General features: G+C 36.0%; 6 protein-coding genes across 13 annotated transcripts; 1 reads left to right on the forward strand and 5 right to left on the reverse strand.

The window, feature by feature from the left end:
* Positions 1-45,523: 45,523 nt before the first annotated feature.
* On the reverse strand, positions 45,524-49,218 carry LOC107871497 (palmitoyl-protein thioesterase 1-like). Its single transcript, XM_047393888.1, has 12 exons — positions 48,243-49,218; positions 48,062-48,146; positions 47,571-47,622; positions 47,455-47,475; positions 47,307-47,360; positions 47,047-47,097; positions 46,863-46,922; positions 46,739-46,783; positions 46,463-46,501; positions 46,217-46,339; positions 46,035-46,127; positions 45,524-45,832 (listed from the first exon to the last, which is right to left on the reverse strand). Exons 1-12 carry the CDS (start codon positions 48,337-48,339, stop codon positions 45,575-45,577), a joined length of 978 nt encoding a protein of 325 aa, XP_047249844.1. The 5' UTR covers positions 48,340-49,218; the 3' UTR covers positions 45,524-45,574.
* A 148-nt stretch (positions 49,219-49,366) lies between these two features.
* On the reverse strand, positions 49,367-59,547 carry LOC107868152 (palmitoyl-protein thioesterase 1). The gene is made up of 12 exons (XM_016714757.2): positions 59,169-59,547; positions 58,987-59,071; positions 57,525-57,576; positions 57,410-57,430; positions 57,268-57,321; positions 55,392-55,442; positions 54,032-54,094; positions 53,663-53,728; positions 53,542-53,580; positions 52,384-52,506; positions 52,190-52,282; positions 49,367-49,858 (listed from the first exon to the last, which is right to left on the reverse strand). The coding sequence occupies exons 1-12, from the start codon at positions 59,272-59,274 to the stop codon at positions 49,535-49,537; spliced, it is 1,077 nt and encodes a 358-aa protein (XP_016570243.2). The 5' UTR covers positions 59,275-59,547; the 3' UTR covers positions 49,367-49,534.
* Positions 59,548-64,824: 5,277 nt separating this feature from the next.
* Positions 64,825-72,521, forward strand: LOC107868159 (mediator of RNA polymerase II transcription subunit 32). 4 transcript variants are annotated; one of them, XM_016714768.2, is made up of 3 exons: positions 64,825-65,615; positions 67,420-67,903; positions 72,093-72,521. In XM_016714768.2, the coding sequence occupies exon 2, from the start codon at positions 67,466-67,468 to the stop codon at positions 67,901-67,903; it is 438 nt and encodes a 145-aa protein (XP_016570254.1). In that variant the 5' UTR covers positions 64,825-65,615; positions 67,420-67,465; the 3' UTR covers positions 72,093-72,521. The 4 variants fall into 4 exon arrangements, with proteins under 4 accessions (XP_016570254.1, XP_016570256.1, XP_047249851.1 ...); XM_016714770.2 differs by having other exon boundaries at positions 65,234-65,435; XM_047393895.1 differs by lacking the exon at positions 72,093-72,521 and adding an exon at positions 70,668-71,032 and having other exon boundaries at positions 65,274-65,435.
* A 663-nt stretch (positions 72,522-73,184) lies between these two features.
* On the reverse strand, positions 73,185-80,695 carry LOC107868144. Its single transcript, XM_016714746.2, has 6 exons — positions 80,566-80,695; positions 78,399-78,670; positions 77,660-78,311; positions 77,368-77,567; positions 76,067-76,311; positions 73,185-75,314 (listed from the first exon to the last, which is right to left on the reverse strand). The coding sequence occupies exons 2-6, from the start codon at positions 78,668-78,670 to the stop codon at positions 74,275-74,277; spliced, it is 2,409 nt and encodes an 802-aa protein (XP_016570232.1). The 5' UTR covers positions 80,566-80,695; the 3' UTR covers positions 73,185-74,274.
* A 4,304-nt stretch (positions 80,696-84,999) lies between these two features.
* Positions 85,000-88,048, reverse strand: LOC107853103 (putative RING-H2 finger protein ATL21A). 2 transcript variants are annotated; one of them, XM_016698125.2, is made up of 2 exons: positions 87,191-88,048; positions 85,000-85,398 (listed from the first exon to the last, which is right to left on the reverse strand). In XM_016698125.2, the coding sequence occupies exons 1-2, from the start codon at positions 87,831-87,833 to the stop codon at positions 85,349-85,351; spliced, it is 693 nt and encodes a 230-aa protein (XP_016553611.1). In that variant the 5' UTR covers positions 87,834-88,048; the 3' UTR covers positions 85,000-85,348. The 2 variants fall into 2 exon arrangements, with proteins under 2 accessions (XP_016553611.1, XP_016553603.1); XM_016698117.2 differs by having other exon boundaries at positions 85,000-85,381; positions 87,191-88,015.
* Positions 88,049-90,852: 2,804 nt separating this feature from the next.
* LOC107868124 (deSI-like protein At4g17486) lies at positions 90,853-100,560 on the reverse strand. Of its 4 annotated transcripts, none has more exons than XM_016714727.2 (5): positions 100,256-100,560; positions 98,771-99,027; positions 94,192-94,479; positions 93,896-93,976; positions 90,853-91,288 (listed from the first exon to the last, which is right to left on the reverse strand). In XM_016714727.2, the coding sequence occupies exons 2-5, from the start codon at positions 98,919-98,921 to the stop codon at positions 91,146-91,148; spliced, it is 663 nt and encodes a 220-aa protein (XP_016570213.1). In that variant the 5' UTR covers positions 98,922-99,027; positions 100,256-100,560; the 3' UTR covers positions 90,853-91,145. The 4 variants fall into 4 exon arrangements, with proteins under 4 accessions (XP_016570213.1, XP_016570208.1, XP_047249864.1 ...); XM_016714722.2 differs by having other exon boundaries at positions 98,771-99,032; positions 100,256-100,524; XM_047393908.1 differs by having other exon boundaries at positions 90,853-91,285; positions 100,256-100,477.
* Positions 100,561-142,905: the final 42,345 nt, after the last annotated feature.

Here is a 142,905-nt window from a genome sequence, read left to right on the forward strand (position 1 = left end):
CATCATCATTCTTAATATATGTACCGATTTATTTTAGATTGTCCATTCGTGGCTTGTTCCGACCAACCGAGAGTTGAAGATGCCATTTTTTCTTACTTACGGTATGTGCAAACTTTATCGGACCCTAATGTTGTTGATGGAATAAAAATAGAATTGTTTGGAGCAACAGTCATCACAAGAAAAATAATTTTGGAGGGTGGGGCTAATAATACTCCTCTTACAGTTTTTGAAACAACAAGTCATTATGATTATGATTATGATCATAATGGTTGTACAGATTTTTCTCTAGATTTTATCGCATCTAGCGAAGGTTCTTCATGCAAATGTTAAGACTGCAAGGCAAAACATGATGGAGTGATTAATGCTATTAATGCACTAATTGCTTCTGTAAAGGAAATGACATCTAAGACGGGTGTCATTCCATCAAAGAGGATTTCATATCCAGACACTCCACTAGAGATCAAGGCAGCTAAGAGGAGAAGGAAAGACACTTCCAAGGTATCATCAATCATAAAAAAAAAAGTAAGATTGAAACATCTCTGTTTTTGTCTTGCACCGATGTTCAGTGTGTAAGGACCACAGGAGAGCAGCATGAGCTGAAGAAGGTGAATGTATATCATTTGTTTCAAAAAACAAACAAGCACATATCTATTTCAACAGATGATACATTTGCTAAAAATTATCAAACAGATATATACATCTTTTGCAACTGTTATCTAACCTATTGCATTAGACAGTGTGCCACCTGGCACTTTAGCGCGTCGCAGAGCCATCCAAAATGGCAATTGTCAAATTTCAGTGAGCCTCCGTAATTTCCACCGCGTCACAGTATTTTTCCAGTTCGCAACCAAGGTGGCAACGCGATTTCCATCGCGTTGCGCCATCATGCAGTTTCCCAATTTTCTAATTTCTAGTGACCTAGTGCGATTATGGCGCGTCGCGCCAGCATGTAAAATCGGAATTTTTTTCAGTTTAATTCCAAAGGATTTTTGGTATTTTTCCACTCTTCTTCAGCCCCTATATATACCCGATAAAAGGCTCTCAGCCTCATTTCCCATCTTCAACATCAAAACTAGGGTTTTATAAAATCAAAACCCTTATTTTTTCTTCAAGCAAAATCAATAGAGATCAAGAGAAATCAAGAGGAATCAGGAATCTCTCCAAGAACTTTCAAGAAAAGAGTTTCCCCAAGGTATGTAGATGTTGATTCTTGGGTCCCTTTCATCCAAGAAGCTCAAGTACCCTTTTCTAAATCTCAAAGATTTTATGTTTATGAGTTGTTCATGATTCATGTGAAATGAAATTGATGTTCCAGCTATTATTAAGTTGTGATTCATGTTTGCTTACAAGGTTTTCAAGCTTTGACCCTAGTGTATGGAATTCATGTGATGTTCATGATAAGTCCGCTTCAAGTTGCTTGTTAGATGATGTGTTCATGCCAATTAAGTGTGGAAATGGTTGAATAAGCAAAGCATGGTCCCCATATATTTGATAAAATTCTTATGTGAACAATTAGGGCCATTATAGCATGTTGATTAGAAAATCCCAAATTGTGAGCAAGTCCATGCATGCCTAGTGTTTGATGAAATGCCTTAGTGAATGAATTATGATATCATAACGTGAAATCCCTAATTAGGTGTAAACCTATGCATGCCTAGTATTTGTTGAAAATCCTTAGTGAACAAGTTGAGACACGATAGTATGAAATTCTCCAATTACAAGCTCTTTGATACACGCGAAGCCTTTAATACATGCCAAGTGCTTGACGAGTAAATTGTGACATGATAGTATAAAGTTTCCCCAATCATGTGCTATCCAATACATGCCAAGATTAATATACGTGCGAAGTACTTGATGCAAGACCTTGTTGAATGGAGTATGATCTAGTAACATGTTTCCCCTACGCTATTATATGTCTATGATTCCTAAATGCTTGAAGTGACCCCTTAGTGATTGTGATGATGAATAGATGTTTATGATTCCTAAATGCTTGGGGTGATACCTTAGTGATTGTGGTGGTGAATAGATGCTTACGATTCCTAAATGCTTGAAGTGATGCGTTAGTAATTGCGATGGTGAATACATGTTATGATTTCTAAATGCTTGAAGAGATGTTTAAGTGATTGGGATGATGAATGAATGACTGTGGTTAAGACTAGTCAAGAATGGTTATGTTTTACTTTTATGTTATAGAGTCCTGGGGTTATTTATACCCGATAATTTAGCTGTTGTCTAGAGCCCGTGTCAGTTTTCATGATAATCCCAGTCGAGCCATGATTCTCAGAACTCAGTGAGTTATAGAACTCTGTATCCTCAGACATATACAGAACTTAAGAAATCTCAGTAATCTTTAAAATCTCAGGATCGCTAGTAATCTAGCCTCAGTGTTGTACTTAGCTCAGATCTTGTAGTATCCAAGTGTTCAGTTCTAGGCTCGGTAGTGATCGAGTAATCTATTCAGACTTTGTATCATCAGTCAAATACCGTGATTTAGTAGTATTTTTTCAGATACGAAACCAAGTGAATTCAGCTTAACTCAGTCAGATCATTTGAGAAATATGATCAGTATCAAATTTAGTTCAATTTGTGTCCAATTGAGAATTCAGTTCAGAGTCTTTCAGTTGGGATTAGGAGCTAGCACCGAGAGAGGGAAGGAATGGCTGCTCCTCATCAGAGAGAGGTTGAGTCGTTAGGAGCAATCCTTGAACTCCAGAACTGCATAGCCAACGCAGGATGCAGGAGTCCCCGTCAGTAGAGGTCATCACCGTTAGATAGGTTTGACTGTTATATTGCCTTAGGCTGACTTCCTGCGAGAGTCATCCATTAGAGAGGCTTGACCAGAGAGGTCTTTACCCGTGGCACGGTATTGACACCCTTCCAGCTAGGGTTATAGGTTGGGCCCCACCTATGGAGGGTTGGGGCATGTTGGTTAAGTAACTACTTCCCACAGTTACAGTTTCAGTATCAATCTTCAGAAATAAGGACTGTGAGGTACAGTCATCTATCTCAGTGAGAAACTCAAATAGTTCCATTGATTCATGACCATCCGTCAGATAGGCTTGGTCTCATTTATAGTTATTTATTATCAGATCTAGAGATCTCCCGTCAGATAGGCTTGATCTCAGTCTCAGATTCTATTGAGTATTCTTGTTATCATATCTAGAGAACTCCCGTTAGATAGGCTTGATCTTAGTCTCAAATTCTGTTGAGTATTTTTGTTATCATATCTAGAGACTATCCGTCAGATAGGCTTGATCTCAGTCTCAGATTCTATTGAGTATTCTTGTTGTCATATTTGGACATGATTATTTTCTTATCATTGATAATAGATTTTGGAGTCATCCATTAGAGAGAGGTTGATCTCTAATTCTGCCAGTCGAAAGCAGTGAGCTCAAAATTCAGTCATTTATGTAAGTATATTCAGTTAATCTGTTATCAGTATCAGATGATTCAGTGATTCAGTATCTCAGCGTTAGTAGTGAGTTCAGATGATAGTAAAGTGGTATTTGAGTTTCAGTATCTAGGGTTGTGATGATTGTGATATGGTTTGTGTATTCTTGTATGTGTCTCGTTCGATACTCTTATGATTATTTAGTTATGTAACTGTTCATGCATGAGCCCTTTCATTTAGCCTTACCTCATCTGCATACTCGGTATATTCTCGTACTTACGTATTTGTGCTATGGTATTTTATTTGACACCATAGGTCCAGAGGCACGTGATCCAGAGTTCCCTCAGCAGTTCAGTCCTAGTCAGCAGCAGTAGATGTAGAAGTGAGTCCTCTTCATTCAAGGATGATCCTTGTATTATTATTGCATCAGACTTTGTTTATTTTCAGTTGACGGAGTTAGTTGGGGACATATCCCATCAACTCCACAGTTCAGACAGTTAGAAGCCTTTCGGATGGATGTATTAGTATTCAGTTTTTAGTTTTGAGTATTTATAGATGTGTTGAACCCTATGGCTTGTTTCTGCCTGTTTTTCCAAATTTATTTTCAGATATTATGCAGTGTTTATGGTACAGATATTAAGAAAGGGTTAGTTTGTGGTCCTTCGGGGTCATGAGCACCGTGTAACGACTAGGGGTAGTCTCGGGTCGTTACAGGTCATCTATTCAAAATTATCGTACTTCTCTGATTTACCTGTTCGAATTTTTCCCAATAGATAATCCATCTGATGCAACATAAGACTCATCTGTTGCAACAGATGGAAAATCTGTTGTATATCTCTACTTTGCATTGACAATTTTGGCTTTCCAGGTAGATGTCACAGCTATTGCCAAAGAGCATAATATGACAGTTGATAATCCATCAACTGTTTCCAAAGATGAAGAAAAAATGGGGTCTGTCAGTTTGAGAGAACGGAAGAATTACCCGTTTGAAGGGTTCAACATCTCGGGCGAGGCTAAAAAAAACTAACACAGTTGATCAACGACTATTCAGAATGGATTGCAGATGGGCTGTTAAAGCATCATGCCGATAGGTACATAAATCAATTTTATAGATATTGATTTATTCAATTCTTGTTGTAAGAACCTGACATTAACACATATAAATCATCACGTAGAAAATAAAATGACGAGCGCTACAAAGTGAACGAATCTAGTCTTGGTTTTGATATGTTCGACTTTGTTGTTGCACATATCGAAACGAAGAATTGGTTCTATTTGATGTCACAGCCCCAAACTTGCTGGAATGATGAGGTTTAAATGCCATACATATTACTATTAATTAATACTTTATTTAATTGCATCTGCGTATTGATTTTTTTGTCACGTAATCTAAAATGTTTGATAATATTTGCAGCACATCGATGTCATTTTTTACTACCTCCGAAAGAAGGTCAAGTTGCAAACACAAGAACTATACAGATACACAACAGGCAATTGTTTGTACAAAGTTTACATCAATAATGCCTACGATAGGTATTGTCAACAGCAGCCAGAAGTTTCCCAAAATGAGGAATGCTTAATCAACATTATCAAAAGTTTTAGCATTTCGGTTGGCTTACCTTAGCATGACGAAGTGTACATCCCAATCAATTGTGGTAATGAAATCCATTAGGTGTCGGCTGTCGTCATTCTAAAAGAGAGGCGCATCCGAGTTTATGACTCTATGTCGCAAAGGAGACGTTTCAGGCCGTCATCTGAGATACAAAAGTTGGCCAAAATATTGCCTACTTACCTTGATATAAGTGGTTTTTTGGACCAAAGGATTTGTACTGATTGGTCGATGATTGAAGCATACCGGGATACAATGGCTAATCCATTTGATGTACAATATGTTGATGGAATTGCTCAACAAACCATTGGTAGCCTGTAAGTTTAAGTGTCATGATTTAGTTTCATTTCACAAATTTCACAAAGCTTGTATGAACTGCAAGATATGGATTATCTATTTTTTTATAACGCAGGGATTGCGGTCCTTTTGTTGCCGCCTATGCTGAGTATTTGAGCGATGGATTACAAGTATCAAATGATGGACTTGATGCCGGATTACTCCGCAAAAGATATGTTGCTCTTTTATGGAAATACGTAGAAGCAAAAGCTCAGAAGCCGTACGCAACCGACGTTAAAGATCCACGATGACCAAAGCCGAATTCCGTAGCACCGGATGAAGAACAACTTGTCCATATTGATTAGATCTTTATAGCTTGAGTCCGTCAATGTAATAACCTATCATCATTGATTTAAGTTGTTGATTTATTTGTAGAGTAGATCATTTGTACCCATAATGATTTTTTTTACATTTCATTTATTTGTTGAGTTATTCATGTAATTTTCGAAGGCTTCGATTTGTTTCATTCTGTCTATGAATAGAATTAATCTTTAGTTTTGAACATGTTAATTGAAATAGAGTACTAGATTCAAATATTACAACAGATAATACATCTGCTGCAACAGACGACATATCTTATCAGACATATGTTGCGACATAAGATGCAACACGTAGGCCATCTGCTGAAAATTATATAACAGGTGTTCCTACCTTTTTTATTTTCTCCAATATATTATCGATTAGTTGCAACAGATAGATTATATGTTGCAACAGATCGTATATCTGTTGCGACAGACAGACTGGGAACATCTGCATAACGCAACAGATGACCAACCTATTCCAACAGATAATCAATCTATGATAATAGGTACTATATCTATTACGATATATATATATATAAAATCTGTTGCATTATAAAAAATCAACTTGGCCAGACATAAAAATTATTGCCACTACATGTAAAGTGAATTGGCTTGAAATAAAAATTTGTTCTCGTGTTCGTCTCTGTCTTTGTACATGTTCTTTTTTATACACGAGCTCCAATCATTTAGTTTGTATCCTATATGCCCAGACCCATTGTATCTTTCCCACAACGGTGTCGCACACACCGATCATTTGTATGCTGGTCAGCAAATGCTCGATGTATGCAAGTGAGTACGGCCCCATGTGGCACCGGTTGTATTTCTTGGTAGCTGGATGTTCTTATTTTGACCTTCAAAATTCCATGATTCCTTCACCAAGACTTCAGCCGACAAATGATCCATCAGCTTACTCTGCATCAACAACTTGGGCAACAACTTCAAGAGTGGCTGCATGTGGGTTAAAAACGTCTTCTCACTGAAGACAGATAAGTTGCAGTCATAAATCTTAATCTTTCCCTCGTATAGTAGTATCTCAATAGTAAGAAAATGTGTGACATCCACGTTCATAACTGCAAGGATTCTCTTTGCCTTGGTCCAACTCTTGCCGTGTGGATATGGCCTCTTCCCTCTAATATATTTAATCGTTTCTTCATCCCATTGGAACATAGAAACTAACTGATCAAATCCCGGGCCACCGGAATCAACTATCTTACAGAGTTTAGCGTACCTATCCTTGAAATTATTGTAGAAGTTGAGGTCTATTATCCTATCGGCAGCATCATAAACATCCGGGTACGCTAATTGCCTGCTCCTCATGAAGCAGAGAATTTTATCAACATATTGTGGTATAAGAAGACAATTTTTAAATAGGTTAGTAATTGTAAAGATTAAAAATACAGTGGAAAGAATTTGATGCAGAGCGTTCTCTGAATTAGTTCACAGATTACCCAGCTAACGCAACTTATGCAACAGATGTGTATTATGTTGCAACAGAATACCAAGTGTTTGCAACAAATTACACATCTGCTGCATAGATTCTACTTCATGGAGTAGATTGGAAGGCTAGGTTAGCAAAAGTAAACTTACCTTGTCCTCGTACCACATGCACATATTTGTCATATTCAAGAAGTCTTTGGTGGAAAATGAATGTATGGTGTATTCTTTGTGGACCTTCATCTTGATGAATTCGTCCAGTTCCTTCTTCTTCTCCTTACCAAGCGCTGAGAATATGTCCACCTTCTTCGGCGGCCCCTGAACTTCAACAACGATTGGAGTGGTATGAGTTGCAATTTTTGCTGATTTCAGGTTATCAAGTTTAGTGTCTATCCAGATGGAAGTAGAAATTAGCACCGTGAGAACCCAAGGATGATAACCCACGTGTTATATGAGGGTGTGATTCTTAGAAGCAATCCTTGCATTCCAAAACTGCGTAACCAGCGTAGGTTGAGACATCATAGCCTGTTATATGAGGGAAGATAAGGTGGCTTAACCTGTTATATAAGGGTTCCCACTGTTCTCACTAGAGTTACCTGTTATATGAGGGTTACTCACAGATTATCCTTACCAGTGGCGCGGCTGATAACGCTCAAATTACATTCTTGAATGGGTGAAAGCGATCGTTGTCAATATAAAACCCAACTAGGCTGGGGTCGAATCCCACAGAGAATAGGGTGTGAATGTCAATTTGTTTACAAAATACTTTGCTTGTAGTTTATCATTTCCGAAAGTTGGGGTTTTAAAGTTCATAATGTATCAATCTTCATTTTCTGAATTTTTAGAGTTGTTATCGATATAAATGGGAAACCAGTGTTATGATCACCAAAGGTTTTGGGTATTGACAAATACCAGGTAACGCTAGAGATCCTCGGAATGAGTAGAACAACAGAATATCCCTGACTATGATACTCTCTGATTTATCTCTCGACCTCACCAGACAATTTATTATCTAATTCTCTCAAACTTAGATAATTTATCTATATCCAATCGGATGTTATCTCAGGTAGATTAATCCAGTTACAACATTAATCATTAAACAGAAGGTTGGTAGCTTTCGAGTCCCTATTGATTATTTTCGTCCTCTAGATCCGTTAGAAGCAAATAAAACCTAAGGCATAATCTAATGTTTGTAACCACTAGATTTCAGTTAAAACCATAGAATTTCAAGATGTTCTACTACTCTTTGAATCCGTTAAACACCTAGCATCATATCAAACCCTAATCCTTAGATCCCATAACCCCGACTAATGAAATTAGCCGCTCATGATTTGACGAAGGAAATCACAAGTTGAGTTCATGATGATAATGATAAACTTATGTATAGATGAAAAACAACAAATAATTTCTTCAATTAAATCCCGAGTTAGAAACCCAAGAATAGTTGATAAGAAAGAAACTAAAAATTATTGGCAAAAGAGAACAATGTATGTGTTTCTCCCTCCGAAATTCTTGTTCTGAATAATGAAAACTTCCTCCCTTAAAAACCCTAAAAACTGCTATTTATACTAAAGCCTAATTAAGGAAATAAAATAACAAAATCACAGCTTGTCTTGGATTTAGGTGACGCCATATTAGTGTTGGTCGTTAGGCTTCTGACGGCGTCTCAGATATGTCGTCAGAAGTTATGCCATCTTGACCTGGTTTGCCTCACTCTGACGATGTCCTATGACGGCTTACCACACTTGTGACGGTATGTAGCAAATGTCGTCAGACCTTCAACTTATTTTACCATGTTCTGCCTCACTCTGATGGCATATTCTGACGGCTTACCACACTTGTGACGACATATTGAGAATGTTGTCACTCTCATCCAGCAACTCTTCTCCATTGTTCTTCCTGATGCCTTTTTCTGGTAGCTTACCACATCTCTGACGGCTTGCAAGAAATGCCGTCAAACTCATATTAGCTCACTCATACCAGATTTTACTTATTTTGTTCATCTTTTTTATGTTTTCCTCCCATCCTTGCTACAACTGAAATATCACAAGAAAACGATCAAAAACAACCAAAAATTGCTTAAGACTTCACAATTATTTAGAGTTAAAAGCCTCAAATGTGTTAGCATCTGCTCACACATCAACACCCTCAACTTAAAACAATTGCTTGTCCTCAAGCAACTACATAACACCATACTACAATGCTTAACCAAGAGACATATAAGATACTTATCACAGTTGATTATCAAGTTTAGCTCAAAACTCATGCCACTCTCCACGTTCAATCCAATTGTGCATAGCCATGAAGATTAACAATGTGACCCTAAGGAATCAATATATGACATCAGTTCAGCAACAACAACCATGCATGTACCAATATTACACTATCCAAATAAGTTAACTGCTAGCAATGTAACCGATGTGCCCTTACAACAAAGAAGTCCCTCGTCACTCATATATGAACTCAAGCATGTCAATGCGGGGACGGACAAGAGACACTCACTCTCAGAAAGAAATTCCAATCAATTCATGTCAAATACCATATGCTTGCCCTTATTTTCATTACCAAGGTGTCCAGACAGGTAAGTTAGGATCACTATAGGTCTTTTCTTCGGCTTGTAATGTAGGCTAAGGTCTGGTATGATATTCAATGGCATTTGGAGTGACTAAGCCTCCTTGGCACTACCTTAACTTTTAAGGTTCACTTATTAACCTTTTTCTTCTTTTTCTCCTTTTCTTGATCACACATTATTCAGGATGGATGTGGCTTTTCTTTTTCATTCTTTTTCTTTTCTTATTCTTCTTCCACACCACCCAACTTTTTATTCTTTATCACTTATTTTTTTCCTTTTATTCTACCTTTCTTCATACTCAGTTTACATCACGCACCCCTATGATAGCTACCCTCAACTTAGGTTGTTTACCTAGGTGCACAGTGTCCAAGGAGGACTAGGGCAAAAATAGGTTCATTATGATCTAAACGAGAAGGCGACAGGTGTCATGGAAAGAAATGGTTAATTCAGGCTCAAAATAGGGATCAAGAGATATCATGCATACAGGAAAGGTCATTTAGGCAAAAAAAAAAGTTACTTAAAAATCAAAACGGCCTATGATCCTTTCCTAACCCCTATCTTTCAACCAAGGTAAGACTAACCAGGCAAGTTCTAGACTCAACACACACAGAAAATTGAGTAAGACCTCACACACACATGGCACAGTGGTACATCACAAGCTACTACCCATTCAGTTCATGCAATTGTTAGCAGTGATTATCATGTCCCTAGTACTAAGGCCATAAAAAGATTCACAGTAGCCACATATAAATGCATATCACATAGTTATAAAACAGACCAACAGAGAGGTGTTTATCAGTCTCAAAAATCAACAAAAATATGTCAACTTCTCTAGATACTTATTTTTCTCCAGTTAACCACAACACATCACAAAACAAACACAGTACGCCTAAACATGCCGGCTCTACTAGGAACAAGACTCTGGGAAAAAGAGGCACGGCAAAAAAAACCCCAGGAGGACATCAACACCCACAAGTAGCCCCACCCTCAACATAATATCATGCATTATTCCCAACACGTCAAATCAAAACAAGAGAGTTAGAAACATACCTGTGGCACCATGGGTGCGAAGATCTGATGTCAATCACATAATACGAATACAAATAACAAATTACCTTGGGTTGCCTCCCAAGAAGCGCCTAATTTAGTGTCGCGGCACGACCCAACTCAGTTTTTTCCTCCATCTTGAGGATATGAACTTCACCCCCAACTTAGAGTCCATCTTTTTGCCTCGTTCATAGGGAGGTGGTTCAAAGATTAAGAAGCTGATTAATGAATGATGCATGGTAAACAACTCAACCTTAAAGTGAGGTATGTTTTTATGTTATTTATCAAGTGTAAAATAAAGAATATAGGATTCTTGTTCCTCATCTTCATAGTCTTCCACTAGTTTAGATGATTTCACAGACAAGATATCATCTAAACATAATGTGGAAAAATGCTTCGAGTGTGGCCCAACAAATCCTACTTCAAAATTTACACTATCCTCTACACACTCACTTTTATTCATCTTCTCAATATTTTTACTTTGAATTGGGTTAGAGTCTTCATAAGAGATTGACTTGGCTTCTTCTTTTGCCTCTAACACCATTCCCTTAATCTTGGCATCATCCCTCATGGTTGGCTTGGTTGGTTGGGAAATCTCCAAGGGTTGATCAACATTAAGTTCATCATCAGTATAGGAATCTTGCTCTTCATCGTCACACTCTTCCATTATTTTAAATGATTCCACAGACAAGATATCATCTAAACATAATGTAGAAAAGTGTTTTGGATGGTTGACCTAGATATCCATCTCTTCTATCCTCTCTCTTCCTTCATTAAATTCCCTAATGTCTTGACGTATGTCACATATGGTATTATTCATTGTGTCTATACGATTCAACCTTAGTTGAAGTATAGCTTCAATGTCACTCTTTCCAATGCTTCGTTCTTCCTTTTCTTGACCATAAAACCTGGCATATTCATAAGAAGAACTAGAACCTGGGTTAGCGCAATAAGGGGAAGGGGCATTTGGGCAATCACTCCAATGTCCATCTTGACCACCACATAAAGAACAATTATACTCCCAGTAGGATGGAGATGGTGCACACATCTCTCTCCGGGGAGCATATCTACAATCTTGCAAAAAGTAGGGCCCATCACAATATGGACATGGATCATCCAGATAAGATTTCCAACCATTAAACTTACATTCATTCCATGATGCCACAGTAAGAAATAAACAATAATAAAGAAAATCTACCTAACACAAGAACAAAGGCAACAAATATTTACAAGTTTGAATTCAAGCAAGTAAGCTAAAATTTCAAACTAACTCAATACGCCAAATTGTTCCCCGGCAACGGTGCAATTTTCGATAATGCTCAACTTACACCTCAAATTAGTGTAAGACGGTCTTCGTCAATATATTTACCCAACTTTGGAGTCGGGGTCGAATCCACAAGGAACAATGTGAGTAACGATTATGCTAATTTGAAGCTATAGCTACAAGTTCAATTCAAATAAATGGTACGAAAATATAAAATTAAGATGGGGGTTTTGAAAGTATCAAGTAATGTTGTCACTTCAATATTAATGTTTGTAATCAATATAAATGGGAATCCAGAGCTATGTTCACCAAGGATTTTGGGAATTGACAGATACTAGGTAATGCTAGAGATTCTCGGAATGATTAGAACAGTAGAATATCCCTGACGATTATACTATCTGACTTATCTCTCTACCTCACGAGATAATTTATTATCTAATTCTCTCAAACTTAGATAACTTATCTATTTCCAATAAGATGTTATCTCAGGTAGATTAATCCAGTTACGACATTAATCATTAACAGAAGGTTGGTAGCTTCCGAATCCCAGTTGATAATTCACGTCCTCTAGTCTATTTCTCCGTTACAAGCAAATAAAACCTAAGGCATAACCTAATGTTTGCAACCACTAGATTTCAATTAAAACCACAGAATTTCAAGATGTTTTACTACTCCTTGAATCTGTTAAACACCTAGCATCATATCAAACCCTAATCCTTAGATCCCATAACTCTAGATAATGGAATTAGCCGCTCATGATTTGATGAAAGAAATCACAATTTTAATTCATGATGATAAGGATAGCTTACGATTAAATGGAAAATAATAAGTAGTTTCTTCGATTGAATCACAAGGTAGAAACCCAAAAATAATTGATAAAAACAAGAAGAATGATTGATGTAAGAGAGCAATGTTACATGCCTCTCTTCCCTAGGTTTATTGTCTGATAGATGAATTATTAATTAAAAACCCTAAAAGATGTTATTTATACGAAAGCCTAATTAAGGAAATTAAATAACAAAATCATAGCTGGGCTCGGATTTAGGTGACGGCATATTGGTGTTGATCATCAGGTTTCTGACAGCGTCTTAGATATGTCATCAGAAGTTGTGCCTTCTTAATATGTTCTGCCACACTCTGACGATGTCCTCCGACGGCTTACCAAAGGAGTGACAGCGTGTAGCAAATGTCGTCAGACCTTCAGCTTATTTCACCATGTTCTGTCCCACTTAACGACATCTTCTGATGGCTTACCACACTTGTGATGACATATTGAGAATGTGGTCACCTTCATCCAGCAACTCTTCTTCACTGTTCTTCCTGACGCCTTTTTCTGGTAGCTTACCACATTTCTGATGGCTTGCAAGAAACGCCGTCAGACACATATTAGCTCACTTGTACCAGATTTTACTTATTTTGTTTATCTTTTCTATGTTTTCCTCCCATCCTTTCCACAACTATAATATCACAAGAAAATGATCAAAAACAACCAAAAGTTGCTTAAGACTTCTCAATTAGTTAGAGTTAAAAGCCTCAAATATGTTAGCATCTTCTCACACATCAACACCCTCAACTTAAAACAATTGCTCATCCTCAAGCAACTATATAAAACCATACTACGATGCTACCAAAAGACACATAAGATACCTATCACAATTGATTATCAAGTTTAGCTCAAAACTCATGTCACTCTCCACGTTCAATCCAATTGTGCATATCCATGAATACTAACAATGTGACCCAAAGGAATCAAGATATGGCATCAGTTCAGCAACAACAACCATGTATGTACCAATATTACACTATCCAAATAAGTTAACTGCTAGCAATGCAACCGATGTGCCCCAAAAAAAAAGTCCCTCCTCACTCATATATGAACTCAAGCATGTCAATGTGGGGATGGTCAAGAGACACTCACTCTCTAAGAGAAATTACAATCAATGCATGTCAAATACAATTCGCTTGCCCTTATTTTCATTACCAAGGTGTCCAGACAAGTAAGTTAGGATCACTATAGGCCTTTTCTTTGGCTTGTAATGTAGGTTAAGGGCTGGTATGATATTCAATGGCATTTAGAGTGACTAAGCCTCCTTGGCACTACCTTAACTTTTGGGGTTCACTTATTAACCTTTTTCTTCTTTTTCTCCTTTTCTTGATCGCACATTATTCAAGATGGATGTGGCTTTTCTTTTTCATTCTTTTTATTTTCCTATTCTTCTTCCACACCACCCAACTTTTTATTCTTTTTCACTTATTCTTTTCCTTTTATTCTACCTTTCTTCATGCTCAGTTTATATCACGCACCCCTATGATAGCCACCCTCAACTTAGATTGTTTACTTAAGTCAAGGTGCACAGTGTCCAAGGAGGACCAGGGCCAAAATAGGTTCATTATGATCTAAACAGGAAGGTGGTAGGTGTCATAGAAAGAAATGGTCAATTCAGGCTCAAAATAGGGATCAAGAGATATCATGCATACAGGAAAGGTCATTTAGGAAAAAAAAAGTGACTTAAAAATCAAAACGGCCTATGATCCTTTCCTAACCCCTACCTTTCAACCAAGGTAAGACTAACCGGGCAAGTTCTAGATTTAACACACACAGGAAATTAAGTAAGACCTCACACACACATGGCACAATGGTACATCACAAGCTACTACCCATTTGGTTCATGCAATTATTAGCAGTGATTATCATGTCCCTAGTACTAATGCCATACAAAGATTCATAGTAGCCACATATAAATGCATATCACATAGTTATAAAATAGACTAATGGAGAGGTGTTTATCAGTCCTAAAAGTCAACAAAAATATTTCAACTGCTCTAGATGCTTATTTTTCTCCAGTTAACCACAACACATCACAAAACAAACACAATACGCCTAAACATGCTGGCTCTACTAGGAAGAAGACTCCGGGGAAAAGAGGCACGGCAACAAAAACCCCAGGAGGACATCACACCCACAAGTATCCCCACCCTCAACTTAATATCATGCAGTGTTTCCAACACGTCAAATAACAAAAAGAGTTAGAAACATACCTGTGGCACCATGGATGCGAAGATCTGATGTCAATCACATAATACGAATACAAACAACAAATTACCTTGGGTTACCTCCCAAGAAGCGCCTAATTTAGTGTCGTGGCACGACCCAACTCAGTTTTTTCCTCCATCTTGAGGATATGAACTTCACCCCTAACTTAGATTTCATCTTCTTGCCTCGTTCATAGGGAAGTGGTACAAAGATTAAGAAGTTGAGTAATGTTACGTGCATCTTTTCCCTACGTTAATTATTTGATAGAGGAATTATTAATTAAAAACCCTAAAAGATGCTATTTATACTAAAGCCTAATTAAGGAAATAAAATAACAAAATCACAGATGGGCTCGAATTTAGGTGAAGGCATATTGGTGTTGATCGTCAGGCTTCTGACGGCGTCTTAGATATGTCGTCAGAAGTCGTGCCTTCTTAACCTGTTCGGCCACACTCTGACGATGTCCTCCAACATCTTACCAGAGGAGTGATGGCATGTAGCAAATGTCGTCAGACCTTCAGCTTATTTCACCATGTTCTGTCCCACTTGACGGCATCTTCTGACGGCTTACCACACTTGTGACGACATATTAAGAATGTCGTCACCTTCATCCAGCAACTCTTCTTCACTGTTCTTCCTGACACCTTTTTTGGTAGCTTACCACATCTCTGACGGCTTGCAAGAAATGCCGTCAGACTCATATCAGCTCACTTGTACCAGATTTTACTTATTTTGTTCATCTTTTCTATGTTTTCCTCCCATCCTTGCTACAACTACAATATCACAAGAAAACGATAAAAAAACAACCAAAAGTTGCTTAAGACATCACAATTATTTAGAGTTAAAAGCCTCAAATATGTTAGCATCTGCTCACACATCAGATAACGCACAACTTACACCTCAAATAAGTGTAAGGTGGTAGTCGTCAATATATTTACCCAACTTTGGAGTCAGGGTCGAATCCACAGGGAACAATGTGAGTGGCAATTAAACTAGTTCAAAACTATAGCTACAAGATAAATTCAAATAAATAATAAGAAAAGGACAAAATAGGGGTTTTTATCAATCAAACAAATTTTAACGTTTCAACTTATTTTAGAACTCAAAACTTAGATTTCAATATTTCGAATCAATGATATAGAGAAACTAGGGTTGTGATCACTATGTCAATTAATCTCCATTGAATAATAACTGTTCATGATTCTCGTGATAGGTGGGAACAACAGATTATCCCTGCCGATGATACTATCTGACTTATCTCTCGACCTCACTAGATAATTTATTATCTAATTCTCTCAAACTTAGATATATTATCTATATCTAAACGGATGTTATCTCAAGTAGATTAATCCAGTTACGACATCAATCATTAAACAGAAGGTTGGTAGCTTCCGAGTCACTGTTGGTAATTCACGACCTCTAGTCTATTTCTCTGTTAGAAGCAAATAAAACCTAAGGCATAACCTGATGTTTGCAACCAATAGATTCAATTTAAAGACATTCCCACAATCACTCAAATCCTAATCCAACTATTAAATCAATGAAATAATAATCATAGATCTCACAACCCTAGTTGTGGATTTTAGTTGCTCATAAGATAGAAAGAGATAACAAAGATTAAATTCATAACTTAAAGTTAGTGAACATCCAAAAGATGAAATTCAAAGTTGTTTCTCCTTCAAGTAAAATAAAAATTTCCCATAACTAAATCAAAGGAGGGAAAATTGAATTCTAAGTTAAGAGAGTCAAAAACAAGTGAACTCCCCTTTACTAAGTTACAAGATGTCAAAAACTGCTTCCCAAGTTGTGAATGAAACCCTAAAAGATGCTATTTATACTAAACCCTAATTAAGGTAATAAAATAACAAAATCACAGCTGGGCTCGGATTTAGGTGACACCATATTGGTGTTGGTCTTCAGGCTTCTGACGGCATCTCAGATATGTCGTCAGAAGTCATGCCATCTTGACCTGTTCTGCCTCACTCTGATGATGTCCTATGATGGCTTACCACACTTGTGACGGCGTGTAGTAAATGTCGTCAGACCTTCAGCTTATTTCACCATGTTCTGCCTCAGTCTGACGGCATATTCTGACGGCTTACCACACTTGTGATGACATATTGAGAAAGTTGTCACTCTCATCCAGCAACTCTTCTCCACTGTTCTTTCTGACGCCTTTTTCTGGTAGCTTACCACATCTCTGATGGCTTGCAAAAAATGCCGTCAAACTCATATCAGCTCACTTGTACCAGATTTTACTTATGTTGTTCATCTTTCCTATGTTTTCCTCCCATCATTGCTACAACTACAATATCACAAGAAAACGATCAAAAACAACTAAAAGTCTCTTAAGACTTCACAATTATTTAGAGTTAAAAGCCTCAAATGTGTTAGCATCTTCTCACACATCAGTGCATTAACACCCTTCCAATTTGGGTTACAGATTGGACCCCAACTCAGCCATAATGGCATATTAGGGACATGTCGGTTAGATGACTACTTTCCACAGTTTTAGTTACAGATTCAGGACTATCAGATACAGTCATTCAGTCTCAGTAATAGCATTTAGATTGTTCTACAGAATTTAGGACTGTCAGATACAGTCAACTCAGAACAATACGGAACTTAGCTAGTTCCAAATACTGCTTTAGGGCTATTCATCGGCATCGCAACTCAAAACTTGTCAATACTAATGGTTTTGACCTAATCATGCTGGAATTTAGATATTATTTCACGCTTCATTGGTGAAGAGGAGTTATCACTTTTCTCAGCTTAATTTTACCCTAACTGAGATTATTCTGGAAGTTCCTCCGAATATATCTATACTCTAGTCTTTTTTGTTTGGTGATCAGAAGTTGATCCACTTTCTCCACTTTCAGTTTCTTTTCTCTTGGGAGACATCTTTTAACTACAAAAAATAGAAAAATAAAAAATACATTGCATTTGATGTCTGCCTAATTTTTTTTAAAAAGCTGAGAGAAATTTCAATAAATTATTCTACGCCACATAACCAAAAAAAATACTCCAACGGACAACCCATCAGTTAGAACAGATGGGGAACCCGAATCTGTTTCAAGACCTATTTAATATCTCCCAACAGATATTCCACCTGTTGCAACAGATGGACAAATTTCAATAAATTATTTTACGCCACATCACAAAAAAATACTCCAACGTATAACCCATCAGTTGGAATAGATGGGGAATCTTTTGAAGACCTGTTTAATATCTCCCAACAGATCTTCCACTCATTGCAACAGATAGACCACCAGCACCACAACCAATGCCACCAAGACCACCACCAATGCCACCATGACCACCGACACCACCACCAAAAAACACAAATACCAACACCACCAACAACAGCCACCAACAACACCATATATACCATCCAACAATACCACGATAGTCAACATAACCTGAGAGAAAAACTAGAGTTTTCTCGGGTGCTTCCCGCTTTTTTAGTATTAAAACTCAAAATTGTTAACTCATTTTTGAAGATAATACAACTAAAAGTCTTCTTTTTCATCATTAACTAAAAATTCCTATTTTGTACAATAAAGAACAAATGTAGAACTCTTTTCGAACTCTGTTACCTATGAAGAGAGAGAAAATGATGGATACAAGTGGGAATGAAGTCAAAAAAAAAAACAACTATATGTAGTCGTAAATGGGAAGAAAATTGACCTATTTTGAAGGGTTGAGCAATATATTGGTCCGAATTGATCTTAATTAATTTTAAAATTTTTAAAAGATATAGTTTTTAAAACATTGAGTTGATGAGAACTCATTTCACCTCACAGAATGATAGATCGATGTCTCGGGTTGGGATGAACGCAATACCAACGTCATGCAATTACAAAGACTCGATTGGATTTGCAGTTGACCATACGATCTCATTCATTCATCCCTATTTCCACCTAAATCAACTTAGGTACTATCATTATCCTAACATTGAGTTAATGACAACTCATTTCAAATCAGAGTGATCGATCGACAACTTGGGTCGGGATGAACGCAATACCAACGCCATAAAATTGCAAAGACTCAATTGGATTTATAGTTGACCCTGTGAGCTTATTCATTCATCCCTAGTTTCACCTAAATCAACTTAGGTACTATCACTATCCTAAAATTGAGTTGATGAGAACTCATTTCAACTCAGAGTGATCGATCGGCAACTCGGGTCGGGATGAAAGTAATACCAATGCCATGCAATTCCAAAGACTCGATTGGATTTGTAGTTGACCTTGCGAGCTCATTCATTCATTCCTAGTTCCATCTAAATCAATTGCAAAGAAATTTGTTTCAACAAACGATTGAGCTATTGAAAAGTTTCAAACAGATATTCATATTTCTTGCAACAGATGACATATCTGATTTAATTATCATATAGACATTTGCATCTATTGTGACAGATGACTGAGCTATTGGAAATTTTTAAACAGATATTTATATCTGTTATAACAGATAACATATCTGATTTAATTAATTATAAAATGGAAATTTTTATCTGTTGTCACAGATGACTGAGCTGTTGGGATTTTTAAATAGATATTGATATCTATTATAACAGATCACTGAGCTGTTTGGATTTCTAAATAGATATTTATATATATTGCAATAGATAACATATCTGTTTGAAAATCTTTTTTTCTCTTTTAATTTTAAATCAAGCTTCTAGTCTGAGTAGATAATATCAAGTAGTAGTACTTACAATTAAAGGCGGTAAAAAATATTTTTTGGATATCTCAAAAGTGAGTTTATTGCCCCTCAAATTATTAATGAATATTAATTAATGAATATTGAAAACCCCCACGTCTACGTACACAATATATCTAAAGAAATTATTTCATCTCTTCCTTCAACTGCAATTTATTTTATTCAACTCTCATCTTTTTTTTTCTCTCCTCTTTAGGGTCATAGCCTTTTTTTCTCTCTTTTTTATTCTCTTCCAATAAAGATCCTTTCGGATCTAAACCGATCCATATCTTTTCTCGACTGAAATTGCTTTTTAGATCCCATTTTTGATATTAAGGTATGGTTCATTATTGCTCTTTCATTCTCGTCTTCTTCTTTGCAAGTTATTTACATCTATTTTTTATTTAATAACTATTTACCCATATCATATTTATTAAAAAAAATTGAAGAAACTTTTAAGTGTTGAATAAACAAATCGAGAATTTTAATACAATATGCGAAAACAGACATCTGTTGGGAGAAGTTTAAAAGCCTTGTTGGCAGTATCATTTTTTTGTATATATTTTATTTATTTCTTTATTAGTGATGTAGTTATTGATGTTGTTGGTGGGGTTGGCGTTCTTGGAACTTGTGATGTGGTGTTGTTGATCGTTTTGGAACAAAGGATGTTGCTTTTTTATTGTTGATGATGTTGTTGGAACAAATGTTGTTGTTTCTTTGTTGTTGATCTTCATGCTGTTGTTGATGTTGAAACATATGGAGAAATTTTTGGAATAAATCAAACCACCATAAAGGCTGGTTTGATGTGTTCCATCAGACTCCACATCTGTTGCAACAGAATCCACATCTGTTGCAATAGACTCCACATCTAATGCAACAGATAGATAATGTTCTTTTTGTGACATTAATTTTTTTCCTCTTCTTTGTAGATATAAGGAAATAACAGTTGATCAACTTTTACCGGACCATCACAAGAGGCTACAGTAAAGATGGGTTCAGAGGAATAAGCTGCTTGCAGATGGAACCACTTCATATGTGGGAGGTATGTATTACTGATAATGTTATCATGGAAACATACATAGAGTGCACTGATTTTGTGAATGTTGTTTTTACTGATTAGTCATAGATCGTTCAAACAAGATGTCTGTAATTTTACAGTTAAGTTTGGTAGGTCTGAACTGATAAGGCTGAGGGACCATGAATATGGTTCTAATACCCTGTTACGATTTAATATCGGTTGATTCTCATGTTTATTCGTCAAGCATTGTGAAGGGATCTAGTTTTGGTGTCATTGTAAAGAGATTCAATAGCAATTGGACTAACTTTTAGGGTGCATTGGACCTTTAGAGGGACTTTGAAGCTTAGTAGTGCATCTAACAAGAACAGAAAAATAATATAGTTATTGCCCTAGCCCAAATTTATATGGTTGGGTTTCTCGCTCGGGGTGATGATTATACGCCAGAAGGTGCGGTATGAGAATGCCTTTGAGGGAAAATGGGTGGTTGATGAAAGACCATATCAAATGAGAGCTAATTGAAGAAGAGACATAGGTTAGAAAGTAACTTCTAGTGAATCTAGACGATGGAATTATCTTAACAGATCTGAAAGTGTATCCGGTAATGCAATTTCGTCTGTTGTCTATCTGAAAGAAAAATAATATAGATGGACACTTTACTAAGGAGCTGCGTGGTCAGAATTATCTCCTAGATAGAAAATAGGTGAAGACCAATAAAGCAACCTATGGGCATCGAGGGTTGAAATGATGTACAGCAAGTCTAGAAAAATTACGCCGAAAACAACTACAGTTAAAATAAGGGATCTAACCAAAGGCGACAATTTCAAAATTTTAAATTTTATCCCATGCCTTCTTGTTTGTGTTTTCGATTAGGTCCACTGTCGTTGACCTGATCGAAACCACAAACGAGATTGAAAGGCAAATGAGTATCATTTCTTCCTTAGAAATATGGTTATAATTGATTGTTTTTTCTTGCCTTAGCATGCTTTCAACATTCTTTGGAGAAGATCAGATTCTTGGTGTAGTATGTGAATCCCGATAATTTTCAAGCTTGCCTCCAGCTTGCTGATTCTGTATTCAAGTTGGTCATTGTCGTCTTCGAAATTGGTCAAGAGTTTCTCATCTCTTGTGAGCTCGATCAGGGACACCACCTTCAAAGTTGTGGAATTCTAGAAGCCCTTCAAAATACTTTCTTCAGAAGCCCTAAAGGATACATGGAGGGTCACTGTGTCTGTTTTATGTCAAAATATGTTGATGCACGTTAAAGATATGGTCCCAATAGTTGAACAGCACACTTTTATCGAGCGTTGCTCAATGTATCTTGCTCAACCAATTTGATAAATTAGTAAGCATGAAGTTACATAGCGTGTGATCTAAACCGGCTCTATCAAGCCTATCAAATGTTACGTAACTCCAAGCTCATTACCCTATCAAAAAAATATATTCGAGTTAGTGCACAAATAGAACGAGCTCAATCTCTGAGCCTTTCTGCTAATCGCTCTTCTCCAATATAGATGACAAGATATTTGCTATGTAAAAATCTACACCGTCGCCAGACGTGCTTGCCAGGGAGCAATTTTTCTGAAGATATCTGTTGATGTCTTCTGAAGAATTGCTCCCAAGCAAGCATGTCTAGCAACGGTGTAGACTTTTGCATAGCAGATATCTTGTCATCTATATTGGAGAAGAGTGATCACCAGAAAGGCTGACAAATTGAGCTTGTTTGATCTGTGCACTAACTCAGACACATTTTTATAGGGTAATAATCTCAGACTTACGCAACGTTTGATAGTCTTGGTAGAGCCGGTTTAGATCACACGCTACGTAACTTCATGCTTACTAATTTATCAAATTGGTTGAGCAAGATGCATGGAGCAACGCTCGATAAAAGTGTCTTGTTCAACTATTGGGACCACATCTTCATTGTACATTAACACATTTTGACCTAAAACAAACACAACAACCCTCCATTTAGAATGCCACAACTTTGAAGGTAGTGTTCCTGATCGAGCACACAAGAGATGAGGAACTCCTTACCAACTTTGAAGACAGCAACAACCAGCTTAAACACACAATCAGCAAGCTGGAGTCAAGCTTAAAAATTATCGAGATTCATATACTACAGCAAGCATCTGATCTTCTCCAAGGAATGTTGAAAACATGCTAAGGCAAGAAAAGACAATCAATTAATCCATATTGCTAAGGAAGTAATGATACTCTATTTGCCTTTCAATCTCGTTTGCAGTTCTGATCAGGTCAACGGCAGTGGACCTGATCAAAAACACAAACAAGAAGGCATGGGATAAAATTTAAAATTCAGAAATTGCCGCCTTCGCTTAGTTTCCTTATTTTAACTGCAGTTGTTGTTGACATAAGTTTTCTAGACTTGCTGAACATCATTTCAACCCTCGATACCTGTGAGGATGCTTTGTTGGTCTTCTCCTATTTTCTACCTAGGAGATAATCCCGACCACGCAGCTCCCTAGAAAAGTGTCCATCTGCATTATTTTTCTTTCAGAGAGACAACATACAAAATTACATTACCGAATACACTTTCAGATTTTACTTGATTTAGATTTTGTATCTGTTAAGATAATTCCACCAGCCAGATTCATTAGAAGTTACTTTCTACCCTATGTCTCTTCTTCAATTAGCTCTCGAATGATCTAGTCTTCCATCAACCACCTATTTTCCCTCGAAGTCATTCTCCTACCGCACCTTCTGGCATATAATCATCACCCCAAGCGAGCAACCCAATCATATAAATTTTGGACTGGGGAATTTCTATGGTTTTCCATTCTTGTTTGATGCAGTGCGAGGCTTCGAGGTCCATCTAAGGGTTCAATGCGCACTTAAATTTAAGTTCAATCGCTATTGGTTCTCTGCAGTGATGACAAATATTGATCCCTTCTTAAAACTTGACACGCATAAACACGAGCAACAACCATCGATAATTCATAACAGGGTATCTGCACCATCTTCATAAGGTCCTCAGCCTTATCCATTTTGAACCCATCAAACTTAACGGTACAATGCAGGATCTTGTTTGAATGATCAATGTCTAATCGGTTAAAAACTGCATTCATAAAAACATTGTACTTTGTGTGTGTTTTCCCAGTGACCTTATTAGTTATACATACTTAACTCTCACACATATGATAGTGGATCCATCTGCACGCACCTTATTCTTCCTTGCCCATCTATGGCTTAAATTAAATAAACAGATGACTAGCTAGTTGCAATAGATGACACATTTGTATATATTGTCAAACAATTGGAGACATATATTATGACAGTTGATCAACCTATTGCAGAAATCAAACAGATATATACATCTTTTGCAAAAGATTGCCAGTATGTTGTAAGTTATCTAACAGAAAGAATATATTTTACAATAGGTTACCCATCTGTTAGATTAATTTTAAAGTAATTTTCTTTTCTTTTTGAGATACAATAATTTATAAACAGGTCTCTCCTTACAAATATGGATGATCCAGATTTGTACAAGAATATTCATATCGAGTCCTTACGTGAACTTCAAAGGCAGTTTGATGAAGTCCAGAGAGGTTTGGCTGACTTTGGATCAAGGCTGTTGAATGAAAAATGTCCGATTGACAATAATAATAATAGTAGTAATAATAATTAGGTAATGTTTTTCATTTTAGCGCATGTGTTTTCCTCCTTTTGTATATCGGATCTACCCAAAGGATTCAAAAATCTATGAACATTCATTTCGTTTTGTTGTCGACTTTGAATTTTTAATTCTTATTTAGTATTTAATAATCATTCTGTTTATTCCTTGTTCTCAACATGTCGACGGTTAGTGGTAGGGATTGAGAAATTTGTGTCAACAGAGGTTAATCTTCTACGACAGACCGATCATATGTTGCACCTGACGGTTATTAATAAAAAAGGGTTATTGTTCTTATTAAGAGGGTGAAAAGACATGACTTTCCGATTATTCAATATGAAAAATGTTTCGAAGGAAATAAATGATAAACACAAATTATAACCGTAAAAGAACGGTAATTTAATTTTAATAACTGATCGTGACTTTTCACCATTTTTATTTTTGAATTTGTTTTTTAAAATTATTTATTATATAATAAAATGGCAATTATTTTATTAAGGAATTTGAAAAGGTATTTTTTTATATAAAATAAAAAAGTAAGCAAATTTGGATTAATGATATGATGATAGTTTATTAAAAAAAAAAAAGTAGATTATATGTTGCAACAAATATATTAGCTGATGCAACAGGTTCACTATTGTTGCAACATATGATATATCTGTTGTCACAGATGATTTATCTGATGCAACCGATATCGAATCTATCGTCACAACTCAATAAAAATAATTTTTGAAAAAAAAATAATTAATAATAATAATCTGAAAAGTCATGACTTATCACAATATTTCTTAATTTAATTAAGTCATTACTTTTCACATTAATCAAACATATAATTAATAAATGGAGGTGAACAGTTAGATTATATGTTGCAACAGATAGGTTATCAGATTTAACATATTTTATATTTGTTGTAACAGATAATATATCTATTGTCACAGATATATTATCTGATGCAACAGATATAGAATCTGTTGCCACAACTCAACAAAAACGGTTCTTTGAAAGAACAAATTAATAATAATAATCTGAAAAGTCATGACTTATATCACATTATTTATTTTCTTAATTTAATCAAAAATGTAATTAATGAATGAAGGTGAATAGTCGTGCCTTTTTGCCTCTCATTCAAATTCAATCCTCTATAAATAGGTCCCTCCTTACTCAATCGTTCATTCAACTATACTCTATTTATTTATTTTATCTCGTCTCTCATATTACACTCTAGAAAATTATGGTTGACCCAGTGTGGGACGTTGCTTTTCTGCAAGATGCTAAAAGTCAACTTCAAAATCAAGTTCGTGACCTACAATGGGAACTAGGCGGAGTTAGAGCAAGAATGTTCCGCGAGATACGCAGGCTGAGGAGGGCCTTGCTACTTCCGGTTGAAGATTGACTGGATGGCAATGATGATGATGATAATAATAATAATATATAGATTATTAATTTTCCTTTAGTATATTATATGTATTTTTATTTTTATTTTTTTAATAAAAAAATTATGTTTGATCTTTGACATTTTAATCCATATTTAATTTTTATTCTGTCTATTATCTTCTCAACAAATATGTCGATGATTCGACGTAAAAAAAAATAATTTAGAATCCAGTAGCAATAGCAAGATTTCTTTGTTGGGTTTGTGGCAGGGGCTGATGTGTTGTTCAAAACAGATTACTCATGTTGCAACAGATAAGAAGTCTGACGCAAAAGATAAATAGTTTGTTTCAATAGATGACTAGTTTGTTGCTTGGCTCTGACATTTTAATTCGTACTCCCTCCATCTCAAATTACCCGTTCCAAATTAAGATGCCACATTGATTAAGAAAAATAATTAATAACATGTCTAGTTTACCAAAACTCACTGATCAGTTGGTGAGATAGTAGATGTGTTTGAAATAACCATTGTTTGTTATTCAATCGAAATTTCATAAGACAAGAAAGCTTTTAACGTCGGTCGGCGTATATTCCCCCTATTAAATGATGTTTCCATTTTAATTTGAAGAAAAAGTGATTAATGCGAAGGGTAAAACATGATTTTCTTTTTAATCTTTTCTTGATTAATAAAAAAGAAAAGTAAAATGAGAAATTGAATTTGGAAATTTGGGATGGGTAATTGGACGTAAAGAATAATTTTGAATCCAGTAGAAATAGCAAGAGTTGAAACATATTGATTATCTGTTGAATTTATGGCAGGGGTTGATTTGTGTAATTCCAAACAGATTAATCATTCATTGCAACAGATAAATATCCTGATACAACAGATAATACGTTGGATGCAACAGATAAATATTTTGATGCAACAGATAAACAGTCTGATGCAACAGATTACTCATCTGATGCACCAGATGATTGATCTATTTAAATTGTGGGCACTTATGCTGGATTCATGATCGGGTTCTATCCATTGTTGGAAAAATAAAAGTGTACGCAGATGATAAATACGAATAAAAATCAAAATTTTACTTACCAAAGTCACCTATGAAGTAATGTCAAAGTGGAAAGTGATGTAGCAAACAAAATTTGACCTAAGAAATTGGTCAGATCGCAGCAGTATCGCTGTACCAACAACAACAACAACAAATGATCAACAAGAATAAGATGAAGATGATAATGAAGTAGAAGATGATGATAATGAAGCAGAAGATGGTGAATAAAGCAGCAGAAATAATGAACAACAAAAATCGCTAAGAGAGAGAAAATAATAATGGACGAGAAGAGAGAGAAAGACGTCTTTTTTCCCTCTGTTTCCCGTTATTTTGGGTAAACATTAGGATCAAAGTGTAAATTTAAAAATTTGTGGGTTATTTTCAAACTTTCCCATCCATAATAAAAGTAATTGTCACCTCCAACTAATAATTAAGCCTTGTGTCACCTACACCTCATTTTAAAACTCTTTTATCACCTGTGACCCAAACCCCCAACTAACTGGATCCTTCCTGTATATGACTACTATTTTGTTGTCCAGTAAGATATTTTGTTCATGATATTATCAATTAGAGAAACACAAGCTATAGCGTAGTCTCCTTGTACTTTCACTCTGTTTGTATGGTTATTACGTATGATTTCACAATGTATCCTATTGCATTCTGTATAGTGTTGTATTGTATCATACTGTAATGTTTTAATGAATGCAATATTTGGATAGATTGTAACATTTTCCATCATTACATAATTCCACACATCAATAATTTGAAGGATAAACCTATTAGAAAAGTAGAATACGGAATAGAGCTACTATCATATTCTGCCCTACCACGCCCATCATTAATAATTTGTAATCGATATATCATGAAAGCCCGTTCCATATAAATAAAAATTAAGTAAGATAAAAAGGTCAATCAAAAATAGGGAGTGAAAGGAGATAGAAAGAAGTAGTTGTAAATTGGTAAAACTTTAAACATTCATAACTTTACACTTGAAAGTCGGTTTGAGGCAAATTTTTTTCTTTTGAAGTTGCATATTTTTACGATATATATGCATACAAATAGCCGCAAAGCAATTTGGTCGAGCCGATTTTCAAAAAAAAAGACTTTAAACTAATTTTTTGGGTGTGCTCGGGGGCCGAGCATATTTTTGGGCCTAAAATCAACCAGAGGCTCCCAGACAAGATGGGGATCGCCTAGGGGTGGGTCATTGGGATCATCGGGGTCGTTTGGGTGGTCAAAATGGCAAAACGACGCGAATGTATCATTTTTTAGCCAAATCGGTGGGTGTTAGCCCATGGTTTTCTGGGTGTACCCGGGGCTCAGGTGTGTTTTAGGTCAAAAATTGACCGGAGGCTCCCAGGCAGGTTATGGATCAGGCAGGGGTGGACCGTTGGGATTGGCAAAGATGTTTGGGTGGTTAAATGGGGAAAAAGGAATCAACGGGCCATTTTTGCGCCAAATTAGTGGGTGTTAGCCCACGGTTTTTGAGATGTGCCCAGGGTCCAGGCGTGTTTTGGGATGAAAATCGATCGGGGCCTCCTAGCAGGCTATGGTTCATCCAGGGGTGGGATATTAGGGTCGCAGAGCCGTTTAGGTGGTCAAACGGGTGAAATGACGCAAACAGACCATTTTTGGGTCAAATCGATGGGTGTTAGCCCACGGTTTTCTGGGTGTGCCCAGGGACCGGGCATTTTTTAGTTCAAAAATCAACTGAGGGTTCTCAGGCAGGCTTTGGATCATCCAGGGGTGGACCGTTAAGATCAACGGTGCCATTTGGGTGGTCAAACAGGCAACATATCGTGTGAACAAGCCTTTTTTAGGCTAAATCGATGGGTGTTAGCCCATGGTTTTCTAGGTGTGCCCGAGGCCCGAGTGTGTTTCGGGCCAAAAATCGACTAGAGGCTCCTAGATAGGCTATTCATTGGGGTCGATGAGGCTGTTTGGATGGTCAAATAGATGAAACGCCGCGAACGGACTATTTTTGCGCCAAATCAAAAGGTGTTGGCTTATGATTTTCTGAGTATACCCAGGTCCCAGGTATATTTTAGGCCAAAAATCAACAAGGGCTCCTAGGAAGGCTGTAGATCAGCTAGGGGTGGGTCATTGGGGTAGGCCGAGATGTTTGGCTGGTCAAACGGGCAAAATGGAGCGAAGATACCATTTTTGGGCTAAAGCGGTAGGTGTTAGCCGATGGTTTTTTTTTTGGAGTGTTGGGGGAACAGGTGTGTTTTGGGTAGAAAATCAACTAGGGGCTCTCAGGCAAGCTGTGGATCAACCAGGGGTGGGCCATTGGGGTCTGCAGAGCCGTTTGGGTGGCCAAACGAGTAAAACAATACGAACGAGCCCTTTTTGGTATAAATCTCGAGCGTGTTTTGGGCTGAAAATCAATTAGAGGCTCCCAGGCCGGATTTAGATCGGTTAGAGGTAAGCCGCTGGGGTCAACGAGGTTGTTTGACAGGTCAAACGAACGAAATGACGTAAATGGGCCATTTTTGGGCGAAATCGATGGGCGTAAGCCCATGGTTTTCTAGGTGTGCCCATGTACCAATCTTTTTTTGGGCTGAAAATCAATCAAGGGCTCCTAGGCAGGCTGTGGATTAGTAAGGGGTGGGTCGTTGGGGTCGACTGGTCCGTTTGGGTGGTTAAAATGACAAAACAGCGTGAACAAACCATTTTTAGGACAAATCAGTGGGTGTTAGCCCACGATTTTCTGGGTGTTCTAGGGCCCAAATGTGTTTTGGGCCAAAAATCGACCGGGGGCTCCCAGGCAGGATGTGGATCAACCAGGGGTGGGTCGTTGGGGTCGGCGAGACCGTTTGGATGGTCAAATGGGTGAAACGACATGAATGGACCTTTTTCAAGCCAAATCAGTAGGTGTTAGCCTATATTTTCTGGGTATGCCTGGGATTCGGGCGTGTTTTGAGCCAAAAATCGAGCGGGGTATCCCAGGTAGGCTATGCATCAACCAGGGATGGGCCGTTGGGATCAGCAGTCAAAACTCACACTGGTGAAATGGAATGAACGGACCATTTTCAAGCAAAATCAGTGGGTGTTAGCCCACGAATTTTTGCGTGTTCCTTGGGCCGAGTGTGTTTTAGGCAAAAAATCGATTGAGGGCTCCCAGGCAAGCTATGGATCGACCAGTGGTGGGCCGTTGGGGTCGGTAGGATCATTTGGGTGGTTAAATAGGTAAAACGGCATGAACGAGCCATTTTTTAGCCAAATCAATGGGTAACGGCGTGAACATGCCAATTTTTAGTTATTGCGGTAGGTGTTAGCCCCTAGTTCGGGGGTAGGCCCAAGGCTCGATGTGTATGTGGCCAAAAATCAACAATCGACAGCCTAGAGGGATTTGGATTCGATGTGGGTGGTCCGACGTGTCACGCCTCAAATCCTATTGGGGCGGACAGGCACCCGTAGCCGTGAAGGCCCGAGAGAACCAACCTATAACCTTGGAATTCACATGCATGCAACTATAATAGGCAAAGGTTTTGCCATATACGGATATAATGAATTAATGAAAAAAAAAATATAAACGACAAGCGCTAAAACTATATACATAATAGACTTGGCCGTTGGGGCCATCACATCTACAAGATAACACACTACCATGCTTAACTTTACATTGGTCTACAAAGCCTCTAGACCATACACAAAATTTAGCTAAGGCCGGGACAAACCCTCGCCATACTATTAACTTTTATACAATACCAAAAATATATGGAACCGACTCGGAAAGCCCCGAAGCAAACTGGAGATCACCAATAGCAAATGGATATCCTGGGCTCCTACTGAGGAGGTGTGTTTGCCGAAGCACCTGTGCCTGTAGCATGAAATATAAGTCCCCCCATAAGGAGAGTCAGTACAAAAAATGTATTGAGTATGCAAGGCGAAAAATTAACAATACATGGCATAAAGGCTCAATAAAATATGGAACAAGTGTAAGAATACTGCTAGTAGACCACCTTTACATTTACTTGTGGAACAGTGTACATTACATTTCTTTCTTCCTTTTACCTTCTTACTTCATTATCTTTGTAATCCATATGATACAAATGACCAGCTGATCAGTGGTAAATAATAAATCAGGATCAGCCCATGATAGGCTTATGCCCTTGAGCTGCCACCTATATATAAAGTATCGGGATTGGCCCATGCTAGGCTTATTCCCCTGAGCTGCCACCCGTTTTACAGATTTCCATTACTTGGTTTAGTTAGCCTTTTGAGATTGTTACTTCGGTGGTCATAACCTTATGGTACCTTGAAACAATGATCTATCAATAAGAGATATGTAAATAGGAAATCAATGCAATAACAATGAAGTAAGGAGTTATTGGCAAACTAATGAAGTGTTTAGGAGCTAAAAATAACACATGGGTCCTATTTGAGTAACCGGAGAAATTCTGAAATTTACTAGTGAAAATAGGCATGTAGGATAGGTAGCAAGCATGTATCGAGGTGGTTCAACACATTAGAGAGTGGGAATAAGTTCATTAGTAACTTGGGATATCATAGGTGCTATTATGTAGCACATGTTTTTGGATGACCTTAGAAGCTTACACGATGGAACAAGTATCCATTTTCACGCCAAGAGTGCAAAATAGAGTAAGCCTTACATACCTGATTGTAAAACTCCAATACCAGCCCAACTCGACTTCCCACACTTTTAGATTACTTATCTACAATGAAATATATGGCAAACTAATATTAGCAACCAAACGTCACATTTTGGCTATTTAACTTCACCAAACTAGTGGCCGGGAAGTAAGCCCTTAATTTATCAACAAAGGTTTTCACTTTAACCCTCTTATACTCCAATTACAGCCACATACCATACATATTCATATAATATCCCCTAACACAACCTCGGCTTCATTTCACCTTCCAATCAACACACACAAAACGAAATGAGCAATAGACATACACAATCATAAATTCAGTGGTGTATCACCACATCCATCTTCTATAATTCAATACACACTAATCACACCTTTTCGTAATAGCAACCGGCCAGCCCACAACACAAACACACAAAACAGTCCGCAACAACACCCAATCGTCCTTTAATAGCAACCCAATATGTGCAATCCTCTATCAACACATGTATATGGAAAAAGGACAAAAGTGGACAGCAACCATACCTTGATTTCCTTGGTATTTTAGTGTCTTAATGTGTATTTCCTCAATATATTAATCCCTTCACACATACATCAAAAGAGAAAAGAGAAATCCCTTAATAACTAAGAACAATGGACTACCCAAACTTATAGAGAGGGCTGTCTGAAAATTAATTTTAAAGAACACATAGTTTCCATGGTACAAGCTCATGAATTGTTCACTTACCTTTAGCTTGGAAGGAAGGCCAATCCCAAGAACCCTTGTGGAATTATAGGGTTGTTTCATATCCAAGAGAGAACAAGAGAGAGAAACCTAGAAAGCTGAAAATTTTGTGTAAGTTAAAATAGGAAAAATTGCTGATTTCAATTCATAAATAGGAGATGCTCTTGGATGAATTTATTGACTACTTTTGGGCCATATTTTGTCAAGTAATTGATGTATGCACTTGCCCAATATATTGGGCCTTCGTGGATCAAAAACTATTGGGCCTTAGCTACAAATTTTTCCTCCTTTTCTTCTCTTTAACTTGGTATTTGGAAGATTTGAGTATTGGGCCTATTTTCTCCATTTTCTTTCTCTTTTACTTAATTAGGGCTCAAATGAGTACATTAATATAAGGCCTAATCTGATACATGGTCTTGATCCCATTAACTTGGTCCAAATAGCTCAAGTAAATGATCCACCTACTAGCTTAAGTAAGTCAAGAAAGCACCTTACCAAAACACTCAATTTTTAGTTCTTAACTCTTTAACCTAACTTAAAATTGGTATATACTTGGTCACATTAAACCACATGTGAAGTATTTAGAACTCCATCTACACCACAAAGATATATCAAGTTCCATATAAATAGAACAAGTACACACAAAAATATAGGGTGTTACATCCTTCACCCCTTTAGAACATTCATCCTCGAATGTTAGCATAATTGTCCAACCAAAACAAGTTCAAGCCTAAGTTTAATATTTCTATCATCACACAGTACTTATATATATATATATATATATATATATATATATATATATATAAACACTTACTTGTTATTGCTCTAATTCAGCATCTTGGACTTTCTCTTCGTATTTGAATAGATGAGGGTATTTGAATTTCATTGCTTCCTCAGCTTCCCATCTGATCTCCTCCACTTGTTGGTTCCTCTAAATTACTTTTATAGATGTTATTTCTTTATTCCTTATCTTCTTAACTTATCGATCTAAAATGGCAATAGGTATTTTCTCATAGGTGAGATCTTCCGTAACTTGTATATCTTCAGTAGAAGTGATATGTGATAGATCTCCGATGCACTTTCAAAGCATTGAGACATGAAATACCAGATGTACTGCTGAGAGCTCTTGGGCTAGCTTTGACTTATATGCGACCTGGTCAAACCTTCGAATAATCTTATATGGGCCTATAAAACGTGGACTTAGTTTTTCTTTCTTACCAAATCTCATCACCCCTTTCATTGGTGATACCTTCAAGAATACCCAATCACCGATAGAAAACTCTAGCCCTCTTCTTCTAATATCTGCATATGACTTGTGTCGACTTTGGCCTGTTTCCAGCCGTTGTTGAATTACTTTAACCTTTTCCATAGCTTGATAAACAAGATCTGGTCCGAACAAGGTAGTTTGACCCACTTCAAACCATCCAATTGGTGATCTACACTTTCTTCCATACAAAGCTTCATATGGTGCCATTTTGATACTTGAATGATAGCTATTGTTGTAGGCAAACTCGATAAGAGGTAAATGATCATCCCAGCTACCCTAAAATTCTAATACACAAGCTCGTACCATATCTTTAAGTGTTTGAATGGTACGTTCTGCTTGTCCATCTGTTTGAGGGTGAAAAGTTGTACTCAGATTCACTTATTTTCCCAAATTTCTCTTAAAAGACTTCTAAAACTTTGCAGTAAATTGGGCTCCCCGATCTGATATAATAGAGATTGGCACTCTGTGTAGTCGAACTATCTCTTTAATGTACAATTTCACATACTCTTCAACTGTGTAAGTGGTCTTTACTGGTAGGAAGTGTGCAGATTTGGTAAGCCTATCAACTATCATCGATATGGAATAAAACTTTCAAGATGTACGAGGTAAACCAGTGATGAAATCCATGTTGATCATGTCCTACTTCCAGATTGGAAGATCTAAGCATTGCATATAACCCTCGAGCTTCTGGTGCTCTACTTTAACTCTTTGACAATTTGGACATTCGGCTACAAATTCTGCAATGTTCTTCTTCATGTCACTCCACCAATATATTTTTTTCAAATCATGATACATCTTAGTTGACCCTGGATGAATGGAATACCTCGAACAATGTGCCTCTGTCATAATCCTCTTTCTTAGCCCGTCTATATTAGGCACGCATAATCTATTCTGGCACTAAAGTACTCCTTCCCGCGTAAGCTCAAATGCCTTAGTTGTACCACATTGTACATTCTCCTTAAGCTGTAATAAAATTGTATCTGCATATTGCTTCTCTTTCACTTCAGCTACTAATGAAAATTCTGCTGCACTATGCACAATAAGCCCCTCATCTGGAGTTTCAAGTTGGCGAACCCCCAAATTAGCTAGTTGGTGGAGATCTTTAATCATCCCTTTCCTTTCTATAGACGCCATTATATCCTTACGACTTAGTGCATCATCTACCACATTTGCTTTCCCTGGATGATACAAGATATAAACATCATAGTCTTTTAATAGCTCAAGCCACCTCCGTTGCCTCAAATTTAGATCGTTCTGGCTAAAGATATATTGCAAACTCTTATGATCAGTATATATGTCAACATGAATCCCATACAAGTAGTGGAGCCATATCTTTAAAGCAAATATAACAACTGGTAGCTCGAGATCGTGCGTAGGATAGTTTTTCTCATGTGGCCGCAATTGCCTGGAGGCATATGCTATTACTTTACCATACTGTATCAATACACATCCTAAGTTAATTCTTGAAGCATCACAATACACTGCATACCCTTCTGTGCCTTCTGAAAGTACCAATACGGGTGTAGAAGTCAACTTATTCTTCAGATCTTGGAAACTCCTTTCACAGGCATCATTCCATTGAAACTTCGATGCTTTGTGTGTTAGTTTGGTTAAAGGTGCAAAAATTGAAGAAAAACCTTCAACAAACCTTCTATAATAACCTGCCAACCCAAGAAAACTACGAATCTCCGTAGGCGTTGTGGGCCTTAGCCAACTCTTTTCGGCTTCTATCTTTTTAAGTATCAACCTTTATTCCTTTACTAGATACAATATGACCCAAGAATGCCACCGATTTTAACGAAAACTCACATTTAGAGAACTTTGCATGTAGCTTGCGATCACGAAGAATTTGCAATACCTTTCGTAAATGATTGGCATGGTCCTCTTCTGATATGGAATAAACTAGAATATCATCTATAAAAACTATCACGAACACATCTAAGAATGGCTTAAACACTCTATTCATCAAATCTATAAAAGTTGCGGGTGCATTTGTTAGCCCAAATGACATGACTAGGAACTCATAATGACCGTACCGTGTTTGAAAAGTTGTCTTGGATATATCCTTCTCTTTGACCCTCACTTGGAGGTAACCTGACCTCAATTCAATCTTTGAGAAGCACTTGGCGTCTTGTAACTGATCAAATAAATCATCAATTCTTGGGAGGGGATATTTATTTTTAATAGTCACCTTATTCCATTGCTGGTAGTCAATACACATTCTCAATGAACTATCTTTCTTACTCACAAATAACACTAGTGCGCCCCAGGGGGACATTCTAGGCCTTATGAATCCTTTCTCTAGCAAGTCTTTCAATTGCTCTTTCAATTCTCGTAATTTTTTCGGGGCTATTCTATACAGAGGAACTGAGATTGGTTGGGTGCCTGGAATCACATCAATACCAAACTTCACTTCTCGTTCAAGAGACAAACCTGGAAGGTTTTCAAGAAATACATCAGGAAATTCATTTACCACCGGAATAGTTTGAAGAGTTGGTGGATCCTCATCTGTATCCTTCACTCTAACTAGATGATATATGTAACCTTTGGAAATCATTCTTTCTGCCTTAAAATAAGAAATAAATTTACCTCTTGGCGCACCAATATTACCTCTCTATTCAAGGATTGCCCCCTTTGGAAAATGGAAATACACCCTTTTAGTTCGGCAATCTACTGTGGCATAATAAGACGCCAACTAGTCCATACCCATTATAACATCAAAATCTATCATTTCCAGCTCAACAATATCAACCATCGTATCGCGACCACAAATAGTTATAATACAATTTCGATAAACCCTTCTAGCTATAATGGATTCCCCAATAGGCGTAGACACTTCCAATGGCTTAGCTAGCAATTCTGGTGTTCTTTTGAACTTTCCAGCAACCAATGGAGTGACATATGATAAGGTAGAACCAGGATCAATTAATGCATATATGTCAAGTGAAAATATAGACAATGTACCTGTAACCACATCTGGAGAAGCCTCTAAATTTTATCGATCCACTAGAGCATACGTATGATTCTGAACTCCACTAGAACTAGTTTCTCCTTTATCACCCCTAACATGACCCATAGGTTGTGCAACCTTAGCTGAATAAGGTATTGATGATGATGATGCAATGGCTGATCCAGTAGATCGTGCCATACCACCTATGCCCCTTTGTGGGCATTCTCTCATCATATGCCCTGATATACCACCCCAAAAGCAAGCATTTGTGCCAAACTGAGATGCACTTAAATGAAGCTTTCCACATTATTTGCATGGCTATCGAGGAGGTCTTAATTGGATCATACTTCCTTGTCCTTAATACCCCACTGTTCTTGAACTCTGACTCCCACTTCTTTGCCCAAATTGATTACCTTTGGACCCTTGAAATTGTGGTGGAGCACTAGCTGCAGAATAAGAAGATAATGGCCTAGGTGGTCTATTAGCAAATCAAGGCCTAAAATCTCCTTGGGATGCCATAAAATGCCCCGTAGATCTGGCTCTCTTGGAATATCCTTTATCTAATTCTTGTGTTCTTCTCCTTTGCCTCTGATCCTCTATTTTTTGTGCAAAATCTTGTATCCTTGCTATGTCCATGTCTTCGTTCAAAGAAGTAATAGTACAATCTCTAACCAAATATGGATCCAACCTATCCACATATTGATGAACTCTATCATCCATAGTAGCTACAAAATTAGGAGCATACCTAGACAAGGAGTTAAATCGGAGGTTGTACCCCCTCATGCTCATATTCCCCTAGCGAAGATTCAAGAACTGATCTGCACAGGCCTGTCAAATCTTGAATGGAAGGTAATGATCAATAAATGCCTCTTTGAACTCTTTCTAAGTAGCTGAGGATGCATCGATACCTCGAGATCATTTCCAGTCTTCATACCAAAATATAGCCTCCCCTTTGAATCTATATATTGTTAACTCACCTGTCTCTTTACCTGATATATGCATAACATCTAGAGCCCTTTGGATTTGATCAATGAAGTCCTATGGGTCTTCATTAATATCTGATTCGGTGAAGGTGGGAGGATCCAACTTAAGAAAGTCTTATGTCTGAAGGCTAGCTGCCCTATCTGCACCACTAGAACCTGTAGTAGGAATGGCTTGCCTTTGATCTTGTCCAGCAACTATACGAGCCAAAAGTTGCACCGCATTTCTAAGATCTTGATCAGTAGCATTAATAGGTGGCTCTGAGAATGTGGTTCTTCTCCTTCTTAGCTCTTCTGGAGTGGAAGAATTTTCCGATACATACTCAGCTTGAGCCTCACTTTGATTAGCTTGTATAGGTGGTGTCTTGCTAGTTCCTTCTCAGGCAGCCACATCTATTTGCTTTCCTATACTCTTACTCCTCGTAATCGGCATCCTTACTATAATAAGAGAAACAAAAAGATACAATGGTTAAATATGACTTTATCTACAACAGGGGCTCTATTGCACGATCTAAGATATGAAGAAAAGAGATAATCCCTAAATGTCCCATAACCTCATGTTTATAGATGTGGTGCACAACACACCCATAAACAAGACTATACGTAAACACGACTTTGTAGACTCCCTAGGATGACTCGCTCTGATACCACTTTTGTCATGCCTCAAATCCTATTGGGGCGGACAAGCATCCATAGCCGTGAAGGCCCGAGAGAACCAACCTATAACCTTGGAATTCACATGCATGCAATTATAATAGGCAAAGGTTTTGCCATATACGAATATAATGAATTAATGAAAAAAGAAAATATAAATGACAAGCCTTAAAACTATATACATAATAGACTTGGCCGTTGGGGACATAACATCTACAAGATAACACACTACCATGCTTAACTTTACATTGGTCTACAAAGCCTCTAGACAATACACAAAATTTAGCTAAGGTCGGGATAAACCCCCGCCATACTATTAACTTTTATACAATACTAAAAATATATGGAACCGACTCAAAAAGCCCTGAAGCAAACTGGAGCTCACCAATAGCAGATGGATATCCTGGGCTCCTACTGAGGAGGCATGTTTGTTGAAGCACCTGTGCCTGTAGCATGAAATATAAGTCACCCCATAAGGGGAGTCAGTACGAAAAAAATGTACTGAGTATGCAAGGTGGAAAAGTAACAATACATGACATAAAGGCTCAATAAAATATGGAACAAGTGTAAGAATAGTGCTAGTAGACCACCTTTACATTTACTTGTGGAACTGGGTACATTACATTTCTTTCTTCCTTTTACCTTCTTACTTCATTACCTTTGTAATCCATATGATACAAATGACCAGCTGATCAGTGGTAAATAATAAATCAGGATCGGCCCGTGCTAGGCTTATGCCCCTGAGATGCCACCTACATATAAAGTATCGGGATTGGCCCATGCTAGGCTTATGCCCCTGAGCTGCCACCCGTTTTACAGATTTCCATTACTTGGTTTAGTTAGCCTTTTGAGATTGTTACTTCGGTGGTCATAACCTTATGGTACCTTGAAACAATGATCTATCAATACGAGACATGTAAATAGGCAATCAATGCAATAACAATGAAGTAAGGAGTTTTTGGCACACTAATGAAGTGTTTAGGAGCTAAAAATAACACATGGGTCTTATTTGAGTAACCGAAGAAATTCTGAAATTTACTAGTGAAAATAGGCATGTAGGATAGGTATCAAGCATGTATCGAGGTGGTTTAACACATTAGAGAGTGGGAATAAGTTCATTAGTAACATGGGATATCATAGGTGCTATTATGTAGCACGTGTTTTTGGATGACCTTGGAAGCTTACTCGATGGAACAAGTATCCGTTTTCACGCCAAGAGTGCAAAATAAATCTGGTTGTAAAACTCCATTACCAACCCAACTCGACTTCCCACACTTTTAGATTACTTATCTGCAATGAAATATATGGTAAACTAATATTAGCAACCAAACGTCACATTTGGCTATTTAACTTCACCAAACTAGTGGCCGGTAAGTAAGCCCTTAATGTATCAACAAAGGGTGTCACTTTAACCCTCTTATACTCCAATTACAGCCACATACCATACATATTTATATAATATCGCCCGACACAACCTCGGCTTCATTTCACCTTCCAATTAACACACATAAAACGAAATGAGCAATAGACATACACAATCATAAAATCAGTGGTATATCACCACATCCATCTTCTATAATTCAATACAAACTAATCATACCTTTTCCCAATAGCAACCGGGCAGCCCACAACACAAACACACAAAACAGTCCGCAACAACACCCAATCGTCCTTTAATAGCAACCCAATATGTGCAATCCTCTATCAACACATGTATATGGAAAAAGGACAAAAGTGGACAGCAACCATACCTTGATTTCCTTGGTATTTTAGTGTCTTAATGTGTATTTCCTCAATATATTAATCCCTTCACACATACATCAAAAGAGAAAAGAGAAATCCCTTAATAACTAAGAACAATGGACTGCCCAAACTTATAGAGAGGGCTGTCCGGAAATTAATCTTAAAGTACACATAGTTTCCATGGTACAAGCTCATGAATTGTTCACTTACCTTTAGCTTGGAAGGAAGGTCAATCCTAAGAACCCTTGTGGAATTATAGGGTTGTTTCATAGCCAAAAGAGAACAAGAGAGAAAAACCTAGAAAGGTGGAAATTTTGTCTAAGTTAAAATGAGAAAAATTGCTGATTTCAATCCATAAATAGGAGCTGCTCTTAGACGAATTTATTGACTACTTTTGGTCTATATTTTGTCAAGTAATTGATGTATACACTTGCCCAATATATTGGGCCTTTGTGGATCAAAAACTATTGGGCCTTAGCTACCAATTTTTTCTCCTTTTCTTCTCTTTAACTTGGTATTTGGAAGATTTGAGTATTGGGCCTCTTTTCTCCATTTTCTTTCTCTTTTACTTAATTTGGGCTCAAATGAGTACATTAATATAAGGCCTAATCTGATACATGATCTTGATCCCATTAACTTGGTCCAAATAGCTCAAGTAAGTGATCCACCTACTAGCTTAAGTAAGTCAAGAAAGTACCTTAACAAAATACTCAATTTTTAGTTCTAAACTCTTTAATCTAACTTAAAATGTGTATATACTTGGTCACATTAAACCACATGAAAAGTATTTAGAACTTCATCTACACCACAAAGATATATCAAGTTCCATATAAATAGAACAAGTACACATAAAAATATGGGGTGTTACACGACGGGACTGTCTGGGCCATTTGGATGGTCAAATGAGCAAAACAACATGAATATACCATTTTTGGGCCATTTCAGTGGGTGTTAGCCTATGGTTCGATGGGTGGGATCTGCGTCTGGTGGAGTTGTTCATAAAAATTGATAAGTAACCCCCCAAGGGGCTGTAGAGCGGACATAGGTCATCCGACGAGATTGTCTGGGCCATTTGGGTGGTCAAACGAGTGAAACAACATGAGCAGGCCATTATTAGACTGTTTTGACGGGTGGGCCAGAGGCCCAATGGTGTATGTGGGTAAGAATCAATAAGCACCCCCCCCGAGAGGCTATAAAGCGGATGTTGGTGGTTCGACGGGGCAACGTGGGCTATTTGGGTGGTCAAATGGACGAAATGGCATGAATGGGCCATTTTGATGGGTTAGTATAACGTTTGATAGGTGGGCATAGGGTACAATGACATATGTGGATAAAAATCGATAGTGGGACCCCTAGGAGGCTGTGAAGCGAACATGGGTGGTCTGACAGGGTCGCCTAGGCCATTTGGACAGTCAAATGGGTAAAACGATGCGAACGAACCATTTTTGGTTGTTTCACTGAGTATTAGCCCTCGATTCGATAGTGGACCTAGGGCCTGGTGGAGTATGTGGGCGAGAATTGATAGGCAACCCCTCGAGAGGTTATGGAGAGAATGTGGGTTATTCGATGGGGCCGCTGGGTTATTTGGATGGTCAATCGGGCAAAACAGCGTGAATTGGCTGTTTTAGGGTCGTTTTAATGGATGTTAGTTATGGTTCGGTGGGTGGACCTGGGGCCCAACAATGTATGGGGGCTAAGTTGAAAGTGGCCTCCTGAGATCTGTTGAGCAGACGTGGATGGTCCGGCGGGGCCGCTTGGGCCATTTAGATGGTCAAACAGGTGAAACAGAGTGAATAGACCATTTTGGGGCCATTTCGGGGGGTGGGCTTGGAGCCCGGCGATATATGTGGGCAAAAATCAACAAGCGGGCCTTTGTGAGGCTATGGAGCTAACGTGAGTGGTCTGGCAGGGCCTCCTAGACCATTTGGGTGGTCAAAAGAGCGAAACGATATTTTTGGGTTGTTTAGCTAGGTGTTAGCACAGTGGGTGGGCCCAAGGTATGATCTAAAATTTATAGGCACCCTGGGAGACTATGGAGAAGATGTGGGTGGTCCGATAGGGCTGAATCATTTGGGTGGTCAAACAGACGAAATGATGCAAACGGGCCATTTTCGGTAAGTGTTAGCCCATGGTTCGTTGGGTGGGCATGGGGTACGACGGCATATATGCGCAAAATTGACAATTGGATCCTCTAGGGGCTGTGTAGCAGATGTGGGTGGTCCGACGGGGCCGCCTAGGTCATTTGGGTGGTCAAACGGATGAAACGATGCGAACAGGTCATTTTTGGGTTATTTTGTTGGGTGTTAGCCTTGGTTTGGTGGGTGGGCCCAGGGCCCGATGAAGTATGCTGGTGGAAATCAACACGTGACCCCCTGAGGGGATATGGAGAGGATGTGGGTGGTTCAGCGGGTCCATCTGAGCCAATTGGGTGGTCAAACGGGCAAAACGAAGCGAGCGAGCTATTTTTGGGCCGTTTCGGTGGGTGTTAGCGCAAGGTTTGGTGGGTTGGCCTAGGGCCCGATGGCTTATGTAGGCGAAAATTGATAGCGGCCCCTCGGGGGGGCTGTGGGGCAGACGTAGGTGGTTCGGCGGATGCTTGGACCATTTGTATGGTCAAACAGGAAAAACGACACGAGTGGACCGTTTTTCGAAGTATCCTTAATCTTATTATTTCTCTCTCACTCCATTTCAAAACCAAAAGGAAAACAATTAACTTGGTTTAGGAATTGCATCAGTAATAACTCTACTATTCTTCATATCTATAATATATTAAAAGTGCGAAGAACCTTAGAAATATTATTTGAACTTTTTGCCCTTCATTAAAAGTCTTTGCTTTAGACAAAATCGTCTTTTCACTATTTTTTTTCTAATATTTAAGAGTAAAAAATTAATTAAATATATTTATGGTAAAACATTTTCTTATTAGAAGTAATCACAATTAATGATTTTTCCTAATATTTAAGTGTTAAAAATTAATTAAATATATTTATGATAAAACTTTTCCTTATTAGAGTCCTAAAATATATGGTAAGAGATTCTGAATTTGTTCAATTCACCGTGTGTTTGATGTTCACAATGTGATCATGGAGAAGTTTTCTCCCAGACAATAGCAAGGGGAAAAGAAGGTATGATCAACTTTGGTTGCAAACTAGAATATGCATTACCCTTTATTTTACTTTTTTTTTTATAGTTTTGTTCATGAGTTTTAGGGAGTAGATCCCTTCTGCTACTGCTTTCTCCATTAATCTTCAATAGACGTATTTGATATGTGTCATGCTAAAAAAACCTAGTTTGAAATTGTTTTATTGTTTATCATAAATTTCTTTAGCGATGATATTTTTTACAATTTCTTACTATTAAAGTTATCTAGGACAAGGAGAGAACAAAGTACACATAGATCTTATTCCTATCTCAAGAAGATAAAGAGGTGGTTTTTGAAAGATCTCGAATCAGGTAAAGTTGAGTTTGAGTAGTTGTCTCAAAACTATTTGTAATGATAATAACTTGATGTCTTTTTCCACTTATCCCTTAGATAGATCATACTCCCCAAAATCACAAAATTGACCAATGTAACAGAGAAGCAACTAGCATCTCCACAAAATTGCACGAAGAAAATCTTATGTTTGAACAAGCCTCATATCAAGTTTCACAAGTTCCAATATAAATCAAAATGGAAAAAAAGGTTTTCTAAACTAGCAATATGAATTCAGATCAGAATCCTAAGAATATTTGAGAAAAGGAGCAAAATTGTTGAGTCTATTGCGAAAGGGGTAGCCTATCTGTGCAATGTCCGAGCCCCTACAGACATTCAATAATATATATAGCAGCTGGAGGATTAGGTTTGTTTTATTTTCTATCCTTTAGTTTTAATGTATCGATGTAGAATGCATTTAGTGTTATGAATGTTACAAAACTCTATTTTGGTGAGTATCGATGAAGGGGTACAATTGAAAAATTATACTACTTCCTTCATAATTGTTACATTTTATTTTTTGAAAGTCAATTTAATTTATTTTTACAACAAAACTATAGTTATTTTGATATTCTAGAATCAAAATTTAGATATCCAAATACATTTCAGAAACTACTATAAATTAATTTTTCTCTAATCAATATGAATTGTTGAATTCTTTCCACCTAAAAATGCAAGATTGAAAAATAAGTTTTCTGCATATATATAAATTGTTGAATTATTTACACATGCATAAGATTTCTTGTTATTTTTTTTATTAGAATTTCTAGCTTCGCTACTAAATCTAATTGTAGACCAATATGCCAATATATAGGAGCAACATTAAATTGGAATTTTATATAAAAAAAAAAAAAAAATCAGTCTTTAGGACGACTAAATACTTAATTGGCATCGAATACGATTTTCAATACACAATTATTTATTAAAGGGATAAATTTTCCCATCAAAATATCTATCTGATTCACTATTTTGTCCTCCAAATTAATTTAAATAAAAATTAAGAATTATTGTGCAACACACTTAAAAGTCTTTGTTTTAGACAATTATTTTCTCACAATTTTTCTAATTTTAAGAGTTGAAAATTAGTTAAACATTATAGTAAAATCTTTCCTTATTAGAAGTTATCTAAATTAGTGACAACCAATATCTTTTTCATTAGTTTAAGAATTTTAAATCAACTAACGTTGATTTTAAGAAGATTTGAGAAATCTAGAAATAAATATGAAAGCGTTAGAATAAGAAAAAAATATAAGAAGTACCAAATTTTAAAAAGTTTTAAGTAAGAAGAATTTATTTTAAAGATTTAACTTTAAAAATAATAAATTATTTTAAATATAAAAAAATTTTAAAAAAAAAAAAAGTCATACTACAAATATAGTTCAAATCGATGCGTCTCTCTTAGTCTCTAGCAGCAAGGAAAAGAGGTACTGGATGACAAACGCAAAAGTGTCAATCCATTAACCACTTGAAACTTCGTGTGATAAAATATATATGTGCTTACAATAAAATATATATTATGTTTATATTATTATATTAAAGTGTGAAGGATCTTTGAGAAGTGATTTGAACTTTTTGCATTTCATTAAAAACTTTCGCAATAAATAAAATCGTCTAATTTTTAATAATTAAATATTACACATGCGAGGCAAGTGCTGTTAAATCTCATCCCTTTTGGAGCTAATTAATTCAGATTTGCTCTTCATTAAAATTTTTTTTTTAGACAAAATCATCTTTTTATTATTTTTTTAATATTTAACAGTTGAAAATTAATTAAATATATTTATGATATAATCTTTTCTTTATTAGAAGTTATCATAATTAGTGACAACTGTTACTTTTTTCATTAGTTTAAGAATTCTAAATCTAAATTTGATTTTAAGAAATTTGAAAAATCTAGAAATAAATATAAAAATGTTAGAATAAGAAATTTAAGAAGTGTCAAATTTTTATAAGTTTTAAGTACCTAATAAAAATGTAATCAAAGATTTGATAAAGATTTGACTTTAAAAATAAGAAAAAAAAATTAAATATAGGAAAAAATAATCATAGCATAAATATTGTTCAAATTGTTGCGTATTTCTTAGGCTCTGCCAGTAAGGAAAAGAGGTACTGCATCGCAGACGCAAAAGTGATGATCCATCAACCACTTAACTTTTGTGGGTAAAATATATATGTACTTACACTAAAATATATGTTTATGTTTACATTATTACGTTAAAGTATCAAGGATCTTTGAAAAGTGATTTGAACTTTTTGTACTTCATTAGAAAATTTTGTAATAGACAAATCATTTAATTTTAAGCAATCAAAAGTTACACGTTCGAGGTTTAACTAGTATAACAAAAACGTCATGGATATTAATATATTCTAATTGCAAAACATAAGCTCATTAGATTACTTGAATACACTTTATAATACTAGTTTTTCTTTTCCAATAGCAGTGTCGTTGATAACAAGCTTTTTTTTAAATGAAAATTGGACTACTGGAGAAACTGTTGGTGTTGATGCTGGTGCTGGTGCTCCTCCATCAATCAAATATGGAACAACATATTGTCCCAGTTCTTGAATATCCATTCCTAGGTGAAATCCTGGTACTTTTATGAACTTTATTTTTCCAGCTTTATCCAATGTTTGTAATCCAAATAAATCATTTAGATAAAGATTAGTCTGCAAAAAAAGAAAAAAAAAACTACTAAAATGTAACTTTGGTTATTTCTTTTGTCAAAATTGAAATACAATAACATCAAAGCCAGTATAATCCTACTTGAGGGGTATGAGGAGGTGGTATGGTGTATGCAGTCTTATTCCTACCTTGTGATCGATAGATCCTTGGCTCAAATTTAAAATTTAAATAGGAAAATAATGTTACCTGTTGTGGTGGCAAAACTTGGGTATAACTTCCATCTTGATAAAATCCAAACCAAGAACTTTCTTTTGGAGTTACGATAAGATCATTTTCAAACTGTAAAGATATATATTCAAAATAAAATGTGGTTATTTAGTTGGTAAATTATTGAATAAATTAAAAATAAATAGAGGAGTAAAATTTACCATAATAAGGATAAGATTCTGCAAGCTACTGAAACGCTCTTTATAAGTTGAATTAAATGCATTGGGAATTTCATTGTTAAGTTTTGGCAAAAACCTACAACCTCTTAAATATCCTCCAATATCCTAAGAAAGAGAAACAAAGAAAAATAATAAAATGTTTGAAAAGAATTTTTAGTTATAAATAAGAAATACAAATATTTTAGAATAAAAACAAAGTGATGAACAAAGAAATAAGAAATTACTCACATTTGGAAGCTTCACATAGCCATTAGGAGCATAGTGACTCTAAATTTACATATTAAAACTCACGTTAGCAAATAATTAGAAATTTGAAATTAAAAAAGTATTCGCTTTCGTTTCATTTCACGTGGTGCCATTTTCTTTTTAGTTTGTCCCAAAAAGAATAATCATTTTCTTGTCAAAATTCTTTTTTTTTTTCTTAAATAGCGTATCAAGTCAAACAGTGTCACAAAATGAGAAGAAGAAATATATACGCTAAGTGAGCTTTTGAAAAAAATATACTTGACCAAAGTCGGAGTATACTCCAAATGCACACCATGGTCCACCCTGTCAATTAATCACAAAAATTATTTTTGCAACCTTTGGTTATTAGTATTATTATTATTATTATAACAAAATTACATACAGCGCAAACAGCATTAGCAACACCAGCATTAGGTCCACCAATTGAGATAAAATTCTTAACCTGTGCCAAAATTAGGTTTCACAAAAAGAAAAGATAACAAAATGTAAAAAAAAAAATTATCAAAGTAAATAATGTAAAGAAAAGAAAGATATTGTTCAAAATATAATTGTGATAAAATTCTCACCGGAGGTGCTCCATCACATAACTCAATAATCCCTCTGGCTATTATATTTCCCTGAAAAAATAAACATGAATAAATCTTCCATAATTATAAGAAGGCACAAAGAAAAAGTTTAGGAGACATATATTATCCTAGATTATGTTATTCAAAAAATTTCAAAATGATATCGCACTTGTATTTGATCCACCAAATTACATTATTTTTAAGGATTCGCATACATCCTACAACATCTTTTAAGAATTCGAACAATATAAAATATTTACCTGTGAGAGAGCAACTATATTGTAACCTTGTCGTAATTCATTCATTCCCTTTACCTGTAATTCAACTCAAATTAAACACTTGTCAATAATTTTTTCTTTATTTAATTTGATTCTAGATCAAAAGAATAATATAATGGAGGTTCTTTACCTTTTCACAGGCAACTTGAACCTACGTGTACAACATGGGCAAAAAAAATAGATTACATTTTACAAGAATTTTTATTTTAGTATATGCAATTAATATCCAATCAAAATAATATATACCTGATTTTCTATAGGCATAGTGACAGAATCAAAAGCTCCATTTCCGATTTCTCTACCAAAAAAAATTTTAATTTTTAAGAAAAATTTAAAAAATTAATATAAGAAATTAAAAATCCAAGCTAGCATTCATAGATCGATGACACTAACACAATAGTAATATAAAAAAATATTAAGCAATTATCATGAATATGTCAATAACAACCATAATAACGAAAATCTAACGTATACATACTGATAGTATCAAACCTTTGTTTAACACAAAGATGTTAAAGTTGATTAATATAACATATATAGAAAATATAGTGAATTGCCTTCGTAAGAGGTAAAAGACCGTAATGACAAATATAACGTATTTAGTTACAAAAATATGGTTTTAGATATTTGTTTGATGGATGATAACTTTATCAGAGGACCAATTTTGATTTGAAAAAAAAAAAGGGTGTATTAGAAGTCGAAGTTATAAATGAACATTTAGAAAATAAATTGCGTACAAGCATTGACCATAAGCTCCCGACATACGGCTCAGTTGTGACGTGTAAAATGTACTTGCTATATCATTGCAAGACTCTGTAATTCCTGTCATTACCAAAAAAAAAAAAAACCCCACATAATTCTTCATTTCTCGAAAAAAAAAAAAAAGTAAAATTCACAATATATACAAATAAAGATTACCATGCAATAGAATGAAAGGAGTAGAAGAAGAAAAACATATGAAACAGAAGGTTGAAATGATAAAAAGAATGAAAGTTTCTGAACACAAATAAGCCATCTGAGTAAAATAAAATTGATTTCTTCTTTGTTTAAGGCATTTGTTGCTAAGAAGAAATGGAGAAAATATGCATATTTCTCAGTTTCTTTAAGCTGGATATATATTACTGACTAGTTTGGGCAATTTTGGCATTTATGGGTTGATGAATAACTTATTTCATTCATGAACTACGTTACAACTTCACTAAATAACTCCCTATAATAAAAGAGGAAGAGTTATTTTAATGAATGGAGTTACAAAATAAGGGATAATGTAACTCTTGAATAAATTAGAGTTACAACATTTTTCTATAAAAGGGAGGACTTGAGGTCATCCAAAGACAACACATAAACACATTGAGAACTAATTCCTTACACAAAATTAAAGATTGTAGTTGTTTGTGAAAAAAGAAATTTCATATATAGTGATCTTATAAGAAAACGCAATGTATTATCCCCCATAAATCTCCGAGCATATAATTCCTTCAATTGTGTATGATTTTCAAGATTGTAATGTATTTAGTAGATTTCCTCTATTCATGAGTTTATTAAAGTGATTATCTTAAATCCTAATGGCAATACATAAATCCAGTGACATTACCTCCTAAAAGTCACCAAACTCCACTTTGTGGGAATACGCTAGGTATGTTGTTGTCGTCGTCATCTTACCTCTCCTTAAAGGTTGTTTAAGCTTTATGAATTGATGGTGTAAAAGAAACTAACACAAAAGTAAAGAAGGGCACATAATTGCTAACAGTGCTTCTGATATTAGTATATAAACCCACTGCTTTTTGTCAAGTTGAACTCAGATGGGCTCACACCATTCCATTTGGAATAGGGACCAGCAACACTTGCTGAGGCAAGTGCCTTCCTTTTTGGCCTGAAGCGATGCATAGACAATGGGTACAACCTTATCGTTGCAGAGACCAACTCCTTACACCTCGGTAACTGTATTGATAACAGTTGACCACGCCTTGGAAACAACCTCTAACAGAAATGCGAGAAGGGAAGGTCTAGCAAACCTTCAAGGTGTAAAAAAAAAATTCCCGTGGCAATGAAATGAGATCAGTTTAATGTATATCCTTTGCAAGAGTTGAATATTTTGGCACACATATTTACATTCAGAGTACACAAGATAACATGAAGCTTACAATCAAAGCCATGTCATATTTCAATGAAGTTTGTATATCGTGGTCATCAACAATCAAACAACCAAATCAAGGGTCAATCGACCGTTCATCAATAGTCAAGCCAAGTAGTTCCGCGAAGAAGATCTTGACAGGTGCAGGCCACTTATAAGATGAGGAACCTTCAAAAGTAAGACTACTTGAAGCATCGTCTTGCAAATCAAGTAATGCTACGTTTTCCACGTTTATAGAGCTCCCGTCTGTTGATGCTTTCCCGGCTAAGTATGGAACAACATGCTTTCTCATATCACTGGAAGAAATTTGAAGGTGATTCCCAGATACTTTGACATACTTCACCTTCCCAGCATCGTCCAAGGTTTTCAAACCAATCCAATCCTCTGTATAGAGCTGAGTCTGCCCAAACAAAAGGAAAAACCTCACTTGGTTAAGCTTGACGCGCAAGTGTAGAGGAAAACAAAGTTTCTTCTCAAAAACTGTCAAGCTTAGTTTTCTCGGACCTGAAATGCGACCAAACTACTAGGATCATGTGGTACAGGGCAAAATGTAACGATGGAACTATGGAAAAAAGTATGGGGTGCAGACAGATGTAAGACTTGGTCACAATTGAATAGCAAGAAACAAAAGAGCAGATTCCACCGGGAAGTTAGACCAATAACTTCCGTTAGTCATTAAAGATAAAGTAATCGGGATGTCAATATTACAGAACAGAAGCTCTAGAGGAGTGGAAGTAACTCCAAGTATTAACGTTAGCCCTGCCGACATGATTGAAATATTAAGGCTAGTTGGAGATCAATTCAATGATTGATACTAGTTCGATACATGTTGAATTGAAACAGTGAGGTTCTTACATGTCTAATCAAGTCCACTTGAATATGAAACTTAATCTTATCTCAGGTAGCTTCTTATTTAAGTATGTGAAGTGGTTTACTTGTGCTTTGTTTAACATAGGGAAATGATGACATATGGAAAAAAGAGTTGATTAAACAATATAGAGGAGGCAGAAAGGTCTTAGAACTTTTTATCTTTGAATTGCCAATATCTTGATACGAGCTTTCCATATTTGTTTTCAAAAAAAAAATAAAAAAATTAAGCATCAATGAATTTGAATCTCAAAGTCAAAGCTGTGCATAGTAAGTACAGTCATTAAGGTCGAGCGAAGATTAACTAGATCTTAAGCTTGGTTTATCCATGTCTAACTAATTGCGCAGAACCCAATCCTATGAAAAATTTTGCGAAACACCTTGATGGCAATTGTAGAAAACACTTCATTGCCCTCTGGTTTTGACATTATGATAAGTAGAAAAGAAACGGTAGCAAACACGACCTCTACATGGTAAGTTTCCTTCTACCTATATATTCCATTCAAAAACAGAAAACACCCCTATCCAATTCTCAATGGTCACAGAATACAATCCTACAAACTAAAACAAGCAAGCAATGGTAGATTATGTATATGCAGTATCCTGGGTACTATTGCAGGATAACAGAGGAAAAGAGTACGAGAGGGAGGAGAGTGGGAGATGGGGAGAAAACAAAGAAATTGATGACAGGTGAAAAAGTGTTCTTGGATTTGAAAAGAGGGAGATCTAATCCCCTTTCAATGATATGATACAAGGATAGTTACTCATATGACTAATTGCAGGTTGGAGGTACGTAATCGCCAGGGAAGATAAGGCATAAGAAGACCAAGTAAGGTGAAAGTGTTGATGTTAAGACTAGCGAGAATGGTGAGAAGCAAGAAGGTGGAGGTGTAATCCGGAAGTAGATATCTTGCCATCATTGCAACATCTAACCAATCCATACATTTGGTTGCCATATTTCCATTTTTCTCTTAAGCTTATCAAACTACAGCAAAACCCGTAGTACTGTAGAACATTGTCGACAAAGAAAAGGTCTTGCTCTTTCACGGAGCCAAGCATACTGACACCTCATTTGAACTTGTAGAGGAAGGAACAGGAAATTAAGTGTGAAAATAGTGCATTTTGCAAGGAAACTGTTATATATATTAATTCAAATACACAATGCATGCATTTGGGTACTTCCTGGGTATATCATACATATGCAATGTTATCAAAAGGAAAAAGCGCAAAAAGAACACTAAGGCTGGTTGGGGCTTAAGAGCAAAACACGAATAAAAGAGGGCTTTAATGGAAAAAAGCGCAAAGGGAGAAAAAAATACAAATATAAATGTTTAGTCCAAGATTAATAATTATAAGTGTGAATGACAAATATATGAACAAAGAGATTGAAAAAAATTATGACAAAGTGAAATATCAATTGTTTAATGTCGACCCTTCAGAAGAGCTCATTGACAGGAAAAGTAAGCCTTAGAAAATTGATGACAAAACTGAAGTACACATTAAGCGAGGCAAAGCGCTCAGCGCGTTTTGAGCCTCTCTTTAGGCTTAGGTAAGCTTTAAGCGCAAGACGGCAAGAAATTTTGGAAAAAAATTACGATAACACGAAATATCAGTTCTTTAGTGTCGCCTATTCAGAAGAGGCTCATTGAGAAGGAAAAGTATGCCTTAGAAAATTGATGACGACACTGAAGCGCACATTAAACGAGGCGAAGCTCTCAACACGTTTTGAGCCTCGCTTTAGGACTTGAGCGATAACAATGTATATATGTAAAAATAAATATAGAGAGGGTGTGTCTTGTTGCTGTAATGACAGTAAAAAGTAACATAAATTGAACAATTCTCTTAACCAGATTTCACTTAATACCTGCTGTGGTGGCAAAACAGGTTCAAATTCCCCATCTGGATAGTATCCAAACCAAGCAGTCTCCTTTGGTATCAAAACAGTATCATGTTCAAACTGTGAATAAGAAAGCAAAAAAATATAGGAAAGAAGAGTGTGATGTTTCCATAACACACAAACTAAAAGAAAAATAGAATGCAAAGGCAGGACTGACAAACCATGATAAGGACAAGATTCTCCAAGCTGCTGAACCGTTGCTTATAGGTGGAATTTCTGTGATGGGGGATTTCATTGTTAAGCTTTGGGAGGAACCGGCAGCTTGTCATGTACCCAGGAATATTCTGTGAAGAGAGAGATACAACTTAACTTCCAAACCTGAAAGATTGGTAGATAATTTTTGCCTAACCACCCCTTCCTGGACAAAACAACGCCTCCAGGAGGAGAAGAATCATACGAAATTTCAACTTCCAAAAGAAGGAAAAGCAGATTAATTTACTTTCGATACCATAGTTTTAAACACACAGAAGGCAGAGCCATCACCTTCTTTTAGCATTTCTTTTAATATCCAACTGCACTGTTCTTTGACTTCAAATACGGAAAAACAAGTTCATCTTAAATGAAATAAAAGAACTAGTTGATTAATGGTTCTATAATTATTTTCCCTTCTTTTTGCTTAATCCACAGCCTACCTGAAGTCCCAAAATGCAGCAGCAACCAGCTGCCTCTTCCTCCTTCAATTACCTCTGCTTCCTATATTAAGACCCCTCGTTATTGACTAAAAACGACACATGTGCATAGAGATAGTCCAAGGCATTCTATGCACACTATAGTCCTCCCCACTCCATCTGTCTCAATTACTACGTCTTAATCACACACACAGAACACAACCAAGATCACCATCTCCCACCCCAATTTGACACCTTCCCAAACCATTCAAACCACAACCTATGCAGTCAATTCCTCTCTATCCTTCAATGAACTTACATGCAACCACTTATTTCTCTTCAAACGATAAGTGCTATAAAATAGACAAACAGAATAAGACATCTAGAATAGATAGGATGAGCATTATGAATTTTGGAGTAGTGAGTTTTATGCATTATCGAAGTTGTAATCTTTTTACTGTCACACGTCTTTCTGACGTTTTCTCTTTTGAAGATAAAGTCTTTATGGCGTTTTGAAATTTGATTTTAACAGTCCACTCCCATCAAAATTCAGAGAAGATGCAAGGTTGTGAAATTTAATTTACAGTCCACTCCCAAAAAAAATGCAGAGAAGAAGCTAAGTTGTGAAGCCACAAAAAATTGTCAAAGGATTGTTTGCTCAGAACCTTCTGACATTTAAGTAATGGGGAATGCAGTAATAATGCCACTTACGTTTGGAAGCTTGAGATATCCACTAGGAGCCAAGTGCGCCTGCAATTTAAATATTTTTCGTTCTAAGTAAGCATGCTAAACATCACTTAGTAAATAAAACAAAGTCAGAACCTCGTAATACCTGAACAAAATCGGAGTATATCTCTGACTTGATCAGATTATCAGCAATAATGCAAAAAATGCCAGACTGCAAAATAAAATACCAGTCAAGAACAATGTAAAAACACATCAGTGGGAATTTACATGATTCTGCAATAAGAAAACCAATAAATCAGGAAGCTAGAACACTGCCTAGGATGCTTCCATTGACTTTTCACTAGGAAGAAGGAAGAGTACCTAATGAAAGGGCAATCCTAGCAACAGTAAGAAGATAACCAAAAAGAAAGAATCCTTACATAATTGTCTGATTCAGCACCTAGAAACTACCAAATAAACTTGTCTTATTGAAGGATAAATAGCAAATGATCGTACAAACTATACAAACACTTACACCACAGAGAGGAACTGAAGCAGTGCCAGCATGAGGTCCTCCTAAGGAAATGAAATTCTTAACCTGTCATGGCAATGAGCACAAATAATTATTATTGAAATTTCTCAAGTATGGCAAACATAAGGCCTAGACAGATGACAACAGTAACATGTGGAATCAATAATATAAAGAAAAGCTACGTGAACACTAAGAAATTCAATGATTTCTCTCTTGGACTTCTCCTCTTTCCTTCTTTGGAAAACATAAATCCCAAAACTTCCCCACTCAACATAAATCTCCAGTAGAATGCAGACTAAAAGGTTGGAATGCTGCACGTTTGTCCCCATCAGCCCTTAAGGGAGTCAAGACGACATATCAATTTATTCCACCAATGGTAGCAAACAGGTAGATAAAGAATACTAGCATTCCTCAACATCTTTTTTCTTTTTCTTCGTTTTCCATTTGCATATCCCATCACACAATAGGGAATCTCTTCTTTACTTCAACAAGAAGAGGTTGTGTTAAAGTGGAGGCCCAACCCAAAAGACTAACCTAATTAGGTGGGAGCCCATTTAGCTTATAAACCATTTAGTATTTCTCTTTTGAATCAATGAGGAACAATTGGCAAACAACAGGAAGGGATGACTATCTACTGGCATATTAAGTATCAAAAGAAAGACTCGGTGAAATTTCTGAACCTGAGTAATGTATGTACTGGACTTTCTCCAAAAGCACAAACACAAAAAGAAATTTGCCAGGCAACAAACTGAGAATTATTCCAGCAGAGATGGTTGGCAGCAAATTCAGAAGAATGACTTCTAGTGATGGAGGAGAGCATTGAAGTGCCTCGTAGGCTGTTGTTTTAGGGAAGGAGGTCACATGAAGAGATATTGTTCTGAATGTGTGGACAATCTACCAAAAAGACCTGCTAGGATTGAAAAATAAAAATGGGAGTGGAAAACTAAGATTCTGTAGAGCACTGAGCCTAAGATTCTTTGTTTTCTCAAAGAACTTTTTTTTATGAAAGTGGCGTTTGGGCCAGCTTTTGAGCACCTCGTCAATTTCCACCGGATACCTGCTACGTCACACGAGTTTTCAAAGAACATTATTACATTTGACAAGTGAGCCCAAAGGGTCTTCATTCCACAGATCTTTATTTTCAGTATTCCACTGACCTATTATGAGTAATGAACTCACTGCAAAGAGATAATTCCATGGTTCATAGGATGATTTATAATCATACAGCGACTAACATATACACATCCACATTAGTAGCAAGAGCTGGGTTGAAATGACTAGAATAAGAAAGATCAGACTTTGACTATAAGAAGCAAATAAAATCGGAACACTGAAATTCTGCTTTAAGCTTTTTTTTTCCTACCTTTGGTCCTCCTTCACAATATTCCACAACAGCTCGGCCTATTAGGTTACCCTGTAACATAAGGAGATGAGTAGTGAATATGCAGTCCATGCAACCATAAACCAATTGAATCCAAAATATTACACCACATAATAAGCATTTTCTTTCCTAGTGAACGATATTGTTATTGTGAGAAAATATAAGAGAAAAATAGTATTGAATTGTTGTAACTACATTATTACATTGAGGCCCTATTTATAGACAATACATTCCAATCTTTTTCCTAATATGACACTACATTACAATCCTTTTCCAAGTAGGATTTTATATGTTATTCCTATTCCTACTCATATTCTAACACTCCCCCTCAAGCTGGTGCATAGAAGACATATGTACCAAGCTTGTTATGGATGTAACTAATATGAGAATCGGTGAGGGACTTGGTGAAGATATCTGCAAGGAAACTGATAAGGACTGCTTTGGACGTCTGGGAGACCTCAATTGAAATGGAACAAACTGAAAAAATGATCCGAAAAGTAGTAAATATTGTCTTAAAGTCGATGTGTCGCTGGAAAATTACCGAAAACTGGTATAAAATATACGGGTCATCTCGAAATCACGAGACAAGTAGATCTTGAACATGAAAGTCACCGGAAACTTAGCCGAAACATGCTCACACGCCGGATTATTAGATTTGATGGCTGAAAAGTGACTACAATCTGAGAAAAAAAAAAGTATATGGGTAGGGTCAGAATGATGACACGACCCTACTGAAAAAGAGAAATATGTGTAGGGTCGGAATGATGGCACGACCCTATTGAGAAATAGATGAGTAGGGTCGGAATGACGGCACGATCCTACTGGAAAAGAGAAATTATATGGACAGGGTCGGAATGATGGCACGACCCTACTGAAAAAGATCTGAGGTGTCACCGGAAAGACGTACGGAACTATGTAAATTAAATCTGAGGAGTCACCACAAAGATGCATGGTGCTATGCAACTCAGATATGAGACAGTAGTCCGGAAAGATGCACGGTGCTATGCAAATCAGATATGAGAAAATAGTCACCGAAAAGAAGTACGATGCTAAGAAAAATAGATATGAAAAAGTAGTCACCGGACAGATGCATGGTGCTATGCAAAGATATGAGAAAATCGTCACTAGAAAGATACACAGTGAGCTAGGGACCCAACTTTTGCTAACATAATCATTGGCCAGACGGGCGGCATATATGGATTATAGCCGCCCACCGACATCGGAAACTCTTTGATTCTTTACCAAGATCGTGGAAGCGTTGATACCATGTGAGAAAATATAAGAGAAAAATATTATTGAATTGTTGTAACTACATTATTAAATTGAGGCCCTATTTATAGACAATACATTCCAATCTTTTTCCTAATAGGACACTACATTACAATCCTTTTTCAAGTAGGATTTTATATGCTATTTCTATTCCTACTCATATTCTAACAGTTATGATATCATATGTCTTGCATGGTCCAAAAGCTAATTAGTCTCGGATGTTTCATACAAGCTAAGTCAGTTGCTCACTGGTTTTCCAGTATGACCTAAGTACTATCTTAATACAAATGTTACCAGTTCCAAAAAAAGTCAGTTGCTAGAAACTATATGGATTAAATAATTCCAGGTGAGATTACTTGAGGATGATTTTGATTATTCTCTCTTAAAAACATTTGGTTCAAATAGAGTTCTCGAAATTCTTTTGCTTTGGACCTGACCCCCCCCCCTAATTTATCTTAATTGAAGCTAAGAAGTGTAAAATATAGAGCTAGTAACCTTCTGATTGACATACAAATATGTTACTAAGTGATGGAAAGATAAGCCCATAGAAGTAGTTTACAAATTCACAATTCTAGTTTCTTTAACTAACCTGTGAGAGACCAACAATGTTGTAACCATCTTGGAGTTCTTTCATTTCCTTAACCTGTACTCAAAGTTTGTTTTTGTCAGTGAATAAAACAAAAACGAGAGATTAGCCACAATAAAACCGTTAATTGACAGAGCTCACCCACCTTGCTACACACTACATCAGCCTGCACATGAAAAAGAACAGATCAGAACTAGGTTCTGAAAATTTTGTTGCCCAAGCCAACTGCTAGCATTTACATTTTAATGCAGAGTCATTACCTGATCCTCTAAATTCATAAACCAAGAGTCCCATGAACCATTTCCAATTTCCCTATGAAAGGGGAGTTCAAAGAGAATGTAAATACAAAACAAGATAAGTTACAGAACCACACCAAAGAAATTAAGGACAGTTTTGTGGAGATAAAACACATAGGTAATTTTGTAGGACTTGGTCCATAAAACAGAATCATATCAACTAAGACTGTGTATGGAAATAGAATGGATTCAGCAAGTACAATTCAAAATCTAAATCCCAACCACGGGCGATATAATCAGTTTAAGCTCTCTTTTGGTGAAAAACAAGCCATGGTGACATAATACCTTACCAATCTCACTTGAAAACAAATACTAACTAACGAGAGACATCATAAGTCTTTTTCTTACTTTCATTTTGCTTTTTCTTTTGGTAGGCGGAGGGAAGGGCTAGGGATGTCTTTGAGGGAACTTTCTAATCCAATTTGCTTATTATCATGCAGCTTTAATCACACATCACTCTTTTTTGATAAGTAAAAGTCAAGTGATCAACTGCGCACGATTTCAAAGACCAACCACCATCCAAAATTGATTTAAACTCTGATGTGAAGAACAAACTCTTCTGTTTCAGAACAATAATGGCTAGCTAAAAGTGATGAATTTCAGTCTATTACAAGCTATCTCACGACAAAAAGAATGATAAATAGAGTGGGCATTGAAAAATTATCCTAGGTTGCATTTTATAAGTTGTTTCCTTAAGCAAGTCGCTTATCAGAAAAGCTTATTCAAATAATCAGAAGAATAATCATCATCAAAACGCTTAAGCGGTATCAAAACAAACAATAACACAACTAACTAAAGTCACACCAGCAGTCACATTAATTCAAGGAAAAAGGTGCTTCTCTCTCCATCCCAATTTATATAAAAAAACTATTCCCATATGGGACATCCAAAAATATTCGACACTATTCCACTAAAAATTACTATTCTATACAAGCTTCATAACTTTTGAGGCGAGAGTCTATCAAAAATACTCTCCACAGTACAAAGTTAGGGGTAAGGTCTACGTACATCCTACCCTCCCCAAACCCCACTTGTGGAATTACGCTAGGTATGCTATTGTCAAGTTGTACAAGCTTCAAAACTTTCAACTACTAAAAATTTAATTTTGATAATTTTCCTCAACTAAAACATAGAGATACGGTATTCGCAGAATTGTTCTACACGCCAAATAAAATTCTGTCAACAACAACAACAAATACAGTATAATCCAAAGTAGAGAGGCCGTTTCCAATTCAAGCAGTCTAGAAAAAAGAATCAATAGAAGTACAAGAAATAACAAATAGTAACAAAAGAGTAACTACAACAAAATAATAATAAGAGAACTCAAAAGAACCATAAACTACAGGAGCAAATACAGCCAAATAAGATTATATCAAGTCAAATCAAGTACAGCCACTAAACAAATTTTCAAGAAAGAAAAGATTACAAGCAATATCCTTCAGATTTTGACCATTCACTTAGCTCCTCCGTAAAACGTTTGATTCCATGATGAGAACACTGATCTCCAATTCCTATTAATCCAAAAAAAAAATTAATTAATTAAACAACACTAAAGAGTAAACAAACAAAAAGAAAAAACTAAGCAAAAAAAAAGATTAAAATCAATACCATGGAGAACAATAAAGGGAAGAGAGGATGATATTGGAACCCCAATAAAAATCAAGATTAGGAACACTAGTGATGAATATGAAAATCCACAATGACCCATCAACATATTTCTTGGAAAGTTATTTAGTGGGTCAAATATATTTTCTACAAGAACTTTTGCTGGAAAACTGGCGAAGTTTTTTGTGGGAGTGGTCTGTATGTATTTGAAGTGAAGAAAGAGAGGAATAATGAGAGAGCAATCACAGTGGAAATCAAGAATCAGTCATCAGGGCATGTAGGTCATTTGTCCTTTTCTTTTCTTTCTTCATTCCTCAATTCAATCATACTCCACACAGTGTACTGTAAATCAATTTTCTGCTTACCAACATTAGCCAACATTTTATTAGTATGTATTTTTCATTATATTGCTATTAAAAGATTACAATTTATACCATTTGTGTAATTTTTTAATATCTAGATTTTAAATTTAAAATATTAGATTAATCTATTTTAATTTAACTATAAAGTTAGTTAAATTGACTTTTATGAAGTAGAATATGATAAATAAAAAATACACGAAGGGAGTACATTTTTAATAAAAATAGAGGAGTATTCCTTCTTGACCATCTCTTGTGGGGTGGAGTGGTGGGATATATGCGGAGTTAGGTAGGATTGAAGGATTCATTCAGAGTCTTTTTTATCGAAAAATTATATAATGTTTGTATATGATTAAATTTTGTATTATGTATTTATAACAGTTGTTAAATCTTCTTCGATTTTCTTTTTGGTTACTTCATATTTGAATTTCTTATTGAAAATTCGGATTCCTCCACTATTTGGGATTCCTCCGTCCTTTATCATATGTCTCAAGTTTGAGTTCGAAAAATATTTTGCTTGGAGTGTGGCCTCAAATATGGGTCCTGGAACATGCAAATATTGATTTAGTTGAACTTTAATATGGACTATACATCAAGTGAATTAAAAAAAAAAAAACAGGAAAAGAACAAAGACTATATGTGTGTTTGGATGAGCTTATATTTTGATCAAAATAACTTTTAAGCTATTTTTTACTTTTTTAAGCGTTTGACAAGTTTCAAAATTACTTAAAATAAAGTCAAAAATTGTTTTTTATAATACAAAAACTAAAAACTCCAATGGCCAACTTATTTCTTTTTGGCTTATAAGCCATTGCATTTTGACCAATTAAAAGGTATTTTTTATCCCTCAAAATTCTCTCTTATTTCAAAATTACCCATGTGTAGCTATATTAGTATTTCTTTTGTATGAAACTTCTAATTTATGAAATATGAACTTTTATATATTATTCTCGTTCTTTAATATATTCTTTTAAATTTGGACAATTATTATTGTTCAATATATAATTTCTCTAATAAAAAAATAACTCACCAACCAAAATATATGGAGAATACTCATTGAAGATATACAACTTCATAGATGATTAGTGAACGATCCATCTATATTTCACGATGCAACATTTATATTTGTCAATGTTTTAATAGTGATAGTCATTACTCAATCAACGAGTAATATAATTTCTAATTAAGAGTCTTTTTATCAAACAAATAGTATCATTTGTGACCAACTATTTATCTATTAATGTGATTATAATGATTAGTAATATATATATATTGCTTAATGATTTAAACTCTTTTAACAAAAAAAAAAGGTTTTTTAACGTACAAATTAATAGTCATTCATTAGAATATTATATATATATATATATATATATATATATACATTAATTTTAATTTGAATCATTTTAGAAATAAAAATTAATAATAATCAACTCTGTATATTGTTAACAATTTTAAGGGTATTTCAGATTTTTGTATAAAAAAAATTACTTAAGAACACTTGTTTACCAAATACATCAATAACTATTTTTCAGTTTCAGCACTTTTATCTAAACACATAACTGTTTATTTTTAAAATAGGCAAAATGCTCTTCTGGATATCTGTACTATATCGGTTTTGTAAGTTGAACACTTTTACTTACATGTTTGTCATCTGGACCTTGAACCTACTAAAAAGCAACATTTTAAACCCTATTTTCGGTGTGTGTAACACACTCACCTCCACATCAGCTGTCACGTCATCTTTAAATATTACATTAAATTCCACATCAGCTTCCACGTCATTTTCAATATTACATTAAATGCCACATAAGAAAATAAATATTTAAAAAATAAAAAACTAAATTAAGAATTAAAAAAAAAATGGTGGGGGCTGAGCTTTCTCCTCTATCTCCATGGCCACACTTGCCTCGACACCTTCCAAAACCTGTAAATTTTCACCACCACCACCACACAAACACAACACCATTGCAGGGTATCTCCCATTGCAGCCTCAAGCAGTTCCCATAGAAAAACAGATTACATACAACATGTCATACACACACACATAAGCTGATATATACACACAACAATCCACACACACCGAATTCACAGATTCACACACACAAATTAAGCAAAAAAGGAAAGAAATCAGAGAAGACGCAAAAAGAATGAAGGGAGAGTAGAGAAAAATCGATAAAGGAATTCAAAGAGGGAAAGAATTGAGAGAGAAAGGGGAGATAAGAAAAAAGAGTGACCGAAGAGAGACGCGAGAGAGGAAAAATGCACGGAAGCTCACTGTTTTTGATGAATTCTCGCCGGAAAACCATGACATCTACTCCATCCCACCAAAAATCCGACCCAAAACTTCATTGACGATCTCAAACCGCTAAACCCGACCACTGTTGTCGATTTCGATGTATTATTAAGCTTTACTATGCTTCCAAAATAAATAAATTTATCATTCACAATGTGTGCCCACGAAATTCTTGGAAAAATTTATGTTGGCCAAATGTTTGTTACTAGCTCCTTTTTCTTCAATTCCATTTAATTATTTTAATTTTTTTTATGAGAAGGATAATTCTTCTAATATTTATGGTATAACTTGTTTTCGTATTAACTTTAATAGCTTTTGTGAAGGTGGTGGATGGGGACGGTGAGGAAAGGGGGAGAAAAAGCATGTGTGGAAGAGGAGGAGGAAGTAGGGGGTGTTAATGACTGCCCTCTTTTGAAAAAATAAATAAATTAATATTACATTTTAAAAATAAATTATTTTTATTTTTTAATATAAAATTAATTAAAAAATGACCCCACTCGCAGCTCACGCGCGTGTAATCACACACGTTATCCTAATCAGTTATTTCAATGCCACACGGGCAAAGTCAACGGTCAAAGGATGTAAAATGCTGTTTTTTAGTAGGTGTAAGGGTCCATATGACAAACATGTAAGTAGAAATGTCCAACTTACAAAATTAACATAGTACAGGATACAGAAGAGCATTTTACCTTTAAATTAAGTTCAATATTTTCAAAAATACTTTTAAAGAATTTTTTAAAAAGCCACTTTTTCTTTTTACCCTATCTAAACGGGCCTATTTCTTGTGGCTGCAAATGCAATATGTGTCTTGAGTTATGTTATTTCATCTTGGCTTTACATTTTCTATAATTTCAATTTACCTAATCAGCCCTTAATTTTGTTTAGAATGACAAAGTTAACACAAACTCGATATTGGAGTTTGACCACACCTAGGTTTTCTATTACTCTAACAAATGATAATAATAATAATAATAATAATAATAATACAAAAAAAAAATAATTGGGTTTACATCAAGAGAATTGGCATATGACCACTTCAGAACAATTATTAGTATGAAAAAGTGAGTGTTATCTATCCTGTGATTAGATAGATAAGTAGTATTTGGATTTTTGCAAAAGTATCAAAAACTTATTTGAAATCTTACACTTTTAAAACAAGTTGAGTCTTCATCAAGAATATTTTAAGAGATTGCTAGGTATGGGTGGGGCGCAACTTCAATGATGAGTGGTACATGACAATATATTTGGCACTGTTTTTTTTTAGTGAAGCAAACAAGGAATTATTATAAAAATTGTATCGTTATTAAACAGTTTTGTTATTGAAGCAGATAAGAAATTATTATAAAGAAAAAATACATCATTTTCCCCTCAAACTTATCGTCACAATTCACTTTAGACCTTTAACTTAACATACATTTATTTACCTTCTTAACATCTTTAAAATGTATTAATTTAACCCTTAAAGATGTAATACCACTCTCATAACGAAAAGTGCGTTACAAGCGCCCACACGTCAGCGCCACCTCACCGCTACGTAAATATATTTTTTTAATTTATATATATATATTTAAAAAAAATTTAAAAACACCCCATTTGCTTTCTTCTTCAGCCACCCCTGCCCCTCCTCTCCCGCCCCTTGCCCCTTGCCTTGCTCTTCCTCCTCCTCCATTAAATTCGTCCAACCCCACCCTCTATCCCTGCAAACACCGCCCCTCTCCCCCTTTCTCCACACCACGACATCGATATTTCTTTCTACTCCCGTCAAATAAATTCATTCATCCCCATTCCTGTAAACACTGCCTCCCCAACTCCTTTTTTCTTTCTCTCCTCTGTAAATTTGCAGAGATTTTCTAGCAAATTGGCACTATTTCTTAAACAAATTCATCACACACTATTGTTCAGAATTCTCTCCTACAAATACAAAACGCAGATAAAATTGAAGTCACCCACATTATTCTATTAAATTCTCTACTACCAAATTTTCTTAAGATATGAAAAATCTTTCACTTTAACTATTTAAGAATTTCAGATTCACTTCAAATCAACTATAAGGTCTAGAAGCCAATGAGATTTTAAAGGTTATTTACTTTTTTTCATTGCAAATTCAACGTAAAATCACCTGCAAAATGTCGCCTACCCCTCCTCTTTCTTTCTTTCTCATACTCCATTAAAAAAATTCATCCACCCCACCACCCCCGCAAACACCTAAAAAAATATTAAAATAATATTCTTTTGAAAATTCAAAATGAGTCAAACTCAATATAATCAAGTTAAAAATCGCAACATTTAGTTGAGACATTTCATGAAATATTTTGAAGTCACCTCTAAAAAGACCTCTTCGACTTCAAGGATTGATCTTTCTCAGGTTTTTCTCCAAACTATAAGTGAAAATTTTTATGGTAGACTAAAGTAATTGCTGCCAATTCATTCATATTTCGTAAGTGAAAATAGGACTGAATTAGGGATGACTAATGGATCAGTAAGGAATGTGAATTACAAGTGAAGATTGTTTTTATTGCTGGTTTGGACTTGTTGAAAGAAAGGGGACTGACGATCCAATTTTTGAAGAAGAAAGTTGTGATTTTTTTTTTTTTTTTATATATATATATATATATATATAATAATAATAATAATAATAATAATAATAATAATAATAATAATAATAATTTAAAAAGTGGGATCATTTTTCTTTTTTAAAATAAATACGCATTTTTTTTCTTTTCTTTTCTTTTTAAATTCCACGTCAGCTTTAAGAGGATATTAATTCACTTTAAAGATGTTAATAAAGGTAAATAAATGTGTGTTAAGTTAAAGATCTAAAGTGAATTGTGCCGACAAGTTCAGGAGAAAAATAATGTCTTTTTCTCTGTTATAAAAAGTGCATTGTACATTACATTGAATGTCAAGTCATAATGAAAAGTAAGATTGGAAATTAGAAGAAAAAATTAATTTATATAAATTTTTATCAGATGTATTACAAGTAGTTAGGACTCTTAAGATGAATCACATGCCACAAACAACCTACTTAAAAACTTGTACTCCTCCGTTCAAAGGAAATGATTATTTTTCTTTTTAATTCGTTTCAAAAGAATGATTTTTTTTCCTTTTTAGTAACTTTTTAATTTTATTTTTTCACATAACATATTTAAGAATATAAGATTGAAGGATATTTTGATACATTTGATATTTCTTTAATTTAATACCACAAGATTCAAAAATTTTCTTTATTCTTTTAAATTTTGTGTTAAATTAAATTAGGTCATTTTTTTTAAAAGGAGGAAGTATATTATGTATGACTTGCAAGAGCAAGGGATATATACCTTTAGCATCAGATCCCCAGCTCTCATCCCCTACCCCACCGCCCTCTTTAATTTTTTTTTTAAAAAAAGCAGAAAATAATAATTATATTTTATCAATAAAATGAAAGTTCAGTTAGTCAATTAATTGATCTATTAAATATTTTATTTTTTTTGATTTGTAATGAACATAAATTGGGGGTAAGTAGAAAAAAATGAGAAAGGAGGTTATAAAATAGAGAATCAAAACCCTCACCAGTCACCAACAATTGGAAAGTTTAGGCAGCATGTTCTTTGTTCTTTCCTCTAATTCTTTTTGAAGGTACGTAATATTATTAATTTCAAAACTTGAGGGCAGCTTTGTGTTGCAAATGAAAACAATTGGGGCGCAATACGTAATTATTTCGAAATAGACAGTAGAAATAACTCAAACAGTAGCACTTTTTCTTCCTTCAGACAAGCAAGCAGAGAAAACCCTAGTCCATGATTTCTTGATTTTGAGGTAAAACAGTTAAATTCCTTCTTGGGTTTGTTTTTATATGCAGTATTTTATATTCTTGATGAAAAATCCTCAATGGTTATACAAAGATTCAATTTTTGATTTGCAGTACTTTGTATTCTTGATAAAGGGTGTGTTTTGGTATGATGGAAAATATTTTCTTAGAAAATAAGTTGGTTTTCTACTTATTTTCTCATGTTTGGTTGGTGAGTGAAAAATATTTTTCGAAAAATATTTATGGTGTTTGGTTGGTGAAAAATATTTTCTAGTGTTTGATTAGTGAGTGAAATTTTTTTTTTTTTAGAAAATACTACTAACTTTTAACTAGTATATCAGTGCCTCTATTAACTCAACAATTTGTAAGAACTAATTTAAGCATAACAAATAATATCAATATCGAATACTAAAATATTACAATCACTAAATTTAAGCAACTATTAATTAGCAAATATAGGACACTTTTCAATATTTTTTCAGGACAATCTCAAGATACTACAATCAATAGAAATATAACAGAATGACAAGCTTATTCAACCTCGTGAACATTGATGACAAAATGAAATATGTAATTAGCAAAAGTAACATAGGGAAGTCTTACTCTATTCATATGAAAATAACAATACATTCAACGAACATTGAAAATGGGAAAAATTCGAACTTCACTATTTTTTATTTCAAGCAGTGAAAAATTAAAGCAAAGCACAGCAAAAAATATTTTCGATAATGTAAATTTTTGAGAAATGTGAATTTTTTGAGTCATGTGAATACGAGTGTTGTTGGGGTAGAAAAGAGGGGGTGGGGGTGGGGTCACAAGTCACATTTGTCATTTTCTGGAAAATGACTTTTCTTGGCCCATGAGGGAAGCCATTTTCCCTCGAATTGAGGAAAATGAGTTGTTGTGAAAAATATTTTCCAAACATTTTATTACAACCAAACAAGGGAAAATAGGAAAACATTTTTCAGAAAACATTTTCCATCCTACCAAACACACCCAAAAAGTCTTTAGTGGTTATACAAAGATTCAATTTTTGATATGGAGCCTTGGAGTAACTGGTAAAGTTGGTATCATGTGACCGGAAGGTCATGGGTTTCAGCCGTGGAAATAGTCTCTTGCAGAAATATGAAATAAGGTTGTTTACAATAGACACTTATGGTCCGACCCTTCCTTGGACCCCGTGCATAGCAGGAGCTATAGTGCACCTGCTGTCTTGTACAAAGATTTAATTTTTGTACGAATAGCCTTGGAGTAGTTGGTTAAGTTGTTGTCAATGTGATTAGGAGGTCACGTGTTCAAGTTATGGAAGCAGCCTCTTGCAAAAATGCAAGGTAAGGTTGTTTGCAATAGATCCTTGTGGTCCGGCCCTTATTGGACCTCGTGCATTGCGGGAGCTATAGTGCATCTGGGCTGGTCTCTTTTACAAAGATTCAATTTTTGTATGGGAGTCTTGGAGTAGTGGGTAAAGTTGTTGCCATGTGACCAGGAGATCACGGGTTCAAGTTGTGGTAACAGTCTCTTGCAGAAATGTAAGGTAAGGTTGTGTACGATAGACTCTTGTGGTCCGGCCCGCCCTTGAACCCACACATAGCGGAAGCTATAGTGCATCGGGTTGCCCTTACAAAGATTCAATTTTTATCCGTAAAAACAACCTCTTGTAGAAATGTAAGGTAAAGTTGTGTACAATAGAGCCTTGTGGTCCAACCCTTCCTTGGAACCCGTGCATGGCGGGACCTATATGCACCGGGTGGCCCTTTACGAAGATCCAATTTTCAATGATGGTCCTACTACTTTATTCTCTCCTTATTGTAGGACTTTACAGAGGGTAGTGATCAATTAGTTGTCCAAGGGGCTTCTGATGGACAGTATTGTAGAAGCACTGAACAGTGCATATCAAGACTTTGTTGCAGCAGCAGCTATTGTACTTGAATCAAAGGAGAGTTCAAATGGTCAGAAAACAGCAGCAACTGATGCTGCATTAGAAAACTTTAAGCAACGATGGGAGTTGTTCAGGGTTGCTTGTGATCAGGCAGAGGAGTTTGTGGAAGCAGTTAAGCAAAGAATTGGCTCCGAGTGTCTTGTGGATGAGGCTACGGGCAGTGTTTCAGCGAAGCCTGGGCAATCGGCTTCAAGTGGCCTTCAACCCATTAGTGCTGTTAGGTTGGAACAGATGAGTAAAGCTGTCAGATGTCTAGTGATAGAGCTTCAACGTGGTTCTGGAGCTAGTAGTGCTTCGGCACATCCCAATCCTTCTGCTCCATTTGATGCCAGATTTTCTGAAGATGTAGCTCAATAGGTATACATAAATCTTGCTTGTACTTCTTGTCGTCTTTGATTTTACTGACCATGTTAAATAATCTGGAAACAAATTTGCATTGCTTAATGAACTGTGACTAATAGGCCTTGTTTCCTAGACTTGATGAAACAAATAAGTGATAGGATGTTCTCTTGATACCGAAACTGGTTTCTATGTAAGAGCTGCCATTACATTTTACTCACAAGTGCTTATAATTCCACGTTAATTTATCCCTCAGAGTCGCATAGTAACCATTTGCCCCAGAAGTTTCTATATGAGATTTGCTCATGGTTTTAACTTCTGGGAGGTGCTCCTATAAAAAAAAAAAAAAAAAAACGTCTTCAAGGTGTTTGGTTTGATTGATTCATGCATGATTGAGGTTCTATTTGTCTCCGTTTCAACAAAAAATATAAAAGATTTATCATGCTTATTAAGATGCTTTATCTTCTTTATTAAAAACGGTTCATATGTATGTTGTTTGGCAAGAGAATATGATCATATTTTCCGATAATAATTTAGTATGTGAGTCCTTATGGATGTATGACAAGAAAGGAAATGAGGGGAGGAAATTGAACTTGAACCATCAAGTTATAGGTGAAATGGTCTGCGGGACCCTTGTACTTGTCCGTTTTGTAAAGTGGACACCTTTACTTAGTCCTTTGTCATCTGAACCCCTTAACCCATCAAAACACAAGATTTTAAACCCCTCCTGCCATGTGTGTAGCTCACTCTCCCTAAAAAAAACTACACGTCATACCCACGTTATATAAAGTAATGTCATGTCATAAATATCTTCATTAATTAATTTTTCAAATTATTATATTAAATAAAAAATAACCCACCAGTCAAAATATGCAGAAAACAATCCAAATCACATCTTAAAAAATTACAACTCCACAATGCCGAAACTTCACATCTTCCACAGCTCCAAATCCGAACCACATCTTCTTGACAAAATAATTTCTGCGTTTTTGGAAATTTCTGCAAAATGCAAAATGCAGAAATTTCCACAGCTGCAAATCCAAACCACATCTTCCACCGGAACCGCATCCCCACAACCACCATCACCACCATCTTCACCCTCCCAACCACATCTTAAAACCAAAAAAACTATTTCAATTCATAGTGTATTCGACCTCGGGAACTCATAAACAAATAAAAGAACACAAAAAAGGCTCAAAAATGAGGATTTTTTTTAAAGAACTTACAGCTCCAAAATGCAGAAATTTCCAGTTAACCCAACCCACCATTTCTTCCAATCATCATCAATTCCAATCAAACCCGAATCACCCAAATCAATATGAACCAAGCACCGCAAATCGGGCAATTCAAAAACCTCATAAGCCAATTATCCACACAATAAGGTTGTCGGAACACGGTGGTTGTGGCATGTCGGTGACGGCAGTGGAGGTGACTAAGAAGTGGAGGAGAATCTTAATTTGAGAAAATGGAAAGGAATAATGTCAGTTGTCATTAGTATGCATTTTATGATAAGGGAAATTAATTTTTTCTTTCTTTAATTAATTTTTTTTTGAAAAAGTGAGATGTTGGGGCCTGAACGCACCTTTTATGTTTGCATCGCACGGTTTATGCCACATAGGATGCCATGTCAAAAAAAGGGATTAAAAATTACTTTTTATTGAATTAAAGGGTTCAAGTGACAAAAAAGTAAGTTGAAGTGCCCACTTTACAAACCTAGACAAGTACAAGGGTCCATCTGATCATTTCGGCCTCAAATTATATAACATGGGAGGGTAAAAAGGTTGAACTTTTCATCAACATGTTGCTCATGATGAAAAAGAGTAAAGAAATACACATGGTCTTTCCACCCCTGCCTTTGCCGTGATACACACACACATATATATTCTGTAATATATACAAATCTTTAGCTAAAGCACCCTGAATAGACTTTAGACTAGTCAGTGATGATGCGAGGAAATTATCGTCACCGAGGTCATGACACTCTACCTTGGAAATAAGATAAAGAGATACTAACTTGCCAATGCAATGAAGAGGCATCAAATTATGTTTAAGTCCATCACTTTTAAATGACAGTAAAGGATATGCTTGGACTTCCTTACTCAAAAGGAACAACATTAAGTTCGTGCAAATGTCTACCCTGAGCTTCTCGTCTTCTGGAATTGCTTCATTGTGAACTCATTAACACACTTAGGGATCGTTTGGTAGAGTGTATTAAAATGTTAATGTATGCATTAGTTTAATGTGTATTAGTAGTACCTTCTTTGGTATACCTTTTTACCCTATGTATAACTAATGCAAACATTAGTTATACACTCTATTGTTTATTGAGTTGTGCATTACTAATACCTCAAAATCCATGACATTAGTAATGCAATGAATCTAATGCATGCATTAATATGCTTAAAGACCCTATTACCCCTCAAAAAAATTTCCGCATCCTTTCCAACATATATATTGAGGGTATATGTAAAAGAATTTTTTTTTTTTTAGAAATTATGTAATTCATGTTTTTTTTAATACATCGAGCCAAACACTACATAAGAAAAATACAAGCATAACTAATGCAAGCATAACTAACACAAGCATTACTAATACAAGCATTATTAATACACCATATTTTGTATTAGTCTCATACACTCTACCAAACAACCCCTTATAGGAAAGATAGGTGATAACAAATTAGCAAATAAAGTGAAGGGAACTATGTCTTAAATTATTGAATAACAAGAACTAGAATTACCTCTTAGCATATTGTTATATTGAAGTTTGGTGTAAAGTGTAGATGCTTTATAGTGGTATTGCTTGTGTAAAAGCATGGGGAGGATATGGACTACATTGTGGTTTTGCCTCGAAGTTACAATCCTTGATGTTTGCAACAGAAAACATTCAATGGGTGCTCCCAAGCACACTGGCAGAGACGACAACAAGTTAGATCTTGAGCAATTTAGAAGCTATGAAAGACAGCTCTTTTATGTTTTTGTTTGTTGTGGGAAATAAATAGGACTTCTTTGAAGGGAGTGCCTCTTTGTGTATATATTTGGCTAGATCTTAAGGAGACACGTTTAAGCTCACGAAACACTTGTGTAACAGTGACACCATCTTGATATAGTATTAATAGATTCTTTAGATTTATCTACTTTTCTTTAATTGGCGACAACAGCTTTTCAGTCTTAATTGACTACCCGAAAGTCTTCCTGTTTGCTATATCTTATGTTTACTCTTGTATGTAATAATAAGTCTTTTATTGCTTGTGAAAGTTGGCTATGGCTAGCAGAGCTTTCTTTACTTTAATAATTAACAAATGAAAGTTTACTTATCATACCATTGGAAATTCTTTAATTGTAACATTTCCATTTTGCCCCAATTACATGCTCTTATAAGAGTGACATGGTATTTTGTAGACCACATGATTATTAAGTTTTCTTTGGATACATTATACTGTATGTTTAGCTTCTGAGTAAAAAATCTCTCTTTCCTCCTAAATGTTGTTCTTAATCAAATATCGGCTTAGATAATTAAATAGAGTGAGTACTAGATTTCACAAAAGAATTTATATTACCATATATTTTGAGGTCTTGCGCCATCATCTAACCCCACTACAAGTCACATGCTGATGCAAGTGGTCATAATAGCCTAATCTGGTGATATGTATTGCATAATAAAATGTTGTGGTAACATACTAGCGTTACTTAGAGGAGAGCATAGTTAAGAATAATAAAGTTTTCTGGATTGGAGATAGGACTTTCTGTGCTTTTGATTGTATGGATATATAGTAGTTTGAGCAAGCCTAGTTAATTCAAAAGAACTTCTCGTTACTACCTGCAACATTATAATGATGTTTATGCATGAATTTTTTTGAGAAAGACCTGTTGATATATTGATACTTCAAGTTAATTGAACTTATTTTTTTAATTTGGAAATATGTCAGTTGGCTGGTCTTGTATCAAGTCCTGGTTAAGCGAAAAGTAGTAGAAGCTAACAAAGCCAACTTTAGTAGCATAATATGTTATCTTCCATCAGAATGAATTGCTGTCTGTGAGTAACTACTATTTTCAGCAGCAATTATACACTATGTTCTCACTGATAGAGCTAAGTTTGACCCAACACTTCGGACAGACAAATTAAAACTAGAACTAACATGGTTGGTTTGTATTCTATGTTCGTTGCTCTAAAACAAAGGACAATGCTTAACTGTGAATATTTTCAGGTAACTATAATGTCTGGTAATCAGCAGGGACAAAATTTTCTGTGCCTCAGTAAGCTGCTAAAGTCGTAAGTTTGATGTATCAAGTCATGTTGTGACGCCTGTAGAAGAAATGCTACCAAGTCATGTTGTAATGCTGTAGAAGAACTGCTTGGTAATGATAGTTACTCAAAACAGACCACCCTCCCTCCTCTCCGTCTTACAAGAAGATCTGTCAAGTTTATAATGTAGTTTCAAGGCTCTGAGATTTACTTTTATCGCAGTATGAGCTACATCACTGTTAGCCTTATTCAGATCTCAAATACATCCTACCGTATGTGTAAGCATACAACATATACAAACAGGCTGTATGTATTTGTCTGCTTCGTATAACTATGTTTTCAAGTATTTACACTTCTGAAGTTTGTTATACAAATGAGTAGTGTATATCCATGTCGTAAAGGGCTCAAAGTTAATTGTTTTAGGCAGGCAGGTGTTCATGATATTTATATATTCATCAATGATACATGATTGATTTTATGAGACTTTCGGAAGGAAATGTCTCCGAGGTTACAAAGTGGCTTGTTTGGTAATTGTGTTAACCTTGATGAACTCAGTCAGTAGGCTGGGAATTGTTGCAACAGCAGAATATTATGATTCTTTTTGAGTTTTGCATTCAAAAACATCTTAATTTCAATACACAAATGTTCACTATCCATGTCGCTCTGTTTAAGTTTGTCTCAATCTAATTTTGTAGTAAGGCGCTAACATAAGCTATGCGCCCCAAGAGTTTGCTTTGAGGACATTAATGAGTGTCTGAATATGATATTTACTATGTAGTAGTACTGTATAATCTTGAAAATAGCAGTTCTCACTTATCACTACACTGGTTTAAATCAGCATGAACCCCTACAGTCTCTTTTTCCAAGAAAATACAGTGGCTATTTAGGTTAATTCTTCTTTCTTTTATACAATGTAACGAGTAAAAATTATATTAGTAGTGAGTGGCTCTTAAATCCAATTATGAAATGGAAATCTGCACTTGGAAACGCCTGCGTTAAAGCAAATTATTACAAGTGAACTAGAGATCTATGATGTAAAAGGTTCCAATGGTAGTTGAACTTGTCCAGATGACAAGCAGACAACTCTATAAAGCTTTATGCATAAGAGCGGAACGACAATATGCACATGCACTTTTCATTGATTTTATGCAGAGACCCAGGAAGAAAGAGTTTTGAGGCTATGCACAAAGCTTAAGAGCAACTTCTAACATAAATTCCCACGCAAATACACACTTGATCAAAGTTTCAAAATAATTCCCAGATTTTGTTGCTTTCCTCTGGATATCTAGGCGAGTAGCCACTAGGCACCATGAACAGCACAGGCACTTTATAGTCGTGTAAGTCGAAACCAATCCTATGGGCAATAAATCATGAACAACAGCCGCAAACAAACTCTTTGCAACAACCAATCCTATAAGCAATAGATCATATATGCAGCCTCAAACAAACTCTTTGCAACACCCTTTCGCCTTTTGGAAGTTATATGCTCCCTATTCACTTTACTGGTGAAATCACTTATTGCAAAATCAAAGATATTATCATCTAAGAAAGCAATCACAAGATGTTCATCTGATCTCAAGCTCCACAACAGGTTGCTAATTGGGAGAGTCCTCCTAGGCAAATGTGGATACAAATCTGTCACATGGTCAGCTGCTCTATTTTTCTTGAGAAGATAAACCGATAAACCACTCACTAGTTATACATTCTTCTAATAGGATCCTCGCAGAATTCTGGGGTCATTGTTCTTGTTTATGTGTTCTTCCTTCGAGACTCATTTTCCATTTTCTTCAATACATGCAGAGGCTAAAAAGCCCAGGACGAACATTCAACATCTCGTCTTTAAGCTGTTAGGCCATTAGTCATGTCAGCATTTTCATCAACAGTGCCTATCCTCATGAGCCACTTTTCCACTCAGAGGCTTCAGCAATATTTACCAGGGTCCCTATACTGGCTTGGCTATGGATGAAATTGCATTATCTATTCTGCTATCAACATTCGGTAATCCACAACTAATGCCTGGCTCCGTGGAGTTCCAACATTAGTCTTCCAGCTGAGGAGTCTCTATTATCAAGCATTGATCCAGAGACTCCAACAATAGTGGATCAGCTGGAGTTCCAACATACATCATTCTGCTGGTTGCACAATCAGCTTTGTCCAAGTCCTCCGTCTTGAAAACCGTCTAAATTTGCAAATGATGTGTCTGTACAAGGAAGATTCTTTGTTATATCCAGTTCCTCACCAATCATGACACCTCCGTTATCGGAAAACACATTGGCTGATGTGATCCCATCAAGAGAAAACAATTGACTCGCACAAGCGGAGATGGATAATGGGCTAGTTTGCATCTCAACAGAAGGATGTCCCACAGCATGACTCATATCTGTGAGAGTGCCATTTTCAGTAGCTACCCGATCAACCTGGCGACTACTCAAATTACCTGTGGCAGAACTCGAATGCTGTAGCTCAGCCAGATCATCTACCGCATCGGTTAATGTGTGTGTTCTATTGCTTGCATTCACCAACTCCACACCACGTGTGCTAGCAGTCAGCTGAAGAGCTTGTCGCTTCGACTGGCCACTTCCAGGACCAAGTTGAGCATTCAACTGCTTCTGCACCCAGACAGCTAGAGAAAGTGCATGATCACGAATCAAAGAATCATGAGGTGGGCAGTGTAACATATCAACCAGAGCTTGCATATATTGGAACATACTGACGGATGGAGTAATAGACCCTTTGTCGCGTAGATATTTAATGCTTTTGAGAATATGCTCGCATAAATTCCCCATTTTTGCCCAATTACAATCACAAAGTGCATACTCGGAAGCTGGATTCCAAATAACATGCACTTGATGTCGATCTTCCTGATCAACAACTTTTGAATATTCACCCTCAACTAACACATCCGAATCTGGGATCTGCAAAGATTTCTGCCAAGCTGTTAAGCCACTCATCCATTCATCCTTCCAGTATCGTGCAAAATCATCCTTCCCTGAGTACTCATCAAGCCAGAAGTAAGAATGCACTGTAGTACCTAGCTTATCTACAAGCCAATCAGCACGTTGATATACACTTTTATCCTTCTCATTCAATAACCTAAGCTTTAATTGGTTGTGATAGTACTCCATTGATGAGCATGTCTCCTGGCTGGCAAGAGGAAGAGTTCTCAGTGCACTAGTCCACAGCCCTGAGTAGACAAAATCTGTCAGCAAAAATGACCCCAAAGAGGAACCAACTAATTAATTAAGGGAAGCATAAGAGAATTTCAAGCATTCTTAAAGAATGATGTGTTTTTGTTAAAAAACTAAAAGAATAAGGTGTTCTAGTAGAAAAAAAATTGGCTACCATGTCCTTTTAGCGTGAGGACGCTCAAACCTGAAAGGTTGCATGTATATCCACTACGAAGTTCATCAATCTATAATAATATAAATTAAATGTTTAACTGTTAGCTATGTGGTGTAAACTGAAAGATTGTTATGTAATTGAAAATTTGATAAGAGCTTTTGGACTTCAAAACCCTCAACAACAACAACAAACCCAGTGTAATCCCACATACCTTCTTGGTGCTTTTATTTTTTGAAACAGACTCGGTGCTTTTCTTTATAGTAATAATATATTTATTTATGCATAAAAAAGAAATATCCACTACAGGCGGAAACCCTTTGCCACTTGAGCTAAGCCCAGGGGGGAAAAAGACCATCGCTTGCCAGAGTTGTGTGAAACGTCTTCTTTTATAAGGCATGTGAAACATATAGGATGTCCCAAAAAAAACTGTTGCACGATGTGGACAAAGGGAGTGTTAGTTCAAATTCATGCTAGGCCTGGATCTGAATCACATTATCAGTATGTCAAATGAGTTAGCAAAAGACTTGTTAATCTAACTCCAATAACGAATCTGTAGGTACATGCAGAGACTGTTTTACGAATAGTACGCCTAACCTAGTCTCGGGTACCATATGGCCTTGAAATAGTCCAAAAAGTCTGCAACATCCACAAAATCTTCCATAAATTCTTCAAACAAATCAGCAGTTCCATCCCCTTTGCAGATGCGATGCACTGCCTGGCCGAGCCTCTTTGCAATTGCAGCACAGGTCTCCAGTTCTGAGCATTTCTTAATCAAACTCTTATGCCATGCACGACGAACCCGCCAAAAGCATATCAATACAGAACACTGAAACACTTCCCTGAGTGATAATCAAACAAAGATATAATACACCATTCATGCAGGAAAAAATCAAGAAGATACAGGAGTAAATGACTAGGAGGCCCTATTTTAAACTGTGCAATCTAGTACACAAAATATATAATCTGCAGCACCACAACTCATGAGCGACTGATAAAACACAAAAAGGAAAAAACTAAGTAACATGGCTAACAACATGCTAAATGAGAAAAGTATGCGTTAAGTTCAATCATTCATTTAAATTTCGCTACTATTTTTTTTTTTTTTTTGATAAAGGTAATGTTGTATTCATCAGCATTGAGGATAATGCTGGAGACCTCCAAAAAATTGTTTCACAGCAAAAAACCAGAAAATAAAATAGATTACAGGTTCCCTATAAATTCTCTAATTTGTGCATCTTCTTCTAATCCTTCTTCTTTACACCAGAAATAAAAGGTAGACATACATAACCATTTGACTTTCTCAATTGGATTAGCCTTGTTTTCAAAGCACCTGTTGTTTCTTTCCTTCCAAATAGACCACCAAATGCATGATGGTATTATGTTCCACCACTTCTTTTGAGTTTTGCTCCCTCCTCTTCTGATCCAGCAACTAAGAAGGTTTGATGTATGAGAATTTCGCTACTATTTAACCTTTGGGGGATGAACACGACTGTTAGATTTAAGCTGGGACCATAAAATGCTGACAGGCTTTTCAAATTCACTACTGTCAATAAGAAATATTATGGCTAATTGTGTATCAGATGCTGGTTTCTTCAATTCTTCGTTAGTTCAAATTATTCAGACCAATCCAACAGAGCAACAGTATTTATCTGTTAATCTCATCAATCCACAAGTCTAACATGATAAGTTTCCTGTACCCAAGACTATTAAAGTAAAAGCCCCTGAACCCAAAAGATAGATGTCATTTGTGCAACTCTAGTTCGCCATGCTAAAGAGAAACCCCATGTCCATCAGGAAAAAGAAATAAGGAAAACAACTATGGTCATTGATTTGTATTCAATTACACTATTACTTGATCATGCAAATGAATGCGGGACGAAAAAATTGTAAGCAACCTGATGGCAAGGATGTCGGCTAAAGGATCATCCACAATGAATCCAGCCAACTTCCACTTAGGATCTTTCATATGAACTCTGTTATATAGTGCCCTCATCCATCTAAGTGTATCTCCACTTGCACATCTAGGTGTTATTATCCATGCCACCGGTATAGCCTTGTTGTCTGAGTTGAACACAACAAGACTGTGAATAGGATACTGGATGAATTTTCATAAAAGAGAAAGTAAGCTTTCAAGTTTTCAGTCTTTTTTAATTCTAGAAATTTGGTAACCATATAAGCAAAAGATACCTTTAATTTATTAGTTCCAAACTTTGAATCAGAGACCAGCAGGCCGTGATTACCGAATCGAATCAGTTGTTGCAACTGCCATTCTGTTTGAATGCCCAAAATAAAAGGGTCGGAATCAGAGAAATTCTCATAAAAGAACACTTGATTCTGGTGATTTTCAACCCACATACTAACGCTGACTGCATCGTCTGTGTCGAGTTCATAAGTAGAGCGGCGTATGCTCCTCTCTTGTCGCCGAACATACCTGTGAGTTAAAAGGTCATCTCGGTTGCACGGACCTCCTTGTTTCTCCACTGATTCATTGTGTCTCTGCATGATTGTTTCCACAGACACCCCAACATAGAGCAGGGACATAATACGGAGACGAAGATCCTCTGAGATGTATGGAGCATACATGGCGCGTGTTCCAGCAGACTTTTTGTCCTGTGGGCCATGGCATGGTAATCCTTTCTTATCCACATGCTTATCTTGGTTATAGATGATAAGTGCTACAGATGGTTCAGCAATTAAGCGTTTGACAATAAAGTGGCAGGTGCATCCCCTCTTTGTATTAGGTCGACCTGAAGGTTTTTTCTTAGGAACGTATGTGTTTCTACTCGGCCGAACGATTCCACCCTTTCTATGGTCATCAGGGCCAAATGAGCACCAGTACCTAAAGAATCATAAGGTTATTTTTATAAAACGCATTGTGGCAAATACAAGCAACTAAACAAGCTAAAGAGATAAAAGTACAGCTTACAGAATATATTCAAGGATGCCATCAACTTTAGGCTTGTAAGTCGTCTCCGCAGGCCGACGTCTCCGAGCTTCAACATGAAATCTTGTTGGACATTCTTTATTAGCAGATTCACCCCTAACAAAGTCATCTACTCTAGCGAACGGAATGAGAGCAACTCTGTCTATGTTATCACGCCAACCTTCTACCTTAGACCACACAAGTTCAGCAGAAGAAAACTCCAAAGTCGGGGGGCTCTGAACAGGAAGGGAAAGAATTTGATCCCATCTAGCCATCTGTGATAATAGATTGGAAATGATGAGGGAAAGTAGAACAGATTACACTTGTAAACATAAAATGAGTTGGATTGTGAACATTTACTAATCAGCTTCGATTATTCTTCCTTATGACATGTTGGTGTTTTACGGCCCATGAATTTTTTGAAAATATTTTATTAATTAACGAATGAAATAAACATAAATCTCAAACTAGTTGGGATCGGCTACATAAATTTTCTGGGTCGACCAAACTCTTTCATTTAGTATTAAAAATAAATCATCATAATTTGACTATTTTACAATTACTAAGAATCTATCACAACCCTCCTTCAAGGTTGGACCAGCCATATTTTTCACACAGAAAATACAACAACAACAACATATCCAGTGTAATCCCACGAGTGAGGTCTGGGGAGGGTGGTAAAATTGTGAAAATTTAATAAAGTTGTAACATTTTAAAACATAGCAATGTAGTGTGATAAAATTCATGCAAGCATCAAAGAATACAAACATAAGTATACAACCATCACGATATAGCAACCATTAACAACAATCCGATTATTATAAAGAAACATCATAGAGCCCGTTTGGATTAGCTGAATTTAAGTAGCTTTTAAGCACCAAATGCTGAAAAGCACTTTTCAAGTGCTCGAGCTGATTTTATAAATAAGTAGTTACATGTTTAGATAGAAGTATTGAAGTTGGAAAAAATTTGTTGATGTGTGTGTTTGGTAAACAACTGTTAGTAAGCTTTTTTTTTTCCTATTAAATTACTGACATATCATAAATTTGTTAACACTACAAAACAGCTTATTACTACAAGATTTTTTATTCTAAATTTATTTAGCTACAAAAAAATTCATATTTGAATTCACTATCAATTTATATCAACTATCCTGATTGCATCAACTTATGCAACAAAGTTTGAGTTGGATTTGTGCAAAGTGATCCCTATATCCTAATTTGTTGCATGATTCAATTCATTTCTTTATCAATGCAAAATTAAAGTAAAAAGTTGCAGACATTGATCTTTTTTAAATTTTACTTTTTTTTTCCTCACTTAACAATTCACTCTCCAAACTCGACTTGTGAAACTACACTGAGTATGTCGTTGTTGCAACAATTCACTCATCGTACGATCATAAAAATGACATTCTATTCGCCCCGCATAATTGCAAGATTTCTGCAGCCAAATTTCAACCAGTGTACCCAGCGCCATTCCGTTGCGTGTGTTATCGTCAAATATATGTAAGACTTTTAAAGATACACACACACATATATATGTATGTATATTTGAATGAAGTCCATAGGTGCTAAGCTTCTAGCATAGAAGCTGAGCCAGAAGTTTCACCAATCAGTGTTGGATGAGCTCTTTTTAAGTGACTTATAAGCTAAAAGTAGGTAGCAATCAAATTTTGGCTATTAGTTTTTTTTTTTTTTTTTTTTTTTTTTTGTACTTTTTAAGCCTAAAATAAAGTGCTTAGAGCACCTCTGTCAACAACAAGAAGGTACCCAGTATATTCTGACCAAGTGGAGCCTAGTGAGGGTAAGTGTACGCAGTTCATACCAGTACCCCAGAGGTCTATGTCAGATAAAGAGGCTATTTTCGATAGACCCCCGGCTCAAGAGAAGCACCTCTGTCAAATACCTCCAAAAATTAAAAAGTGCGGCAAAAGCACAAAAAAAAAGTCAATTCAAACACGCTCTAAGCAATTCAAACTATGAAAAAGTAAATACACAGAAGAAGCCAAAGTAGTTCGACATCTACCATATATATATACACACAAAAAGTAATTTTAAAGGTTCAACATTTCTATTATTCATTGCAACTTTAATGCATATTTACTTTCTTAAATTCCGTGTCATGTTAAAACCAGACAAGCAAATGAGTAGTATATATTTGGAAGAGATACCTATTGAGTACGGCGGAAGAAAGAGAATTGCAGGCGGCGGAGCTTGGTGGTGTAAAGCGGCTGAATTAGGTTGCACTATATATAGTTTTACAATGATATCCAACTGGAAAATGAAATCTTTTGGGTTGACACTTTGGACCTTTAAGTTTCCAGAATTGTCATTTGCCCCCTTTGGCTTACCTATATAGGGATCGTTCGGTTCGAAAACTAGTTATTTTGGGATTAACTATTACGGGATTAGTTATTTCATTCTTAAAAAGGAATAAAAATAACACTAAAATTTTAAAATAAGTTATTATCATGGGATAAGTTCATTCTAAAATTAATTTTAAAATTAGTTATTGCTTATCCGTCTACCAAATGACCCTTAACGTGTGTTCAACACGCAAAATTGGGCGCTTCCACCTTAAAATCTAAGGGTATAATACATAAATATGACCTTAAACTTTGAGCACAAATATGACCTTTAAATGACTTTTTACTATTATTTTTTAATTATTTTCGGCTCAAAAATGAAAATGGCATCTAATTTCTTTTGTCATTGCGGAAAAAGAGCAATATTGAAGATTTATTAATTAGGTGGTTCAGCCTCATACGAAAAAGCCGCGCGGGTATGTATATATATTATAAAGCAGAGAGCGAATTTAAGTTATCTCATATATCTCAATATAATTTATTTAAATATTAAATTAAAAATGAAACTATACTAATAATAAAAAAAATATAATTTTAATAAAATGTTATTAAATTAACATTATTAAGGATAGCAGTAGTAGTATATTAAATTAACGTTATCAAATTAATGTTATTACAATATTATTAAATTAACGTTATCAAAACGTTATTAAATTAACGCAGGGGTGGACCTACATGGTTGTCATGGGGTTCACCCGAACCCCCTCGGTAAAAAATTACGTTATATATAAGGTAGAAAATCTATATTTATGTACGTATATTAATGTTGAACCACATAAAATAAGGCACTTAGATAGCCTAGTGGTGTTATTTGCTCTTCTTGGGCTCTTCCTCCAGCCTACCGCGCGGCTTCAATTTTTGAATTAAAAAAAAATTAGATGTTGCTGCTATAGAAGTAAATAAAAAATTTATAATAATAATAATAATAATAATAATAATAATAAAAAAAAAAAAAAAAAAAAAAAACGACGCTGTTTTAACACAAAAAATAAAACTTTGACAGTGCACAAATATGACCTTTAACTATTCAAAACTGCACAAATATGACCTTTAACTATTCAAAACTGCACAAATATGACCTCCCTCCAAGTCAGCTCTTTTAACGGCGTGGCACCATGTGATTGGATTACCTTTCCACGTAGGCACGAGTGAAACTCACGCATGGGGTTGCAAAATCGAAAGTCATATTTGTTCAGATTTTGAATAGTTGAAGGTCCTATTTGTGCACTATCAAAGTTTAAGGTCAAAGTTATAATTTGGTGTCAAGTTTAGGGTCATATTTATGTATTATATCTTTTAAAAATTTCATACATGAACTATTATGTGTATGCATTTTCTAGCTGAATTGTTTATCAAAACATAACTCAATTATCAATTGTTTGAGTTTCATACATGAATTTTTAGGTGTGAAAAGTGAAACAGTTAAGGTGCGTTTTGATAAACAGTTGATGATAATTCAGGTAGAAAATCACACAAATATAATTAATATATGGAAATTGAATTGGGTAGTGTGTTTTTGACCACCAATTCTTTATAGATGATATTTTCTTAATGTTCTAATTAAAAAATAGCCTAATATATAAAAAAAGGATAACTACATATCTTAACAAACATAGACTCTTATTACCCTATTTAGCTTAAGTTTTAATTAATTACAATTCATAACCCATTCTTGCCTATTAATTATTCCTAATTATAATTCATAGTCTCTCTCATGTATTTTCTCTCTTTTTCTATTTTCAGCTTATTGAGGACATGACTCTTGATAGGAAGGTGTGGAGGTCGCGGATTAAGGTAGAAGGCTAGTGTGAGTGTGTGGGTTGTGGCTCGGGGTTAGGAGAGTTTGAGTGTGGTGGATGTCTTAGGTATTGTGAGGGTATGTAGGTGAGTATCCGTTTTCTTATATTTATTGCGTATTGCTCGTATTTTTTCCTATTTCGGAATTTTTTAATATTTATTGTTATTATTTATTATCTCTTATTTCTGTTTATGTTATCCACCATGTCTCATGTTTCATTACGACCTTAGTATACTATTCTCATTCTTGAGCCGGGGGTCTATCGGAAACAACCTCTATACCTCTTCAGAGATAGTGGTAAGGACTGCGTATATTTTAACCCCCGAGACCTCACTTTGTGGGATCTGTTGTTGTTTTATTTTCTATTATTCTTTTTTTTTTTCAATTTTTTTCTTCATTTTTTTTTTATTTTTTTTTGTTGTTTTCTCTTTCTTTTGTCTTTTTCATTTTTTCCTTTTCATTTTTTCTCATCTTTTTTTTTTCTTTGTATTTTTAATCTATTTTTTATTACTTTTTTCTTTTTTCTCCTTCTTTTTCTCTCATTTTTTCTTTCTTTTTTTCCTTTTCATTTTTTCTCCTTCTTTTAATTTGTGTGAACTAACAAATATAAATACAATTGCGAACTATAACATACAAATACAAGTGCGAACTATCATTTGTATTTTTTAATTATTGAAAAAGAACGATTGATTTTCTTTCTACGAATACTTGTTTTTATTTATTGATACGAGTTGTATTTACTGATACAAATAAACACAATTCAATTTTTTATATAAATACAATATATACAAATACATATTGTATTTGTATTTGTAAAATCATTTGTTTGTAATTGCATTTGTATCAAGTGATATTTGTTTATTTACAAATATGAATGATAATTTTGATATACAAATATAAAACGGTACATTTGTATCAAATGATACATGACATATTTATATATTTTAGACAATTAATGCATTTACTTGTTTGTATACAAATACAAGTAATAAATTGTACATAGTCTTGGCTAAATACAATATGCAATCAACTTACAAATACAAATGCAAAATAATTTTTTAAAAATAAAAAGGTATCAACGAAAATAGAATATAAATACAAGTATAATCCAAAAATATCTAAATACACAAACACAATGAAACCATAATATAAATATAATTCAATATAATATACAGTCAATTATAAAATATAAATACAAAACAATTCTTTATAATACAAATGCGAACTATAAAATGCAAATATAAATGCGAAATATAAAATATAAATAAAAGGACGAACTTTAAAATATAAATACAGTTGTATCAATGAACATAAAAATATAAATGATGCTGTGACTACAAAGACGATAAATAGCTGTGGTATTTACGTTATCATCCATGACTTATGGTTGACTAGCCATATTTTTCGAAAATATAAAAATATACAATAGAACAAAAAAACAATAGAGAAAATAAGTACAAAAAAGAAAATAAAAAAAATCAAAGAAGAAAAGAAAAGAAAAGAAAAGAAGAAAGCGAAATAGAAGTTGGAGATTAAAGAGAGAGAAAAATAAAAAGAAAGAAACGAAAAAATAAAAATAGAAAAAAGTAGAAAAAAGAAAGAAGAAAAAACGGGGGAAATACGAAAAAGAAAAATATAAAAAAATAATGATAGTGTTTTTGGCGAAACTAAATATGTAGTGTATTTATGTTTTTTATGAATACAATCCACTGAATAAAAGTAAATACAACGGCTATGAATAGAATATAATAGCTATAAATGGTAATTATGTAAAATTTGGTTATGAAAGGTGAGTGTCACGACCCGAGCCGGGGCCCTGGCCGCGAAGGGCATTCCGAACCATCAAGGCCCGAGAAAAGTGAATACAACGGCTATGAATCGAATATAATAGCTATAAATGGTAATTATGTAAAATGTGGCTATGGAAGACGAGTGTCACGATCCGAGCCGGGACCCTGACTGCAATGGACATCTCGAACTATCAAGGCCTGAGAGACCCCTATAACTCCCCAACCCACTTGTGATATTGTCCGCTTTGGGTCCAGGCCCGCACGGCTTTTAAACGCATTACGACTTGCTTACTTATATACCCAATATCCTCCTGTGTTTTGCCGATGTGGGACTCCTTTCTAAGTTGGAGTGTAACAGTGAGTTTTATCGCAAAGTGCCACTATTTATGAAAGATACCTTATAGAAAAACTAAAATTATTTAGAATTATTCAATGAAAAGTTTTAAGTAGAAGAATAATGACACCTTCTAAAGTGAAATGTACACCAGCAAACTTTTCTTATTTGTGCAAGTAATAGCATTGATCAAATTTATCTATTGTATATTTTTCAACTGCTTCTGCATACTATTATATCATCTATACATATCCTCGTTTTAAGTTAGTGTGGGATCATGTTTAGATCTTTTAAATTGTTCAAAAATATATGTGAGATAAAAAGATAACTTTAGAAGTTTTTATCAATCGATAAATTAATCAGTATGCGTAATACAAATCACAAATATTAACGTCCAATTTATCAAACCACGTATCGTATCTATATATCAAAATCCAATTTCCTCACACTACTCATTTGCACCAATAACCAACCAAAAGTTTTCACATATATTTGTCCATTTGGGCCATAATTTTGATTCTGAGAAGTACTAGTTTTTTATCACAATTTTGTTCAAAGCTTCATAGTTCCCAAAAATAGGATTAGCTTGAGGTTCCTTCTGAGTCTCTTTCTCCTCCTCTCTCTTAGAATATTGAGATAACTTCTGTATATCTAACAACATCACCACTATAAACATGAACAGGATGATACACCCCAACGCTGCAAATTACAAAGAACTAAATTAGGGTCAGTCTGGTGCGTGGCAGAGCTAGAATTTTCATCAAATAAATTCGAAATATAAAAGTAAATAAATATACGAAGAAACTATAAAGATGATTCAACATCTACCATAGTCTATATATACTTAAAACTTAATTTTGACTTTGTATATATGGTATAATTTACCAGCTAAGATGCTCTTTAGGTTCGTGCCTGAGTTAGTCCCTGTAAAACTATACAACGAATATAAATTTTTTTAAAGTAAATACATAACTACCTCTTGATGTTGGTCGAGATTTTCAAAAAGACACCTAAACTTTGAATTCGATCTATTACCCCACGATTCTTACTTAATCCATTGCAAATACACAATTTTTCGCTGAACGTCAATCACAACAAAGAGAGTGAACACACGCACCAATCAGGTGCTGACACGTGTTAAATATATTTAATTTTATATTTTATTTATTTTTTAATAAATTTTTCTTTTTTATTTAATTTATTACCCACCCACCCCCTCTTCCCCCACCCCAACCCATCCAGCAACTCCTCCCTCCTCCTCCCGTGTCCAGCAGTACCCCTTACCCTCAGGTCTTCTTCATCCAGCACCCCCACCCCGTCAATGTCTCCCCCACCCACGCACCATTATCACCACCGCCACCATCAGTACCACTATCACCATCAAAACACACTCACCACCATCATGAAATTAAAACACCATTTTTACACTTTTGAATTTTTCGTGAATTTCAATCATTTTAATTCAAACTTCATATCAATTGCTTCTTCAAAATCAAAATTCAATTCCATTAAACATTCAAAAGTAATAAATGGAGCTTTAATGATATGATTTAAAACAAAAAAAAAGCTTCATTGGAGCTTTAATGGAGGTGCTTTAATGGTGTTGAGGATCTTTAATGGGTAGTTAAATGATATGATTAACTATAAAATGAAAAACTTTAATGATATGATTTAAAAAAAAAAAAAGCTTCAATGAATCTTTAATGAAAGATTTAACGGTGTTGAAGAAGAAATGGTGGGGAGGAGAGAGGCGGGTATGGGCTAATATTTAAAAAGAAAATAAATATATTTTTTTAAAAAGAATACAAATTATATATTAAATTATTTACACGTGATAACTTTTAATTGGTCAAAAAATCAAATTTGAGCCAGTGGTGCGTGTATATACTCAGAGATCCAAAATGATGTATTTGCAACGGAATAAAAAAGATTCGTGGGGTAATAGGTCGAATTCAAAGTTTAGGTGTCTTTTTTAAAATTTCGGACAAGATCAGTGGCGTAATTATGTATTTACTCAAAATTTTATACAATCAACCACAAGACCCAACTAGTCTGGATTGAGATGCAGCTAGCGTTTGACCATAGATTTTGAGCGTAAATTTTAAAAATTTATCTTCAAATATTTATTTGACCGAGAAAATTTGATCTTCAAATATTTTGAAATTTCCAAATCGGGCTCAGACTTTTTTGGGTTTTTGGGACTTCCGCTCACAAACTTCAAACTTTTTTCAAGTAAAAGACACGTCCAAACACAACTTTAGTCTTGGTCAATCAATCAAACATCAGTAACTTGAATCAAATCAACTAAAACAAGGAGAACATATTGCATATAAAATAGTACAGTTAATTTCTGAGACGATCACTCAACTAATAAAAATCATTCCAGAAAATCATGTTACTTTGTTTTGTAACCGAAAAGTCACTCAACTAATGAAAATCATACAAGAAAGTCACGTTTCTTTGTTTCGTAACCGAAAAGTCACTCAATTTTTGTGATAAATTACATACCTTTATCATCTACTATCTCATTGAGTCCTTCAAACAGCCCTGCTGTAAACTTTGCTGTTAGACTGTCTTGAGAATTTGCCAAGTGCCATGTTAATCCAAGTCCAAAAGTGTTATCAGACAAGAAAGGACTATATGAAAATGGGATTCCAACAGTCTTAACATGGTTACAAAAATCTGTGACAACAAATGATGTTTCCACAACATACACATGATGTCCAATGCCACTTAGACAAGGGACTTGTAAGAAAGAAGAAATTTCAGCTGAACAATTCAGGTACTGATACTCTTTCAGTACATAGTAATAGCTAAATGGAGTGTTAGAAAGATTCAGGTTCAAGAAAACTCCATGGACACAGTTTTTCGGATCGATTAATTCGAGTTTTTGGAGATCATATGATATGGATTTAATGACTAAATCCCCATAAGATGGGAAATTTAGAATGGTCATGTTTTGTTTACATTGTAACACAAAATCAGGGAGACCTGCACAGTGCTGAGGCTGAATTTGGTGAAGTGTGAAAGGATACTGAATGTTGAAAGTAGAGCTATTTGCACAACTAATTGGTGAACAACTAGGTGTATTTGCTTGTGCTTTTACATGTAGAAAAATAATGAACATGGAAATGAAGATTAGAGCATCCATATATTCTTAACTTGTCTCTCAATAGAACCTTTTTTGGGTATGTAAGTTTAGTGTGTGTGAGGACTAAGGAGTAGGAAAGGGGGTAAAGATTGTGGACTTCAAAGAAACTTGAAGTGTTAGATGGGGAAGGTATCAAAGTGACCTTCCAGCTAACTTTTAGCGGTTTAGCCAAGTTTTTTTTTTCTCTCTTCCAAAAGAGGTGTTTGACCAAGGTTTATTAAAGGTAAGTTTTAAAATAATTAATTTATCTTCTTTAAAAGGTAAGCTATAAATAAGAGAAATAACACTATGTTTATATTTACTTAATTAATGATGAACTTGTTTATCGAAAATATAAAATATTCCTCTGTGTTTTTTGTTTTCATCATCATTAGTTAGTTTACAATTTACATGTTCCGCTTCTCTAACACAATTGAAACATTTACCATCATATCTTAGGGAAGCAGTCATCATCGTTGTTATTAAGAGTAACAAACTATTTTTAAATTGCTAATACAACATATAAAAATTATTTACGATAATTCTTTCTTTTGACAATCAAGTTAAAGCGAAAATAACTTTTTCATCTTTTATTCATCATATTAATATTAGAAAGATCGTAACTTATAGAATTTTTTTGTATAATTTTTGAACATTCAAATTTTATATTTAAAATATTGAATTAATCTAATTCAATTCAATTTTAAACATTAATCAACTTCACTCGCATTAAATTAAATGTGACAAGTAAAAATAAATGAATGAAATAACAGATGGAGCGTAGGAAAGAGGGAGAAATGGGATAGAAAGAAATCAGAAGAGTTTGAAGGCAGAGGAGTATGGGGAGAGAGAAAATTGAGGAGATGAGTATTTATTATCAAATAACAATTACTAAAAATAACTTATCTTATAAAGAAAATAAATTAATATTTTAAAATTTTTAACTTTAATAGGTTTTATATTTACATAAAAGTGTAAAAAAAAAAAATTACAACTGTCAATGAATTTTAGTTAATCTCTACTTAAAAACAATTTTAAAAACTTGATCAAACACTAATTACTGCTAAAAAGTATTTTTTAAAATTTATTGATCAAACATAAGTTACTTCTCACCAAAAGTATTTTTTTTGAAAAACACTTCTTAAGTTTATTATTTTTCTATTACTACTTGTTGTCTCATATGCCTCTATTTTCTTACTGGTCTGCTATTGCTTATGTCTCATAAATGTTGTGTTTTTTTGTTTTCTTGGTGCCAAGAGTCTAAAAAAATTTGCTTACACTCTATCCTCTTCAAATCTTACTTGTGAGAATATAGTGACTACTTAATAGCATTAATATTACGCTCAATTGGATTTGTCACACTCCAAAACAAAGATGGATAGACCAAGAGCCCTATTGCATCATATCTAAGGTATTCCTTAGTTCGGATCAAAGAAGCAATTCCATTCAATCATGATCATTATCAAATTGACTGCGGTCTATTTTTGTCCGTAAAGATCTAATAAGTGTTCTTTCTACTTCTAATATGCCATAACTAGGTCAAAATCATTCTCAACGAGTTCATAAAACATGATCTCAATGACAGTTCAACTCCGTACTTGGCCTCGAGGAGTGGTGAGCAGCACGAAGCTCGTTTTAATCAAATGACATAGTATTGTGATAGCATCCAGGATGACCCACTTGTATTAAGATTGACGAGCTTTAATGTGAATCTTTCTACTTCTAATATGCCATAACTAGGTCAAAATCATTCTCAACGAGTTCATAAAACATGATCTCAATGACAGTTCAACTCCGTACTTGGCCTCGAGGAGTGGTGAGCAGCACGAAGCTCGTTTTAATCAAATGACATAGTATTGTGATAGCATCCAGGATGACCCACTTGTATTAAGATTGACGAGCTTTAATGTGAATCAAGAAGATGCTTATGATGGACAAAGAGTCCAAGAATGAGTCCAAAAATTATCGAGAAGCATGGGGTCCAAAAATTATCGAGAAGCATGGGCTAAGTGCTACACATATTTTATGACTCAAGTCCAAACGAAGAAAATTGAGCCCATATGGGTTTTGATTAAATTCAAAACCTTTTGCTTTCCTAGTTTAAAATTTCCTAGATTTATTTATTTTCAAAAAAGTAGAATTCGAATCCCATGATATTTGGGATAGGTTTTTTTCTAGTATATAAGAATGAATTTTGTTATTTTCAAGGAGACAACATTATTATTAATTGAGAGTTTCTCTAATTTATAACATTATTATTAATTGAGAGTTTCTCTTATTTATACCTTTGTGTGTAGCTACTTGAAATTTATCTTGCAATCTTATAAGAACGATTCGTTAAGAGATAAGATTAATTCTTAACTTGATATCTTTGATTTCTATTAAAGTTAATTAAAGAAGGTAATTAATCTTATACTAATTATTGTCTTTAATTTCTTCAAAATAGGAGTCTAGATCACTTTTGAATCTAAATTCTTGAATTGACTCTATTACTATTATAATTAATCTTAATCCACTAATTTTGAATACTAAGATCAATCAGGATTCTTAACACTTCATCTCAAAATTGAGGATTTATTCTCAAATTTCATCTATCTTTAATTTCTTGTCTTTAATCTTAAGAGTTTTCGCTTTCACATTATTTTACGTAAATCGAATCTCATCATATTGAGGTAGGAGGATTTCCTATGTAATAGAAATCCCACAGACGAGATTCTCTTTGTTACTTGAACCGAGCGTTTATAGAAGCAATCTCACAAAGTACAGCTGAACACCCCACCCCCGCCAGACACCATGAGATTACAACGGGTATGTTGTATTCATACACTCTCACTCGTCTTGACATTTAGATCCAATGAATACTCAACACTAGTTGCTAATTTTTCCATTGTGTTAACATAAGGCAGAGTCTCAAAGAGGAAGAAGTTGATGATACATCTGGAAACTATTTAATTACCTGAGCTCTGAAGATTGCGTTTCGGAGTTTTGAGTCTATCATACAGGAACATCCATGTGGAGCAAAACATAATTGGGAAATCAGTCGAGGGAAAGCAATTCCATTGAATCCTAGTAACACTAGAAGACTGTTATATGAACATACACTCGCTGCCTGAATACACATCTCAACGAATATTTGAGCAATACAATAATGTGTTTAAAGGACAGGTTAACTAGATACACTTGAGAACACGCGCGCACGCACACACAAATACAAACAAGAGGACTCCAAACAGGAGATTAGATGAATTGGAGGCAAGGGATAAAAGGTTTTCTTAAATAACAAATAGAATAAGAAAAAGAAAAAAGAGGGGAAGAAGAAGAAGAAAAATTCAATCAAACGGGCTCTTTTGCTAGTCTCACTGGTTTTTCATTCAGAAATGCCATATCACTATTTTGTACAGTTAACAACTGATGATCAGAGCCTTCCCCCTCGCTATCTGCAGTTACAGATGAAGCACCAGAATCTGTCCCATCTTCTACAATTGCAATGCATTTTGGTTAGCCAAGAATTAAAAAGTCTATAATAACATGACATGTAAGATCATTCCAGATAGAGATTTAAGACTAATGTACTTCTACATGCATCAATACAGCCACAACAAATGCAATAAAACACTGAGAATGAGATTTGCTCGACAGAACAACATATCCAATTGTAAGCAATATAACCTAGTTCTAAATTTTAAAGTAGGTTGGGAGGGCTTTAACTTTAGTAATTTTCAGGTAGGTCACTCTGAGAATCTATGTATTATCGGTTTAAGTGTATAGGCTGTACTTCTCTTATGTTCTGAACAATCTTCACTACTTGACCATAGCTTTCCGGGTCAGGGTCGGAGTTAAAAGCTGATGTGCAAAAACTTCAGTTAAGACCCTGTATTTGTATTAAGAAATTAACTAAATATGTACAAATTCAGAACTGTTACTAATAGACCCCATAAAGTTCAAATCTTGGCTCCACCTATATTCATGGTTCAGTACGGCCATGCTCCATCTTCTTGACATGATATCAGAGGCAGAGGCAGACTTATGCCTGATGTTGGGCTATTCAATGTTGGGAGACCCATGTTATATTACTCCATGACCCAAATGTCTAGCCTTGGGCATATGCGTGTGTGTTAGAATCCCATATTGCAACTATATAGGCTATAGTATCCTTAATTGGTCTCGGGCAATCCTCACTAATTGTACTACCTTTTTGGGATTGAGTCAAGCCCATATCCATTTTCTTAGTGCACATTCATATGACAGAACTGTGCAAGACTTCATAAGTTCATTTGAATAAATATTTTCCTCTCTCCACTTCTTTCCATGTGTATTTGTTAATACAATGTGCCTGAAAAGACATAAGAATTTCCATGTTCACCACACAAATACACAATCAAAATTCTGTTCATTTCATCAACCTCTTCTGAAGCACCACTTAGCCAGAGTGATTTAATTGTTCTATTTGGTTAAAGGACACGAGAAAAAAAAAACAACGAAAATTAGCACAGCGGAGGAATGAGAAATTGTTACTAATTTGACTAATGTTAATCAGTCAATGTGATTGTGCAATCCTGGTCCCTTTTTAGCATTTTGCACACGATGTCCAATTGATGTTGACTTCAACCTAATTGGCTTAACTTTGGGATCAAACATATTGGAAATCCCTCGATGACAAAGCAAAGAAATCACCCCCAAGAAAAGAACAAAATTGGAAGATGAGATAAAAGATCTCAAATTCAACAAAAAGGGCCGAAACTGCAACCTATCCATCATGATACTATTACAATCAATAAGTAATTCCTTTAGGTTGAGATGGCATACATAAATCTCTAGAGAGTTGAGCTTGACGAGATTAAAATGTGAAGTAACCCACATTGTGGAAAGATTAAGGTATCCGTGGCTGTAGAAGTTCTCCTCTTTTTTTCCATCTCGGATGCTTCTTTAGCCAATACACTCATCTTAATTAGTTGGAACCATTAGCTAACCAATTATGTGTATCAATCAGCCTTTTTACCAAGTAATGAGCATTCGAAGGATAGTCCACCAGAATTGCTTCTTAATTGAATACGCTACATGTTCATGTGTATATATATATACTCAACAAACATGGCTGGCTACATGTCTTCTCATATACTACATTGAATATGTGTGTATGTGTCATGTACTCATGTCACATGTGATGACCATTAAAATGGAACTACAGCGTTCCCAAATAACAAAAACAACATCATATCCATTGTAATCCCACAAGTGGGATATGGGGAGGTTAGGTTGTACGCAGACCTTACCCCTACCTTTTGGGGTAGAGAGGCTGTTTTCAATAGACCCTCGGCTCAAAAGATTTCTTTTTGAAGAAGGTTTTCGAAAAAGATATGGCAGCAAAAGAGCAAGAGACAAAGTAAGGAAGCAACCGATAGTAACATATGTTGAAGAATAAGAGAGTACGCGATTAGTAAAAATAACTATAGATAAACCAATACATAACAATTTTGAAGCAATAGATATACAATTTTAAGTGGTGAAGAACAATTTTAGACATATCTGCAGATTTTACCTGCAGATTAGATATATCTGCAGATTTTACCTGGTCCTTAGTAACAAGGAAAGCTTTATGCCGAAAACTAAATGTTATACTCCCTCTGTCACATTTTATGTGGCACACTTTTCCGTTTAGTCTATAACAAAAAGAATGATACCATTCTCTCTTACCATCCCCATTTTACTTTTAATGATAAACTAATTGGGACCCTCACCACCATTCTTTTAATGAACAGGAATGTGAAACTCTTAACACCACTCGTTTAAAATGATAATTTTGCTACTTCGCATATATTTGGCTTACATGTCAAGAGCCTTCTTTAATTTCTTGAACTTCGACCCAGTCAAACACCCCACATCAAAAGGGTGGAGGGAGAATTACCAATCCCAATTTTCATCCCAAGATTATTTTTCACATGTGGGACATCACACGAGCCCTAATCTACCCTTTATTTCCAAAAGTTCGTGTTCCATTAAGCAGAGTAAGCATGTGGTAGCTGACCACAAAAGTTTACCACTCACAGGAAAAAAAACATGAAGAGAGATAGGTCAAAACCAACCTGAAGACCCTTGATGATCAGGAAGATGTCTGATTCTTGTGACCTGAATACTTTCGGGTAAAATACAATTGCAGAATGAGCCTGAAATACAGAGAAATTGTGTGAAACAAGCTTGAAGATGGACCAGATAACATGTTGCACGATTCATACAGCTATTTGTGTTTTTTGGGGGGGTCACAATTTAAAACCATATTCTAAAGCAATGCAGATAGGAACAAGGGAAAATAGATCGAAATGAACACTGGTCCACACTTGAAAGTTGCCCCACAACAAAGACAACCCATCATCATTCTCACCTACTCGTGCCAGTCGATTCACCCATCCAGGAATTGGCTTTCCTGTGAGACGCGAACAGACTTCATCAGCAAAATGGTTGCAGTTCTTGGCAATCAAATGATAACTGTCTCCATGATATTTTTCTGAAATATGTTCCATAAATGACCGAACTTCTGAACGAGACATGTCTGTGCTGCCCAGGAGTACTGACCGTCTAAAAATGAAACCTGGACAACTACGTGGCTCCACCTCAAAAACCCCACTAGATGGGTAGTCGTGGGCTCCATAACCATACTCTTGACCGTGTACTGCATTGAAGCAAGATAACAACAAATGAAAGGAACATCAGTTATAGTAAAACCAAATATCTTAAATAATCAAACACACAGCTTCTTCAAATAGTTTACAGATTATAAGAGTTAACTGCAGCACCCGTTCCAGAATAAAATTGGAATAGCAGTGTTCATGTCCAGAATATAGCTGCATATGGTATGTTGATGGCAGTCATCCACTTGATGGGCAGTTTCAAGATATATTTGCGCGCAACAAGAAGTACACAAGGAAAAAAAGGATAGGAAGCACCAAAGAGCAGGAAACCAAGAAAACTATTCATAAAATACTAATGATTAAACTAGATGAACTAAGCTAAGAGCTCCTTCTCATACATCTACTCTTACTCATTTCTTTATACATTGTAGATGGACTGGACAGCTGTGGAAGATCTTCATTAACGTGAGGGGCATTAGTTGGACTATGCCAGGATGAGTGTGAGATTCTGAAATGCCGGAACAGTGACGTCAATCCTTCTAATCAGAAAGACGGATGGAAAATTGTCCCAGCCTGCATTTGGTGATACTGTGTGTGGAGAAAGAAACCAAAGTTGCTTTGAAGAAAAAATCAATTTTCAGGAACTTAAGATGAAATGTTTAGGGCTTTTCCTTTTTTTTTTTTGGTGTAAACATAGTTTAATGGAAGATCCACAATCTATTTTTGATGTCCTATATTCCTTAAGAGAAGATAAAGGACTCGGACCTTTTTATTTTTTTTTGCTCAACCTAGATGTAAATATGGGGGACTACACACCCTTTGTGTAAGAAAAGGGAAGCCCGGTGCACTAAGCTCCCGTTATGCGCAGGGTCCGGGGAAGGGCCCGATCATAATATACAAATATCTTACCTGTTTCCCCAAAGAGAGAGAGAGAGAGAGAGAGAACAGGCTGGACAAGACAATTACGAGAAAGAGAAACCATCATGAATTGTTACATGCCAAGGTTCTCGATCTCACCACAAGCACCAATTCTCGAAAAAACATAACATCACATGGGGTGGCTTGAATAGAAGAATGCATGACCCCAGGAGTAATTTGTTTTGCATATAGAATATCTGGAAAAGTTTGGCACCAACAAAAGTGAAATGCTTCACAGGTTAAGAGGGTGTGTCTCACTCATGAAGCTGTATAGAAGAAACGGATGCCAGTAGTGACCAGGTGTTTTTTGTGCAATGAAACTGGTGGAACCAACAATCACCTTTTCCTGCATTGCAAATTTACAACTCAACTCTGGAACTTGTTCTTTAGTCTCACAAAGATCAAGTAGTCCACGCCTGAACATACTACAGGCTTGAGGACAAGCTCTATTAGAAGAGAGGGTAGCAAGAGTCAGAAAAAGTGGTGGAGGATAATACCTTCCTGCATCCGGTGGGCAGTGTGGAAGGAGAGAAATGATAGATGCTTTGAAGATAAATTAAGTCCAATCATGATGGGAAATGGAACTGCATTGTTTCTCTATTTTTTTGGCGCAAAGAATATTGTACAGAGGAAGTAGATGAGCTTGCCGATTTCTTCGGTGCATTGTAAAACTAGTTTCATACTTATGTTTTTTGTATCTTGTTTTGGAGTTGGCCAGCATACCCTTAAGGAATACAACAGTACCAGTTACCCGGCGTTCAGGCATTACATTGCAATCTTAGTGGCATCCAATCAACAAGATCTATCAAATTACCAATTAGCTAAAAATGGAATTGGCTAATCTTCAACAAGCCAGGGCAGATTGGGAGATAGAAGTTGTTGTATTCATCTAGACAAAGGCCATAATTCCCCATTCCCTAGAATTCCTACTTCAATTTCTTTGCTCTTTTGGGTTAGCATTTTCCCAACGCTATTCTGGTTTAACACATATGATCCTGTCAAGACTAAGTGTACACTACGGTGACAGGAAATCAGGAATTATTTGAGAAACCATCTAGTCCTTGCAATGTCTTGATGCTACAAGCAAAGAAGCAACTTTTTGATAAGGTGGATGAAGAAGCAATTAGAAGACACTTTGGGCTCTGATTATGCTTCACATGACAAACTTCACCGTGGTATTCATTCTATCATCCAATATATATCTAGATGAAAACAAGAACGTTTATTTGATTTTTAAAAAATTCTTTATTTGTTAATTTTATTTTTTTGGGGGGCCTGGGTTAACATTACCTAGGGTAGAAAATAGTTTTTGGGTCCGAAAACAAGAAAGTTTAAAAGTAACTTCTATTTCTAAGATATTGAGTATTGAACTCTTCACAGAGGCTTTGCAACCCATTTTTCCTCTTTCCACCAGCTTGGTCAATGGGTACTTGCAGACATATCTCTAAATTTATCAACGAATAGTGTATGACTAGGTCAGTTTTTTTTAAGAAATAACAACACTTAACCATCTATGAGCCAGTTCCATTATCCATGCAGGGAAGCACATCTAATCGATAGGCTACAAAACCAATTAGTTCCTAATGTGAACTACTTAAGTAGACACCTTCAGAGCAAACCTTCACCAACCTAAGTTGCATGGACTCTTCAATTTTGTTGCCGCACCCGTGTCAACATGAGAAAGGTGCGGGTGCTGGATACGTGTGAGATTCAATCAACCCACATTGGAGGGGAAATTGAGATTTTGATTTCTCAAAATAAAAGATAAATGGAAATGGGAAATGGCATACATAGAATCCTTTGGTCTCCTTTTTAGCTTTTCCTCTTGGTCAATATTCGTTGCTTCATGTTTTAGGCCAAACAGAGAGAAACTAAGAATTTGACCGGTTGTGTTCTGACTTCTTATAGACAGTTGCAGCTGTAAGGAGAGTTGGTGGAAGGCCTTGAATGACTTTCTTTTTCTTTTTTAAGGGGAAGAATCAGAGAGCTTGAAAGAAGAAGTTGGGGTCTTCCGGAAGACGACCTAGAAGATCTTTCAAAATTTAGACCATTTTTATAGCTATTTTAAAACTTCGATTTTTCTAAAGCTGAATCCAGAATCCATATCCATGCCTGGATCCACACCCTAAAATCTTAAATTTTAAATTTTGCTAAATCCGACCCTCGGATTCACACCCGAGTCAGCGTAACTCAGTCACCAATTCTCTAAACTGGCAATTTAACCTTTTGTAACAGGAGATTATAGACCTGATGAAAGAATGGAAGATAGACCGAAAGACTCAATTTGGGTGGCGAAGACACCTAATGCTTTTGGTAGAGTTTTGGCTGTGTCATATGAGGATTTGAGGTAGGGGATCTCCTAACAAGATTAAAAGAGGAACGGAAAACCAAACAAGAGTTCAGAAGGAAATTACCTTTATTACAAGGACCAGGAGTGAGGGAAAATAGCAAGAGGTAAGAATTGACGAGACTTGAAAGTACAACTAATTATGACATATGAAAGTGATAGGATATCAAATGAATACGTGTCTAGATCAATACACATCTAGATTCATTTACTCGAGAAATAAAATCTTATAAATATTATATAGGATACCTTGGAATATTCTTAACTTACCATAGATAACATATTTATTAGCTTACAGATTGGTCATCTAACATATTGTACATAGCTAACAACATATATTTGGAGAACCTCTTGTATATTGTTATTTAATTAAGTCAACAACAGCTTTTTTCCCCATTTAAAGATGGTATTAGAGCCTCTGAAATTTCGGTAGAGACTCAAATAGCTTCCACTATCAGCAGGCAGTGACAACCAATGTGGTTTCCCGTCTGGTTGATTTCTTCTTTTCTTCCTCCTTTTGATGATAAACGTCAGTAGTCTCTCTAACAAGTAACAACCATTCCATTGTCACTATCTCTCAGGTGACTACACGACTACCTTCTACATGACTGACACACTACTCTAAACCTTGAATTACTTGTCATTGTTTTGCCAATTCAAGTTAGGCTGATAACGTCCTCGAGATTTGAAACACCATATCTCTTTTCTCTCATTAAGATAAGATTTTTTCCCGTGTAAGTGACAGTAAGACAAAACAAAGAATTACATGCCATGTCAAAGTGGCTAACTTAATTGATTGAGATTAAATTATGCTGGTACACTAGGTGATTTCTTCTCAGCTATCCCATGGTAGACAGAGTTATCTAGTACATTTGTACATGTTGCTAGTGGGAGGTGGCATGTATCTCGTGGAATTAATCGAGGTGCGTGCAAATTGAACCGGGCACCATGGTTATCAAAAGAATTATGCAGACACTAGGGAGCTGCTTAATTTCCATTTCAAAATTGGATGCAACAACAATGTATAACAACACACACTAAAGGAGGGAAAAAAAAATCTTTAGTACCTTCTATACCAGAATGAAACACTCCGAGGCCGGCCCAGTAGAGATAGTTGTTTACAGGTGTGAGATCATATACATTAAGATACAACAAAGAACGATTTTTCTCTCCATTGTACTGCTCCTTTGATGAACTTGCAGACCTTAACAATCTCATTGTAGTCCACCCACCTCGCCCACCCCCTCGCTTTTCCAATATTTAGACTATGCCCTCAAAAAATCACACTCAATATCCAGGCAGCCGACAACCAATAAATAAGCACCTAAACTTCATAAACACAAATAAAAGAGACAAATTTAGTAAAATAAGTAGCTTCTAGCACACTAAGAGCCCGTTTAGATTGACTTATTGCTTTAGCTTATAAGCCAAAAGTTTGGATTCCTAACTTGTGGCTTTTGGATTATTTTTGCTATTTTAGCTTAAAAACAAGCGCTTGAAGCACTTTTTAATTTTACCCAAACACTACAAAAGTGCTTAAAAGCTAAGTTTCTAACTTATGGTTTTTGGATTATTTTTGCTATTTTAGCTTAAAAAAAAGGGCTTGAAGCACTTTTTAATTTTACCCAACCATTACAAAAGTGCTTAAAACTAAAAGTACCTAAAATAAGTCAATCCAGATAGGCTCTTAATACATTCAATTTAACTCATAATACATAACCAACAGAAATTGTCCACTTTTACTTGTCCACTATACTACAACAACAACAACATACACAAAGTGGGGTCTGGAGAGGGTTAAGTGTACACAGTCCATACCACTATCACAGACAAAGTAGAGAGGTTGTTTCCACTTGTCCACTATACTAAAAGAGATAAGCATCCAGCACCTCCGGGCTATGGCCAAAGTTGCTATGACACATTCCAACTTCACAAAGTTCCTATTATCCCTGAATTCAATTTTAGAATACTTTTGTCACCCTTTTGTGCTGATGTGGCACCTTTGTTACATAAAATGAGGCCTACGTCAAAGGTGTCATGTCAGCTAAAAAGGTTGACAAAAGGTGTCACATTAACTAAAAAGGTTGACAAAAGGTGCCACGTTAACTAAAAAGGATGACAAAAATACACTTAGATTTAATTCAGGGATAATAGGACTCCGTGAAGCTGGAGTGTGTCGTAGCAAATTTGGTCATAGTTCTAGATGATTTACTCATACTAAAAAAAATCCACTTTTACTTGTCCAGTGTAGAAACCAAGATATAAACTTATCACTTGGTTCCTAATTTACCCTTGTATTAACTATAGTCATTTACAATGAACTTCTCAAAACATTAAAGTTATAATAGTAAAATTGTCATTCTATTTTAGACTTAGGCAACGATCAATTGACTAAGACCGTAAATTTTACCAAATTCTGAAGCTAGAGATAATGAAAGGTCAAAATTGAGCTCAATAGAAGCATATACGATACAAATACAGAGGAAATACACATATATACATACAAAAATACGTATACGAAAGAAAAATTGAGAAAAGGAGAGATAAATTACTGAGAATTGAGCTGAAATCGGAGACGGTGGTGCTACGGAGGATCACGGTGGCGACGGATTCAGATCGCCGCCGTGTACGGCGGAGAGAGGAAGATGAGGACAGGTCAGGTCGGGGGGGGGGGGGGGTAGTGGACGCCGCCGAGTAATATTTTCCCACACCCCTATGTGTGAATACAAAATGTTTATATTTTTGGAATTTGGATAATTTAAAAGAGTTTTCTTTGCCTAAATAATATTCCAACAATATTTAAATTACAAGTTTCTCTTTAGTGATGAATTTTAAATTTGACATCATCTTACTTTTATAGCTTACAACTACCATAATTTAAAGTCGTTAATCATTATCAAATTAAGCTTTTTTTAATTATTGTATTATTATTATATTTTTCTTATTAAATATATAATATATAATTCAAACAATTAAACTTCTCGCATCGCAAAAATCAAATATAAAATTTTCTACAAACTTATTTAACAATAATGGAGTATTTTTCTAATTTAAACTTTGCTGCTCAAATCATACAACAATAATTGCTTTAATCAAGAGTTGATCTGTAAATTCAAAATAAATCAAGTTTATCAATTAAGATTAATAAAGGGTTATTATCTTCGAAAACTTTGAAAATGATAATGCAAGAGAAATCATACAAAAATAATGATTAAATTTTTTTGGGTACACATTCGGTGTTTAGTGTCTGCATTGAAGCCTTGATAAATTTAGATTGCGCGTTGTAAGACTCATTAGGGGGTAGTACTCCCAACAGTATTTCTCTTTATACTCACGACCTGAACCTGAGACGTTTAATTAAGAATGAAAAAGTCTCATCAGTACATCATATCCCATGTTGGTAAAATAATGATTAATTTGAAGAAGAGAAATCGGTAAATATCCTAACTAAAAAGCATATTTATTTTAGTAAGTTAAATTGAAAAGGAGAGTTTTGTTTGGTCAGTTAAATAAAAAGCAAATGAATGATGTTGCCAACAACTAATTAAAGGGCAGCTGACTACAGCCTAGAACCTTAAAAATAATGTGTCAATAACATGACCTTTTTAAATCATCATTCATCATTCCTTTTAAAATATATATATAGGAGTAATACTTTTGAATATTCTTTTAGATTTATCGATATTGAACAACAACTAGGTTGGAATAATTTGATTATGCAGTCAATAACTATATTTATGAAGTAAATAAAACTAATTTATATACAAAGCATCTTATATTTATACATGCAAAATGATTCAATGGATCCCTGTATTATGTCAGTTTTGTAAGTTGAACACTTCTACTTACATGTTTGTCACCTGTACCCTTGAACTCATTAAAAAATAATATTTTGCATCCTTTGACCGTTGACTGAGCCTATATGGCATTCAAATGCTGACTAGGATAAAGAGAGTGTAGTCACTTGTAAGACCCCACAAAATTTCTAAGCTTAATTCAGTGATTTAAGCTTGTTAAGGGGTCCCAAACTTAGAAAAAATAAATAATTCGTACTAAGTTCCCAGACTTAGCCTATTATTGGCATTTGAAAGTTGGCAATCTCATTTCGCCACCTTAACGTCCTTTAATGGTCCGTATTTTTGTTAATTCATGATCAGAGAGGTCCACAGGTGGTCTCGGACAAGTTTCGGATCTTTCGGACCACGTTTGGAAGCCCAAAACAGTGGACCAATGCGTTCTTGGCGTGCCGCGTTGCCAATCGTGTTGGTTGATATTGTTACAGGTTGCCAGGGTCAAAGTATTGAGACTCGACAGGATGATGGCGCGACGCGTCGACTATCGCGTCGATAATAGCGTCGATGCCCAGTTTCAGTCATTAAATATCCGCATTTTTAAGGCCAAAAGGGTCAATTTTCCACTCCTATATAAGTCTAAAATATGACATTTAGCCCCAATTCAACCAAAATATAGTGTCTCTCTCAAGTTTCTCTCAAGAACTGTCACACCCCTTTTATAACTCCCCAAAAAAAGATTCTATTTTTAAGTTTGAAAGGGTTTTCATTATTAAAGTGACAAAAAATAAAAATTTTGTTTCGAAAAGGATTATTTACATTTAAACTCAGAGTCGCCACTTGGCATAAATCAGGTGTGCCAAGTCACCCGTGGATATCCTTTTTCAAAATGGTTTTGACTCTATAAAATTGATCTGCGAACAGAGATTCCGGCTAAAGAATTCTGTTGACCGAGGGGAAGGTGTTAGGCACCCCTCGATCCCATGGTTCGACCACGGTTGCTTGGTGGGGTATATCGGCTAATTTGAACACTATGAATGTATAAACCACACCAAACATAAATAAAACGATCAATCAAGCAAACAAATCCAAAAAAAACAATGTCCAGTCCAATTATACAGTCCAAAATAGAAAAAGAATGCGAAAATGTAAAACCTATTCTACCCTACACTAATTTTATACTACTCTCCCATGATACCCGATGCCTCGGGCCTTCATCACGGACGTTCTCCAAATACAAAATACTTCGGGGCATTCCCCGGCGAATAAATACAAGTGATCGCGGGGCATTCCCCGATTAAATGAATACATTTTCAAATGCAAGAACTAAAACTAAGCCGTTCAACTCAAATTCCACATTCAAACATTCAACAAGAAAACTTATTCCTAAATTTTTACCTACCCGAACCAACATTCGCCTATCCATTTCAACATATCATAATTTTATCACATTTCAACAATATTCATGCTCATTACGAATTAAACAAAACAACAATAAACCAAAACTAATCTAAATTCAACTTTTTTTTTATCAATTTCTCAATTTCATCCCCCAAATCTATTTTTAACCATATTATTAAACCAGTTCGACTATTAAATCACTTTTCAAAATTCGAGACCAACAACACATACCCCAACGAAGATTCAAACATTTAAGCATACCAATCATTCACATCCACAACAACAATTAATATTTTGCTCAAAATATTCAAAACCGCACCACAAAATCACGATATTAACCAACTTCGATATAATAAAAAAGTAGAGTTGAGAGATGGACCTTTGAAGAATCGATTTCGTTGATAATAAAATCAAGAAAGCCCAGACTATAAAATTCCTAATAGGACCTCAACAATGACGAACTCCAACTCCGTATTGAAAAATTTGGGACCCAAAATTGAAGCTCCGTAAATCCAATCGAACCCGAAAACTGACACTGTTCATGTATTGTTCACAGTATTGTTCGCAACACTATTCATGGTACTGTTCACAACACTGTTCACGACACTGTTCACGATATTGTTTCTCTCTCAATTTTTTTTCTCTCTCGCGCGATTCTCTCTTCTCTCCCTCGATTTTTTTGTTCTTCTTCTAAGGAAAATGATTTGGTGATTGTTGTTATTGTGGAGAAGATGATGATGAAAGAATGGGCCCCCCTTTTCCCCTTTTAGAATTTTCCTTTTATATTTTTTATTTGGTTTTTCTTTTTCTTTATTTACTATCCTATGTGGAAGCATATAATTGGTGACTTGTGGGAATAAGTGTGTGGCATGTGGAAAAGTTAGTGTGACATGTGGAAAGATGAGGATGACGTGTGAAAAATAAGTAGGGCGTGTGCCTTTTGTATGTATCTAATGAAAAATGGAAAGTGAGGTGTTGAGGTGACATAGTGAGGTGACAAAGATGCTATATATTTAATAATTTTCAATTCTTTTTTTTTTTGGAGAAATTATCAATTAAACAAAAGTATGGTAAGATGAATAAAATAAAATAAAAATGATTAAAATATTTTCGGGAAAGGACAAAATTATGTGTCTACATCATGCTCCCTTTGGATGTAAACACATGGTGTTTTCATACAAAGCAGTAGACAACAAGACAGAATTTTGTCCTGACCTTTATTCAGAAGTACGGAGCACGAGGAAGGAGGGAAACCAGGTTTTGACTTAGGACATCCTATCTACCCAATTTATGAAGGAATTGAGTGACAGTTATCTCAAAGGATTGGAACGAGATGGACTATGCCGAGTTGGAGAGTCGAGTGAGGTCCCATCGAGGTTTCGGTTTGTAGCTCTGTTATTACATCAAAAATGAAAATTACAAGTTAAAAACATAAATGAAATTACAAAATCCTATCTACGCAACTTCTGTTGGACTCTTGACTTGAGTTTCATCACCCTATTCTTCAGGTGGGCTCCTGATTTGAAATTTCATCATTTGTTGCTTGGTCTTCAATTGCTTCAGCTTGTTGCTTAACTTTCCATTTATTCGCCCTGTGCTTCGGGCGGGCTCCTGACTTGCCATTTCATCACTTCGTTCTTCAGACGGGCTCCTGTCTTGCAATTTCATCACCCTGTTATTCAGGCGGGCTCCCGACTTGCAATTTCATCACCCCGTTCTTCAGGCGGGCTCCTGACTTGCAATTTCATCACCCTATTCTTCAGGCGAGCTCCTGACTTGCTATTTCATCAATCTGTTAACTTTCAAGTTTTCACCTTGTTGCTTGACTTTCAACTTCTTCACTTTGTTGCTTGACTTTTCATTTCTTCACCCTGTTCTCCAGGCGGGCTCCTAAAATCACATCAAAATTAAAAAGAAAATTACCCCAAACAAAGATTATTATAAAGAGGTTTCATTTGTCAGAAAAGTGAAATTCCAACACAAGAATTAAATTTTTGCTCCAGTTTATCTCAAAGGACTTTTGTGTAAGTCACATCATTATAGGAATCAAGAGAATGAATCGACTAAAGGTACGTCTTATAGGAATCAAGGGATGATTCGACTAAAAGGTATGTCTAATAGGAATCAAAGGGAATGACTCGACTAAAAGGTACGTCTTCTAGGGGCCAAAGGGAATGACTCGACTAAAAGGTACGTCTTATAGGAATCAAAGGAAATTACTCGGCTAAAAGGTACATCTTATAGGAATCAAAGGAGATGACTCGACTAAAAGTACGTCTTATAGGAATAAAAAAAAATGACTCGACTAAAAGGTACGTCTTCTAGGGGTCAAAGGGAATGACTTGACTAAAAGGTACGTATTATAGGAATCAAAGGGAATGACTCGACTAAAAGGTTAAGTCTTATAGGAATCAAAGGAGATGACTCGACTAAAAGGTACGTCTTATAGGAATCAAAGGAAATGACTCGACTAAAGGTACGTCTTATAGGAATCAAGGGATGATTCGACTAAAAGGTACGTCTAATAGGAATCAAGGGAGATGACTCAACTAAAAGGTATGTCTTATAGGAATCAAGGGAGATGACTCGACTAAAAGGTACGTCTTCTAGGGGTCAAAGGGAATGAATCGACTAAAAGGTACACCTTATAGGAATCAAGGGGGATGACTTGACTAAAAGGTACGTCTTTTAGGGGTCAAGGGGAATGAATCGACTAAAAGGTACTCCTTATAGGAATCAAGGAGGATGACTTGACTAAAAGGTACGTCTTCTACTGGTCAAGGTGAATGACTTGACTAAAAGGTACGTCTTATAGGAATCAAGAGGGATGACTCGACTAAAAGGTACATCTTTTAGGAATCAAGGTGGATGACTCGACTAAAAGGTACGTCATATAGGAATCAAAGGAAATGACTTGACTAAAAGGTACATCTTCTAGGGGTCAAGGGGAATGACTAGACTAAAAGGTACGTATTATAGGAATTAAGGGGATGACTCGACTAAAAGGTACGTCTTCTAAGGGTCAAGGGGAATGACTCGACTAAAAGGTACATCTTATAAGAATAAAGGGGGATGACTCGACTAAAAGGTACGTCTTATAGGAATCAAAGTGGATAACTCGACTAAAAGGTATGTCTTATAGAAATCAAGGGAGATGACTCGACCAAAAGGTACGTCTTATAGGAATCAAAGGGGAAATGACTCAGGTACGTCTTATAGGAATCAAGGGAGGTGACTAAAAGGTACGTCTTATAGGAATCAAAGGGGAAATGACTCGACTAAAAAGTACATCTTGTAGGAATCTAAGGGGATGACTCGACTAAAAGATACGTCTTCTAGGGGTCAAAGGGAATGACTCGACTAAAAGGTACGTCTTATAGGAATTATGGGAGATGACTTGACTAAAAGGTACGTCTTATAGAAATCAAGGGAGATGACTCGACTAAACGGCATGTCTTATAGGAATCAAAGGAAATGACTCAACTAAAAGGTATATCTTATAGGAATTAAAGGAAATGACTCAACTAAAAGGTACGTCTTCTAAGGGTCAAGGGGAATGACTCGACTAAAAGGTACATCTTATAGGAGTCAAAGGAACGACTCGACTAAAAGGTACGTCTTCTAGGAGTGAAGGTTCAATTTAAGAAGTGTATCACCCAGCAAATGAAAACTGAAATCCCTGGACAAGAAAGAGTGTCTCCGATGGATATAAGATGATGAATTTTACCATGATTTGACTATCAAACCTGTGAGCAACATTGATTTTTGCATTTGTAAAAGTGAGGCATTGCAACCCTTGATATTTATGCTTTGAAGTTCTTACTTTGAAGGTAATATGTTTCCTTTTTCATAAAAGAAAACTTGTGAGTTTAAAATATGGTGGCTGGTTTGTGGCTTTAGCTTTCATGGAAATCGCTCCTGCCCCTATCACATTTAATCTTGCTTTTAACCATTAGTATTTGTCACTGACTTGCTGCATCATTGATCTGAACTCAGATTATTAAGAGTGACTCTGAAACAGATACAATATTTTTGCTTTGTCATGCTTCTCAGATAAAATCTTTGAACCTTGGTATTTTCATGAGTTCCCAGACTTGTCGGTTGACAAAAATTTTGCATGCCTTATTTTGGCTCACAATCATGTCTCTTTCATGTGTTGACCTTTTGTCTTGCTTTGCGCAATTGAAGAAGCTGGTAGCCAGTTTTGAAATCTTTTCTCATTTGTTTTGACATAGACTTGACTCAAAGACAAGAGAAAAAATGACAATGATTTTTATTTGGACAACTGACTAAAGAAAATAAAATAAAAAATAAAGAGAAGAAAGAGAATACAATGAATGTCCCCATTTGAAATAAAGAAATGAAAAATTTATCTAGAAATGATGGTCAACTCTAATGATTATGCCGTGCATTTTGGATCAAGCTGTCTGATCTTTCCATCCAAATTTTCTACCAATTGTTCCTGAGTTAATGACTCTGAAACTAAGTTACTTGCTTGGACCCATTGCATTCGAAGAGCTCATTCGTCTAGTGGCATATTGAAGGATTTTTACCAGCAAGCCTCTCTCATTTTTTTCTCAACTCATTATCGCCTTATGGTGCCCGTGGGGTTTTCACCAATAAAACTCTCTCACTTTTATCTCTCTCAACTTACCATCGCCTTATGGTGCCCGTGAGGATTTTTACCAATAAGACTCTCTCATTTTTATTTCTCTCCTGATTTCTTATGCCGAGGAAGACGAGTAATTCCCAAAATGTGTCATCATATCTATTGCATGCTTAGCCTTAACATTCTCAAAGATTGATCTGAAGGTCTTTCTTTGATTGTAACTTGGATTTTGGATAAGGTTAGAAAGAAAGGATGACATGAGGCCCAAACAACACTTGAAGTAGGGTAGGACTTACAACTTTTGGAATCGACTCAAACAATGAGGATTAACTCATGCCCCAGTTTCTTTTGACTGGGTGACTCTAAATTGTTTATTTGGCTGGACCGATCCCGAAGTAGGGCAGCCTATATATCTCACCCCCGAGAGGGGAGAATCAGGTCATGCGTAGTTTTGACGGCTTATTCTTTTGCTTGATTCTGATTTTTCTTTTTTTCCTTTTGTTGACTTTTTTTTTCTTTTTGGGACCTTCCGACTCTATTTTTCTTGACACTCATCTTTTCTTTCCTTTTTGACATATTTTTTTTAAATTTTGTTGCCTCTATATTGATTCCAAAAGAGGGGTGTGAAAGAAAATAATACTAAGGCCCAAATGGGGTAAACAAAGGATGACACAATGTTCGGATAGCAAAATGAAATGCCTTCGTCATATCAATTCTTAAAAATGCTAGTACATAGCATGCAATGCAAAAGTGAACGATCAAGATCACTTATGAATTGTTTTACAACACTAAATTGCCCCGAGAATGTGTGCCACCTCTTTTTCTACACTTGCCCAGCATACAACTCCACTTTGTTGTACATTCCTCATGTTGAAGGACTCATGACTTCGTGGAGCTAATTTTCTTCCTGTTCCTTTTGACATAGGATTACACATTCACTACTTGACCTAATTGAGATATGTCTTTCAATTGATGACCAAGTTATTCTCACGATTCTCAAAACAATAGCCTTAATTTTCATAGAAGGCTTCAACTTGATCACCAAATGCCCCAACACTCCATCTATTTTCTCAAATGCTCTCTTTTTCTAAATTTAACCCTCTGATTCAATGTTCATGCTTAAACTAGATTTTAAGATCCGACTGTAAATTTCACTAGCATGTCATGTCACTAGAGTCAACATAAAATGTACTATGTAAAGAGAACAAACAAACAACACATATCTAAAATACAAGGAAAAATGGGATACTTCATTTAATAAAAATGAAAGATAGAAGGGTTTGAAAATAACGACAAAGGGACAAAACAAGATAGATCCTGAACTACAACCCTGAAATAATTCGGACAATAGAAAATAAAACAAAACAAACTACCAGACCTCTTCCTAGTAAGGAGGGGTGACTTCTCAATTGCTCAGCCTGACATCTTAGCCACTGGTTTGCATATCAGCATGACTAGAGCTTTCCTCACTGTCAATGTTCTGCACCATAATTGATTTATCTTGAATCATCTTTTTAATTTCTCTTTTCAAAGCACGACAATCTTCAATACTGTGACCCTGAACATCAGAATGATATGCACATCGTACATTAGGATCAAAACTTCTTGAATGTAGGTCAGGATTATACCCAAGGAGAGGAGTGATCATGCCCTGTTGTACCAATCTCTGGAATAAAATGGCATAGGATTCCCCAATAGGAGTGAAATTATCTTTTTCCTTCCTCCTCTTTGCGAACTCTGGCCTCAGATGAAACTTGGATTTAAAGATTCCTTGGTAAATTTGTGGGGGTCGAGGATGATGTTGAGGGACAGGTGCATGCCATTATGGATAAGAAGATGGATGATCATACAATTGTGTATTGTTCAAAGGATATTGTGGAAGTGGAATGGGATTTCTTGGATTTTAGGGAAAGAAACCTTGTTACAAGTGGTTATGTGGATCTAATATGTAAGCTCGGGATTGAGGCTGGCAGTATTGGTGGGTTGGACCTCTCAAACTCTGATTTGGCCCTGGCATGACAATAGGTCCATTTTCCTTCTTCTTTCCTTCAGTTTCCCTTGGTTGATTGCAATGTCGTCCCAAATGTTTCACAGAATCCTTCTGTCCACCAGGCTCCTCAAATTTTGATGTCTCAAATCTAGGAGGAAGGTTAATACTTGAAGACATGCCCCAATTTTTATATGAAACATCTTCATAGCCGATAAGTCCAGGGAAATTTTTCATATCATTTTCTACACTCTTAACTTTCCCAACCACATTCTTTAGCTCTTCTAGCATGCTAGGCTTCTTAGTAAGAAATTTTGGCGGTCCACTTAATTTAACAATAGGCTCAAGAGTATAACAATGATCATCAAGAGTATTGAACGTGGATTCACTAGTGGACTGGGGAAGCACAGTCGTTGGATTGATAGACAAAGTGGAAGTCTTAGTAGAAGGTTGAGCAACAAAAGCACAGATGGTATGTGGTGCTGTGAATGTGGTAGACTTATACTGAGGAGCTAAATAAAGAGTGGTGAAAGTATTGAGGTGCATTTGACGTGGAATGGATTTTGAGGCATGTTGTGGTGCATCAACAACAGTAGGAAACTGACTTTGCAATTTTGGTGGAAGACTCAAGGTATTTGCAAGGTCAAAAGTGGGGAACGGAGGTGGAGGCAGCCCACTGGCCCAAGCTCGGTACATTTTCATCATTTGTTGTCTCAGGCTCAAATTCTCTTCCTTTAAACTCTAAATTTCCTGACTCTTTGTTTCATCCATGGTGCCACTCTATATATCCTTGTTGGACACAACTAAACCTTCCTTGGATTTGGTGTGATATGGAGGACCAGGCAGGAAGCCACAAACCAACCACCTTAAACTAACTGAACAAGAGGCAACAAATATATTAGAGTTTAACATTTTTCAAAACCTCTTTTTTTTTGAAAAGATCACCGAACCCAAGAAGGGCGCCTACGTATCTCACCCCCGAGAGGGGAGAATCAGGTATGCGTAGTTCGTGAAGTCTTGCCAAAATGGTCAATTAAACTTTATTTTTTCTTTTTCTTGGAACTTTAAGAAGAAAAGAAAATAACAAATTATCAAAAGAATTGACAAAAATCTTTTCTGCATTTTTCAGATTTAAATTCCCTATACAAAATGAAACCTATGACAACCAAAGAAAAATATCTTTTTGAAATTTTCGATTCTAAATTTCATATGAAAATGAAACTTGAGACTATTAAAGGAAAATCTTTTTGTGGTTTTCTTTTCGAAGATGTATATGACACACCTACTCTAAATGAAGAGTGAAGAAAATCTTTTTTGAATTTTTTTTTCATATTCCTATACAAAATAAAACCTATGATTATCAAAGAAAATCTTTTTGGGTTTTCAATTTCGAATTTCATATGAAAATGAAAATTGAAACTATTAAAGAAAAAATCTTTTTGCAGTTTTCTTTTAAAGAAATATATGACACCTACTCTAATGAAGAGTGAAGAATTTTTTTTTTCAAATAAGATCTTCGAACCAACAATAGGCTGCTTACGTATCTCACTCACGAGAGAGGAGAATCAAGGGTGCGTAGTTCGTCCAGATTGGACAATTAATGATTAAATCACAGATTGCACCCTGACTTGAGACACGACCAAAGACAAACGATGAACAACATAACAAAATCTTTTTTTGAGTTTTCAATTTGACACTTCACATAAAAAATGACACCAACAGCTATGAAAGAAAATCTTTTTGGTATTTTCGTTATATGAAATGTACAAAACTTCTACCATATTTTTTGAATTTTATAAAAAGTTCTTATTAAAAGAAATCTTTTTTGAAATTTTCAAATTATGAAAGCTTATTAAAGAAACAAAGAAAAATCTTTTTGATATTTTTGTCTTTGACAAAATGAGTGCAAAAGGTAAAAAAAAAAATCTTTTAAAATTTTTGGATTGTGAAAAACAAAAGCCATAAAGAATTATAAAAATTACAAAACTCATTTTTTTACTTTTCGACTCACTTTTTTCTTTTTTTTTCAAACACATCTTACTTCTAACACATGTTTTCTCCGAATCAGTCCATCAAATGATCAGGTTACCCTCAAAGATGGAACATTTAGCACATAGGGATGCTTTAGAGGTGAGTCTCTTACAAAGGGTCATGTGGGTCCCACTAGGTCTCAATATGATGCAGATAAGCATGACCTAAAGGCTGACCTACATTGGGGTTTACTAACAAGGCTGTTCGGGAGAGCATATGGTCGATAGTGGCTGCTTTGCTTTCCACCCACTCCATACGTCCGACGGCTGCCCCTCCTAAAATAAGGGTGACTCAACTAGAGTTTGTGTACACGACGTGCACTTCAGGACTTGTTGCAGAAAGAATTGACTCGGGTTATGCACATGATGCCAGATATAAAGTGGTAACACACAAGAGAAAAACTGTAAACACGTAGCACGTAAGCACTCAACAATGATAAAATAAACACAAACAATGTTTATACACTAATAATGTTAAACTAAGCCGATACAACTCCAAAAATAAGCTCGAATTCTGAAAAATCCCCAGCAGAGTCGCCAGAGCTGTCACACCCCTTTTATAACTCCCAAAAAAAGATTCTATTTTTAAGTTTGAAAAGGTTTTCATTATTAAAGTGACAAAAAATAAAAAATTTGTTTTGAAAAGGATTATTTACATTTAAACTCAGAGTCGCCACTTGGCATAAATCAGGTGTGCCAAGTCACCCGTGGATATCGTTTTTCAAAACGGTTTTGAATCTATAAAACTGATCCGCAAACAGAGATTCTGGCTAAGGAATTCTGTTGACCGAGGAAAGGCGTTAGGCACCCCTCGATCCTGTAGTTCGACCACGTCATTTGGTGGAGTATATCGGCTAATTTGAACACCATGAATGTATAAACCACACCAAACATAAATAAAACAATCAATCAAGCAAACAACTCCAAAAAAAAACAATTTCCAGTCCAATTATACAGTCCAAAATAGAAAAAGAATGCGAAAATGTAAATCCTATTCTACCCTACACCAATTTTATACTATGCTCCCATGCTACCCGATGCCTCGGGCCTTCATCACGGACGTCCTCCAAATACAAAATACTTCGGGGCATTCCCCGACGAATAAATACAAGTGATCGCGGGGCATTCCCCGATTAAATGAATACATTTTCAAATGCAAGAACTAAAACTAAACCGTTCAACTCAAATTCCACATTCAAACATTCAACAAGAAAACTTATTCCTAAATTTTTACCTACCCGAACCAACATTCGCCTATCCATTTCAACATATCATAATTTTATCACATTCCAACAATATTCATGCTCATTACGAATTAAACAAAACAACAATAAACTAAAGCTAATCTAAATTCAACTTTTTTTTATCAATGTCTCAATTTCATCCCCCAAATCCATTTTTAACCACATTATTAAACCAGTTCGACTATTAAATCACTTTTCAAAATTCGAGACCAACAACACATACCCCAACGAAGATTCAAACATTTAAGCATACCAATCATTCACATCCACAACAACAATTAACATTTTGCTCAAAATATTCAAAACCGCACCACAAAATCACGATATTAACCAACTTCGATATAATAAAAAAGTAGGGTTAAGAGATGGACCTTTGAAGAATCGATTTCGTTGATAATAAAATCAAGAAAGCCCAGACTATAAAATTCCTAATAGGACCTCAACAATGACGAACTCCAACTCCATATTGAGAAATTTGAGACCCAAAACTAAAGCTCCGTAAATCCAATCGAACTCGAAAACTGACACTATTCACGTACCGTTCACAAAACTGTTCACGACACTATTCACGATTCTATTTGCAACATTGTTCACGGCACTGTTCACAATACTGTTTCTCTCTCGCGCGATTCTCTCTTCTCTCCCTCATTTTTTTTGTTCTTCTTCTGAGAAAGATGATTTGGTGATTGTTGTTATTGTGGAGAAGATGATGATGAAAGAATGAGCCTCCCCCTTTTTCCCTTTTAGAATTTTCCTTTTATATATTTTTTTTATTTTTCTTTTTCTTTATTTACTTTCTAAGCATATAATTGGTGGCTTGTGGGAATAAGTGTGTGGCATGTGGAAAAATTAGTGTGGCATGTGGAAAGATGAGGGTGACGTGTGAAAAAATGAGTAGGGTGTGTGCCTTTTGTATGTATCCAATGAAAAATGAAAAGTGAGGTGTTTAGGTGGCATAGTGAGGTGACAAAGATACTATGTATTTAATTATTTTCAATTCTTTTTTTTTTTGGGAGAAATTATCAATTAAACAAAAGTATGGTAAAGTGAATAAAATAAAAATAAAAATAAAAATAAAAAACTAAAATAAAAATGATTAAAATATTTTTGGGAAAGGACAAAATTACGTGTCTACAAGAACAAGTTAGGGTTTTCAATTAAAGATTCAAATTCAATACTTAAATTCAAGAATCTCTCCATCAATCTTCGTAAAATTAAGAACTAAGGTATGTCAAGTGTTGATTTATGGATTCCTTTCATCCATGAAGTCCACGAACCCTCTTTCAAATTATAAAACATGATTTTATGTTGTGGGTTGTTTGTAACCATGTTTATCTTGTTGTATGATTCCCAAGTTGGAATCTTTATGTGTTTTTTATTAAACTACGTTAGCATGCAAGTTAAAATTCATGAATTGAGTTGTTTATGATGTGTAAGTTGATGATTACGCCTATACCCTAAGTTGTGCAAGTAAGATGTTTGACAAAATGCCCAAGAGGATAGAAATTGTGTATTATAGTTCAATTGTGACACAAATAATAAATGCACGCTTTACCCTTATGACCAAGAATGACTTCCATGATATTGTGTGCATTATGAGTATTTGATGGAATGTTCATCAGATTAGGTTGGTGAAAGTATGACATGTCTATATGCAATTCCATCCATGTACAACATTATTATAACCATGTGCTTCATGAAATCCCCAACTTCTTGTATTATGAATTGTCTATATTGGTCACGGGTTCAAGAAGTTTCAAGTCTTGTCAGTTTCATGCTATCGAGTCCTGGGGGTACTTATACCCGACAATTTAGCTATGTACCTAGAGCCAGCGTCAGTTTTTACGATACTCTCAGTCAAGCCATGATCATTAGAATTTAGTCAGTTACATGACTCAGGAAAGCTCAGTAATCTCAGTAACCTCAGTAATCTCAGTAATCTCAGTCAGTTATCAAATCTCAGTAGTATTCCGCCAGTCAACGAAAATTTAGTGAACTCTATTCAAATCAACTAAATAATACTACCTGTAACAGTTCAGTTCAGTTTAAATTAGTTCAGTGTCTCTTTAGTTAGGAGTAGGATTCAGCACCGAGTAAACCCAAGGATAGGGACTCACCTGTTAGCCAGTAAAGGGTGTGATCCTTAGAAGCAATCCTTGTGTTCCAGAACTACGTAGCCAGCATAGGTTGAGATGTACCCTATGAGTTTAGGGATTACACACCCCATCCGAGTTTTCCTACTAAGAGGGGTTGACGAAAGAGCCCCCTGTCAGAGAGGGTTTACTCACAGCTTGTCTTTACTTGTGGCACGTTACTGACACCCTTCCAGCTGGTGTTACAGGTTGGACCCCACCAGTTTAGTTTCGGGCCATGTCAGTTAGATGATTACCTCACACAGTCCCAATTTCTGATCCAATCTCAGTAATAGAACTCAGTTCAGTTCTACAGTTTCAGTACGGAACTCAGCTAGTTCTATCAGAATCATGACTGTCAGACACAGTCACCCAGCTAATAGTATGTTAATTATACAAAATTCATCTTACCAGTATTCAAATTTCAGGACTGTCAGATACAGTCAATCAAACCAGTTCTTCAAAATTAGAACTCTCAGAAAGAGTCATTCCTTTATCAGTAATATGACATCAGTTCCTCAGTACTCAATAGACTTAGTCATTCAGTATCCCAGTATTAGTACTCAGATATTAGTAAATCCACGTTATCAGAATTCATGAGTCAGTGTTATCACGATCTCAGTTATAGTTACGTATTCATGCATGTATTCTTACGTTCTTGTTATTCAGTCAGTTAGTATTGTTCATGCATATGAACCATTGCATTCAGCCTACCTCACTTGCATACCAATACATTCAATCATACTGACATATTTTTGCTATGGTATTTTATACCATAGGTTCAGAAGCATGCGCTCCAGAGTAGCAGTAGTATTCCAGTTTCAGCAGTCAGAGTCAGCAGTGAGTCCTCATCATTCGAGGATGTTATTATTTGATAATTTCATTTTTTTCAGTACTTATTTTATTTCTACAGATGGAGTTAATTGGGGGATTGTCCCATCAACTCTGTATTCAGACAGTTCAGTTTTAGAGGCTTTCAGACTACATCATGTTCAGACGGTTATTTCAGTTGTTTTGGTATTGTTATACCATATTTTCAGTTATGTATCAGTTTTGAACCTTATGGCCTTTCAGTTCATGTTTCCGCATTTACGATATTATTATTATTATTCAGTGCTCAGTTACAAATATCAGTCATGGGTTAGCTTGTGGTCCTTCGGAATTATGAGCATCGTGTGACATTCCGGGTACCAGATTTGGGGCGTTACATCACTCGACTGGGGTGTGAGTGGGGGTCAATTTTTGGTCAATTTTATATTAAAATAATTTAAAAAAATAAAAAAAGGATAGTCAACTTTTTTCCAATTTTTAAATTTAAAATATTTTAAAAAATTTAAAAATAATAAATTTAAAAATAAAACCCCACCTGCCACCCCTTTTCAACCGCCCACCTCACCCCAGATCTCACCCCACCCAACCCTTCTCACACCCCACCCCAGCCCCATCCAACCCCTTACCCCAGCCCCTCTCCACCCCACTCTAGCCCATTCAACCCCTTCCCACCCCAGCCCAGCCCCTCCCTACCCTACCCCAGCTTATCCATTCCCTTTCTACCCTACCCTACCCCAGCCCATCCCATCCTCCTCCCCACCATACCCCAGCCCATCCAGCCCCTTCCCACCATACCCCAGCCCGTCTAGTCCCTCCCCACCCCACCTCAATCCCGTCCAGCCCCCCCTTCCCACCCCCAGCCCCCTCCCCAACACCACCTTCAATTTTTAAAATTTTTTCCTCTCAATTGAATATCTTTTCATTTTTTAATTAAACTTTAAATTTGAATCTTTTCATTTTTTTTGGATTAGGCTTGAAAAAATTTAAAGTTTTTGTAAATTTCTTAAAGATATTCAAATATAAAATTTGAAAATTCATTATGTTTGTATATATGAATTTATAGTTAAAAATTTAAATTAGTTGGAGAAGAATTTTAATTAATTTGGAATGAATTTGATATTTAATTTGTGAGCAAAAATAAATTAAATGACATTTTATAATTTAATTATTTGGATATTTAATTTAAAACATGATTATTTAAATTTTTCTATAATTTATAATTTTTTTATTTAATTAAATTAATTTTAATTTTTAATTTGTCATGTAGCATTTTAAAAATGACTTGGAATTTAATGAAACACTTGAAAATGACGTGGCAGATGATGTGGCACATGTGGCAACTGACGTGGCACACGTGGCAGCTTATGTGGCAGCTGGCATGGGAGAGTGTGTTACACTCTCCAACAAAGTGTTTAAGATGTTGCTTTTTAATGGGTTCAAAGGTCCAGATAACAAACATGTAAGTAGAAGTGTCCAACTTACAAAACCGACATAATACATGGATCCACTAAGCCATTTTGCCTTTATACATTAATAATTAATTTTTATATTTTTATAAAGTTATAACATGAAAAGAAAAGACCATAATGCATAAGGTATGCCCTATTGTAATATTTAGTCAAACAGAAAAGAGAGTATTTTTATAAATCTTAAATATAGCATGCACGAGTAGTCACTTTATTTACATATAATATCGATCTTCTCAATATATAATTAATGAGAGAAGTATCAATTACCTCTGAAGTTGTCATATTTTGTTCATGGTACATTTGAACTTTGATTTGTCTTAGGTACCTTCGAACTTGTTGTTTTAGTAAGTCGTGTGATCCTTTTTGACCTATGTAGCAAAATGTGTAGTTTCAAACTCCATCACGCACCTGATGGGGTTAATTTTTTGCCAAATCAGCATTTTTCAAAGATCAAGCACTAAAAAATGCATTTTCTTTAATTTTTTAAAAAACTTCAAAGCCTCGTCTCTCTCCTCTTCCTATTTATTATTCCTTTTCTTCCATCACTTCCAAAACATGTAAAAAAAAAAGAAATTCTTCCAATTGCTTCTATTTTATCTACTTAAATTAGGGGTATGCATCGATCGATTTGGTTCGATTTTTTATATTATCGATTCAGTTTATCGATTTTTAATTTTTAAATACGTTAAATCAATAATCAAATCAATAAAATATTTTCTTATTGATTTTCGATTTATCGATTTTTAGTCCTTAATGATTCGATTTTCGATTTAACCGATAAGAAAATACTCATAAAATAGAAAAAATAGTAACTAACATGAAAAGAAATCGAATCTTAGTTGCAACCAAAATAATATATATATATATATATATATATATATATTGGTGTAAAATAATAATTTAGTATAGTTATCGATTTATCCAATAACCCAATAAAAAAAACCAAAATCGAACCAATAACCCAATAAATTTTTTAATTAAATCATTAAAAAATGGTTAACTCAATAACGATAAATCAATAACATTTTTTTCGGTTTGATTTTTGTACGCCCTTAACTTAAATTGCAATTTTTTACTCTATTAATTATAAAAGAAAACGTATTTGTGCATGCGACTCTCCACAAATCCTAATCGAAACTATAATTAGAAAATACTATGAAACACTAACGGAAAAAAATAATCTCATATTTTTAACACACAAAAAAATAAAAAACATAATCTTTTTATATAATAACTTACTTGATCGATGAAAATTCTACCTTTCACTATTTCGAAGCAGAGAAAAACTCAAAAACATAATTTTTTTTAGAGAGAAATCAAGGGTAGAAGTGCGTTATTTTTTGATATAGAATAAATATGAGGGAAGCGAATGGTATTTATCCACGAGGACAGACACATAAGCAGTTTTTTCCATGTGTACGCACGTATTTTACACGTTGTGGTCTTTGGACCACAAAAAGAACACGTGACTTTTTTTTTTTTGGTAAAAAATGTAAATATTACCACTAACACAACACGAACAATTACATCTAAAGAGCGCCTAAACTCATGATCAGCCTTGAACAAGATGTCATGCAGTTTAAGCCTCCGACAAACTAATTACAAAAAAATCTCTGAAGACAAAAGCTAAATCTAGTGGCCTTTTTTGTATCAGACATAGTTGCTATTTTTAAACTAAAATCTCTTCTTGATTTTTGTTGTTACAATCTCAGAGTTCATAGTTTTTCCTGAATGCACCTTTTTATTCCTTGCTTGCCAAATGTGATATATCATGCTACTCCACAAACCTGCAATGACCTCTTTCTGAATTTTCTTCCATCTCCTCTTTTTGATCCCTTCCAACACTTGTTTCGTGTCACTTCGTGGCCATTGCAGACCTGACCACTGAGCAAGTTCTCCTCTTATGTTACTAGACCACTAACATTTACTGAATAAATGAGTTTGAGTCTCAGGTTCCTGAGTTTCACAAAGGCAGCAACTGATTGTCTCTACCTGAATATGCAGTCTCTAAAGTCTGACTTTTGTAAGCAATCTCCTTTGTACTACTATCCAGGTTAAAAACCTGTGTCGAGGTAGTAGAATACTACTCCAGATCAATTCCATGATTCTTAGCCTTCTTTGATCACCTAACATGGCAGTATAACTATCTGAAATATCATATTTCCTATTTCGTGTAAGTTTGTACTCTCCTTGCATTGTATACCATCCCTGTATATCATATTTTAGAGCATTAAGTTTCCTCCAGTACCAGCTTCTATCTTGCTAGGTGTGTGCGCCCAAAAGTTTTGATTTTCCTTCATGTACACACCATGAATCCACCTTACCCAAAGTACATCTTTTTTGGCTGCCAATAGCCATAATAATTTGCCTACCGAAGCTTTATTCCAAAGTTGACAGTCTTTTATATTCAGTCCTCTCTATTTCTTTGGAACACACACCTTTTCCCATGCAACTAAAGCAGTTTTCCTCTTCTCCTCGGTACTACCCCATAAATAAGCCCTGCACTTTTAGTCCACCTCCTTTAGAACCCCTTGAGGTAGTATGAAAACTGGTCCCCAGAAGCTGTGGATAGAGAATAGAACAAAAATGATAACCTGTAGTCTTCCTGCGTATGATAACTACTTAGCATAGCCCTTTGTGATTTTGCTAGTGATTTTTTCGATCAATTGGTTACAGTCCATCTTACTCCATTTCTTGGATGAAAAGGGTAAACCAAGATATCTGATTGAAAACGATCCTAGTACAAAACCAATTAGCTGCAATATCTGGTTTTGCACTTGCTCATCTATTCCAGCCATGAAGATGCTCGATTTCTCTATATTCTCCACTAGCCTTGTGACTTTGCTAAAGTGTTGTAGAGCCTATATAATTCTAGTTACAGAATGGACAGTCCCTTTGCAGAAGATCATTAGATCATCTGCAAATATCAAATATATTAGTTTGACTGATTGGCACATTGGATGATATTCAAAATCTGTCAGATCTCCCATATATTTTAATGTTCTAGACAGATATTCCATAACTATTACAAATAAGAGAGGAGACATGGGATCCCCTTGTCTCAAGCCTCTTCCCCCGATAAAAAATCCTTGACCTTCTCCATTGATTTTGACAGTAAATATTGGGGTTGAAATGCAAATCATGACTAAATTCACAAACCTGTCAGGGAAGCCAAAACCATGTAATGCCTCAACAATAAAATCCCAACTCACCATATCATATGCCTTCCTTAGATCTATCTTCATTAAGCATCTAGGAGTAGTTTTCCTTGTGTAATGTCTCAACAGTTCATGACATATTAAGATATTGTGCACCATGGCTCTCCCTTGGACAAACGCAGATTGGTTATCCAAAACTATACAAGTTAATACTTCTTTCAGTCTCCAACAAATCATCTTTTTTATACATTTATATAAGACATTACAACATGCGATTGGCCTGTATTAGCTGGCATACTCCGGGGAAGAAACCATGGGAATCAGGGCTATATTAGTTGTGTTAAGTTTCTTTAACAATTTTCCATTCCTAAAGAATTCAAGTATTGCAGTTGTAACATAGTGCCCTATAATTCCTCAGGCTGACTTGAAAAAACCACTACTGAAACCATCAGGACCCGGGCTTTTATTGCTATCTATGTGGAACATAGCTTGCTTCACATCCATGCTTGTGTATTTCTCTAGTAGTCTCAGCTGTTGTGTTGCTTTCAACACTGTTCCATTACTGATTATTGCTCTATTTGCAGGCTCTCTAATGAGTGGTTTCTTGCCAAGTAATGATGTGTAATACTGCACAAATACTTCAGCGATTTTCCCCGATTCATGTTGCCAGACCCCCTGATCATCTTTTACCTGTGTAATGGCCCCTTTAAGTCTTCTATGCTTAATCATTGCAAATAAGTATTTTGTACAGTCATCTCCCAGTTTGAACGACGTCGTTTTTCTTTGTCGTTGCAAGAAAATTTCAGCTAGATATGAGTTCTTTCTATATTTCCTTAATTTTATAGTTTCATCAAGTTGTAGCATTTTATTCAAGGGGTCTGTTTGTAGCTTTTTCTGGGCAATCAAGAGTTCCTCCTTATCCTTTTCAGCCTCAACAATTATATTCCTGTAGTGTTGAGTATTCAACTTCTATAAACTTCTCTTTCGCAATTTCAATCTTTTAACCACTTTCCACATTTAATGCCCCTTTAATTGAATACTCCAAACGTGTTACAACTTCTCAGTAAACTTTAGGTGCTGAACCCAAGTATTACACTATTGAAAGGTTCTCTTAGGCCTGTCATTGTGATTTTTCAATGACAACTTAGCTGGACAATGATCACTTAATCCTTCAGGTAGATAAGCAGCTCTACATGTAGGCATATAGGTTAACCACTTAGAGTTGACAAACATCCAATCTATTTTTGAATAAATCCTTCACACAGAACTTCTGTCATTCCATGTATATTTCTGACTTTGATGAGGCATTTCTATTAGTTCACAGGTTTCCAAGCAAGTTTTGAAATCAACAGCTTCATGTAATGAAACTGGATTCCCCCTATTCTATCCTTAGCATGCAATATAGAGTTAAAGTCACCAAGGATAAGCCAAGGCATAGTGCAAATTCTCTGGTGCATCTCTATTTCTGACCAGAATGACCTCCTTTCTTCTCTGGTATTATGTGTATACACTATAGAGAGACAGAATACCATCTGCAGGGGCATATATAATACTTCACAAGTCAATATTTGGGCTGATCTAGCTATCAGATTCACCTTGTAAAAATCTGGTCTCCAGGCTAATAAATCCTTCCATTTGGATGGACATCAAGATTAGTAAGAAATTCCCATCCTCCAAATATTTTGTTAACAACTTCTTCCATCTTATTACTTTTTACTTTTGTTTCCACTAACCCTGTGATATTGATATTTTCTTTATTACAGAGGACTATAACATCCTTCTGCTTATTAGGGCTGTTAAGCCCTCTAACGTTCCAACATAATAACTCAACCATATACCATACTGGATATGGTCTCACCTCCCACACTCTTTTGCTGTATTAAGCTCTGTTGCCCCTCTTGTCTATGCAATAGTTGGAAAGCATTAATGCTCTCCACCTACACAGATTTATGTTAAAGCACCAGTTGAGGACTGTAGACACGTAATTTTGTTCTGTCGAAAATAATTCTTATTCTGTTATCACACACTCTGATACGGAAAAGACAATGGAAGCCACAAAACAAACACCAAATTAGTCCACTAGTTTGAAGAACCCATGGACTTATTTGGTGACCACTTTCGGATTCACTACAACAACAAGAAGAACGAAATATAAGGGTGTGTTTCAACTCCAAAACAGCCACCAAACTAGATTTAACAACAAGACGATGAAGAACAAGATGAACTTAACAATGGCAATAACAACAACAACATAAATGGGTACAATACGAGATACAAACATTACAAGATTGCAAGAATAGAAAGGATAGATAAAGTGACATACACTATCTCATGAACTAAGAACCTAAGTGTATTCAAGCACCTAGACCCTTAATACAATGATAATAGGAACACCTACTCTCTTCGGTAAGCACAAGTGAGACCTCAACCTCCTCTAACACCCAACGTTCTAAGCAAGAATGCAACACTAGTGATTCTACCCTAGTATCACCCTAGTTACAAGTTTTGGATTGTGCCTCAAGGAGAGAGGACTTGTCTTTCAATGTTATACAACATTCATTATAATTAAAGTCTAAGACAAAAATGACCTACAATGTTCTATTTATACTAGGTTACAACTAGAATACAAAATGACCAAAAGGTCCTTTAATAAAAATCCTCAAAATGTCGCCCATGGAGTGTAGTGTAGGTTTAGTTTTGGTGTGTATTTTAGGCCCTCTTTTGCATTTTTCTTGCACACTCCAAGCCTTGGGTTCATTACACTTTCACACGTCCATCCTCGTGGTCGTACTTGTATCATTATCTCCTTCTTGAAAAGGATTTGACCTCGAATCCGTACCTTACAAAATCAAGAGAAGGCAAACAAGCACACATCTTTATGACTTGAGGGGTTAGGGTTAGCAAAAAATAACACATCAACATGCCATGCCAAGGCGGAACAAACTTAAAGTATAGCCACGGGTCCTTTGTTTTAATCATGAAAAGATTAGTACAAATGCTACAAAGGAGGTGGCTCGAGCAAGCATCAAGACAAAAGGAAAATAGGCCAAGAGTAATCCTTTCCCACCCTAAGATGGTACTGGGATCAAATGGGTGGAGTAACCAAGGACTTAGGCCTCGGCCACTCTCACTTTCCCCTAAGGTGTCGTCCTCAAAATTAGTCATACCCTCTAGATCATTAGTGAAAATATCATGAGCACAAAGAGGGTAGAGAAAGGTGTCACACAAGCTAACTTCAGCTATGGTGTCCTTATGCATATACTCACTAGCTTCAAGTCCATCACCACTAGTATGCTCAACATAGGGAACACATAAAGAAGAAGTAGATGGAATTTCTAAGCATGCACCACCTTTTATTTCAAGAGAATAATCCCCACATAGATATAAATCACCATGGGCAGCAAAGGAATCATTCACAAAAACATTTTTACAAGAACAATCACATTTTAGGTTTCCCAAGTCATCAAGCAATCATGGTCATCTTCACCCGATTGACTATTCCTTTTCAAGACTACACATTTCCTACCCTTAAGAGTACTCTCATCTTCCAAGAAGAGATTTCCATCTTGAGGAGGAATGTTGTCACACCATAGTGGGTTAGCATATAGGCTATAGCTTCCAAGACAAGCCATGCCGTCAATATCACTTGCACCACTAGGTTCATTAGGAGTAAATAAACTATCTTCAAACAAAACATTGTGCCTAAAGAGTGAATGATCTAACCCGTGGATAGATTTGGAACTTTCACTCTCTAAGAAATCATTATCAAGTTTCAAAGATATGTCAGGCACATGATTAACCCTATGAGTCAAACAAACATTAGCATCTTCACAACAACATAGGCTCATAGGTTCACTCTTTTTTCCTTGGCCAACATCTTTAAATCCTTCACTCACTTGAGATTCATTAATCACATCACACATATCCTCAAGTGATGGGCAAGTTTTACTCACAATTTGGGCAGCAACTTCCTCTGGGAAGCTCTCAACGCAAGGTGCTTAGACAATTGGATTTTGTGGGTAGAGTTTGGGTAGCAATTGGTGTATAATTTTAATGTGTCGTTTCATATTTTCAATATTGTCATTGATACGATCACATGTGGCATTGAAATTATGGGCAACCATTGTACCTAACAAAAGACACAATAAACAAAGGAAACAAACAAACTTGTTAGATTAAAAATGCCTCACCACACTTTCACTCTCGGTTTTACCTCACACTTGGTTTCACAAGTGTTGAAAGCTGGCTTGTACTTCGTGAGTGATTGAGGGATGAGTCTATCTTTGCCTGGAATAGATTTTTGTTTGAGTTGACTTAAAAGAAAATTTTCTTACAGACTTGAACCAACAAGACACAACGAATTCACAAAAGAGAAAAGCACACAACAAATGCTTAACACGGATGAACAAACACAAAGACTAATTTACAATCTTGTAGGATTTTACTAGCTTGTCAATTAGCGTTCGTACCAATCAAACGAATCTACAGAACAATAAAAAGAAACTAAGAAAATCTGAAATTTGAGCCAAAATTATTACGTGAACAATAACAAAGATGATGTGGCAGTGCGTAATTGGTTGCGGTTTCTAACAATTTTTTTGTTGCTGTCCAATTTCAAGTCTTGGTCAATTTACAATTTAGGAATTGGTGGAATTTGTTTTAAGGGGGGAAATTCAAACAAGTCTTGGAGCCTTTTCAAATTCAAGTTTTCAAGACTTGACTTTTATAGTACTTTTCCTTAAAACATGGATCCTTGTTTCATGCGAAAGTGGTTGAGAATTGATGTAAAGTCTTTAGTGTGTAGGAAAAGTCTTTGAGTCACAAGTACTACACCTTGAAACTTGGATCTATGTCTTGCAAGACTAACACAATACACACTCTTTTTTTTTTCTTCAACTTCTAAGATCAACAACCACTTTTTTTTCAACAATATATGGATATGGTGAAGAACACCAAGAACACAAACTTCGAGTCTTGAAGTTCTAAGGTTCAAGTTGGACCTCCCAATCAACAACAACAACTTTTCAAGCTTAAATTCCACAACACAATCTCCACAATACACGTTCAAAACTTTAACCAACAATACATCACACGTTTAAGTCTTGAACCCGCAACAATAATACCAACAACAATCGGCCAAGTCCAAGTTCACAATAACAATATCAACAACAAAGGCTCAAATCAAGATATAGACTCAAAGTGTTAGTGAAGAACAATATTAACACTAGAAACACTTAAGACAGGTAAAAATCTCAACCAAGATACAACAAGAACACAATTTTCGACCAAGAACACAAAGTGGATAGATTGCTATTTTCTGGAAATTTCAGTTTTCAGTTTTTTTTGTAGTTTTCAAGTCTCAAGCCCAAGATTGATCTTGTTAGAACAAAATCAACGATGGATTTGACACCAAATGATACGAAAAAGACAACAGAAGCCACAAAACAAACACCAAATCAGTCCACTAGTTTGAAGAACCCGTGGACTTATTTGGTGACCACTCTTGGATTCACTACAACAACAAGAAGAATGAAAAATAAGGGTGTGCTTCAACCCCAAAACAGCCACCAAACTAGATTTAACAACAAGAAGATGAAGAACAAGATGAACTTAACAATGGGAATAACAACAACAACATAAACGGGTACAATACGAGATACAAACTTTACAAGATTGGAAGAATAGAAAGGAAAGATAAAGTGACATACACTATCTCATGAAATAAGAACCTAAGTGTATTCAAGCACCTAGACCCTTAATACAATGATAATAGGAACACCTACTCTCTTCGGTGAGCTTAAGTGAAACCTCAACCACCTCTATCACCCAATGTTCTAAGCAAGAATGCAACACTAATGATTTCACCCTAGTATCACCCTAGTTATAAGTTTCAGATTGTGCCTCAAGGTGAGAGGACTTGTCTTTCAATGTTATACAACATTCATTATCATCAAAGTCTAAGACAAAAATGACCTACAATGTTCTATTTATACTAGGTTACAACTAGAATACAAAATGTCCAAAAGGCCCTTTAATAAAAAGCCTCAAAATGTCGCCCATGGAGTGTAGTGTAGGTTCGGTTTTGGTGTGTATTTTAGGCCCTCTTTTGCATTTTTCTTGCACACTCCAATCCTCGGGTTCATTACACTTTCACACGTCCATCCTCGTGGTCGTACTCGTATCACACTCTAACCATTTTTTATAATTTCCCATAAGAAAAAAAAAAGAATAACCACCCCTTTCACTTATTTATGTATTTTTTTATCCCTAACAAACTTTCTCATTCTAATATTCCAACAATCTACCCAATCAAAAATGGACACTTACTTACCCCTCTAATTAAAAAACAACAACCCACCTCTCACCTAACCACCCTCACCACCCCATACCCCTACCCCACATCACTCCCCTCTCTTTTTTCTTGTCAAAAAAGAAAATACACTAAAAAGAACCTTCCAGGAAATTTCACTATACCCTACCCTACACCCTACCTACATGACCCCCTCAAGCACACCTTTTTCTCCTGGAGACCAGATATATACATTACACTCACAGGGGAAGGGGCAGGAAAAAAAGGAGGATAATACTCTCTATCGTCACTCTAATATACCCACATAGAAACCCATTAACACACCCTAAATCGCATACACGCACACACATATAGATTGAGAGAGAGAGCTGCAAGGGAGAAAAAAGAAACAGAGAGATAGAGATTCAAGAATAGGAGGGGAGATAGAGTGAAAGAGGTCGAAATCTATAATGAAAGAGAAAGTGGGGTTGATTTCAGTCACTGTTCCGGCAGGAGCTTCATCGGAATCATCCCCCCATTCATAAATCGTATAAAATGGCCAAACTCCCCTCCATTTTTCTTTGATTCCACAAGTAATCCGGCCGGCAACTGGCTGTTTTGGTCATCTGCGTCACCTACGACTCATCGAAGTTTGAACTGTGCGGGCGTTTGATTTTCTGTTAGATTTTAGCGAGTCTTTGGGTTCCTCTATTGTGGGGTTTCATTGTTGATATAAGGCCTAGGGAGTTTATCGTCGTCGTTCCTGATTGAGGTTTCGCTATTTGGGCTCTCGTATTTGGTTTTCTTAACTCATATTTTCAACGAAATTTAATATCTGAAGGTCCATTCCTTAACCCGCTCTCTTTTATTTATTTTGGTTTGTTGGATTAGTTTTGATTATGTGTGATGTGATTATATTTTTTGGATTTTGTTACGTCGATGTTATGATCGTGATGCTTAGTGATTCGGTTGTGGTGGTTTGAGGAACAAATTTAACCTTGTGTTGATTATTGATTGATAAAAACGAAGCTAGCAGGGGTGGAATTGATAACTTGATAAAAAGGGGTTGACTTAGATTAATGTAGGTTTTGTTATTATTTTTGTTTAATCCGGAATAAGCATAAACATTGTGTGAACGTGAAAGAAATATGACATGTGAAAACGGATAGGCATTATAAGTGTGGGTAGGCAAAAGTTAGGAGTGGTGTGTTGATTGAACGTGTTGAATGTTCAAATGGAGGATGAATGGTTTTGTTTTATCACTTTTGGATCAATTGTACTATTTGGCCGGGGAATTCCCCAAAGTATCTGTATATATTTATTCATTGGGGAATGCCCCGATGTACTATGTTGGAGATGGCGAATAGAAAACAAGGCCCGAGGCATCGAGTAAAGTACGGGAGCGTAGTTAGGATTAGCGTAGGTTACATAGGACTTACTTCACAGTTTTTATTTATTTTGGACTGAATATTATTTTCATTTTGAATTTTGTGTGATTCGTTTGCTTGCTTGTTTTGTGTGTTATGTGATTTATACATTCTTAGTACCAAACTAGCCGATACGCTCCACCAAGAGACTGTGATTGAACCACGGGATCGAGGGGTGCCCAACACCTTCCCCTCGGTTAACAAAATTCCCTAGCCGAAATCCCCGTTCACAAATCAATTTTAAAAGAGTCAAAACCATTTTGAAAGAGGATATTCAAGGGTGACTTGGCAAACCCAAATCGTGTCAAGTGGCGACTCTGAATAAAAAAAGAAAATTAAGAAAAAATGTAAATAGTCTTTTTAAACAATCTTCATTTTGTCACTTTAGATAATAAAAACCCTTTCGAACTTGAAATAAATCATTTGGAGTACGAAAAAGGGGTGTGAAAGCTCTGGCGACTCTACTGGGGAACTTTCAGAATTCGAACTTTTTTTTGAGTCGTATCGGCTTTGTTTGGCATTACGAGTGTTTAAACATTGTTTGTGATTATTGTTTGTGTTATTGTTATCACTGTTGTGCGTGTTCCTGCTCTTTGTTTACATTTTTTCTGCAACAAGTTCGTAGTACACGTGTGTACACGATTTATAGTCGAGTCACCTATATTTTAAGGGGGGAGCCGTTGGGTTGTATGGAGTAGGTGACCAGCTAAAGCAAGCCTCTATCGACCATACGCTCCCCTGAACAGCCTTGTTAGTAAACCCCAGCGTAGGTCATCCTTCAGGTCATACTTATCTGCATCATCTTGAGATCTAGCGGGACCCACTTGATCCTTCGTAAGAGACTCACCTCTAAAGTATCTTACGTGTTAAATGTTGTATCTCTAAAGGTAATGTGGTCATTTGGCGGACTGATTTGGGGAAAACATGTGTTAGAAGTAAAGTGTGTAGGTAGCGAAAAGTCAAAAAAAAGAAGAGGAAAAAGAAAGAAAGTGAGTCAAAAAAGATAAAAAAAAAAAAGCAGTTTCATGTTCTTTAGAGTTCTTTATGGCTTTTATTTTTCATAATTCAAAATTCAAAAAAAAAAGATTTCTTTTACCCTTCGCACTCGCAATCTCAAAAGCATCAAAAAGATTTTCCCTTTATCTCAATTAGCATGCCTTCATAAATTCTGAAAAATGTTTTCTTTAGAAGTTTCAAAAATATTATTAGTTGTGTCCATTTCATAAAATGAAAATACCAAAAAATAATTTTTCTTTCATAGTTGTTGGTGACAGTTTTGTGTGAAGTGTCTAATTGAAAACCCCAAAAAGATTTTATTTTTCATCATCCGTCTGTAATCGCGTCTCTTAAGTCAAGTCTCAGTCCATTTTAATTGTCCAACTTGGATGAACTACGCATACCTAATTCCCGTCTCTAGGGGCGGGATACGTAGGCAACCCTCGGTGGGTCTGGTAATCTTTATTTTTGTCTTTGTCTTAGCCTTAGCCTAGGTCTTTTTCCTCATAATTTAGTGTTGTTAGCAAGTCTTAGCCAAGTAGGCTGATTTTATTCAGTGATACTGTTCGGCGAATTGGAGTCATAAAGTGGTCTGTCCCTTCGACATATGTCCGCGTCAAGGTCCCAAGGGTTGGGAATCTTTTGCACTTATCAAATTTTTTGTCATTACAGGATGGATCCGTCCATAAAGTCTAAAGTTCGAATGGTTGGCAAGGTGCCTAAAAAGTTAATCAAGTGGTGGGGCACGTTCAACTACGTTGACCAACAAGAGCTAATTAAAATATTAGGTGATCTTACGGAGCTTCTGCATATCTCACCCCGGCCAGATCTGATAGATGCTATATTGACCTTTTGGGATCCTAGTAATTTGGTGTTTAGGTTTGGAAAGTGTAAGATGACACCTACCTTGGCAGAAATATCCGATCTGCTCTATTTTCCCTATATTGATAAAAGCATGATCCGCACTCGGAACCACTTGGGTAATAGGTTTTTGCAAGGTTGTGGGTTGAAGAGTAACAACAAGCATTTGGGTTGTCTGAATCAATCATGGATTTCCTTGGATTTTTTATTCGCGAGATTCGGGTCTTTGGAAGGTTTTGACTGCTTTTGGGATCAATTTTATATGACTAAGCAGAAGTGGGAGAGAAAGCGTCTTGAAGTCTTCACTCTCGCCTTGTTAGGGACTCTAGTGTTTTGACAAGAAGAAAGACGCGTTAATACACGTTTGCAATCTGTGGTAATGGCTCTATTTCATAAATATCAAAAGGACAAGGGCACTAAGCAAAAGGACAAGGTCAGGGTTACTATCATACCCATGATCTTAATAGAAATATATAAGGCTTTAACCGAGGTGAAGGGGGGATGATATTTTTTTAGGGCAGTAACCTGATATTGCAACTATGGATGATAGAGCATTTGGATATTCCTTTCTTAGTTAGACCGAACGTGATTGATCGTTGCATGCCCAATCGAGTGAAAGCCACAGACCTCAGGATGCGCTTGGAAAATTCTCCCTACCTATGGGAGTTGATGCTTGGATTGAGTTTCTCGAGTCAAGGACTTATGATAATATTTTGTGGACCTATTTGTGGTTTCATCCAAAAGTAATCTTGTTGGGTTGTTAGATGCAACTTCTTCTGGTTATGTTAGGGCTTAATTTCACAAGACCATACACTTCGTCTAGGGTAATGAGACAGTTGGGTAGGTCGCAGGATGTACCGCCAGTAGTGGATCTTCTAAAGGATGTCGAGTACTTTAAGGACCAAGCCTTAGGTGAGAGCAAATACGAGCATTTTTGGAATCGTGCAACAAAGCTAGGAGTGGATACTTTCAAAAAAAGTTTGGATAATTCGGGGTACACTCAAAGATATGAGATCTGGATGCAAACCATACCTCGGGATATTAGTAGGCCATTGCCCTTGCAACTTAGAGGAAGAGTACATGAAGAATTCATTGTCGAGGATAGTCAGGATGAAAGTGCGGGGACCAAAGTGGAGAGACCGAGAGTTCAGTTATCAGATTTGCTCAAGACTGTAGAAAGGTGTCAAAACAATCTTTCCAGGTGCACTCTCCATGAGGCGGGGATACGTGCCAGAAACTTCTTCCCAAATATTAGGGAGTCTTTGCAGGATATGCTAAAGAGTTTGAATGGGAGAAAGAGAACTTCACAGACAAGTCCATCTCAGCCAGGGTCATCACGAAGAACACCAGTTTGAAGAAGCATTTTTTAATCTTTTGTTTAGTTTGAGTCCTTCACTTTTCTTCCATTTGTAGTATTTTGTCTTTGTAAGTTGGTGTCAAGTTTGCTTTAACTTTGGATTCTTTATTAGGAGCATTATGTATGTTGTCATGCTAAGTCTAGAATGTCATTCAGTCTTTGTTGATTAGTATCGAGGTTATCTTAATTTCATTGTATGTTTTTTTTGTTTCTTTCATCAAAATGTTATGATGTTACGTCTTTCTTTTGTTTGTTTGTTTTCGTTTTTCGAAAAAAAAAATCTTCAACTTGTGATATTTATGCATGCGCTGCCCGAACTACGCAAGATCTGATTCATGTACAACGTGATACGTAGGCAACCTACTTTTGGGTTCAATCTAATCATTTTTGTTTCGTTGTTTTTAATTATTCTTCCTCTTTTAAAGAAAAGAAAAAGGTATAAAGAATGATAAAATGAACGTAGATAGCGAGAGAAGAAAGGAAAGAAAGGGTGATGAGACAAGAAAGGGAAAGAACAGAGACTGACACAAAAAAAAGAGGGAAATGAGGGCGAAAGAAAAGAGTTGTGTTTGGAGGAAAGAAGCAAATGAGTGTAGATAAAAATTAGGATGATGTTTAAATGACCTATCTACCCTCAAAGGCTGGTAGAAATGAACATGAATCTAGGACAATTTTACCAATGTAATTCCCATGCTTGTTGTGTGGCCTAATCCTAACGGGTGTCGTCTTTGATGAGTATGTTATTTCAGATAGTAGTGGTTGGTTTGCAGCACTATGGCTAGTCACCCATACTTCACTAGATCAAAAGCAAAGCTCGCCATGGCTAGTAGGAAGATTGAAAATTCGCTCATTGACCCGGATCAGCATCCCAAGGAAGAAAGTTCAGAACGCAATGATGATGTAGTAAGGCTTAGGCAACAATTGATAGATTTGCATCAAGCATGGGCTAGTGGCATGCCTCCTCCTCCACTCCCTGAAGGTCTTGGGAATATCTCTAACTGCCCACCGTTCTCTCAAGCATAATTCTCTGCTCCCATGGAGTCACCTGAGCATGCACCAGGATTCACTCCGCGACATTATTATCCTGGCACTTCTAGTGTGCCCTTGGCAGCTCCCTAACCAAGACCCACTGCTCACCTGGCGTCACCTATCACACCGGTGTTCATGGCTCTGCCACCACCTGAAGCTCCCACATATGTTGTGTGTCCGACAACGGGGCTTCCTTGGTCTGTCAGTGAGCCAGTATTGAAGGTTCCAGATAGTCAGTATTATGCCCCGGAGCCTACTTTGAGAATGAATGAACCGTATGGGTACACTCAGCCACCGGTATTTCTATTTGATACGGAGAAACCTGTCGCAATGAGGAACAGGAAGTCATAGCACGAAAATTGAAAAGTTTAGAACAGGCCATAAGGAATTTGTAGGGAATCGGAGGTTATAAGAGTGTTTCCTATAAAGATCTTTGCATGTTCCCATACGTCAACCTCCCCCTAGGTTTGAAAATGCCCAAGTTCGATAAGTATGCTGGGCATGGTGATCCCGTGGCACACTTGAGACATTATTGCAACCAATTGAGGGCTGCAGAGGGAAGGGAAGAGTTGTTCATGGCTTTCTTTGGTGAGAGTCTTTCTGATCTGGCTTCAGAATGTTTTGTCGATCAAGATATTAACAAGTGGAACAGCTGGGATGACTTACCTTCTGAGTTTGTGCAATATTTTTAGTATAACGTCGACCTCGTTCTGGATGAAAAATCCTCGATCAACATAAAGAAGAAAAGCACTGAAGGCTTTAGGGAATACGCGATAAGGTGGCGTGAACAGGCCGCCAGGGTAAAGCCTCTAATGAAGAAGAGTAAGCTGGTAGAGGTCTTCATTCAAACACAGGATGAGACCTATTTTTAACATTTAATTTCGGCAATAGGAAAGTCTTTTATTAAAGTCCTCAAAATGGGAGAGATGATAGAGGACGAAATCAAGACCGGCCGAATAGTGAGTTTTGCTGCGTTGAAAACCACCACACAAGCGATTCAAGGTGGATCTAGGACGTTTAGAGGTAAAAAGAAGAAAGAGGACGTGGTGACCACTGTAGCTGGAACCCATTCCTATCCCAAAAGATCGCCTCGCCCCTATCCCCAATCCCAAGCCCAGTCCACGCCCAAGCTCCATATATTCCTCTCCACCATTACTACCCTCTACAAAACCCATTATATTCTATTCCACCACCCCCGTACCTAGTATATAGCGCCCAATCATATGCCTAAACCCTTTTTTACCTGCAATGGTGCGCGCAAGGTCCACAAAATTGCCTATCAGCTCCATTAAATTACCAAAGCCACTCCAAACCCGATTTCCAACCCAGGCTCGAGTACAAGAAATAGAAGGCGGTCAAAAATCAGTCCACACCTCTTGGGGAGTCATATGCTAGCTTGTTTGATAGGCTGAGAAAGATGAAGGTCTTAAGCCCAATTCAAGAAAGGCTTACAAATCCCTCTCTAATGAATCTTGATTATTATTTAAGGTGTGCATACTATTCTGACATGCCAGGCCATGATATCGAGAAATGTTGGCATTTAAAGAGAGCTGTCCAAGATTTAATTGACATAAATTAGATACTGGTCCAGGCCCTGGAAGTTCCAAACATTAACCAGAATCCACTACCAACCCATGCTGAAAATAATATGTTAGAATTGATATATGATAGGAAAGAGTCATCAAGGTGTTATAAGCCTATTGTCAAGATATAGACTAGTGAGAAAAATCGATTAATGTAGCAGAGTCTTTAAAAGCAATGTCATTAAGCCAGGAAGGAATGGGAGAAGATAAAGCTCAAGAAAGCACAAATAAACCCCTGATCACAGTGCAAGGTGCCAGAAGATATGTTGATTTAAGTCTGGATAAACCTAAGTTGACGGTGGTAGGAGCTTCGGGTAAGCCTAGCTTGACCATAAAAGGAGCACTAGCAGCGCCTATTGTCCTCAAACCGGTGACCCAACCTTTGATTGTTGATATGAAAAAGGTCCCCTAAAACTATAAGCAGACTGTGTTGACTTATCAGGGGAAGAAAGTCGAGGAAGAAGTAGATGAGGTAGGGGGTTTGACTCGATCAAGAAGATACTTCGTGCCTAAAGGTTTAAGGAAGCCCAAGATAGTGGTGAGTGGGCCTTCATCTATCAAAAATACTGTCACTGAAGAAGAATCCAAAGAATTTTTTAAAAAGATGAAGTTACCAGAGTATTCAATAATAGATCAGTTGAAGATAACCCTGCTCAAATTTCCCTCTTATCTTTGTTGTTGCATTCCAAGGAACATCGTGATATTATACTGAAGGTATTAAATAAAGCATATGTTCCTGGGGAGATTACAGTAAATCAGCTTGAGAAAATGGTTGGAAAAATCTTGGAGGTCAATCGAATCAGCTTCTTTGATGATGAATTGCCTGTTGAAGGTACGGGGCATAATCGGGGCCTTTACATTACAGTGAAGTGCGAAGATTTCTACATCACTCATGTCATGATTGATGGAGGTTCAGGTGCAAATATCTGCCCTATTTCTACTTTGCAAAAGTTGAATATTGGTGCTGAGAGGATCAGGCCCAACAATGTATGCGTCAGGGCTATTGATGGTGCAAAATCAAATTCCATTGGCAAAATAGAACTAATGCTAATTATAGGGCCTGTCGAATTCGCCATAGAGTTTCAAGTATTAAATATCAAATCCTCTTACAATTTGTTGTTGGGAAGATCGTGGATCCACAAGGCCAAGGCAGTTGTATCTACACTCTATCAGATGATTAAGTTTGAGCATGACAGGCAAGAAGTAGTTATTCACGGTGAAGGAGATTTATCCACCTACGAAGATTCTCCCTTGTCTCTTATTGAAACAAACAATGTAGAGGAGATATTTGTAAATCAAATTTTTGATACAGTGCCAGTGGATTGTATCCTTGAAGGGCAGGTTATAGCGGGACCACAATTGTCTTCCGCTTCTATCATGATGGTGAGTAAACTTTTGAAATACAGATTCGAGCCAGGAAAGGGTTTGGGAGTGTCTCTTCACGGTATAGTTCGTCCCATATGTCCGAATAAGAACATGGGCACTTTCGATTTAGGATTTGAGCCTACGGCTGAAGATCTGAAGAAAGCCAAGGGAAGGAAAAAGGAAACATGGTCACTCTCTTGCCCAATGCCACTACTTAGTGAATCATTTGTTAAGAGCGGTATCACAAAGCATGTAGAATTTAAAGCTGAATTGGTTGATGACTTCCAAAACCTTTTTATTGAAATTGATATGGTTGAAGCAGGAAAAGGTATCAGTAAGGCAGGTGTGCAGTTCATAGGCCCAACTATTTGTCTCAACAATTGGGAAGTCACTTCTCTCCCCGTTAGGAGGGAGTTTTGGTAGTTCATTTTGTTTTTCTTTCTGTTTATCCTAGTTATTCTAGAGTTGTAATTCAGAATTTAACTTGTTTATATTCTATTGTTTGTGTTTAAACCCTCCTATCTTTCCCTTTTAAATGAAATGCAATGTCCCTTTTATTTTGTATCTAATACATTTTGCTTTTGTCTTTTTATTTATACACTTCTCTTTATACTGATTCTAATGACATGACATGCATGCGAAATTTTTAGCCTGATCTTAAAATCCAAACTAATCAAGATATAATGAAGCAAGAGGGGGAATATGATGAAGAAGAGGCACTAGAAGAAATAAGCAAATAGTTGGAACAGTTTGAAGACAAACCGAATCCTAATTTGAATGAAATTGAGCCAATCAATCTAGGGAATCAAGAAGATGTTAGGGAAACTAAAATCAGTGTACATGCTTTGCCACAGTTAAACGATGAAATGATTCAAGCATTAACTGATTATAAGGATGTTTTTGCATGGTCTTATGATGATATGTCTGGTTTAAGCACTGAATTAGTGGCCCATAAATTGCCAACTGATCCCGGATTCCCTCCTGTCAAATAGAAGTTGAGGAAGTTTAAAACTGATGTAAGTATTAAAATCAAAGACGAAATCATGAAACAACTTGAAGCCAAAGTAATTCGAGTGGCTCATTATCCCATGTGGTTATCCAAGGTTGTTCCTGTCCCAAAGAAAGATGGCAAAATTTGGGTATGTGTTGATTACCATGACTTGAATAGAGCAAGTTCGAAAGATGATTTTCCGCTGCCCAACATCTATATTTTGCTGGACAACTGCGCTAAACATGAGGTTGCCTCTTTTGTGGATTGCTATGTCGGATACCACCAGATCATTATGGATGATGAAGATTCGGAGAAGACGTCTTTTATCACTCCATGGGGGACCTATTATTATCGAGTGATGCCGTTCGGTTTGAAGAATGCTAGAGCAATATACATGAGAGCCATGACCACTATGTTTCATGATATGATGCATAAGGAGATTAAGGTTTATGTAGATAATATGATTATTAAGTCAAAAAGTCAGGCTGACTATGTTAACGATTTAAGAAAGTTTTTTGAAAGGCTTCGCAGGTATAATCTCAAGCTCAACCTAGCAAAATATGTATTTGGAGTTTCGTCTGGAAAGCTATTGGGGTTTATAATCAGCCATCAGGGAATTGAATTGGATCCCTTAAAAATCAAAGCCATTCAGGATTTGCCCCCGCCCAAGAATAGGACGAAGGTGATGATTTTACTTGGTAGACTGGACTACATCAGTAGGTTTATTGCTCAACTCACAACCACCTGTGAGCCCATATTCAAGTTGCTGAAAAAGAGTGTTGTGGTAGAATGGACTGAAGAATGTCAGGAAGAGTTTGACAGAATCAAAAGATACTTATCAAATCCGCTCGTACTGGTACCACCGGAGCCTGGAAGGCCTTTGATCTTATATTTATCAGTCATGGACAATTCTTTCGGTTGTGTCCTGGGTCAACATGATGTCATAGGCAAAAAAGAGCAGGCTATTTATTATCTTAGCAAGAAGTTCACAGTATATGAAGCCAGGTATACTCTTCTTGGAAGGACGTGTTGTGCCCTAACTTGGGTAGCACAGAATTTGAAGCATTACCTCTCGTCTTACACTACTTATCTCATCTCCTTCATAGATCCTTTGAAGTATATTTTTCAGAAGCCTATGCCGACAGGTCGATTGGCAAAGTGAAAAATATTGCTTATCAAGTTCGACATTATATATGTGACTCGAACAACCATGAAAGCCCAAGCCTTGGCAAATCATCTTGCTGAGAATCCCATTGATGAAGAGTATGAGCCATTAAAGACATATTTTCCTGATGAAGAAGTGTCGTGTGTCGATGAAGTTGTTATAGATGCTGATCCAGGTTGGAAGTTATTTTTTGATGAAGCTGTCAACATGAAAGGAGTCGAAATAGGTTCAGTTCTTATCTTTGAGAAGGGGCAATATTTTTCGGTAACAGCGCAACTTCAATTTTATTGTACCAATAACATAGCGGAATATGAAGCTTGCATTCTGGGTTTGAGGCTAGCTGTTGATATGGGAGTCCAGGAACTATTAGTGTTGGGGGATTCAGATTTGCCCGTCCATCAGATTTAAGGCAATTGGGAGACACGAGATTTAAAGCTAATACTATATCGACAATAGTCGAAGGATCTATGTCAACGGTTTGTGTCCATAAAGTTTAGGCATATTCCAAGAATTCACACTGAGATTACTGATGCTTTGGCCACTTTGTCTTCAATGCTCCAACACCCTGATAAGGCCTACATCGATCCAGTGCATATACAGAGTCGTGATCAACACGCTTATTGTAATGTAGTTGAAGAAGAGCTCAATGGCGAACCTTGGTTCTTTGATATCAAGCAGTACATCCAGTCAGGAGAATACCCAACACATACCACTAATGATAAAAAAAAAGGACTATTAGGCGTTTGGCTAGTGGATTTTTCTTAAGTGGGGGAATCTTATACAAGAGAACCCCAGATCTGGGACTTTTGAGGTGTGTTAATGCAAAAGAAGCTTCGACAATCATGGTTGAAGTTCATTCCAGAGTATTCAGGCCTCATATGAACGGTTATGTCTTGTCTAAGAAGATTCTCAGAGCAAGTTATTATTGGCTTACTATGGAGAGAGATTCCATTTGTTTTGTTCGAAAACATCATCAATGCCAGATACATGGTGGTCTGATACATTCTCCTCCCACTGAATTGCATGCAATGTCTGCTCCATGAGCTTTCATAGCTTGAGGGATGGATGTGATCGAGTCGATTGAGCCAAAAGCATCGAATGGGCATAGATTTATTTTGGTGGCCATTGATTACTTCACAAAATGGGTAGAAGCAGTAACTTTCAAGTCAGTGACAAAGAAGGCGGTAGTAGGTTTTGTTCATGCCAGCATCATTTGCAGGTTTGGAATTCCTAAGATGATCATTACAGATAATGTTGTCAATCTCAATAGTCATTTGATGCAAGAAGTGTGTCAACAGTTTAAGATCGCACATCGAAATTCCCCTCCATATCATCTGAAGGCTAATGGCACTGTAGAAGCCACCAATAAGAATATCAAGAAGATACTGCGGAAAATGGTACAAGGGTCTAGACAATGGCATGAGAAGTTGTCGTTTGCATTGCTAGGTTATCGCACTACTGTTCGCACTTCAACAGGGGCAACTCTATATTTATTGGTGTATGGGACCGAAGCAGTCATACCTGCAGAAGTCAAAATTCCCTCTCTTTGAGTCATTATAGAAGCAGAGATTGATGATGACGAGTGGGTCAAAACCAGACTGGAATAATTGAGTTTGATTGAGGAAAAAAGGCTAATGTCGGTGTGTCATGGCCAATTGTATCAGAAAAATGGCTCGAGTGTATAGAAAAAAGGTACGACCCAGGCATTTTGAAGTTTGTCAGTTGGTATTGAAGCGTGTTCTTTCTCACCAGGTTGAAGCGAAAAGCAAGTTCTCCCCAAACTGGCAAGGTCCTTTCATTGTGAAGAAAGTGATGCCCAATAGAGCCATATATTTGACAGATATTGAAAACAAAATGGCAAAAATGGCAATCAATGCTGATGCGGTCAAAAGATATTATGTATGATATTTTATCCTTTGTTGATTTTATTACACGTTTAGCACTTGCATTTTTGAAGATTGATATGATGAAGGCATTTTATTCTTCTATCCAAACATTGTGTCATCCTTTGTTTACCCATTCGAGCTTAGTTTTATTTTTCTTTCATATCCCTCTTTTGGAATCAAAATAGAGTCAAAGATAAATGTTAAGAAAACAAGAATAAAAGAAAGAGTTCGAAAATAAAAGAAAAAAGAAAAAAATCAAATCAAAACAAAAGAACAAGTTGATGGAACTACGTGCGACTTGATTCTCCTCTCTTGGGAGTGAGATACGTAGGCTGCCCTATTCAGGGCTCGGTCCAACCAAAGAAAGATTTTTAGAGTCACCCAGTCAACAAAACTAGGGCATGAGTTAATATTTTGTTTGAGTCGAGTCCAAAAGTTGTAAGTCCCACCCCCACTTCAGTGTCGTTTGAGCCCCCAACCATCCTTTTCTTTCAAACCTTATCTAAAAGTCAAGCTACAACCAAAGAAAGACCTTCAGATCAATCTTTGAGAATGTCAAGGCTAAATATGCAATGGATATGAGGACGCATTTAGGGTACTACTTGTCTTCCTCAGCATCAGAAATCAGGAAAGAAATAGAAATGAGAGAGTCTTATTGGTGAAAACCCTCACGAGCTCCATAAGGCGATGGTGAGTTGAGAGAAATGAAAATGAGAGAGTCTTATTGGTGAAAACCCTTGCGGGCACCATAAGGCGATGGTGAGTTGAGAGAAATGAAAATGAGAGTCTTATTGGTGAAAACCCTCATAGGCATCGTAAGGCGATGGCGAGTTTGAGAGAAAAGTGAAAAGGAAAGAGATTTGTTGGCGAAAGTCTTGTAAGATGGCGTCAATTGAATGACATATATGAGTCCAATGGGTTTGAAGAAGCGGCAAAGGCACGAACTCAACAACAGATGGAAAGTTTGGATAGGAAGATCAGGCAGCTTAATCCAAAATGCATGTTATACTCATTGGAGTTGTTTGCCGTATTCAGATAAGTTTTCTTTTGAATAAGGGACATTGCCCTTTTATTTCATTTACATATTCATATTTAGTCTCAAAATAAAATTCACCATTATTTATTTACATTTTAAGTCAAGTATGTGTCCAAGCAAGCGATAAAGGATTTCAAAACTTGCTACCAGTCTTCCCAATTATATGAGGAAAAGCCGAGGACAGTACATAAAAGAAATAAGATCATAATTCAACACAAAGCAAAGAAAATCTATCAACCGATAGGCTGCCGGGTTCGTGGGAGTATTCATTTGGAAAAGGGTGCATCTCAGAGGCATGGAAAAATGGAAATTTATTATTTGAGTTAGAACTCATTTCCCTCAATCTGGATCCAGGTCAATGATGCGAAAAAACAGGGACAAGTGTGAGCGATTCGAAACAAAGATGAAAGGAACAAGTGCTGGAGCAGATGCTAAGAAGTCAAGTGTTTCAAGCCACCACTAAGTTTTAACTGACAAACTTTCTTTGATGAAATAGGGGCAAAGTTTTTGTTCAATAAGTTCAGCTACCGTTGGGAAAGCATATTTAGGGATTTACTTTCTGTTCAAACCCTCCTAGAAAATGGGACTTTACTTTCTGTTCAGGACCCTCCTGAAAAATGGGAAATTAATTTTTGTCCAGGACCCTCCTGAAAAATGAAACTTTATTTTTGTTCAGGACCCTCCTAAAAATGGGACTTTACTTTCTGTTCAGGACCCTCCTAAAAAATGAGATTTTACCTTATGTTCAGGACCCTCTTGAAAAATAGAATTTTACTTTATGTTCAGGACCCTCATAAAAAATGGGATTCTACTTTATTCTCAGGACCCTCCTGAAAAATGGGACTTTACTTTCTGTTCAGGACCCTCCTAAAAAATGGGATTTTAGTTTCTGTTCAGGACCCTCCTAAAAAATGGGATTTTATCTTATGTTCAGGACCTTCCTAGAAAATGGGATGTTACTTTCTGTTCAGGACCCTCCTGAAAAATAGGATTTTACCTTATGTTCAGGACCCTCCTGAAAAATGGGATTCTACTTTATGCTCAGGACCCTCCTGGAAAATGAGACTTTACTTTCTGTTCAGGACCCTCCTGAAAAATGGGATTTTACCTTATGTTCAGGACCCTCCTGAAAAATGGAATTTTACTTTATGTTCAGGACCCTTCTTGTCACGCCTCAAATCCTATTGGGGCGGACTGTCACCCGTAACCAAGGAGGACCGGGAGAACCAACTCATAACCTTATACTTCCCATGCATACCTCTATGACAACCCAAAATTCGGACAATATCATGTCGCATATAAAAGGGAATAATCACCTGTATAAGCTCGAGCACACATATATATGTATATACAATACTTGGCCATTGGAGCCATCACGTCTATTAACAAAACACCACCTTGACTGTACATTAGGTCTACAAAGACTCTAGACAATACACAGAGTTTAACTAAGGTTGGGATACACCCCGCCATATAACTAACTTCTATACAATACCAAAAGTGACTGGATATGACACGAAAAGCCCCGAAGCAAACTGGAGCTCACCAAAAGCAGCTGGATATCCTGGCTCCTACTTGTGCGGTGTATGAGCTGAGGTACCTGTGCCTGCAGCATGAAATGCAGGTCCCCGGCGGGAGACATCAGTATGAAATATGTACTGAGTATGTAAAGCTGTAGATAATCACATATGATATAGGAGCTCAATAGAAATCAGAAATAAGTGAATAAATCGTTATAGAAGTGGACCACACTTACTAGAACTTGTGACAACCTGTACATTGTATTTATTCAATCACTTTACCTTCGTTCTTATCATCTTTGTAATCATTACTGTACTGTACTGTGACCATTAGGCTGCCTCCAGTACATATAACCTGGGATCGACCCATGATAGGCTTATACCCCTGGGATACCACCCATAAACACATAAATAGAGATCAACCCATGATAGGCTTATGCCCCTGGGATACCACCCATAAACACATAAATAGGGATCAACCCATGATAGGCTTATGCCCCTGGGATACCACCCGATTAGAGAGAACTTCCATCACTTAGTTTAATTAATCTTTGAGATTGTTATTTCGGTCGCCACCGCATTTTTGATACTTTGAAACAATGATACATCAATAAGAGACATATAAATAGCCCATCAATGAAATAACAATAAATTAAGAACTTATTGGCACATCAATGAAGTGTTTTGGAGTCATCAGTGCCATAACAATGAAGTAGGAACTTATTGATATATCAATGAAACGTTTTGGAGTCATTAATAGCACATGGATCTTGTTTGAGTAACCGGATACCTTCTGACATTCATTAGTGCAATAAACATGTAAGATTTGGAAAACAAGTAAGTATTGGAATGTCTTGACATTTTGTAGGGTGGAAACAAGTTCATTTGTAACGTAGGACATCATACAAAACCATTATGGATCACATGTTATTGAATAACTTTGGAAACTTTCTTAATAGAACAATTGTTCACTTTCATGCCAAAGATATGGTATAGAATATGCTTTACATACCTGATTGTCAACCTTCAATACTAGTCCCAAATG

The sequence above is a fragment of the Capsicum annuum genome, chromosome 1, assembly GCF_002878395.1.
Source record: "Capsicum annuum cultivar UCD-10X-F1 chromosome 1, UCD10Xv1.1, whole genome shotgun sequence".
Taxonomy (NCBI): Eukaryota; Viridiplantae; Streptophyta; class Magnoliopsida; order Solanales; family Solanaceae; genus Capsicum; species Capsicum annuum.

Excerpts from the sequence above, each read along its gene's own strand:
- LOC107853103 (XM_016698117.2), bottom strand. The coding sequence starts at position 87,833 with ATGGATGCTCTAATCTTCATTTCCATGTTCATTATTTTTCTACATGTA. Across the intron at positions 85,382-87,190 it reads TGAGATAGTAGATGATAAAG|CGTTGGGGTGTATCATCCTG; the intron begins GTATGTAATTTA and ends TGTAATTTGCAG.
- LOC107868152 (XM_016714757.2), bottom strand. The coding sequence starts at position 59,274 with ATGTTGATGGGTCATTGTGGATTTTCATATTCATCACTAGTGTTCCTA. Across the intron at positions 57,322-57,409 it reads CTGATGTAGTGTGTAGCAAG|GTTAAGGAAATGAAAGAACT; the intron begins GTGGGTGAGCTC and ends CTTTGAGTACAG. Across the intron at positions 54,095-55,391 it reads ATTGTGAAGGAGGACCAAAG|GTTAAGAATTTCATTTCCTT; the intron begins GTAGGAAAAAAA and ends TTGCCATGACAG.
- LOC107868124 (XM_016714727.2), bottom strand. The coding sequence starts at position 98,921 with ATGAGATTGTTAAGGTCTGCAAGTTCATCAAAGGAGCAGTACAATGGA. Across the intron at positions 93,977-94,191 it reads GAATCGACTGGCACGAGTAG|GCTCATTCTGCAATTGTATT; the intron begins GTGAGAATGATG and ends TCTGTATTTCAG. Across the intron at positions 91,289-93,895 it reads TGATCATCAAGGGTCTTCAG|AAGATGGGACAGATTCTGGT; the intron begins GTTGGTTTTGAC and ends TTGCAATTGTAG.
- LOC107871497 (XM_047393888.1), bottom strand. The coding sequence starts at position 48,339 with ATGGCTTATTTGTGTTCAGAAACTTTCATTCTTTTTATCATTTCAACC. Across the intron at positions 48,147-48,242 it reads TCCTTTCATTCTATTGCATG|GAATTACAGAGTCTTGCAAT; the intron begins GTAATCTTTATT and ends TGGTAATGACAG. Across the intron at positions 47,476-47,570 it reads CTATGCCTATAGAAAATCAG|GTTCAAGTTGCCTGTGAAAA; the intron begins GTATATATTATT and ends TTGTACACGTAG.
- LOC107868144 (XM_016714746.2), bottom strand. The coding sequence starts at position 78,670 with ATGGCTAGATGGGATCAAATTCTTTCCCTTCCTGTTCAGAGCCCCCCG. Across the intron at positions 78,312-78,398 it reads GGCATCCTTGAATATATTCT|GTACTGGTGCTCATTTGGCC; the intron begins GTAAGCTGTACT and ends ATGATTCTTTAG. Across the intron at positions 76,312-77,367 it reads GCCGACATCCTTGCCATCAG|GGAAGTGTTTCAGTGTTCTG; the intron begins GTTGCTTACAAT and ends ATTATCACTCAG.
- LOC107868159 (XM_016714768.2), top strand. The coding sequence starts at position 67,466 with ATGGACAGTATTGTAGAAGCACTGAACAGTGCATATCAAGACTTTGTT.